The sequence below is a fragment of the Pelobates fuscus genome, chromosome 11 (genome assembly GCF_036172605.1).
Source record: "Pelobates fuscus isolate aPelFus1 chromosome 11, aPelFus1.pri, whole genome shotgun sequence".
NCBI classification, from domain to species: domain Eukaryota; kingdom Metazoa; phylum Chordata; class Amphibia; order Anura; family Pelobatidae; genus Pelobates; species Pelobates fuscus.
In genome coordinates this window covers 141,420,595-141,540,041 of record NC_086327.1, presented here as the reverse complement: position 1 = coordinate 141,540,041, position 119,447 = coordinate 141,420,595, and the positions used below count along the sequence as shown (strand labels likewise).

Below are 119,447 nucleotides of genomic sequence, written 5' to 3'. Positions count from 1 at the left end.
AAAGGACTGGAAAAGGTAGGCAAGGGATCTTGTGAAATCTCTATGAATTTAAAAAAGTTGTAACTTGCTTTTTGTACACCACTGCTATAGCTTCTCACTTTCCCAACTGCCTGTCTTACATGAGCCACACTGTTTGACAGGCTGGATAGTTAACCATAAATGTCCCCTTTCAATTGGAAGTCCTAAAACTATTAGAGTTTGCAAAGTGTCATTAATTCATGCTGGTAAAACAGTTTAGATTTGAAAGGATGATTAAAGGAACACTATAATCACCTAAATTACTTAAGCTAAATAAAGCAGTTTTAGTGTATAGATCATTCCCCTGCAATTTCACTGTCATTTAGGAGTTAAATCACTTTGTTTTTGTTTATGCAGCCTTAGCCACACCTCCCCTGGCTATGATTGACAGAGCCTGCATGAAAAACAAACTGGTTTCACTTTCAAACAGATGTAATTTACCTTAAATAATTGTATCTCAATCTCTAAATTGAACTGTAATCACATATTGGAGGCTCTTGCTGGGTCTAGCAAGCTATTAACATAGCAGGGGATAAGAGAATCTTAAACAGAACTTGCAATAAAAGCCTAAATAGGGCTCTCTTTACAGGAAGTGTTTATGGAAGGCTGTGCAAGTCACATGCAGGGAGGTGTGACTAGGGTTCATAAACAAAGGGATTTAACTCCTAAATGGCAGAGGATTGAGCAGTGAGGCTGCAGGGGCATGTTCTATACACCAAAACTGCTTCATTAGGCTAAAGTTGTTTAGGTGACTATAGTGTCCCTTTAAATACTAATCTACCCTTTACTAAAAATCTCATGAGATCTGAGTTTCTGCTCCTTCAAATACTCCTATTACAAACTCTCTAACTGAAACGGACTTGGCTGTGGAGGGCCCTGGAGTGTGAATTCAAACTCGTAAGCAGGAGCTTCTAGCTATGCCAGCTGTAGTAGAAGTAGGGCTCGTGTGGCTGGCCCCAGGTAAGAACTCAAACCATTATAAAATGGTACAACTAACTACTACAGCATCTTGAAGTGGTTCTTCTATTTTGGAGATCTCCTTTACACTATGCTTGTGTATCTATGCTAAATGTTCTTATGGCTTCTGCTACAACACTGATCAAACACAGAATTTTGAAATCTATCCTGATTTTCTGCATTACAGGAAAGGTAAGAGCATATGTTGGAATACAGAACAGAATTAACGGGATAAATGTAATTATAGGATGCCATGCAATGTTAAAAGGGATATTATAGTGCACTCTCATCCCCCCTCAAAGGTAAATAAAGGGTTCAAAACCTCTTTACTTTCAGCACAGATGTCCGCAGAGGCAGTGCTCCACCTGCCATCCTGCAATGAGTGGGCGCTAATGCACATGTGTATCAAATGCCCTGCCTGCATTAGACCTGCTTTCCTATGGGTAAAAATCTGATGCTGGGAATCATGCAGAGTGCAAGGATGTCCAGCCTCAGACAGGACCAAAGGTCTGTTTCAACTCTGGAAGACTAGTGGTTGACTGGTAGGCAGCCACTGTGGGCAGACTTGAGACTGGAGGGCGTACAATTACTTTTTTTTTTTAAAGCGTCTCTTAACGCTGCCGGGCGTAATAGTACGCCCTCCGGTTTTTTTTCTTACCTGTTTGCTGGCGATCGCGGTTGGGGGGGGACTCCCAGGGAGCCTATGGGTAAAAATCTGATGCTGAGAATCATGCAGAGTGCAAGGATGTCCAGCCTCAGACAGGACCAAAGGTCTGTTTCAACTCTGGAAGACTAGTGGTTGACTGGTAGGCAGCCACTGTGGGCAGACTTGAGACTGGAGGGCGTACAATTACTTTTTTTTTTAAAGCGTCTCTTAACGCTGCCGGGCGTAATAGTACGCCCTCCGGTTTTTTTTCTTACCTGTTTGCTGGCGATCGCGGTTGGGGGGGACTCCCAGGGAGCCCCGCGCGGCACATCTGCCTTCCAGCAGGGGACCTCACAATCACATGGCCGGTATAGCTGGCTCAAGCATTGCCAGCAGGGAGACTAACTAATGACAGTCCCCCTGCTGGCTGAAATCAAAGTGTAAAAAAATTATTATATACTTGGATCATATATATATATATATATATATATATATATATATATATATATATAATATACTGTCTAGGTGTATTTTACTATTAATATATAATTATATATTAATATCAAATTACATGTATACTGATTAAATATATAATTTTTTTTAAAATAATTTTTAAAAAAATTTATAGAGGTGTTTTATTTCATTCTAACTGTATTGTGATATTAATATATATTTATATCAAAATACACGTAGAATGAAATATATCTATATACATAAATATATATGTATATATCACTATATATAGATAAAAATATTTTAAAAAATTATATATACACATATGTATATATTAATTCTACACATATATTTATGTAATATTTTTACATAATTAGGTATCCTAATTAATTACAATTAGAGGGACCTGCCTGACAACCCATGCCGAAAGTATAGGGAATTTAATTTGCTAGCACTATTTAACCCTATAACTTTCCAAGACACCATAAAACCTGTACATGGGGGGTACTCGGGAGACTTCGCTGAACACAAATATTAGTGTTTCAAAACAGTAAAATGTATTACAAAGAGGATATCGCCTGTAAAGGTGACTTTTCTGCATTTTTCACGCACAAACAGCACTTACACGGACGATATTATTGCTGCAATACTTTTTACTGTTTTGAAACACAAATATTTGTGTTCAGCGAAGTCTCCAGAGTACAACAGTACCCCTCATGTACAGGCTTTGTGTTTTACAAAGTTACAGCGTCAAATATAAGACTTGTGTTTCATTTTTTTTCACATTAAAATTCGCCAGATTGCTCACGTTGCCTTTGTGACCCTATGGTAGCCCAAGAATGAAAATTACCCCTATGATGGCATACCATTTGCAATAGTAGACAACCCAAGGTATTGCAAATGGGGTATGTCCAGTCTTTTTTAGTTGCCACTTAGTCAATAAACATGTTTAGAATTAAATAAAAAGTGTTTTTATATATAATATATACATATTATATATGTAACGTCATTCTAAGTATCTTAATTTTAATAATATTAGCATATATATTAAAATACACTTAGAATGACGTTACATATATATAATATGAACCGTATTTATCGGCATATAACACGCACCTCATTTTAAGAAGGAAATTCCAGGAAATTTCCCCCCTCATCCCATAGTATTCTCCCTCCCACAGTGTTCTCCCCCCTCCCCTTGTCCCATAGTGTCCCCCCCCCCTCTCCTTGTCCCATAATTACTTACCTGTCTTGAAGCGTGGGACGGCTTCACAGCGCGCACCGCGGTACAGCAATGTCAGGTTCCGGTTTCCAGCAGGACTGAAAGGAAGTGTGCACACTTCCTTTCAGTCCCGCCGGAAATCGGAACCTGAAATTGAAGTTCCAGTACCACGGTGCGCGCTGAACACCGGCCCACGCTTCAAGACAGGTAAGTAAATATGGTATATCGGCGTATAACACGCACATAATATATACGTATAATTACAATAATAAACAAAATAATAAAATAAATTAAAATATTGAAACAAAATTTAATATAAATTATATTCATATGTAATTTCATTCTAACTGTATTTTGTTATTAATATATAGGTAACAAAATACACTTAGAATGACATGCTATATATATATATATATAGCATCATCTATAAAATACAAATAACCGCAAATATATATATATATATATATATATATATATATATATATAGATAAATACATATTACATAAAAGATTACATTAGTATACACGTAGAATTTAGATACCTTAAAATTTTACGTGTATATTTAAATAATCTTTTAACATAATTATGTGATTTTATTAAAGCGGCACTGTCATGCCGAACTTACCTTTCCTCAATCTCTTCCTCTTCTCCGCCTCTCTCAGGATCTGTTATTCTTTTCTTCCATTCTTCTTTAGTTTTCTTTAAAATTATAAGACAAAGTAGGGACTCTTTGCCTTATGGAGGATTCCTCCGCCTGACCAGCGGAGGAGCAAAGTGTGCTTCATTTCCGCTGGTCAGAGCAATTTTCCCATGATCCCTAGCTTTCCTCCCTGTTCCCACAATACTTCCTGTCAGTATTGCCAAACGTCCTGTCACTTAGACAGAACGCCGGCAAAACTGCCGAATTGCATCCTAACAGAATTAGAAGAGTTTCTCCATTGGTGTTAGGATGCAATTCGGTACTTTGATCGTATCGGAATTTCATTCTAATGAATGAAAACTCCGATCCTATTCATTGCTGTGGCTGCCTCTTGCAGCCGCTTAGTAGATAACTCCCTAATTCCCACGGTATCAGGGAGCTATCTACTAGAAAGGCTGAAAGACCTGAATTGGTCTTTCAGCCAAATGTACTAATACTAAGTAAAGATTACTTAGTATTAGTAAATAATAATAATAATAGTAAATAATATGCCCCTACTCGCTATAGTAGGGGCATGTCTAGTTAGCAGTGAGCAGCCTGTGGCTGCTCACTGTAAAAAAAAAAAAAAAAAACCCACCTAATAACCCCCCCCCCCCCCCCCGCGCGCGGGGGTTAAAGATGGTGGGGACCTACTGTCCTCCCCCCTGGCCCCCACCCCTGCGCGGTCGGTGGGGGCCCTAATAAAATAAGGGGGGGGACCTACTGTCCTCCCCCCTGGCCCCCACCCCTGCGCTGTGCGTGGGGCCCTAATAAAATAATAAGGGGGGGGGACCTACTGTCCTCCCCCCCTGGCCCCCACCCCTGAGCGGTGGGTGGGGGCCCTAAATGAACCCCCCCCCATTAAGGTGACTAGGGGTCCCAAGCCCCTAGTCACCCCCCCCACCCAAAACATTCTATCCCCTACCTACCCCCCTCACCCTAAAAATAGTGAGGGGGGAATAAAATAACTAACCTGTAAAAAAAAAAAATTAAACTTACCATTTGACGTCTTCTTTTTTCTAAATTCTTCTTTCTTCAGCCCCCAAAAAAGCCAAATAAAAATCCATCATACCCGTCGCACTTTAAAAACAAAACAAAAAAAAAACGAGCGCAAAAAAAAAATAATCCATGTTCACCCATGGAGGGCACGCCGCGTACTGAGCTCCGCAGGGCGGATCAAGGCTTATATAGCCTTGCCCCACCCTGCAATTAGGCTTAGAACACACTGATTGGTTGGTTTAAGCCAATCAGAGTGCTCTGTGTCATTTTACACAGCGTGGGAAAATTCAAAAGAACTTTCCCACGCTGTGTAAAATGACAGATCACTGTGATTGGATGGTTTTCAAGCCATCCAATCACAGTGCTCTGTGTCATTTTACAAGCGTGGGAAAATTCCAAAGAACTTTCCCACGCTTGTAAAATGACACAGAGCACTGTGATAGGATGGATTTCAAGCCATCCAATCACAGTGCTCTGTGTCATTTTACAAGCGTGGGAAAATTCCAAAGAACTTTCCCAAGCTTGTAAAATTACACAGAGCACTGTGATTGGATGGCTTGAAAACCATCCTATCACAGTGCTCTGTGTCATTTTACAAGCGTGGGAAAGTTCTTTGGAATTTTCCCACGCTTGTAAAATGACACAGAGCACTCTGATTGGCTTAAACCAACCAATCAGTGTGTTCTAAGCCTAATTGCAGGGCGGGGCAAGGCTATATAAGCCTTGATCCGCCCTGCAGAGCTCAGTACGCGGCGTGCCCTCCATGGGTGAACATGGATTAATTTTTTTTTTTGCGCTCGTTTTTTTTTTTTTTTTTTAAAGTGCGACGGGTATGATGGATTTTTATTTGGCCTTTTTGGGGGCTGAAGAAAGAAGAATTTAGAAAAAAGAAGACGTCAAATGGTAAGTTTAATTATTTTTTTTACAGGTTAGTTATTTTATTCCCCCCTCACTATTTTTAGGGTGAGGGGGGTAGGTAGGGGTTAGAATGTTTTGGGGTGGGTGGGGGGGGGGGACCCCTAGTCACCTTGATGGGGGGGGGGTTCATTTAGGGCCCCCACCCACCGCTCAGGGGTGGGGGCCAGGGGGGAGGACAGTAGGTCCCCCCCCTATCTTTATTTAGGGCCCCCACCCACCGCTCAGGGGTGGGGGCCAGGGGGGAGGACAGTAGGTCCCCCCCCTTATTATTTTATTAGGGCCCCCACCCACCGCGCAGGGGTGGGGGCCAGGGGGGAGGACAGTAGGCCCCCCCCTATCTTTATTTAGGGCCCCCACCCACCGCGCATGGGTGGGGGCCAGGGGAGGGGACAGTAGGTCCCCCCCCCCCTATCTTTATTTAGGGCCCCCACCAAGCGCTCAGGGGTGGGGGCCAGGGGGGAGGACAGTAGGTCCCCCCCCTTATTATTTTATTAGGGCCCCCACCCACCGCGCATGGGTGGGGGCCAGGGGGGAGGACAGTAGGTCCCCCCCCCTATCTTTATTTAGGGCCCCCACCCACCGCGCAGGGGGGGAGGACAGTAGGTCCCCCCCCCCCTTATTATTTTATTAGGGCCCCCACCCACCGCGCAGGGGTGGGGGCCGGGGGGGAGGACAGTAGGTCCCCCCTTATTATTTTATTAGTGCCCCCACCCACCCACCACAGGCTGCTCACTGTTTAGTGGACATGCCCCTACTCGCGGTATAGCGAGTAGGGGCATTGGGGAGATTTTAATCTCCCTTGTGCTATTATGGGGGTCATATTGACCCCCATAGAGTGAGGGGGGGACCTGGGGGGCTTATGAAGTGGTGGGGAGCACAGCTCCCCACCGCTTCTGTCTTTACATATTACAAGGAGGGAGCTGCACGTCGGTAGCTCCCTCCTTGTAATAAACTGACCGAACAAACGAACACTGATACTCAGTGTTAGTTTGTTCGTCTGATTTTTTCTATTCATTCATTCGTCTGTCTGATGAATGAATGAATAGATGAAATTCCCGTTCGCATGTCCAGGTGTTTCACTGGGCATGTGCGGGAATCTCACAGTCTGTCTAGTGTGGGTAGATGACGTGTCCCACAGGGACTTCACCTACCCACACAAAGATGGCGGCGCCCTGAATAAAGATCGGGGCAGAAGATACTGATTTAAAAATAGGTAATCTGGGGGGCTTAGGGGCATTTGGGGGTGACTAGGGGGTCAATTGGATGTAGTGGAGGCGGGAGGGGGGTTAAAAAAAAAAACGGGATTCGGCATGACAGTGCCGCTTTAATTAAAATCTGATTGACATGCCTGACAACACAGGGAGAAAGTGCAGAGAATTTAATTTGAAAGCACTATATTTGACCCTGTAACTCTCAAAGACACCATAAAACCTGTACATAAGGGGTACTGTTTTACTCGGGAGACTTCGCTAAACTCAAATATTAGTGTTTCAAACTGGTAAATTGTATTACAACGTTGATATTTTAAGTAAAAGTGAAGTTTTTTGCATTTTTTTACAAACGAACTGTACTTTTATGGACTATATTATTGTTGTAATATGTTTTACTGTTTTAAAACACTATTTGTGTTTAGTGAAGTCTCCTGTGAATAACAGTACCCCCCATGTACAGGTTTTATGGTGTTTTGGAAAGTTAGAGAGTCACATATAAGGCTTGCATTTCAGTTTTTTGACATTGAAATTTGCCAGATTAGTTATGTTGCCTTTGAGTGTATGGTAGCCCAGGAATGAGAATTACCCCCCTGATGGCACACCATTTTCAAAAGTAGACAACCCGAGGTATTGCAAGTGGGGTATGTCCAGTCTTTCTTAGTAGCCACTTAGTCACAAACACTGGCCAAATATTAGTTTTTTGCTTTTTTTCCCACACAAAAACAAATATGCATGCTAATTTTGGCCCGTGTTTGTGACTAAGTGGCTACTAAAAAAGACTAAACATACCCAACTTTCAATACCTTTGGTTGTCTACTTTTTCAAACGGTATGCCATTATGGCGCTAATTCTCATTCCTGGGCTACCACACCGTCTCGAAGGTAACATTACTAATCTGGCAAATTTCAATTTGAAAATGGAACGTTCTATATTTAACCCTGTAACTTTCCAAAACACCATAAAACCTGTTAATGGGGGATACTGTTGTACTCGTGAGACATCGCTGATTACAAATATGTGCATTTTTTTGCAGTAAAACATAACAGTATTATGACATTAACAGCTAAAATGTGTTGCGGATCTACTAATTTTGTAAAAAAAATTCAAATTTCAGTTTTTTTTATTTTATTCATAATAAATTATGTTTCATATATAAATATTTGATATGAAATGAAAGCCCTGTTTCTCCTGAACAAAATGATATATAATAAGTGTGGGTGCATTTAATATGAAAGAGATGAATTACGGTTGAACAGACATATATCGCAAATTCCAGTTTTTGTTTACGTTTTGTTTTGATCAGAATGTGTACTATTGACTCTGTCCTGAAGGGGTTAACATTGCAGCACATTCCGATAGACTTATTTTTTTATTTTATTTTCCTGTGAGCTGGAAGTGTTTGTTTTTTTTAAAAAATTCTTTTTTGTGGTGATAGTATACATTTTCCAGTTCAAAAAGAATAAAAGCAAAAATATAAAGGTATAATACAAACATAAGAAACAAGCATCGCTATACTTTAGTGGCATATAATAGTCAATTGCGACTGAGCAGTTGTGTCCCCGTGAGGTCCCCTCTTTTCTTTCTCCTCAGTCGTGGGTGTCGTCCCTATCCCACCATTCGTTAGGTGTCTCTCCTGTTCTATAGTGTGGTACATGTGCCTCCCAACCCTTGCCCTTCTTCACTTCCTCCTCCTTCAGTCTCTTTTTCGTCTTTGGTATTCGGGTCACCCGGTTGTCTCTCAATGCGTCCCCTGCTGTTAATTGGCGGGGCATGTCCGTGGGCTGTCCCCTTGCAGTCATATTACTGGGTTGAGAGGTCCCCCGGATCCTGTGGTTGTGGTGCCTGATTGTGTGTCTGGTCCTTGTTTGTCACTCACTGGTGTCCCGTCTATCCCCCCTGTCCACTCTTCTGTGTTTCTCACGAAGGCCGTCTCCCCCGTCCATTTTGTACCCCGGCTGTGGTCCCCCTCTATCTTCGGTAGTTAGTGCCCGTGTCTCTGACCCGGGTGGGTACGGTGGCAGCTCAGGTGGGGGATGTAGAGCCCTACAGTCAGCTGCAGCCCGCCCGTGACACATATTGAGTGAGGCCATAAACAATCAAGACAGTTTGGTATGACACGTTTGCAGCTCCTGCGGGGCTGAGAATGCCCGATTAGGTAAAACTCCCTAGCAGCACATGTAGAGTCAGGAATATATCAGTTAGCATAGCTCTCTGGCTACTCGCTTACAGTTAGGAATTCGCAATTTGGTACAACATTGACATCGCTTCGTGTAGAGTTAAGACACTTTTTGGTACCTCATACTAGCTGCTCTTGGGTTGATTAAAGACAGGTTTGGGACAACCCTTGGACAGCTCATACAGAGTGAATGGTATGCATGTTAGTTTAACATTCTCACAACTAAAGTTAAAAAAATAAAAATTTTAGAGTAGTGTGTTATCTTCTTTGGGGCCACCATTGGACAGCTGGTGCAGAGTTAAATATATGCATATTGGTATAGCTCTCTTGCCTAGAATTTAACGTGAGCAGTTTAAAGTAACCCCTTAGTGACTCATGTGGAGTTTGAAGAAAAAAAGGGGGGGGAAAGGAAAAACTATATGGTATAACCTTGTAACCTCTAGGTGACCTATATCGTCTCATGTAGAGTTTAAAGTCTGGTGGTTTGCGGTAGCAGTTCATATGGGGGTAAGGGCAGTCTTTTCGGCTGCGATCTTTCATCAGGGCTAGCCGCACCATGGAGGTTGCTTTTGGATAGATCACCGTTTTGTCGCCGCCATGCCAGTTTGTTTCTCCGCGGGGTGAGCTCGGTTCGCTCCTAGTGGAGCGGGCTGCCTCTGCGGTAACTGAAGTCGCCTCAGAAAGTCCGCGGGGTCATCTGTGACGGAGAGCGATGGCACTGTTTCCCCGTGTGACACTACCAGGGTACCCGACGCTCCACACCGGTACCTGATTCCATGGTCTCTAAGCAGTTTGGTGGTTGGCATGAATTTGCGTCTCTCCAACAGGACTGCAAACGGTACGTCGTCGAAAATTCTGACTTGACAGCTAACCACCTCGGTGTGGGGTGTATTCCGTGAGCGGGTCAGGATCGCTGTTTTCATCGCTGTGCTCCGAGTGACAGCGATTATGTCCCTGGGATCGTCCACTGGGGCCGTCACGGCCTTTCAGATCCGGAATGCCATAGGTGGCAGCCCTCCCTCTCCCCTCACCTCCATCACTGTGGCCAGTTTGTTAGCGAATTCCAGCACCGCTTCAGGCCCCACTTTTTCGGGCACCCCACGGATGCGCATATTTGTCTAGCCTCCATGGCCGTGACGGTGCGGGTGAGTCGCTGGAGCTGCTGGGAGAGGGCCTCTACACTAGCCCGGGTCTCTGCGAGGGTGTTATTACGTTCCTCTTCTTGGGTCTCTACTGCTCCGATGCGGGTCCTGATGCCGCCTAGTTCTCCGCGGACCTCATCCAGGTCCTTCTTCCAGACTCCTCTGAGCTCGAGCAGGAGCCTTTTGATATGCCCTTTGGTAGAGGGTGATGTATCTGAATCAGAGTCGTCTCTCCTGTATATCCCACTAGGGGCTTGTGTTGATTCTGGTGCCTCCTCGTCCGGGGACATCTGTGACTCACTGGAGCCTCGAGGCCTGCTAGGCGCCATCTTAGGCTGTGCTGGCTGTTGCGGCCTATCGAACGACCACCTAATGTCTGGCATTTTGGAAGCCTCAGAAGCCAGCAATTTTCTATGTTTGCGCCCCATCTTTCTTTTGGGGGGTTCAGGGTTGCCAGGAGCCCGGTTGTGGCGTTAGTCTGCAGGCTTTTTGTGGCCTTTTGATGTGTTTTTTAGTTGATTTTCCAGGAGCTCTCTGTACACACGTCTGCTTAGATGCTCAGCTCGGAAGTGGTTTTTAAATTAGAAAAGTGTTGCCATCACAGACCAGTCAAATTCTGGACCTTCTATCGCGTGTAAATTAATCAGTCTTTCTGGGATGGTCAGAATTACAAAACTTAAACTCCATGCTTGAGGCAAGTGAAACCACTTTAATTATTTTTTTTTCTGTATATGTGGGTAATTGACACTTTAACCCCTTAAGGACGGAGGACGGTTCAGGACCGTCATCGGCATTTTTGCGTTGCCGACCGGTGACGGTCCTGAACCGTCCAATGTACTTACCCGATCGCCGTCGTTCCCCCGGCGGCGATCGGCGGTGCTCCTGGTGTGGGGAGACTGCCTGCAGCCCAGACAGTCTCCCCATGGCGGTTTAGGACCCCTGTGGCCATGTGATCGCCCAACAGGGCGACCACATGGTCTCAATAGGTGTCCTAGTCTCTGCCTGCAGGGGGACTGTCTGTGCTGACAGGCAGTCTCCCTGCAACTGTAAAATCAGTGTAAAATCGGGGGGCGGCGCCTAACCGCCGGGCTGGAAAGACGCACCGAGCATCAGCTCCTAACAAACAGCGACCTAATCAGGGGTAAATACCTCGCAAACCGGAGCAATCACCAGCAGGACAGCATGAGGGAAGACAGGGAATCCCTGGGGAATCGACTGCTACCAAGAACGAGACATTTCCTCCCAGGGAACCCGCAACAGCGAATGGGGCCTACTCGGGACCAAGCCAGAGAGAGGCGGCCGCTCTCCGCGACGGCAAAGCCTCGAGTAAACCCCTCAGCACACTCATTGCCTACATCCCCCCCCCCCCCATTGACCGGAGGGGGTTATCCCGGTCCTCCATGCAAGTCTGGGGCAGCCAGCCTGGAGCGCAAGACAAGCGTGAACCCAAACAACAGAGTTACAGCCCTCCACATGGTGCTCCCAAGATGGCGGCTGATAGGCGGAACAAGCAGGGCATGCTGCTGACACACGAGCAACAACCAGACCTCTCGCAGCGCCTGGAGGCGATTTTCAACCGCTTCTGGGAAGAGCTGAAAGAGAAACAACTAGCAGCCCGAACAGACCGGCTTGAAACGCAGACCGCGACTAACCGGAGCCGCAGGCGGCGAGAGGTGAGGGGGATACTCTTAGGCATAAAACTACCAAGCCAGTCCACTCACACTCCCCCTGGTCCACCCGGGCAGCCGACTACAAGGCTGAAAGCCCGAAAGCACCGCCCACAAGCACGGAGACACAAGCACCACAAGCGAAGGCTGACCGCCAGATCCTCCGACCTTCCTAAACAGGGAGAACCCTCGGGCCCCAGAAAAGGCCAAGTATGCAGCCAAAAGACGCAGGCCTGCACACCACCCCGAAGCTGGAGTGACACTCTCACCCACATCAGCACAACTGCGGACTCCTGACCAAGACCTGAGGATGAAGGAGGACTTGACAAAACCGGCCTGCCAACACGAAAACCCAGAGTCCGCTTGCCTCACGCATGTGGTATTGGCTGATATAGACTTGCAGACTGTACCTGTGTCATTCTCTTTTGTTATTATTATGGCATTCAGTTTGAGTTTTTATTTAGTTTAAGATGCAGACAATTAAACGCACACCACTTAGAACAAGCAAAGTCGTTTAAAGACTCAGGCATCATGGCTATACATGTAGGTTATACCCTCCAACTTGCAAAGTGTCGTGAACAGCTTGTTTAATTTACTATGTATGTGTGGTGAAAACACGGCAGGCGAATTCTGTCTCATTGTTATCTATCATAAGTTAAAAACTTGTTGATTTTACGTGATGCCTCAAGCTAGTATACTAATCTTGTTTTATTTTTATTCTAATGCTTAACCTCTGCATGACAACGATATCAGGATGCCGTAAGCTAGCTCGAGCACAAACAAATAGATATCGTTTAGACATGTCTGCTTAGCATGTTACGTTTAAAAACCTAAAATTGTGCAAAATCTTCCAAGCCACTGTTTAATCTATCTATGTTTAAATATATCTGTACGCTGTTGTGGCGTATAAACGCGCTTTGTACCTCCATGCACAACAAAAATAAAGAATTAAAAAAAAAAAAAATCAGTGTAAAATCAAAAAAAAAATTATTATATATGTGTATATATATGATATATAGACATATATTATACCTATATAATATATGTCTATATATCATATATATAATGTCATGCTAAGTGTATTTTTATATTAATATGTACATATATTAATATAAAAATACACTTATAATTAATTTACACACGTATATATAATATATATAATAACTATATATATTGTGTATATATATATTATTATAAAATATGAATAATAAATAATTTAAATTAAATTAAAAAAATTAAAAATAATAATAAAAATAAAAAAAAATTATATCTATACGAAATTTTATTCTAACTGTATTTTGATATTAATATATATATATATTTATATCAAAATACACTTAGAATGAAATTGTATATATATCTATGTATATATAAATAAATAAAAAGAATGCGAACTATTCATATGTCCATATACAAAATGACATAAATAATTATATAAATATACACGTAGACTTCAAATATATAAATATGCATATATATTTAAATTCTACGTGCGTATTTATGTAATATTTTTACATAATTAAGTTATTTTATTGATTGCAATTTAAGGGACCTGCCTGCCAACCCAGGCCGAAAGTACAGAGAATTTAATTTGCTATCACTGTATTTTACCCTGTAACGTTCTACGACACCCTAAAACCTGTACATGGGGGGTACTGTTTTACTCGGGAGACTTCGCTGAACACAAATATTAGTGATTCAAAACAGTAAAACATATCACAGCGATGATATTGTCAGTGAAAGTGACTTTTTTTGCATTTTTCACACACAAACAGCACTTTTACTGATGATATAATTGTTGTGATACATTTTCCAGTTTTTAAACACTAATATTTGTGTTCAGCAAAGTCTCCTGAGTAGAACAGGACCCCCCATGTACAGGTTTTATAGCGTTTTTGAAAGTTACAGGGTCAAATATATGGGTCAAATATTTTTACATTGAAAATGGCCAGGTTGGTTACGTTGCCTTTGAGAGCGTATGGTAGCCCAGGAATGAGAATTACCCCCATGATGGCATACCATTTGCAAAAGAAGACAACCCAAGGTATTGCAAATGGGGTATGTCCAGTCTTTTTTAGTAACCACTTAGTCACAAACACTGGCCAAAATTAGCGTTCAATTTAGTTTTTTACTTTTTTCACACACAAACAAATATGAACGCTAACTTTGGCCAGTGTTTGCGACTAAGTGGCTACTAAAAAAGTCTGGACATACCCCATATTGAATACCCTGGGTTGTCTACTTTTAAAAAAATATGTACATGTGGGGTGTTATTTAGCGATTTATGACAGATAATAATGTTACAATGTCACTATTGATACATTTTAAAAATGTATGTTTATAAACCGCAATATCCTACTTGTACTTATAGCCCTATAACATGCAACAAAATAGCAAAAAGCATGTAAACACTGGGTATTTTTGAACTCAGGACAACATTTTGAATCTATTTAGCAGTTTTTTTCATTCGCTTTTGTAGATGAGTAAAAGATTTTTCACATAAAATTCAAAAAACGTGTATTTTTGTTCAATTTGTCATCATATTTTTTCATTTTTTTAAAATTAAATTACATGATGCCTGGTCGCAAATGTACAACATCGCAAAAAAAGTCCGGTCCTTAAGGGGTTAAAACAAATTTACATAGTCTACTTATTTTGGCAGAAAATGTTGATAATTGCTTCAACTGTTGAATTAAGACAGAGTACTACAAATACACTTGTGGTTACAGTATGAATTGGATGGGTTTACCCATGTTTCTGAATAGTTTCTTCTATCCAGTCGATATAATTACTCACTTTTGTGTAAACTCCATATTGGCCTTTTTTGCCGCAATCTACCCCCCAGGATACAATCCCCCCATGAAACCATTTTTTGGTCTGGCGATCTCTGAATGCCAGTGCACCCCCACTATCTCCATTGCAGGAATCCTTTCCCCCTTCTTCATCACCGGCACATATCATGTTATCGTATACAATACGCCCCATCTTCATGTATTGTGCTTTGCATACTGCATGGTCAATAACCTCTACTTCTACAAACTTTAAAAGTCGTGTTTTGATTCTCCCAGCAGTGTGCCCCCATCCAATAGTGCTCCCCCATCCTGCCACTAATCCTATGTGATTATCTTGATCAGTGTGGGAGATACGGAATCTTTCCTCCTTGGTTGGAAGGCAAATTGCCATAAGGTTCCTGCTAAGAGGGGCTTTATTTTTTAACTTGATGAGGGCGATATCATTGTTGAAAGTTGTATTATCAAAACGTTCGTGAATGAAAACTTCTTCTGCCACACCCTTAAAGGAATTCTCATCTATAGTGCTGATCATGCCCATTTTTATACGATACTCTGACAAATCCTTGGCCTTCATTACATGTGCTGCTGTGATAACCCAGTTGTCATACAGAAGAGCCCCTCCGCCTCTTGAATCAGTTTCTATTAGCACCTGCCAGGGCACGTTACCCAGGTCTGCGTTTTTTCCTCCTATAATGCGCTGAATTGACTTTGAATCCACATTTATTCCACAATCTAAGAACAAGGAAGGGAAACAATGTATAATTCAGTTAATTATTTGATTATAGCAGAGCTCTTGATAAAATGTATCAGTAGGTTTCCTGAAATGTAATAATCCCAAGAGCTAGTGGAATTCTGTATAGAATACAGTACACTATGACACATTCTTTACTGCTGTGCCATTATCATACTGCTATTGCGTTATACACGGATTGCTTTAGACAGCTGTCTGGAAATGCGTTATGTGACATCACACTACAGGTAAATCTATTGTAAGATGATGATCTTATCAGTCTGTTCTAAAAACCATAACCTCTACAGATGCTGTTGTGGTGTTAGGAGTAACCTGGCTCCCTTGGTAGTGAATCCGTTTAAGATTGTTTGACAACTTACTTGCTCTATACCACCTTCTCTAAGCTTAGGAGTCTTAGTGTGTTTTAGCTCTCAAATTTTTTTTAAAGAGAAGATATTTGGCTACATTTAGCAATATTAATTTAATTCAATGAAAATCTTGAGGATTTTAGTGAAGAACTGTGTATATGTAAAATGTCCATGAAATGTCAGTGTTGTGTTGTGCTACAGTTTAAAAGGCATTTAAAATGTCATCTTCACAAGAAGGTAAACTACAATTGTTCATAGGCTACAAGTAGAGGGTCAAAGCAATTTGTAAATTAATATTTTTAACCTGCTAGGTACCCTATGGGACCTGGACATTTTTCATAATTTTAATGGAACATTCCTGGCACCATAATCACTACAGAAAGAGATTGACTTTTTCCCTGGGGGTGAGGTTACATAGCACTCCTGGCACGATTAGTTCTTCAGCACACTGTAGTGATATGGTGCTTGGAGTGTTTCCTTAAAAGCTTAATTTAGAGGCGCAGCCCTGTAAATAATGCATATCTTTGTATGTTATGTATAGAGTGCTATTTACCTGGCAAACAGTTTGGCAGTGCCCTGCTCTTAGTAGAATCTTCCTCCCAATATCCTAATGCTCCACACCGATAGCGACCTAAAGCAGAAAAAAAAAATGTAGATATTTTCTTTTATTGAATTCCTTCTATATAATATTTACAATATTATTTGTTCCAAGCCAGACCTAAAGCTTTAGTTTGATAAAGTGTCAACTTTTGTAACTTTCTATTCTTTTTACTATTAAAAATGATCTTGGATTGAGAATTTTTACCTAATCGATGTTAATATGGAAATATATACTCGGGGCTTGCCTTATACTGACCAGTAGGTTACAACATGCTAAATTTGTGAAGTTATTTGGTGTTTTTTTTCTAAAACAGCGCTCCACTGCAATGTTATCTCCTGTCCATGTGATTTTTTATTTTTTTTTATTCTTTATTTTTGTTGTGCAAGTTAAAACAAACAAGCCCATGGTGCCACGACAGCATTCCAGGGCTAAGCATTGAACACAATACCAACGTGGCTAACAGTGGATCTGCACTTTTTTATATATGAGTGAGATAACATTTGGTCTAGAGGGTTATGCCTGTCGCAGCATAGCTTATATAGAGTAATCGCTGGGTCAGGCAAACCGCTAATATATAAGCGAGACTTTAACAATTATGCTGGCTACAGATGGTTCGTCTAAACATAAAGCCGGGTACATTAAACTTATACTACACGTCTGCTGATGAAGTTTCGTATTGTTATATAATATGAAAACACTACCAACGAGGCTAACATTGGATCTGCACGTTTCTAAAGGTATGCATGGAATAACATTTGGTCTAGGAGGGTATGCCTGACATAGCCATGCTTGTATTGAGTGATTGTCATTAGTGATGTACCGAACTGTTCGGTGGCGAATAGTTCCCGGCGAACTTAGCGTGTTCGCGTTCGCCACGGCGGGCGAACATATGCGTTGTTCGGTCCGCCCCCTATTAATTTACTAATACTAAGTAAAAATTACTTAGTATTATTAAATTGTGCCCCTACTCGCAATACCGCGAGTAGGGGCATGTCTATTAAACAGTGAGCAGCCTGTGGCTGCTCACTGTTAAAAAAAAAAAAAAAAAACGGGGTGGGGGACCTAAAAATCACAATAAGAGGGGGACCTATTGTCCCCCCGGCCCCCACCCCTGAGTGGCGGGTGGGGGCCCTAAAATGAACAATAAGGGGGGGACCTATTGTCCCCCCCGGCCCCCACCCCTGAGCGGCATGTGGGGGCCCTACAAATAACAATTAGGGGGGGACCTATTGTCCCCCCCCCCAGCCCCCACCCCTGAGCGGTGGGTGGGGGCCCTAAAATTAACAATAAGGGGGGGACCTATTGTCCCCCTCAGCGGGGGCCCTAAATACAAAGGGGGGGTGCCCTTGTTAACCCTTCCCCCCCCCCCCCCAAAAAAAAGATCTACCTACCTACCCCCCTCACCCTAAAAATAATGAGGGGGGGGGACCTTTAACTAAAACCCTGTAAAAAAAAAAAAATAGATAAAAACAACTTACCATTTGATGTTTTCTTTCTTCTACAATCTTCTTTTTTCAGCCCCAAAAAAGGCCAAAAAAAACCCCATAATAACCGACGCAATTAAAAAAAACAAAAAAAAACGACCGCACAAAAAAATAATCCATCTTCACCCATGGAGGGCTCCGCGCAGACTGAGCTCTGCAGGGCGGGGGAAGGCTTATAAAGACTTGCCACGCCCTGCAATTAGGCTAAGAACACTTATTATTACAACTGATTGGCTGGTTTAAGCCAATCAGAGTGCTCTTTGTCATTTTACACAGCGTGGGAAAATTCCAAAGAACTTTCCCACGCGTGTAAAATGACACAGAGCACTGTTATTGGATGGCTTGAAATCCATCTAATCACAGTGCTCTGTGTCATTTTACACGCGTGGGAAAGTTCTTTGGAATTTTCCCACGCTGTGTAAAATGACAAAGAGCACTCTGATTGGCTTAAACCAGCCAATCAGAGTGTTCTTAGCCTAATTGCAGGGCGTGGCAAGGCTTTATAAGCCTTCTCCCGCCCTGCAGAGCTCAGTCTGCGCGAAGCCCTCCATGGGTGAAGATGGATTATTTTTTTGTGCGGTCGGTTTTCTTTTCTTTTTTTTTTAATTGCGTCGGTTATTATGGGTTTTTTTTTGGGCCTTTTTTGGGGCTGAAAAAAGAAGATTGTAGAAGAAAGAAAACATCAAATGGTAAGTTGTTTTTATCTATTTTTTTTTTTACAGGGTTTTAGTTAAAGGTCCCCCCCCCCTCATTATTTTTAGGGTGAGGGGGGTAGGTAGGTAGATCTTTTTTTTTGGGGGGGGGGGAAGGGTTAACAGGGGCACCCCCCTCCCTTTGTATTTAGGGCCCCCACCCACCGCTCAGGGTTGGGGGCCGGGGGGGACAATAGGTCCCCCCCTTATTGTTAATTTTAGGGCCCCCACCCACCGCTCAGGGGTGGGGGCCGGGGGGACAATAGGTCCCCCCCTTATTGTTAATTTTAGGGCCCCCACCCACCGCCCAGGGGTGGGGGCCGGGGGGGGACAATAGGTCCCCCCCTTATTGTTAATTTTAGGGCCCCCACCTGCCGCACAGGGGTGGGGGCCGGGGGGGACAATAGGTCCCCCCCCTTATTGTTATTTTTAGGGCCCCCACCCGCCGCACAGGGGTGGGGGCCGGAGAGGGGGAGGACAGTAGGTCCCCCCCTCATTATCTTTATGGCCGCCGCCCAGGGGTGGGGGCCGGGGGGGGGGCGGACAGTAGCCCCCCCCCATTATCATTATGGCCCCCACCCGCCGCACAGGGGTGGGGGCCGGGGGCGGAGGACAGTAGGTCCCCCCCCCTCATTATCATTATGGCCCCCACCCTAACCCGGGGGGGGGGGGGAAGGAGAGTAGGTCTCCTCCCCCCCCCCTTCAACCACTATTGTGGGTTTTAAAATTTGCCTGCCTATTGAAGGCTATGGCGGTTCGCACGGTTCGCCGGTTCGCGAACATTTGCGGACGTTCGCGTCCGCCGATCGCGAACCGAAAATTCTATGTTCGCGACATCACTAATTGTCATGTCAGGCATACTGATTATAGAAAAGCATGATGTTGCCAAGAGTAAGAATTGCAGACTGAGCGTACAACCATAAAGCAGGGTACACTAAACTTGTATTGCATGACTGTTGATTTGGTGTTGCGTGAGTGTATATTAGTAGGTTCTCTTTACTAGTCTGCTAAACCTATATCATAGGGGTTCAGCCGTATCGCTGGGGCTGTTGTCGGGTCTAGGCGTGCAACATCTGACTAAAGAGTTGCTTGTGTTGTTCAGCATAGAGCTCTATCGGAAGAGTGTGGGGGTGTGAATGTGTGGTCGGATGGCCACTTTGCTAAGGTACGGATGGGTTGCTGCGTGTGGGGTTAATCTGAGCCTGTGTAAGAGTGAGATGAGAATATTAACATAACCGCTAGTGGTTCAGGGTAACTGTATGTGTCAGGTTTATCATATCAGGAGCTCAGGTAGTGACCGCCGCTGGCATGGCCGGAGGAGTCTTCCGCGGGATGAATTCAGTCACTTTCGCTGGGTCCCAGCGTTGGGTTGCAGGTGCCCCCCGTTGCGGTCTGTCTGGGGGCAGTGAGTCCATTTGGAGTCCCAGTGTAGGCAATAGGGTTCGTGCTTCGGTGAAGTCGTGGACTACATGCCGGGTCTCTCCGTAGATGATTAAGAGTGTTCTTGCGAGCCGCCAGTGGTACTGGATACCCTTCTGTCGCAGGAGAGCGGTAAATGGCTTAAGGGCTCTCCTCCACGCCAGGGTGCCTCCTGAGAGGTCCGGGTAGAAGGTGAGATGCATGCCTTCAAAGTCGTACGGGTCCTGGTCTTTGAGGGCTGTTAGCATTGCCGCTTTGTCTCTGCCATTGCGGAGTTGGACTGTTAAGTCTCTCGGGGCTGCTGCAGGGGCTTTTGGGGCTTTCGGGATGCGGAAGCAATCCTCCACAGACATTGATTTGGCCTGTCGTGGGGATAGTAACGCCGCCATGAGGCGCCTCAGCATGTGTGGTAGTTCCTCTGTGTGTATGGCCTCAGGGACTCGCCTGATTTTTATGTTATTTTTGCGCCGTATTTCTTCTATCATCGCAAATTTGTTGTCGTACGCTTCGTTCTGTGTCTGGAGCTTCAGAATTGTCTGCTGCATGGAGGTAAGTTGTTGTGTGTGTTCCCCAGTGACGGATTCTACTGCGCCAATCTGACCTGTCAGGCCCTGGAGGTCTGCGCGTAGGTTTGCCATATCTGCCAGGAGGTTTTGCTTTTAAGCACTGCCGTTGTTACTGGTGTCTTGTCTGGGTTGTCCAGTTTTGCTGCTGGTGCCGGTCTGGCCGGTAGTTCATCTTCTTCGTCTTCCAGGGACAGTTCATCAGATAAGTCTGAGTATACTTCAGGGTAGGCGGCCATATTGGACCTGCTGGCCTGCTGTGCCTGTCGGAGGAGTGCGCCAATGTCTTGGCCCTGTCGGGGTTTGTCGGGCTTTATTTTTTTGATTTTTCCGACCCATGCTGTAGTGTGGGTCTACCTGTCTGAGGTCGGCTCAGTCGGGTAATTCTGCCGAGAAAGTATATAGATCTCACGCGGCAAGCCGGAGCTCTGAAGCCGTGCGGCCATGCGTTTCAGTCGCTTAGCCACGCCCCCCCTGTTCATGTGATTTTAATAGCCAACCATAATAGTGATTTGGCTGCCATCAGCATCCATCTCTGTGGAGGACCTAGACAAAGGCGCAGAGATGGATACACAGAGGTATCCGCATAATGTAGCCGTATAATTCTTCACTTTCTTTGGAAACAGATTTACACTGTGCTGGCTCTAAATATCTCACACTGTGTTATTTACTAAAGTGAGACTTGTCTTAAATTCAAAGTGAATTTCAAATTCTAAGCCTAAATAACTGGAAAAATTCTGTAATTCAGCAATGTTTCTCGTTAAGCTAATTTAGTTAAAGGGAAACTAAAGTACCTGGAAAACAAACTAATTTTCCTGGCACTATAGCTTCCCCCTCCCGCAGCACTGACCCCTTCAGTCACTTACCTGGGTCCAGCTGCACACGCTCCTCCCCAGCTGGCAGGGAAGACCTAATGCACATGCGCGGCAATAGCGCGGCTATTGAATGCTTTCCTGGAAAATCTGACGCTGGAACTCCTCATACAGGGCGTGTCTGTTTTAATTCCGGAAGTCCCTTTAGTGGCTGTCTGGTAGACAGCCACTAGAGGAGGTGTTAACCCTCAGAGGTAATTATTGCAGCTTATAAAAACTGCAATATTTACAGTTGCAGGGTTAAAGGGACACTATAGTCACCTGAACAACTTTAGCTTAATGAAGCAGTTTTGGTGTATAGAACATGCCCCTGCAGCCTCACTGCTCAATCCTCTGCCATTTAGGAGTTAAATCCCTTTGTTTATGAACCCTAGTCACACCTCCCTGCATGTGACTTGCACAGCCTTCCATAAACACTTCCTGTAAACAGAGCCCTATTTAGGCTTTCTTTATTGCAAGTTCTGTTAACCCCTTAAGGACCAAACTTCTGGAATAAAAGGGAATCATGACATGTCAAACATGTCATGTGTCCTTAAGGGGTTAATTAAGATTTTCTTATCCCCTGCTATGTTAATAGCTTGCTAGACCCTGCAAGAGCCTCCTGTATGTGATTACAGTTCAATTTAGAGATTGAGATACAATTATTTAAGGTAAATTACATCTGTTTGAAAGTGAAACCAGTTTATTTTTCATGCAGGCTCTGTCAATCATAGCCAGGGGAGGTGTGGCTAGAGCTGCATAAACAGAAACAAAGTGATTTAACTCCTAAATGACAGTGAATTGAGCAGTGAAATTGCAGGGGAATGATCTATACACTAAAACTGCTTTATTTAGCTAAAGTAATTTAGGTGACTATAGTGTTCCTTTAACCCCTTAAGGACACATGACGTGTGACATGTCATGATTCTCTTTTATTCCAGAAGTTTGGTCCTTAAAGGGTTAAGGGTGATGGGAGTTTGCACCCAGACCACTCCAATGGGCAGAAGTGGTCTGGGTGCCTACAGTGTCCCTTTAAGCTACTTTATTTATTTATTTATTATTGCCATTTATATAGCGCCAACAGATTCCGTAGCGCTTTACAATATTATGAGAGGGGGATTTAACTATAAATAGGACAATTACAAATAAACTTACAGGAACAATAGGTTGAAGAGGACCCTGCTCAAACGAGCTTTCATTCTATCGGAGGTGGGGTGTAAAACACATTAGGACAGGAATTTACAATCAAATAAGGTGGGCTGCCCTTTAGGAGAGGGCAAGAGACAGGTATGTGAGGTAAGGGTTAGTCTTGGAGGCCATAAGCTTTCCTAAAGAGATGGGTTTTAAGGCACTTCTTAAAAGATGCAAGACTAGGGGAGAGTCTGATGGCGGTAGGCAGGCTATTCCATAGGAAGGGAGCCGCCCGCGAGAAGTCCTGCAAGCGCGAGTTGGCCGTACGAGTGCGGACAACGGACAGGAGGTGGTCACGGGCAGAACGGAGAGACCGAGAAGGGGCATACCTATGGATCTGTGAGGAGATATAAGAGGGGCTAGAGTTGTTCAGTGCTTTATAGGTGTGAATTAGTACCTTGCATTGACTCCTCTAGCATACAGGAAGCCAATGTAAGGACTGGCAGAGGGGTGAGGTGTGAGAGAAACGACTAGAGACGACACTTAAACATAATAATATAACTATTACTATCTTAACGCTGCCACCACCAAGACAATTTATAAATGGGGTGCCTTGGTCCCCCAGGTAAATCAACAATAAAACCCACCAAATATTACTTAGTACAATATTTAAGGAATTACAAAAATACTAACTAGTCTCTTCAGGTAACGCGATTCTTAACCAGACAAAGGTAGAACTTAATAAATGAATGTTTATTATGAGCAAAAATTGTCACAGTGCATATAACAATATATGATAAACAAGTTATTTACACCAACAACAGATAAAAACAAAAAGGATAAAATACAGAAGTCCTAATTACTCACTTAGGTTTTTCAAATGACCATACATTTTGAATTCCCAATGATTCTCATTTTAGGGAATGACCTTGCTAGTGTGGGCAGATGTGAATAATTCTGAAATTGAGTTTGCAAAGCTTTTTATGTGAAACTGAAAATTTGTGGCTGGTTCCTTATGTACCTACAGTGTGATTTCCCCCCAAAAAATGTCTGTTAGAAAAAAGCTTTTCAAATTCCCATAGACTTTAATTTTGAAAAGTAATTTAAAAAGTTTATCCCAAAGAATTATATCTTAAATTAAAGGGACACTATAGTCACCTGATCAACTTCAGCTTAACCCCTTAAGGACCAAACTTCTGGAATAAAAGGGAATCATGACATGTCACATATGTCATGTGTCCTTAAGGGGTTAATGAGGTTGTTCAGGTGAGTGCTACAGCTCCCTGCAGCCTTTTTCTTGTAAGCACTGTGTGTTCTGAGAAAATGCAGTGTTTACATTGGAAGCTAGGAACACCTCTTGTTGCAGTCAATCAGACGGCCACCAGAGGGACTTCCGAGTTCAGAGGCCCTAAAAAGGCCTCATTCACGTCTGACGTATTCACGCATGGGTGAATACATCAGACGGGCTATCAGCACACAAAGCACTGAGCACGCGCTGGATGGATGTTGGGAGTGGATGGATTTGGATGATGGGAGTGGATGGATGATGGGAGTGGATGGATTTGGGGATGGGAGTGGATGGATGATGGGAGTGGGTGGATTTGGATGATGGGAGTGGATGGATGATATGGATGATGGGCGTGGATGTATTTGGATGATGGGAGTGGATGGATGATGGGCGTGGATGGATTTGGATGATGGGAGTGGATGGATGATGGGAGTGGATGGATTTGGAGATGTATATGGATGATGGGAATGGATAGATATGGATAGATAGATAGAAATAGAAAGAATTAGATAGAAATAGATATAGATAGATAGAAAGAATAAGATAGGTAGTTAGAAATAGACAGAATTAGATAGATAGGTAGTTAGAATTAGATAGATAGAAAGAGATAGATAGATATAGATAGATAGAAAGGAATAGATAGAAAGAGATGGATATAGATAGATTTTTTTTATTTATTTATTTTTGGCTGCAAGTACATATAAAAGCAAGAAGGAAGGCTGGGGGGCCTGTCTTTCTTGCTTTTATATGTAGACTATAGAGTCCCTTTAAGTATTTTGCTATAATGTAATTTAACAAGCCCTCTTGCTAGATTGTACACCTATAGCTCGGATAGAGTCCTCTGCCCAGACTATGTACTACCATAGATACCTTGACAATTCCCACACATTCTTGTTTAGTAAATAAGCCCACATCATTTCCCTTTCATTTTCAGCAGTTCTTACCTTTCTCCTCTTTCATGTAGTAATAGGGCTGATGGCACTCATACTGCACCAATGCTTGATACGTTGTCACGTCTTTCTCCGTTAAAAATGTGAAGTTTCCATTTTCTATCTCTTCAGGCATCCCGCAGTTCACAACTGTGTGTGACACGTGGTAGAAGACGTTATATTTTGTGTAGAATACATGCGTGCACGAGATAAAAGAAGCTTTTATAATAAATGATTTGTTTTGATATATTAAAAGGAATTCCCTGCCAGCTAAAAGAATTTGAACATACTTCCAAGTCACTGGTAGTCCTAAGAAATACATGCTGTTAGTAAACGGTTTGACTCCCTACTTGGGGGAGGGAATGCTGCTGTAGTGGTTATTGTCCTTGGAGTATACCTTTAATATTACTCTGCAGAGCTGTAGCCATGATTTAGTATTTGTGGTATTTTAAAGCCTTGTTGACAAATACAAAAACTGCAGTCCTTCTGTAATAGTATTTTACCTGGATAATCAATAAATACAGCAAAGTGGATATTGTGTAAGTATTTAGTAGGATGGGCTCGCTTAGACAGATACTTACTTTCACATTTTGGGAGCGACTTGTCCCACATTCCATCCTTCTGGCACAGTGCGGTGAATGAAGATAAAACTTTTTTTTCATTCTGGAAAACAAAAAAAGCCAAGCAATTTTTACACCTCTTCTATATACAGTTACACTTCATCTCTCTCCATCATATAAAAAAAAAAAAATAGCTGCCACCAGTCAGATTATTTTTAATGGTTTAATAAATAATTGTTTCTTAACTCCTGATGGCTGGTGGGCGTACTATGCCATCCTGAAAAATGTGGGCTTTAATACTGCAGGGTGGCATAGTATGCCCTTTGGATTTGGACCTCCCCATGCAATTGATAAATATAATTGGATTCTTTGACACTGACCGTGGAGCCCCTTTTCATGTCATTCACAACAGTAGCTTAAGTTACGCTTAATGTTTGGATTCTCTTAAATTTTGGTCATTTGCATTTTAAATACGAGAATAGGGACTGGAGATACAGTACATTTCTTTATTCATTATTGGGGGTTAATTTTAATGGTGTAGAACAGGGCTTCCCAAACTTTTATGGGCCGAGACCCACTTTTCAAAATGGTAATTTTTCGGGACCCACTTGCTTTTAATGCGTATTTTAAAAAGTGAACACCATGGCAATCCGCTTCAGAGGCATACAATTGGCACACCATGGCAAACCGCTTTAGAGGCATACAATTGGCAAACTATAGCAATCCGCTTTAGATGCATACAATTGGCACACCATGGCAATTCGCTTTAGATGCATACAATTGGCATACCATTGCAATCAGCTTTAGATGCATAAAATTGGTACACCATGGCAATCAGCTTCAGAGGCATACAATTGGCACACCATGGCAAACCGCTTTAGAAGCATATAATTGGCAAACTATAGCAATCCGCTTTAGATGCATACAATTGGCACACCATGGCAATTTGCTTTAGATGCAAACAATTGGCATACCATTGCAATCAGTTTTAGATGCATAAAATTGGTACATCATGGCAATCAGTTTTAGATACATAAACTTGGCACATCATGGCAATCGGCTTCAGAAGCATTCAATTGGCACACCATGGCAATCAGCTTTAGATGCATAAAATTGGCATATCATGGCATCACTTTTAGATGCATAAACTTGGCACATCATGGCAATCAGCTTCAGAAGCATTCAATTGGCACACCATTGCAATCAGTTTTAGATGCATAAAATTGGCACACCATGGCAATCAGCTTTAGATGCATAAACTTGGCATATCATGGCAATCACTTTTAGATGCATAAACGTGGCACATCATGGCAATCAGTTTCAGAAGCATTCAATTGGCACACCATTGAAAACAGTCAGATGCATAAAATTGGCACACCATGGCAATCAGCTTTAGATGCATAAACTTGGTATATCATTGCAATCACTTTTAGATGCATAAACGTGGCACATCATGGCAATCAGTTTCAGAAGCATTCAATTGGCACACCATTGAAAACAGTCAGATGCATAAAATTGGCACACCATGGCAATCAGCTTTAGATGCATAAACTTGGTATATCATTGCAATCACTTTTAGATGCATAAACTTGGCACATCATGCCAATCGGCTTCAGAAGCATTCAATTGGCACACCATGGCAAACAGTCAGATGCATAAAATTGGCACACCATGGCAATCAGCTTTAGATGCATAAAATTGGCATTCCAGGGCAGTTATAGAGGCATAATTTTGATATATCATGGCAGTTTTAGACGCAGAAACTTTACACATCAAGGCAATCAGTTTTAGAGACATACAACTGCTTACTCACAGACTCAGAATCATAAATGTTGTTGTCCTGCTCTTTCATCCAGGCACCTCACATTGATTATCCTAGTGGTGGAACTAATGTAGAGAGGACCGTGGTGCAAGTATGTTTTCTGGGCCCCCATCTAGTGAAAGTGTGGCCAAAAGGTAGATCTCCATCTGTCGGAGAACTTCAACAATAATATGCCAGATGGAGATCTACCATTTGCCCATCGTTGCAGGGTTATATTTGTGAGCAGTGTTTGAATGTAAGCATGTTTTTGTATTAAGTATATGTGTGCATGTATGAGTGTATTTGTATGTACTGTTGCTATTGGAATGTAGTGGTGTACTTGTTTGTAATGTTTGCATCTGAATGCAGGGGTGTTTGTAAATGTAGTGTAGGACTTTAAATGCAGGTGTGCTTTTTGTGTGTAGTGTTGGTGTTTGAATGAAGGGGTGTTTGTAGATCATTTTAGTGTTTTAATGCAGGGGTGTGTTTGTATGTAATGTTTGCGTTTGATTGCAGTGTGTGCGTGTGTGTAGTGGATGGTGTGTGTGTATATTGTGTTTATAAAATATACATATACACAATGTGTGTTTCAATGTAAGCATGTTTTTTGTATGGAGTATGTGTGCAGTGTATACACACACACACAGACACACAAATACACAGCGATACACACAATGACACTTAGTTTCCCACACACAGATACACAGACACTCATGTACACAGATACACACAGACACACAAATACACACACACCCTGACACAAAAGGACACACAGAGACAGGAGGTGAGGGTGACAGTGTGGGAGGGAGTGTGTGTACTGGTAACAGTGTGGGGGGCAGGGGGAGAAAGGGTTACAGTGGGTGGGCAGGGGGAGAAAGGGTTACAATGGGCAGGCAGGGGGAGAAAGGGTTACAGTAGGCAGGCAGGGGGAGAAAGGGTTACAGTGTGGGGGGGGGCAGGGGGAGAAAAGGCGACAGTGGGGGGCAGGGGGAGAAAAGGTTACAGTGTGGGGAGAGGGGCAGGGAGAGAAGGGGTTACAGGGGGGAGGGCAGGCAGAGAAGGCGTTACAGTGGGGGGAGGGGGGCAGGCAGAGAAGGGGTTGCAGTTGGGGGGGAGGGTAGGCAGAGAAGGGGTTACAGGGGGGGAGAGGGGCAGGCAGAGAAGGGGTTACAGTGGGGGGTGGAGGGCAGGCAGAGAAGTGGTTACAGGGGGGAGGGGGCAGACAGAAAAGGGGTTACATTGGGGGGGCAGGCAGAGACGGGGTTACAGTGGGGGGAGGGCAGGCAGAGAAGGGGTTACAGTGGGGGGGAGGAGGGCAGGCAGAGAAGGGGTTACAGTGGGGGGAGGAGGGTAGGCAGAGAAGGGGTTGCAGTGGGGGGGAGGGCAGGCAGAGAAGGGGTTACAGTGGGGGGAGGGCAGGCAGAGAAGGGGTTGCAGTGGGGGAGAGGGTAGGCAGAGAAGGGGTTACAGGGGGGTGAGGGGCAGGCAGAGAAGGGGTTACAGGGGGGGAGAGGAGGCAGAGAAGGCGTTACAGGGGGGAGGGGGCAGGCAGAGAAGGGGTTACAGTGGGGGGAGGGGGCAGGCAGAGAAGGGGTTGCAGTTGGGGGGAGGGTAGGCAGAGAAGGGGTTACAGGGGGGGCAGGCAGAGAAGGGGTTATGGGGGGGCAGGCAGAGAAGGGGTTACAGTGGGGGGGGGGAAGGGCAGGCAGAGAAGGGGTTACATTGGGGGAGCAGGCAGAGAAGGGGTTACAGTGGGGGAGGGGGGCAGGCAGAGAAGGGGTTAGGGGGGAGGGAAGGCAGAGAAGGGGTTACAGTGGGGGGAGGAGGGCAGGCAGAGAAGGGGTTACAGTGGGGGGGAGGGTAGGCAGAGAAGGGGTTACATTGGGGTGAGGGGGCAGGCAGAGAAGGGGTTACATTGGAGTGGGGGGGGGCAGAGAAGGGGTTACATTGGAGTGGGGGGGCAGAGAAGGGGTTACATTGGAGTGGGGGGGGGGCAGAGAAGGGGTTACATTAGGGTGGGGGGCATTGTTTGGGCTCTGTGCCCTACCTTCATTAGACATCCCTGGTGGTCCAGTGTCTCCTTGGTGGTCCGGTGGGGTAACTCTCCTGTCTCAGCTCCGCCGGGTGCTGAGCTGCAGGCCGTGTAATAAAAGCCTCGCGAGCTCCCAGAGTGTTGCCATGGTAACGCTCTGGGAGCTCGCGAGACTCCTATCACACGGTCTGCAGCTCTGCACCCGGCGGAGCTGCAGACCGGAGCTGCTGGGCAGACTGATTGGAGGGAGCCCGGCGGCATACAGGGCAAGCCGCGGGGCTCCCTCCTGCTGTCAGTCTGCCTGACAGCCCGGCGGCCCTGGATGTGTGGGTCAGCGCGACCCACTGGGAATCGCCCTGCGACCCACACTTTGGGAACCGCTGGTGTAGAATATACCAGAGATGGGAACAAGGACAGACCTGTGAATTTATTATTTAGACAGTTAGTTATGTAATACAAGTATGTTCCTAATATAGTTGTTTAATTTGATTGACAAGATGGCAACACTTAGAGTTTAGTTACTATGCAATACTGTGTTTGAGGTTTGCGCTTATAATATAGCACCACCTTTTCTTTATTCATCAAAACAAGGTGGTGTGATTCCCCTTCCCATCACTCTTAGTCACACGCACTCACATGTTTATTAGTATTCACATCTTTATCACATTTCGTTTGAAGATTCTGTCAATGGGATCTCTAAAAATTCACACAGGATACAAGTTCTAAAAGAAGCCAACATACAATACTTTATTTTATTTGGGATTGGCTCATATGCTTATAATATTTAGATTGATATAACAACTATAAAATAAATACAAACCTAAAGAACATTAAGCAATTCAAATTAATACATGAAATATATAATAAAAAATAACTTTCAAAGACAATAAAAAGCAACAATATTTAAGTAATTGTGTTAAAAAATGATAAGCTTAGATTCATGTCTACAAATGCTCGCAGTCTAGGGAATAAGATCCATGAACTTGTGGCAATAATGGAACTGATAGTGTAGATTTAGTCGCTGTTACTGAGACATGGTATAATGAGAAAAATGACTGGGACATAGCAATACCAGGGTACTCTTTATATAGAAAAGACAGGAAAGGGGAAGGGGTGGCCCTGTATGTGAAGGATAGCATAAAATCTAGCCTAATAAAAGTTAGTGAGGTGAACATAGAGTCCGTTTGGGTTACGTTAGAATTTGGTAATCACACAGTAACGCGTGTGGGTGTGATTTATAGGCCCCCAGGACAAATAGAAGAGTTAGATAATCTAGTTGAGGAAATAGCTAAAATGACAATGAAGGGGGAAGTTATCACCATGGGTGACTTTAATCTTCCTGATGTGAATTGGAAAACAAAAATAGCTGCTTGTGCCAGGAGCACACATATTCTAAACTCCCTACTGGGATTGTCTCTAAAACAAGTCGTTGAGGAGCCAACTCGTAAAGAGGCCATACTAGATTTAATGTTAACAAATGGAGATTTGGTATCCGATATTACTGTAGGTGAAAGTTTAGGATCCAGGGATCATCAGTCAGTGTGGTTTAATATAAGAACAGTGACTGAGTCACACCACACAAAAACAAAAGTTTTCAAATATGTGTAAAGAAGTCATTATCAGCCTGGAGCAATTTAAATGGAGTCCAAGAGAAATTGGATTATTTAAAAGTTGCACTGCTGAAGGCAACAGAAAATTGCATTAGGCTTGTCAGTAAAAGCAAAAAATTCAAGAAACCACTGTGGTACTCCTAAACAACTATTGGTTGGGATATGTTATAAACCACCTAATGTTAATATTGACGAGGAACAACAGCTGTTTGAGCAAATTGAGAAAGCTGCAAATCTGGGTAACACGTTAATTATTGGAGATTTTAATTACCCGTAGATTTTAATTACCCATAAATTTTAATTACCCATAAATTGGGACAGAGGGACTAGTAGCTCAGCAAAGGGAATTAGGTTTTTAAACTTGTTAAATGACACCTTCATGTCACAACTTGTACAAGCACCAACTAGAATGGACGCTTGTCTGGATCTGGTTTTAACAAACAACGTTGATCTTTTGACCAACATTCAAGCACTTGGGAAATAGTGATCACAATATAGTGTCCTTTGAAATAAACTCAAAAAAGCAAAAGCACATCGGTATACTAAAACATAATTTTAAAAAGGCCAATTTCAATAAGTTAAGGGCAGCTTTACAATATATTGACTGGCATAAACTCTTTAGTGAAAAGAACACTGAGGATAAATGGATCATCTTCCAACAAATATTAGAAAGGTACATTTCTCAGTATGTACCATTGAAAAATAAATATAAAAGAAACAAATTAAAACCAATGTGGTTTAGTAGAGAAGTAAAACAAGAGATTAAAAATAAGAAAAGGGCATTTAGAGCATCTAAATCAGACAAATCAAATGCACTTTTTAAAAGATTATAAGGAAGCAAGTGATGCGTGCAAAAAGGCAATTAGACTTGCTAAACTTCAAAATGAAAAAATGATAGCTAAAGAGAGCAAAACCAACCCAAAGCATTTTTTAAGTACATAAATTCTAAAAAACCTAAACATGAAAGTGTAGGTACACTAAAAACTGAAACGGGGTATTAATTAGTTAATGAAGACCAGGAAATGGCAGGAATTTTAAATAACTATTTCTCCTCCGTATATATTAAGGAAGAACCCATGGCAATACAGTAGATGTGCAAATGATTGCTACTAAAAACTTGCAGAATAATTGTAATTGGTTAACTCAAGACAAGGTGCTGCAGCAACTAAAGAAAGTTAATATAAACAAAGCTCCAGGGCCTCACGGTATCCATCCACGTGTACTTAAGGAACTAAGTGTAGAAATAAGTGAACCTCTGTTTTTAATCTTTCAAGATTCTTTTCTTTCAGGAAGTGTCCGGAGGATTGGAGGAAGGCAGATGTGGTTCCTATATTCAAAAAGGGTTCAAAATCCTTGCCTGGAAATTATAGACCAGTGAGCTTAACTTCTGTGGCTGGTAAAATATTTGAAAGGTTATTCAGGGATAATATTCAAGAATTCCTTGAGAAGAACATGGTTATCAGCAAAAATCAGCACGGTTTTATGAAGCACAGGTCATGTCAAACTAACTTGATTGCGTTCTACGAAGAAGTAAGTAGAAGTATAGATCAGGGTGTTGCAGTGGATGTGATCTATTTGGATTTTGCCAAGGCATTTGATACAGTTCCACACAATAGATTAGTGTTCAAACTCAAGGAAATCGGTCTAGATGAAAATGCTTGTTCTTGGGTAGAACATTGGCTTAAAAACAAAGAGTTGTCATTAATGGTAAATTTTCAAGCTGGACAGAGGTGGCAGGTGGTGTCCCTCAGGGGTCTGTTCTGGGACCCCTTCTATTTAACATGTTTATAAATGATCTTGAAGACAGCATTGAAAGTCATGTTTCAGTGTTTGCAGATGACACAAAACTTTGTAAAATAATACAATGTGAGCAAGATATTACTTTGCTGCAGAGGGATTTAGATAGAATGGGGGACTGGGCACTCAAATGGCAGATGAAATTTAATGTTGAAAAATGCAAAGTTATGCACTTCGGCGTAAAGAATACAAAAGCAACGTATACCCTTAATGTATGCGAATTAGGGATAACAACACACGAAAAGGACTTGGGAATTGTTATAGACAACAAACTATGCAACAATGTGCAATGTCAATCAGCAGTGGCCAAGGCCAGTAAGGTATTGTCATGCATGAAAAAGGGCATTCATTCTCGGGACGGGAATATCATTTTGCCTCTTTACAATTCACTGGTAAGACCACATATTGAATATGCTGTGCAATTTTGGGCACCTGTTGTAAAGAAGGATATTATTGCACTAGAAAAAGTGCAGAGGCATGCTACAAAATTAATAAAAGGAATGGAACATATCAGCTATGAAGAAAGGTTAACAAATGTAAACCTATTTAGTTTAGAAAAATGTCACCTGATAGGGGATATGATAACATTATACAAATATATTCGTGGCCAATACAAACCATTGTGTGAAAATCTATTCACAAACCGGACATAGGACACGAGGCCAAGCGTTTAGACTGGAAGAAAGAAGATTTCGTCTAAGGCAAAGGAAAGTTTTTTTCACTGTAAGAACAATCAGGATGTGGAATTCTCTGCCTGAAGAGGTGGTTTTATCAGAGTCCATACAGATGTTCAAACGGCTACTGGATGCATACTTGCAAAAACAGAATATTCAAGGATATAATCTTTCAATGTAGGGTAATAACTGCTTGATCCAAGATAAATCTGACTGCTATTCTGGGGTCAAGAAGGATTCTTTTTCCTAGCTTGTTGCAAAATTGTGTTTCAAACTGTTTTTTTGCCTTCTTTCGGATCAACAGCAAAAAAAAACAAATGTGAGGAAGGCTGAACTTGATGGATGCAAGTCTCTTTTCAGCTATGCAACTATGTAACGCAGATGTAGCCAAAATAGTAAAAGACAAAAAGTTGGCATTCAGCAATTATATAAAAAAAAGAAAAACAGAGTGAGGAAGATAGACAAATCTATAAGATTAGGCAGAAAGAGGCTAAGCAAGTTATAAGAGCCACCAAAGCACACACAGAAGAGAAAATAGCACAGTCAGTAAAAAAAGGGATAAACATTTTTTAGATACATAAATGAGAAAAGGAAAGTAAAACAAGGATTAGTTAGATTAAAAACAAAAGAAGGAAGGTATGTAGAAGAGGATAAAGGTCTAGCTGACTGCCTCAATGAATATTTTTGTTCAGTATTTACAGATGAAAATGAAGGAAAGGGGCATCAGTTAGGAAAAAGGACAAATTAGCAATTTGTTACATGTGAGTTTACAGAGGAAGCGGTTCTATTTCAACTGTCAAAAGTAAAGACAAATACGTTAATGGGGCCTGATGGAATACACCCAAAGTTATTAAAAGAGCTTAGGGGTGTACTCGCAAAACCATTAACAGATTTATTTGACCAATCATTGTTAACAGCAGTAGTCCCAGAAGATTGGAAGTTAGCGAATGTTGTGCCCATTCACAAGAAAGGTAGTAGGGAGGAGTAGGGCAACTATAGGCCAGTAAGCCTTACTTCAGTAGTGGGGAAAGTAATGGAACCATGTTAAAGGATAGGATTGAACATCTAAAAACACATGGACATCAAGATCAGAGACAATATGGGTTTACTTCAGGGAGATCCTGCCAAACTAATCTTATTGATTTTTTTTATTAGGTAACTAAAATAATAGATCAGGGTGGTGCAGTAGACATTGCTTACCTAGATTTCAGTAAGGCTTTTGACACTGTTGCACATAGAAGGCTTATCAATAAACTGCAGTCTTTAAGTTTGGACTCCAATATTGTTGAATGGGTAAGGCAGTTGTTGAGTGACAGGCAACAGAGGGTTGTAGTCAATGGAGTATATTCGAAGCATGGACTTGTCACCAGTGGGGTACCTCAGGGATCTGTACTTGGACCCAGCAATGTTTTTATTAGTGATATTGCAGAAGGTCTTGATGGTAAGGTATGTCTTTTTGCTGTCGATACGAAGATATGTAACAGGGTTGATGTTCCAGGAGGGATAAGCCAAATGGCAAATGATTTAGGTAAACTAGAAAAATGGTCAGAGATGTGGCAACTGACATTTAATGTGGATAAGTGAAAGATAATGCATCTTGGACGTAAAAACCCAAGGGCAGAGTACAGAATATTTGATACCCTACTAACCTCAACATCTGAGGAAAGGGATTTTGGGGTGATTATTTCTGATGACTTAAAGGAAGGCAGACAATGTAATAGAGCAGCAGGAAATGCTAGCAGAATGCTTGGTTGTATAGGGAGAGGTATTAGCAGTAGAAAGAGAGAAGTGTTCATGCCATTGTACAGAACTCTGGTGAGACCCCACTTGGAGTATTGTACGCAGTACTGGAGACAGTATCTCCAGAAGGTTATTGATACTTGAGAGTGAGAGTTCAGAGAAGGGCTACTAAACGGGTTCATGGATTGCAGGATAAAACTTACCAGGAAAGGTTAAAGGATCTTAACATGTATAGCTTGGAGGAAAGACGAGACAGGGGGGAATATGATAGAAACATTTAAATACATAAAGGGAATCAACACAGTAAAGGAGGAGACCATATTTAAAAGAAGAAAAACTACCACAACAATAGAACATAGTCTTAAATTAGAGGGGCAAAGGTTTAAATATAATATCAGGAAGTATTACTTTACTGAGAGGGTAGTGGATGCATGGAAAAGTCTTCCAGCTGAAGTGGCAGAGGTTAACACAGTAGAGGAGTTTAACCCCTTAAGGACCAAACTTCTGAAATAAAAGGGAATCATGGCATGTCACACATGTCATGTGTCCTTAAGGGGTTAAAGGAACACTATAGTCACCTAAATTACTTTAGCTAAATAAAGCAGTTTTAGTGTATAGATCATTCCCCTGCAATTTCACTGCTCAATTCCCTCTGTTTCTGTTTATGCAGCTCTAGCCACACCTCCCCTGGCTATGATTGACAGAGCCTGCATGAAAAAAAAACTGGTTTCACTTTCAAACAGATGTAATTTACCTTAAATAATTGTATCTCAATCTCGAAATTGAACTGTAATCACATACTGGAGGCTCTTGCAGGGTCTAGCAAGCTATTAACATAGCAGGGGATAAGAAAATCTTAAACAGAACTTGCAATAAAGAAAGCCTAAATAGGGCTCTCTTTACAGGAAGTGTTTATGGAAGGCTGTGCAAGTCACATGCAGGGAGGTGTGACTAGGGTTCATAAACAAAGGGATTTAACTCCTAAATGGCAGAGGATTGAGCAGTGAGGCTGCATGGGCATGTTCTATACACCAAAACTGATTCATTAAGCTGAAGTTGTTCAGGTGACTATAGTGTCCCTTTAAGAATGTGTGGGATAGGCATAAGGCTATCCTAACTATAAGATAAGGCCAGGGACTAATGAAAGTATTTAGAAAGTTGAGCAAGAATGGTTCTTATCTGCCGTCACATTCTATGTTTCTATGTAATATATGCATTAAACCACTTATTTGGTTGCCCTCATTTGCATACAGTCAGCAGAGGGCGCGGCAGAATTCTCAGGTAACAATGAATAACTTATCCATTGATTGCTGCTGTCACAAACCTCTTTCAGGAAGTCCTCGGACCCGGTCCATAGTCTGTGGGTAAGAGGCTGGCCATTAAGCCTCTCCAAAAGGCCATGGCATGGGAGCTTCTGTCACAGGCACAAGGCAACAGAGGCATGATGGGTCAGAAGGCCAAAAAAACAAGCCGGATTAGCCTTGCATGGGTCTAAATAGCTCAGACCTCCTGTGGCAGGCTTAGGGCACTGCTAGGCCCAAGATAACAGACTACTCGGAGGCCTACTCCGAAGCGGCCTTACCTGCTAGAGCAGCATTGGTGCCGCAGGACCCAGATACCTCGGTCTTAAAAGCATTCCTGGACGACTTGCACACCAAAATATTGACCGCTGAGAACTGATCTCCAGGGCCTGACAGGCAGGCTGGGTCCATTAGAGACTACCTTGTGAGAACACACCTGGAGCCTGGCCTCTCTGCAACAGGACATACCAGAACTCCGGCGGGAGCATGATCTACATGATCTACCAGCAACTGGCAGCTATGGAGAATGTGCGGTGCACAACTAATGTGAAGATACGGCGCATATTGGGGCACTTACCCACAGCAGAGTTGCTGCACATGTTAAGGCGCCTTCTAGGGGCTTTGCCAAGCACACGCCATGCAAAGGGGGTGGACCTGGAACTTCTGCATTCCCAAACCAAGGAGAACTCTAGCTATAGTCCCAGGTGACCTGGTGGTCCAATTTCAGAATACCAAGGATAAAGCAGCAGTTCTATTACTTGTTAAAGAGCAAGTGCCACATACTTTTAAAGTAATGCCACTCACGTTCTATACTAACCTGTTAGGAGGCACATTAGCATGGCGACGATCCCTAAGACCATTCACAACCCTCTTCAAGAAGCACAATATGCAGTACCATTGACACGTGAACCGCACACTGATAGTTCTCCAAGGGGACTTTCAGCACACACTGCGTGACCTAACAAAACCACCCGCCCTATTAGCCACACTAGGGCTCCCGCAGGACTTTTTCACCGGCTGAGCCCCGAGTGTCCTCATCTAGGATCCACCGATGGGACTCTGCCAAAGTGACCACCTTTGTCCCACGACAGTCCACACCAGACTCTTATAGAGCAGTCTCCACTTAAATTCACTAGTGGGACTTGATTCTGCTTTACCTGATTTGGTTTTATTTCAGTTTTCCAAGTATATGATTGCCTCTGTACACACTTTGACCATTTTTTCACTCATATACTAGTTGGTAATTCGACACACTGATTCACCCCATTGCCTGCAATTATGTCGTAAGCATGGTAAAGCAAATACTTTTCTAATCAGACGTAAAGCTTCCACTACCCGCAATACATCCAGCATATATGCCCCTGCCCCTTTTTGATGTTCTGATAAGGCTAGCACTTGCCAACAAATTAGACAGTTACCCCATTATTCAGACCTGAATGTATGCAATTTTGGTACAGCTGTATTTGTGTAATGTGTAGTTTTTAGGAAGGGACTTTACTACCTTTGCACTTTTTGTACAGTTGCCTGTATGTCTTAAGTTGCTGTCCATAAGGGTATCTTAGCCTTATTTGGCTTTTTATTATATCTTGCGATTTTGCACCATTGTGTGCTATTGCTTAATTTTATTTCTTGTTTACAATAAAGTGGATTGTTTTTTCCATATATAGAAATCTCCAGACATTTTTTCCTTTTTTATGTGATTATGGCGCCCTGTTTGTTCTGATTTCCATTCAGGATTTTGGTGTTTTTAGTTATAGAGGTCTGAGAGTGACCTCATGACAGTGGCTTGCCTACATTAGATATAATTTATTCCACCACCCACCCATCTATGTTTTGGTGTATGCAATTTAACTTTGCAACTTGACCTCCACATATAAATCTCAATTCACTGCTTGTCATGCGCCTTTACCTAGTCAGGTACTTACATTAACATGTATCTAACAACTCATTGTTTTAATTGCACCGACTGGCTTAATATGTGAATTGAACCAAAAATAAAGAATTTGAAAGAAACAAAACCCCCACAAAATAAATATGTAGATGGGGTACTGTTGTACTCAGGAGACATTGCTGAACACAAATCTATTGCTGTAAAAGCTAACCGTGTTATGACATTCACAGTTAAAATGCAATACAGAACTTAAAAAAACAAAATGTCTTAAAGGATCACTATAGTGTCAGGAAAACAAACTCGTTTTCCTGACACTATATAACCCTTAGGAACCCCCCACCCTCAGGGTCCCCCTCCCTTGGCGCTGAAGGGGTTGAAACCCCTTCAGTTACTTACCTTAATTCAGCGCCGGGCTCCCTCGACGCTGGTGACTGTCTCAATGCTTTCCTGTGGACGTTCTGCATGCTGAATGCGATTTTCGCATTACGGTGACTATAGTGTCCTTTTAATTTCTCAAACTCCTTTTTTAAAGGTTTATTCATATTACATTGTTTTATATATGAACATGAAATGAAAGCCCTGTTTCTCCTGAACAAAATGATATATAACAAGAGTGGATGCACAGAAAGTGACACTCTGCTGCCCAAATACAAAATATATAAAAATCACTGTTTAGTAGATATACCCCAAATCAAATCTTGCATACATTTAATTAAGCATTTTTTTCATTGGGGTTATAGCTAAAATCAGCATTAAAAACCTGGTGTATTTACAAGCCCTCCCCTTCTTCCTGTGACTGTCCAATCACAGACTTCCCAATGCAGCTCAATGAGAAGTCTTTGCAAGGCAGGTGCTCTGGGCAATTGCTGAATCTTGAGTTTAGTTCCACTGAGCTAAATAAACCAGGAAGTAACATTACAGGTAGTCTGCGTGAAAGCCAAAGGGTTATAAGTGACACTTTATGCAAAAAAAAAAAAAAAGATGACACTCTATACAGGCAGTATTTTTTATTTTTTTTATTTTTTTAATATAATTCTTTATTTTTGCAGTGAATAGGTTAGTTAACAAGCTTACAGTGACATTTTTAAATGAAAAAATACAATGAGGTTGAAAGCAAGATTGTTGAACAATGCTAGATACAGCACTGTTTTGTTTTTTATATAACAAAAAATAAAGGCAGGCTAGGCAGACATGTCCACTCACATAACATTAGGAAAACATTCATACAAAGTGTGGTTATAGCCATAGGGGAATTAAACCTGACCGTAATGGCACATAGCCCACTGTATAGGGATCCGTAGGGGAATTAAACCTGACCGTAATGGCACATAGCCCACTGTATAGGGATCCGTAGGGGAATTAAACCTGACCGTAATGGCACATAGCCCACTGTATAGGGATCCGTAGGGGAATTAAACCTGACCGTAATGGCACATAGCCCACTGTATAGGGATCCGTAGGGGAATTAAACCTGACCGTAATGGCACATAGCCCACTGTATAGGGATCCGTAGGGGAATTAAACCTGACCGTAATGGCACATAGCCCACTGTATAGGGATCCGTAGGGGAATTAAACCTGACCGTAATGGCACATAGCCCACTGTATAGGGATCCGTAGGGGAATTAAACCTGACCGTAATGGCACATAGCCCACTGTATAGGGATCCGTGGGGGAATTAAACCTGACCGTAATGGCACATAGCCCACTGTATAGGGATCCGTAGGGGAATTAAACCTGACAGTAATGGCACATAGCCCACCGTATAGGGATCCGTAGGGGAATTAAACCTGACCGTAATGGCACATAGCCCACTGTATAGGGATCCGTATGGGAATTAAACCTGATAGTAATGGCACATAGCCCACTGTATAGGGATCCGTAGGGGAATTAAACCTGACCGTAATGGCATATAGCCCACTGTATAGGGATCCGTAGGGGAATTAAACCTGACCGTAATGGCACATAGCCCACTGTATAGGGATCCGTAGGGGAATTAAACCTGACCGTAATGGCACATAACCCACTGTATAGGGATCCGTAGGGGAATTAAACCTGACCGTAATGGCACATAGCCCACTGTATAGGGATCCGTAGGGGAATTAAACCTGATAGTAATGGCACATAGCCCACTGTATAGGGATCCGTAGGGGAATTAAACCTGACCGTAATGGCACATAGCCCACTGTATAGGGATCCGTAGGGGAATTAAACCTGACCGTAATGGCACATAGCCCACTGTATAGGGATCCGTGGGGGAATTAAACCTGACCGTAATGGCACATAGCCCACTGTATAGGGATCCGTAGGGGAATTAAACCTGACCGTAATGGCACATAGCCCACTGTATAGGGATCCGTAGGGGAATTAAACCTGACCGTAATGGCACATAGCCCACTGTATAGGGATCCGTAGGGGAATTAAACCTGACCGTAATGGCACATAGCCCACTGTATAGGAATCCGTAGGGGAATTAAACCTGACCGTAATGGCACATAGCCCACTGTATAGGGATCCGTAGGGGAATTAAACCTGATAGTAATGGCACATAGCCCACTGTATAGGGATCCGTGGGGGAATTAAACCTGACCGTAATGGCACATAGCCCACTGTATAGGGATCCGTAGGGGAATTAAACCTGACCGTAATGGCACATAGCCCACTGTATAGGGATCCGTAGGGGAATTAAACCTGACCGTAATGGCACATAGCCCACTGTATAGGGATCCGTATGGGAATTAAACCTGATAGTAATGGCACATAGCCCACTGTATAGGGATCCGTAGGGGAATTAAAGCTGACCGTAATGGCACATAGCCCACTGTATAGGGATCCGTAGGGGAATTAAACCTGACCGTAATGGCACATAGCCCACTGTATAGGGATCCGTAGGGGAATTAAACCTGACCGTAATGGCACATAACCCACTGTATAGGGATCCGTAGGGGAATTAAACCTGACCGTAATGGCACATAGCCCACTGTATAGGGATCCGTAGGGGAATTAAACCTGATAGTAATGGCACATAGCCCACTGTATAGGGATCCGTAGGGGAATTAAACCTGACCGTAATGGCACATAGCCCACTGTATAGGGATCCGTAGGGGAATTAAACCTGACCGTAATGGCACATAGCCCACTGTATAGGGATCCGTAGGGGAATTAAACCTGACCGTAATGGCACCTAGCCCACCGTATAGGGATCCGTAGGGGAATTAAACCTGACCGTAATGGCACATAACTCACTGTATAGGGATCCGTAGGGGAATTAAACCTGACCGTAATGGCACATAGCCCACTGTATAGGGATCCGTAGGGGAATTAAACCTGACCGTAATGGCACCTAGCCCACCGTTTAGGGATCCATAGGGGAATTAAACCTGACCGTAATGGCACATAACCCACTGTATAGGGATCCATGGGGGAATTAAACCTGACCGTAATGGCACCTAGCCCACCGTATAGGGATCCATGGGGGAATTAAACCTGACCGTCATGGCACCTAGCCCACTGTATAGGGATCCGTAGGGGAATTAAACCTGGGCGTAATGGCACATAGCCCACTGTATAGGGATCCGTATGGGAATTAAACCTGACCGTAATGGCACATAGCCCCCTGTATAGCGATCCGTAGGGGAATTAAACCTGACCGTAATGGCACATAGCCCACTGTATAGGGATCTGTAGGGGAATTAAACCTGACCGTAATGGCACCTAGCCCACTGTATAGGGATCTATAGGGGAATTAAACCTGACCGTAATGGCACATAGCCCACTGTATAGGGATCCGTAGGGGAATTAAACCTGACCGTAATGGCACATAACCCACTGTATAGGGATCCATAGGGGAATTAAACCTGACCGTAATGGCACATAGCCCACTGTATAGGGATCCGTAGGGGAATTAAACCTGACCGTAATGGCACATAGCCCACTGTATAGGTATCCGTAGGGGAATTAAACCTGACCGTAATGGCACATAGCCCACTGTATAGGTATCCGTAGGGGAATTAAACCTGACCTAAATGGCACATAGCCCACTGTATAGGGATCCGTAGGGGAATTAAACCTGACCGTAATGGCACATAGCCCACTGTATAGGGATCCGTAGGGGAATTAAACCTGACCGTAATGGCACATAGCCCACCGTATAGGGATCCGTAGGGGAATTAAACCTGACCGTCATGGCACATAGCCCACTGTATAGGGATCCGTAGGGAATTAAACCTGACTGTAATGGCACCTAGCCCACCGTTTAGGGATCCATAGGGGAATTAAACCTGACCGTAATGGCACATAACCCACTGTATAGGGATCCATGGGGGAATTAAACCTGACCGTAATGGCACCTAGCCCACCGTATAGGGATCCATGGGGGAATTAAACCTGACCGTAATGGCACCTAGCCCACCGTATAGGGATCCGTAGGGGAATTAAACCTGACCGTCATGGCACCTAGCCCACTGTATAGGGATCCGTAGGGGAATTAAACCTGGGCGTAATGGCACATAGCCCACTGTATAGGGATCCGTATGGGAATTAAACCTGACCGTAATGGCACATAGCCCCCTGTATAGCAATCCGTAGGGGAATTAAACCTGACCGTAATGGCACATAGCCCACTGTATAGGGATCTGTAGGGGAATTAAACCTGACCGTAATGGCACATAGCCCACTGTATAGGGATCCGTAGGGGAATTAAACCTGACCGTAATGGCACGTTGCCCACTGTATAGGGATCCGTAGGGGAATTAAACCTGAGCGTAATGGCACATTGTCCACCGTATAGGGATCCGTAGGGGAATTAATCCTGACCGTAACGGCACATAGCCCACTGTTTAGGGATCCGTAGGGGAATTAAACCTGACCGTAATGGCACATAGCCCACTGTATAGGGATCCGTAGGGGAATTAAACCTGATAGTAATGGCACATAGCCCACCGTATAGGGATCCATAGGGGAATTAAACCTGACCGTAATGGCACATAGCCCACTGTATAGGGATCCATGGGGGAATTAAACCTGACCGTAATGGCACCTAGCCCACCGTATAGGGATCCATAGGGGAATTAAACCTGACCGTAATGGCACATAGCCCACCGTATAGGGATCCATAGGGGAATTAAACCTGACCGTAATGGCACATAGCCCACTGTATAGGGATCCATGGGGGAATTAAACCTGACCGTAATGGCACATAGCCCACCGTATAGGGATCCATAGGGGAATTAAACCTGACCGTAATGGCACATAGCCCACCGTATAGGGATCCATAGGGGAATTAAACCTGACCGTAATGGCACATAGCCCACTGTATAGGGATCCGTAGGGGAATTAAACCTGAGCGTAATGGCACATTGTCCACCGTATAGGTATTCGTAGGGGAATTAAACCTGACCGTAATGGCACATAGCCCACCGTATAGGGATCCGTAGGGGAATTAAACCTGACCGTAATGGCACATAGCCCACCGTATAGGGATCCATAGGGGAATTAAACCTGACCGTAATGGCACATAGCCCACTGTATAGGGATCCGTAGGGGAATTAAACCTGACCATAATGGCACATAGCCCACTGTATAGGGATCCATGGGGGAATTAAACCTGACCGTAATGGCACATAGCCCACCGTATAGGTATCCGTAGGGGAATTAAACCTGACCGTAATGGCACATAGCCCACCGTATAGGGATCCATAGGGGAATTAAACCTGACCGTAATGGCACATAGCCCACTGTATAGGGAACCGTAGGGGAATTAAACCTGACCGTAATGGCACATAGCCCACTGTATAGGGATCCGTAGGGGAATTAAACCTGAGCGTAATGGCACATAGCCCACTGTATAGGGATCCGTAGCATGAGGGGCGATGAGGCCATACTTAGAATCTATTCAGCCTATACCCACTACAGTTGTGACACAACATTATGTGCTTCTAAGAGTCGAGGAGCCCAGGGGCTGGTGCTGTGGTGACAGGATAATTTCGCATCCTCCTTGATTCCTTGTGCTCACATGTCCCTCCGTTGCCCGCCTGGGAATCTCAGGACTGTTTGCATGTTTCAAATGATGCCGTCTCGGTCTTCTCCACCGCCGGCACGCCCTCTGAGAGTGGGGAACCACATGCTGTGACCGAGGACGTTGGGAGCATTTCCCAGGTGCGTGAGATGAAGAGGCCTGCAGTACAGGCGTGAGGCACCAGAGGTACAGCTTCTGCCAGTATTCAAAGAGCCTATCTAGCTTTGACATCACTGTGGGGCACATGGCATCCCCCCATCGTGGTATGCTGTGCATAGTGCCACTTCTAGTCACGGCAGGCTCGCTGGGACATGGGATAAATTGCTGATCATTCGCCACCACAGCATGAATAGAAAGTGCCGGGATGGAAAGAGAGACCGCAAAAGTAGTTTGCAGCAACATGCTGAGGGATCGGCCGCCTCACCTGCAATAGCTGTGAGTTGGCCGCAAGTCTGACCCCACAAAAAGCTGCCGATCTCGGCCTGGATCACGAGTATGCCCACTGCTGTTAATTCCTCCTATCTCTGGGCTGGTGCAACAGGGCAAGGTCAGGCTCGAAGCTTGTTTTAAAGCATTTTGCCTCGGAGCCCACAAAATCCACATAAAGCGTTTCAGCAAGCTAAAGTTTTTTCGGGAGTGACCCTTTAATATGAAACTGGTAAATTATGGTTGCACAGACCTAACACTCAATTTCTAGATTTTGTTTTGATCAGAACTTGTACAATTGCCTCTGTCCTTCAGGGGTTATTTATAATAAAAAAAAGTTGTAATTTTTCCTGCGGTGCTACTTTAGTGTAAAATTTCCAATGTATACTTTTTCTACCCTTTCCAGTTCATTGAATAACCTCTTCTCACACACCTCTCACTAGGCACCAACAAAGCAGAATCTGGGACCATACGTTTCACTCCTAGTACCTCACCTGGTGTATGAGTAAGGGGAGAGACAGAAAAATGAATGATGGCAACTGTTAATCAATCGAAGATATAAATATGATCTGGTATCTGACCGTCCTTATTGAGAACTACAAAGGGTTGCTACCCACTGTCTGAACAATTTGGGGTGGCGATATTGAATGTAAGGCTTTCACAGATCTAGCTTATAAGTCTGTCTTTGTAATAAAACAATTGTCAGACCTGCGTAATGTGTTAACATTTGTCACATTATACCTGGTGTCTTGCTTTTTATGTCGGCCACAATGTTACCTGCAGGAGTATTCAGAATGTATCTGTTTAGTGTCATTTCTCCCCTGTGATTCACTGACCCGTGTACTGGTCATCAGGGGATTGTTACACTATCTAAATGTATCACAGGCTGCCAAAGAAAGATTAAAATCCATCTCTGGGGTCCCACTGATTCATAGCACACTGACACTCCACGGTTTCCAAATTCAATTTGTATCTTTTATTGAGGGGATGGAAATAGGTCATGTTGTATAGTGACACTGCGTGCCTGGCGTTTAACAGGTTATTAGTGCATTAAATGGCAGCACACCGTAGCGCCAGGGGAATGTTTGTGAATATTACCTTCGGGGGAAAACACAATGGAAGACAACATTTAAAATACTGGATGATGCGGAGTCACACAATGTGCATACTATAAAAATATACAACACTTCTTATATTTAACCATCCAGACTGACTGACCTTTACCAGCATATAGCCAGTTACCAGGCCGATTTAACTTTACCAGTACATAGTCACCAGCCTGACTTACTTCTACTAGAAAATGGCCAGTCAATAGGCTGACTTACCTCTACTAGCAAATGGCCAGTCACCAACCTGACTTACCTCTACTAGCAAATGTCCAGTCACCAACCTGAATTACCGCTACTAGCAAATGGCCAGTCACCAGCCCTACTTACCTCTATCAGCACAGACTGGCACCCAAATTCTATCAGACTGACTTACCTCTACCCACAGATATCTTGGCATCAGATGGACTTACCTCTACTAACACACAGCCGTCAAACTGACCTACCTCTCACAGCATTCCATAACGATGATTTACCTCTGAGGCCAAAATAACTCTACCAACACACAGCCTGGCATCAGACTGACTTACCTCCAACAGTACACAGTCAGCTGCCAGACTGACCTTTAATAGCTTGTAGCCTGGCATTACTTAACATTCCACTAAGAGCACAGAGCAAGACACCAGAGTGACCTACCTCTTTTAGTACATAACCAGATAGATTAACCTACCTCTAGTCCGACCGACATAAGCCATCAGACTGACTTACCTCTATTAGTACATAGTCAGACAGATTAACCTACCTCTAGTCTGACATAAGCCATCAGAGTGACTTACCTCTATTAGTACTTAACCAGATAGATTAACCTACCTCTAGTCCGACATAAGCCATCAGACTGACTTACCTCTATTAGTACATAACCTTCCTCGCAAAAGACAGACACTTTATCATTCACTACGTAGGTGCTCTTTGATGGCACAAAATTGCCTCTGGGTGGCGGCACAAGCTTGGGACATGGAAGAGCTATACAAAAAGACAAACAGAGATTTGGTATTTTAGCCTGTCTGTCTCATATTTTTAAGTAAAATTATAATTTTCCATCCACTCCCTGCCCCCTTTTCTGTTATCACTGGAGGATATTCATCAATCTGTTCAGATCTGAAAACTGGTTTTAAATTTGTAAAAATGGTGATATTCATGCTAACGCCCTGCTAACTCTGCACTGACTTTCACAGCACTTTGATAAATCTCCCCCAATTCATTGTGCTGTGGGTGGAGCAGAGCCAATAAGCTTGTATCAGTGGTTTACCATGTTAAAGGGACACTCCAGGCACCATAAAATCCTCATGGGAAAGAAGTTGTTATGGTGCGAGGAGGTCCACGGGCAGCAGCTTACTTCCAGGAGATTAAACTTAACGAATGCTTTAAACCCAAAGTATTTTGCTCAAATAAAAATATATTTTAGAACTTTAATTGCATTTGTAAACTTATCCGAGACCTGGGCATAAACTGACTGAAGGACAAAGTAGTGATCATTTGCCCATTCTCACAGAGCTATTTACTAAGGTGAGAATTGTTGGGGATTCAAAGTGAATTTAAAGGGACACTGTAGTCACCCAGACCACTTCAGCTAATTGAAGTGGTCTGGGTGCAGTGTTCCTATTGCCCTTAGTGCTGCAATATTAAACATTGCAGTTCCAGAGAAACTACAGTGTTTACATTGCAGCTCTAAGTCTACCAGACAACCACTGGAGGCGCTTCCTCTATCCAAAAAAACCTTTGGTCCGGTATCTGATGCTGAATGTCCTCACCCTCTGCATGACGATATCCAGCATCCGCTATTTCCCCGTGGGAAAGCGTTGATTCATTGGCGCTGGGATCAGGTAAGTAAATAAAACGTTTTTAACCGGGCAGAGAGCGCTATAGTGCCAGGCATACAGCGTTGTATATTATCCCTTTAAAGCTAAAATCGCTGAAAATAATCATTGCTTCCAGTTTGGCAATTTTTGGTCTAAAATGTGAAATTTCTTTTGAATTCCTGACCATTCTCACTGTAATAAATAACCCGGTCAGTTTTCAATATCTGTTTTGGATTGTTTACAAATTGTATTGTGTTTATTATAAAATCTATTATAGTCATTACAGTATCCCATACTCTGTTAGTTGCACATTGACATACAATACCCAGACAAAGTATTTCGAATTTCAAGGGGCATTGTCAATTCAATTCATCACAATTCCCAGTTTTTGTAAATAAAACCCTAGAATCCTCGGTGTGCATTTGCGGGCGTCTAACCTTTGCTGGTGTATTGAATCTTCCATCCTGTATGGTCTCCGGAGCTGTCTGTCATGAATATGATTTCCACCATATTGCTGCGGGTGTCCATTTCTGCAGGTACAGTGTCTCCGCAGAGTTTGGCAAAGTCTTTCCCCCCAGCTTTGATCTGAAATAAACAGAAAGATTAATATTGAAAATGAAGGTAAGCCATCATATACTATAGCCCCTCTCTTACGAGAGATGCTACCAAGGAGATTGTCCATGCTCTAGTAAATTCCCGTATGGATTATTGTAACCCTCTTCTGATTGGTCTTCCAAAAAGCCGTATCGCCCCGCTACAGTCTGTTATGAATGCTGCCGCCAGACTGATTTTCCTCTCTAGTCGGTCCTCTCTCACACCTCACCCCTCTGTCAGTCCTTACATTGGCGTCCTGTATCCTATAGGAGTCAATTCAAAGTGCTAACCCATACCTATAAAGCACTGAACAATTCTAGCCCCTCTTAGATCTCTTCACAGATCCCTAGGTATGCCCCTTCTCGGTCTCTCCACTCTGCACGTGACCTTCTTCTGTCCACTGATTGCATGCGTACGGCCAACGCACGCTAGTCTTCAGTCATTTAAGAAGTGCCTTAAAACCCATCTCTTTAGAAAAGCTTATGGCCTCCCAGACTAACCTCTACCTCACATACCTGTCTCTCGCTCTCTCCTAAAGGGCAGCACTCTACTCTCTCCGCCAGCTCTGCTTCATTCCCACCTTATTTGACTGCTATTTCCTGTCCTAATGTGTTTTATACCCCTCCTCCTATAGAATGTAAGCTCCTCCTATAGAATGTAAGCTCCTCCTATAGACTGTAAGCTCCTCCTATAGAATGTAAGCTCCTCCTACAGTCTGTAAGCTCCTCCTATAGACTGTAAGCTCCTCCTATAGAATGTAAGCTCCTCCTACAGTCTGTAAGCTCCTCCTATAGACTGTAAGCTCCTCCTATAGAATGTAAGCACGTTTGAGCAGGGCCCTCTTCAACCGATCGTTCCTGTAAGTTTATTTGTAATTGTCCTATTTATAGTTACATCCTCCCTCTCATAATATTGTAAGGCGCTACGGAATCTGTTAACACTATATAAATGGCAATAATAATAATAATAATAATAATAATAATAATAATAATAATTCTATTCAACATCTCGTTTGTTGCTGCTGATGAGGTCTTGAGTTATTTTTATTATTATTGGTATTTAGCATCTACTTATTGACACTTTAAAATATTATTAAAGGGGGAATTGAACAATAAATGAGATTATTACAAAATGTTACAGGAACAATGGGTAGATGAGGACCCCACTCAAAGGAGCGTCCAGTATAGAGTTGGCTCATGAATGCGTTAATAATTAGCTGAATACAATGAGGACTGCATCTGCACTTTATACTAAGGGTTTATGGTAAACTATTAGCTTATTCAATAAAGTGATTTCTTGGGAATTTTTCATTTCAGTCCCAAATTGCAATACCAAAAAAAAAACTGAATTTGTCCAGTCTAGATAGTTTGGTCTAACATTTGAAATTAATTTTGAATTCACTTTTATTTCCTGAGCTATGACACTTCAGTGAATAACCCCAACACAATTATAGCAAAATCATAGCAAACAGCTTATTTGGAGAAATTCTCTAACCATAGTCATAGCGTGGCAATTTCAGGCTTTTAAAAATATATATATTTATTTATTTGCTAGTCCAATTGAATTTTTCTACACTTTGGACTTTAGTGAAAAACTCTTGGACTTTGTGAATTAGCAAATGAATATAACTGTTTAGGCTAAAATTGCAAGACGCAATCGAGATTTTTTTTTAAAACAGCAATTAAACTGGAACCTTATATGTAAAGGAGCACTATAGGGTCAGGAATACAAACACGTATTCCTGACCCTCTAGTGTTATAAACACCATCTGCCCCCATAAATACAGTCAAATCTTACTTTTATTGCAGTCTGCAGCTGCTGGCTCTGCCCTTGATCTGCCTCCTTGGCTAACATCATCAGAAGTGTTGATCAAAAGCCAATCACAATGCTTTCCCACAGGACTATCAAAGAAGCAGGTCAGGGCAGATCCAGCACAAGCCAAGCAAAGCCCTGGCCAATCAGCATCTCCTCATAGAGATAATTTGAATCAATGCATCTCTATGAGGAAAGTTCAGTGTCTGCATGCAGAGGGTGGAGACACTGACTATCAGTCACGCTGTGCAGCACTGCCCCAGGAAGCACCTCTTGCAGCCATCTGAGGAGTGGCCAGTGGAGGTATCCCTAGACCAGGGACTCCAGATGTTTTGGACTGTACCCCCCATGATGCTTTGTAAGAGCATTATGGGGGATGTAGTTCACAACATCTGAAGTGCCGAAGGTTGTCTACACGGCCCTAGACTGTAATGTAAACAATGCATTTTCTTTGAAAAGACAGCGTTTACAGCAAAAAGTCTGAAGGGAATGATTCTACTCACCAGAACAAATTCAATAAGCTGTATACTGTACAATAAGCTGTATACTATACAATAAGCTGTTTACTATACAATAAGCTGTTGTTATTCTGGTGACCATAGATTCCCTTTAAAATAATATTAAAGTCAAATCTGACTTAATTTGGCAGTTAAACCAGTTCCATTGCAAATAGGTTTGTAGAGCTGTGTGAAGGTGGCACCCCATGTTTTAAAATGTAAATAAAATATGCCATTTGTGCTGACTTGTGCCACAAACACATGTTTATTTCACTCTGATAAAGCCTGTGTTTAGTTAATAAATCCTTGTAACAGCAATACATTCCAAATGTCACTCCATGGCGGGACAGTTTCTGGGTTGTCAACAAAGCGTTCTATGTACAATTTGTTTTTAATTTCACAATAAACAGCGCTGTATTTATTATGCTTTTGTTGACAAAACAAACTGTCCCGCCATGGAGTGACATTTGGGATGTCTGCTGTAATAAGGCTTTATTCACTAAACACTGAATTTCAGTGAACTCAAAACCGAGCTGTTTTGTTTTGTTCTGTATTATAATATCTCACATTCACAATACAAATTGTTACATTTTTTTTTTTTAAAAAAACGAGCTGCAAAACATAGGCTGAAATGGCCAAGCTGTGAGTATAGCGGAGTTGGAGATTGTACTTATTCAGCATTTTTGCCTACATTTTTCATTTCAGGTTCAATTTACAAGATCTTGTGAATTAACCCATAAGTGTCTAGAGTTATCATTTCAGTGAGCTGATCTTTGTGTCATTTATACACCATTCTTTATTAATATGGAACTGGCAATATAACTTAGTACAAGATCAAACAGGCCTATTTCTAAACACATTCATTGTATTTTAAAGACATTACTGAGAGACTTATTACTGTGAAGCTCTAATTTGCTTCCAGCTCCTAGAAAAAAGGGATATTAGGATAGAAAGGAGATTTGTGTGACATATAGGGACTGTTCCTCCTAAATAGGGACAGTTGGGAGGTATACAGTAGCAGTTGCAAGCAAGGTGAAATCGGCAACCACATGAGCCCCTAATCCTGACCCTGTTCACAGCAATCAGTTTTATGTCTCTTTAGTGCACTGTGAGACGACAGGGCAAACTCTAAGCACATGTGACAAGGGACAGTGACTGCCAGGACAAAAATGAAAATTAATCTGTGCACAAAGTGGAAAATTACAAGTGTCTCGGGGGCCCTAACAGCAGGTAACAGAGGCCTGGCATTTATTGAACAGATTTTCTTTGTACTTATGATATTGAAACTGTATTATCACAGTCCGCAGATGAAGCGGAACCGTGACAATCACTGTATGCTTTCATTTAAAAATCCATTGCTCATGATAAGATCCCTTTCACACTTTCTCATTATGGTACAGAGAAGCCTTGGTGCTGATGGTAGCGGTATAAATTTCTCTACAATTCAGGAGTTTGGCTGGCTCAGATAAATGTATGAGAGACCCAGCGGTTAGTTTGTCGATGGGGAAACTCTCTTGGACATGCGATTTTAGCTCAGTGCAGCGCAAGTTTCAGCGTTCTCCAATTAAAGGGTAAAACTGCCGATGCACCCCTGTGACCGGGGTGCCCGCCAGCATTTATGTGGGGCCTCTACTGCGCGGAAAAATCACCAGGGCAACGTTGAAGGAGCCCATTGGGTTGCCCATGCTCTTGGGGCCACCCGATGGCAATGGATTTCCTGGGGCACGGTCGCGCTTTTAAAGCGCCGCAGTGCTGACCGAGCCCAGTGATGATGTCAGAGCTGGGAGGAAGCCGACACTTCCTCCCAGCCAACAGAGTGCTGCGCAGGAGGAGAGGAGGGAGTCAGAGTGGGAGCTCTTACTCCCATTAGCATGAGGCAGCCACTGGACCCCGGGGAAGTCACTACATATTTTTTTTACAGTTTGTGTGTGTGTGTGTGTCTGTATGTGTTTATGAATGTCATTAAGTGTGTCTGTGTATCTGCATGCTTGTCTATATGTGTATCTGTCTGTATGTATATCTGTGTCTGCATGTGTGTCTGTATGTGTATCTGTTTTTCTGCACATGTGTCTGCATGTGTATCTGCAAGTGTGTCAGTGTGTGTTCCTATGTATTTGTATGTGTGGCACTGTTTATATCTGTATGACTGCAATTCTGTGTATGTGTATATGCATGTGTGTCTGTATGTGTGTCTGTCTGGGAGATGCATGGAGGAGTCCCAGTGTACTTTTCGTACCGGGGCCCTGTGGTTTCTAGTTACCCTCTGTCTCCACCTTCTGCATGCAGACACTGAACTTTCCTCATAGAGATTCATTGATTCAATGTATCTCTATGAGGAAATGCTGATTGGCCAGGGCTGTGTTTGAATTGTGCTGGCTCTGCCCCTGATCTGCCTCCTTGACTGTCTCATCCAATGCTGTCCTATGTTTAATTTTTAGAATGTCTTATCTCCTGGTCTGTTAATAGGCTCGTAGACCACGTAAGAGACTCTTGTGTGTGAATGAAGGTCAATTTACAGAGCAGGAGATAAAAACCTCTAAAGCAAGTTAACATCTGATTGAAAAATTAAACCGTTTTTTTCATGCAGGCTGTGTCAATTAGAGCCAGGGAAGGTGTGACTAGGGCTGCTTAAACAGTAACAAAAGTTATTATACTCCTAAATGGCAGAGTATTGAGAAGTGAGACTTTAGAGGCATTATCTATGCACCAAACCTGCTTCATTAAGCTAAAGATGTTGTTGTGACTATAGTCTGTAGACCACCTATTCTCTACTGGAGTAAAAAGTTCTGTGTTGTTGAATGCAGAAGTCATGTGCTACATGAAGGGAATCATGAAGGAATCGCTAAAGGAAAGGATTAGATCTTCACTAATTGCACGTTTGTATCAGACATGAGAAGTGACCAGGAGAGTGCCACGTAGCCTCTGGAAGCACATAAACAACACTAACAGTAAAGAGCTTGTCAATGTGTTCACCCACCTGCAGACTGTCGTAAGGACACAATACATCTGGATGGGATTCCACATTCAAGTCCAGGAATTTTAAATGGATGGAGAAGCCTTCTTCAGCTTGAATGGAGTATTTGCAGTTGGAGAGTTTGGGGTATACACCCGGATAATCGGGGCTTGTGACCTCCCCTGAACTTGCTTTGTAAACTGGGCTTCCACATTGTACTAAGAAACAAATACATTTAGGACATTTAGGACATTTGATGTGTTATCAATTACACTTTTCTATCAAGATCATACTCCATACTTGGAACAGGCTGCAGAATAAAGTAAAAAATTAAATTAAATTGTTATGGTGCCAGGAGGCCTCTGCTTTTTTTCTTACCTGAAAGGGTTTAACTGGGTGAATGATTTAACCCAAAGGTTGCCCCCAGTACAGAATCTTCAACTCCCCCAGTTGCATCCGGCTTCTGAAATTGACTTCCAGGAAGTGCAGAGTGCTACCGGGCAGTGGCGCTGCTAACAGGCTAAAACGGTCAGCTGACGCTCTAAGCCAATCAGAAAATCATCATTCCTAAAAACATTTTTAATGAATGGGGAGCTAACGATTGGCTTAGAGTGTCAGCCGACCTCTCTAGCCAATCAGTGGCGAGCCTGCATGGTGGCACTCCGCGCTTCATGGAAGTCACTTTCAAAGACCAGTTGCCGTTGGGTGAGTTACATATCTGGCACTGAAAACAACCTTTGGGGTTCGAGAACTGTTTAACCCCTTTAGGTAAAAATGCGCCCAAGTGCCTCTTGGCACCATAACAACTTTGATTTAATATGTACATCTTCTTGGTACATCTGTATGGTTAATTGTGTGGCTGTTTTAATATATGGTTATTATAATATCAGTTACCACTCATTTTAAATCTTCTCTCTAAGCTGTTTCCCCAATCATGTTTGTCTCTTCATTACCCCCCTACCACCATTCGTTTCTCCAAGACCCCACTTTGGTGTCTCTTCCCCTCTCCGTGTCTATTCTATCCCACTCCCACCTGTATTTACCAATTTACCTTCACTGGGGTATTCACCCTTCCTTTTCCCTGTGCAGTAATCACTACGATACGCAGTGCAATGTTTGTGTGTGAGGGTGCGGATATGATGTGCTATCTGTGCATTTAATATTCTGGCTGCTATTAGTTCATTGGTTTCAATGTGGAAGACCAGACATTCCACATATAGCGGACAGTTCTTTCAATCCCTGCCTGACAGAATGCGGAATTCATACCCTTCCGACAAAGAATGATGACGGCAAGCAGATACCTAATACCGATAACTCCCGGGACTGTTTATGCTAAATGAAGTGTATGTCATACCTCCCAAAATTTCACACTGACAAAGAGGGACACTTTAATTTTAGGGGTGTGACCAGAGGCGGGGCTGTTCTGAGTTTTTAAGCAACTAATAACAATTTTTGTGACTAAAATGTAATTTTACAACAGGACAGGAGGCTTAATATTTTGCATTAACATTCTTTACTAACTGCATAGCAGCAAAGAAAAAACAGGTGAAATAAAGAACCAATCAGAACACAGTCAGAGTGTATATAAGGGAAGGCATATCCGCATCACTTCCTCTTTCTTTGCTGCTCCATCACAAGTCAGGTCAGAGTACTTGTTCACTGTTCCTGTTTTAATCTGAACCTAATCTGACTACTTTATTTCCTTTCCTGTGGGGGTGACGGGGGGCTGTCTCTTACCTCCCCTCCTCTCATGGGGCTGTATATTTCTCTCTCTTTGGGATTATGTTCCCTCTCTTTCCAGGCCCTCTCTTCCCTTCTGTGGCTACGCTCACCATTTTCCCCGGCTTTCCCGCGCCGTTCACATTGTTGTTAGTGCATTTGGGATGGGAATACTGTCACTTTGTGCATATAGGAACGAACGGGCCGTTCGCGTTTTTTTCCCGTTCGCGCCTATTTAAGTGCATATGTGTTCGGTGGTTTGCGAACGAACAAGCTGTTCTTGGGTTTCCTGTTCGCATACAGGCAACATCCATCATTCGGTAGTTTTTACGCGAACTGAACATTCACGGATTTCTCAGTTCACGTCTAATTACATTCGACTAAAAAATCGGATGGTTTTCACGGGCTTTCAAGCACCATTTTAGCCCCGGTTTTTGCGAGACCCGAAGCGGCCATCTTGTTGGTGCCGTTAGTCCTGGATATTACTCCCATCAGGAAGAGGTTCTCTGTGATCTTGGTTTTGCTGTCTAGCTGTCCTGTTCATACTGTCAGGGACCTGGTCAGATTGGTGCTATACTCCTGGGGAGTGGGACTGCAAGTCAGGTGATGTGGGATTATTTAAAAAACCTTATTGCACTTGTATTCAATTATTGCACTAACTCCATTTTAACTTTATACTGTGACAATCCTCCATTTTGTCCTCCTAACCTGACTTCTTCAATCCTCCATTTTGTCCTCATAACCTAACTTGTTCATTTTAAAACTACCTTACACGACAGAATTTCCCAGCACATCTAATACAATAGAACAAAGACTGTATTTTCTATAAAGACATGATTAACACAGGAATTGCTGACTTTTCCTTAGATTTGCAACATAGTATAGTTTGAAGGCCATGAGAACACAGTAGTAATGAAATGTTCTATTCATAAGAGACCTTGCACCTGGCCACGAGGCCTGAGATCACCGACCGTGTAAAATGACGCTCAAGACCCCTTGTCCCCCACCCGTGTCCAGAACAATCCCACCTCTTGGTGGGTGGACACGGGACTAACCACTTAGTTGTTTGAACCAATTAATAATATTGATAGGAGGACACTAATCACGACACTTAACAATTAATCCAATTAATGATGTTTATTTGCTGATATTCTAATAATCAATGATGACGTAAAATGTCTCTTAAAAGGACCTGCGCGTCCGCTTTTTAATCACTTGCCAATAAATTTTCTCGAAGTTATTTTAACCTGAACCTTGTGTGTCAGACTTAATTACTTCAGCGTATATACGCAATTTATTTTATTAATTTGGACAGGAACAGATAGACATTTAAACATTTTGGTTTACTGCTAAAAAGTACCATAACAACTTGGCGCCCAACGTGGGGCACCGGGCTATGTCTGGCCGGTGAGCCGTCCTAAGGAAGACGCTGTTGGACGGAGGAATCCAGGGGGAAGGAAAGGAGATTGATCACCTCCAGGTACACGGTAGAGACTTCTGCAGAGCCACCGGTATGTTCCGGCCCCTTTGATTGACCCGTCCACGTGTCTGTGACTGCTTCCCGGGAGGACATCAAAGACAGGTAATATCTTGCCCGGTGTCTCGTTACTCATTTGTTTACCTGCATTTTAGTCTATCTGTTGCCTGGGTGTGTTTGAATTGTGTTTGAATTGTTTGCCTGTTTCCCCATTTTGAGATAAAGGGGGGGTGGACCTGCAGGGGATTTGCCTGGGGTTCTGTCTTGCTTGTTTTCCCCTTTTTGGGATAAAGGGGGGTGGACCTAAGGGGATTTGCCTGGGTCTTCAGTATATCTGTCTATCTGTTTGTATTTTGCCCCTTTTTGGGATAAAGGGGGGTGGACCTGAGGGGATTTGCCTGGGTCTTCTGTTGCCTGTTTTACTCCTTTTAGGAACCACGGTGCTGTGGTTGTAGGGAAAAAGGGGGGTTGGCCTGTGGATGTGTTCCTGGGGGTCATCTTTGCCTGTTTACCTCTTTTAGGAGCCTCGTGGCTGTGGCTGTAAGGAAAAAGGGGATTGTTGGAACTGTGGATTTTGTGTAGACTCATAATTTCCTGTGATCCTTCTGGTGACACTCTGAGAGCTTAGCTAGCCTCAGTGTGCACGTGGTAACCCACAGTTTCGAGTACTGGGGCTAGTGGAATTCCAAGTTTGGTAACCACTGTCCCGAGTACCGAGGCTGGGGGGATTCCAGTTTTGGTAAACCTCAGCTTCGGCTGGGGGGATTCCAGTTTTCTTTTGGTAACCACCGCCCTGAGCGCTGGGGCTGGTGGAATTCCAGTTTTTCTGTTTATTTGTGGTAGTGAGACTTATAAGTGGGTTTTATAGGGGCACTACGGGGTTGAGGGAGGTGACTTTGGAGTAAGCACATGAGTAAAGGAAAGGAATTACTGTTGATTTCATTTGAACTGTGATGCATACACTGTATTTCAACTGTATTGTTGTCTTGTTTGTTTAATGAGGAGTCTCATGTACTCCTGTGTCTGTCTCTAAGGATTTTTCCTTGCCTTTCATCTTTTCTACACTCTCTATATTATTATACTATCCACTCCCATTCCTCTTAAAAGAGAAGTGATTGGTCACACACTTCTCACCTCGCTCCAATCCGTGTCTACCACCCCGGGTAGGCGGATTCAGTGACTAGTCTACGTTTTGGGAAGACGCACCTGAGAAAGTCCCACGATTCTCGGGTGGCAGTCGAGCATTGTAGACGTTCCTGTTCAATTTTCCTTCTCTCTCTCTATATCTAGGACGCTGGTATAGGGGTAAAGGGACTATGGGACAGGATTTAGATAAGCCCAGCAAGGGCTGGTTAGCATGTGATTTGGTAGAGAACAGAGAGGGTGAAGAGATGGTTAAAGGTGTTGAAAAGATTGCAAAAGTATGTAAAATTGCTGTACCGACATGTGGGAGATTGCAACCAGAAAGTTGGCGCAAGTTACTAGCAGAAATGAAAGGCAAGCTTACAGATAATGGTTTATTAAAGACTGCTGAAGCATGGTACAGAGTAGTGAAGGCTATTCAGTTAGAAGGTTGGGTTGAGGAAGAAGTAAATCACAAAGGTGTGAAATTGTTTGTGTATCATAAAAATTGTGTTGCTGGGGTTTTCCCTCAGCCAGCGCTCCAAAATGGCGCCCAGGGGATGTCCGTCCCCAAGGTTCAGTCAGCCATAGGTGATAGCCAGCTGACTATGTTCCCCACTCCCGATCCTCCCGAATCCCATCCCATCACCTCCCCTGTCTGCCCGGTCCTGAATTCTGATGGATCTTTCTTTACCCCTTCCCTTTCCCTAACGGTCCCATCATCCTCAGCCATCCCCACGCTCCCTTCCATGCCTAATCCTAACATCTCATCTGCCGCCTCCTCCCTGCAATCCCTCTCTATGGTTAATCCCCTTCCATCAGCACCCGTCCAGCTAACTACCCCTCCCTCCCATGCTACGACTCCTCTTTCTGCATCCATCCCTACTAATCCTGTCCTGTCTCCTCCGATAACCAGCTCCGCCCCAGTCCAATATCCTACCTCCTTAACCGTACCTGCCCACCCTACTCTTCTGCCCTCCCCTGCCTGGCCCTACCCCTTCCCATATCCCATGGCCCTGCCCTACCCCGGTTACCCTCCCTTTCCCCAAGCCACTCCCCAGGTTCCGGTCATGCCCAGTCCGGCCCAATCTGCCCCGGAAGTGCCCATATCAAATATGGCCGCCGCTTCTTCCCTTAATCCTGAAGCAACTCCTTTCCCCGCCTCCAATATGGCGGCCCCCAGTTCAGCCCTGATGCCAGTAATTCCCGGCGACTACCTGTCCCCAGGTTACGACTCGCTAGCCACCCCCGCATCCGGGGCTCATTCCCAACCACCGATCCTTTCACCTCACGCGGGACCTGCACCGCGTAGAAGAGTCAATATCATAGAATTCGATGATGACGAGATGGACAGGGTGTCCCATGTCTCATCGGAACTTGCTGCGGGAGCCCCAACTCATCGTTCTATCGATGATCCCTTCGGCCACAAGGGTCGGGGAGAACAGGCCCCTCCTAAATATGTAGCTTTTAACCCCACTCAAGCTAGTGCTCTGATGAAATCACTCCCGGACCCAGAAAAGCAGCCTATGCCCTTCTACCGAGGGATAGTTCAAATTCAAAAGACTTATTCAGCCGCATGGCGTGATTTATTGAGCATTTGTGCTATTAAAGCAGGGGATGCATATTGGCCAAGTATGGCCCGACACCTCAGTACAGATCAGCTCAACAGTGATGTTGATTACCCCTCTGGAGTAACTTTTTGCACCCAATTAAGAGAATGGGCTAAGGACAAACTTGCAGATCAGGCTGCTGGCCTTACTGATGTTATTCAAGATAAAGGAGAATCAGTGGAAAGGTTTCATGCAAGACTGTATCAAATGTTTACAGATTTGGGGTTTGATCTTACTGATCAGATTCATTCACAAATGCTGTCAGGTGCGTTTGTCCAAGGTGTTAAGGACTCTATACGCAAGGGAATCATTGCTGCACGCCCTGAATATAAGGTTGTTCCCCTGGACACCCTACTTTTAGTTGCTAGAGGTTTGGAATCCGCTCAGACCCCAAGAAGATCCACTTCAGCGCCTCTCATGGTATCCCGCTCCACCCCAGTCCCAAAAGGTACTAGACCGGAGGAGGGGGGACATTGTTTTAATTGTGGAGCCAAGGGGCACTTTAGAAGTGACTGCCCAGAACCTAAAAAGGAGCCAAGGGAGCCCAGAAAGCCCTCCAAACCTGCCCCAGCTCCCAAAGCCACCAAACAGGTTCCGATAATTGAGGAACCAGATGATTAGGAAATTGGCAAGCCTGTGTCTGCAACCCCTGTCATGGCAGTGTCTACAGGGGATAAGGGGGGGGCACTTGCCACAGTGACTTTGCCCATTGAAGGCCACCCTACCACATTTCTAGTGGACACAGGTGCAGCCCGTAGTGTTCTGCGAGAACAAGACCTGCCAGACCCATCCTTTCTGTCAAATATTGACGTCTCTTGTGTTGGAGTGGATGGCCAGCCAAGACATAGCCCTTTAACAACTCCATTACGAGTTGGCTCTAGCCTGCTTGCTCGCTTTGTGGTATCCTCCACATGCCCAATTAACCTATTAGGTGCTGATGTTCTCTCACGCCTACAAGCATCCATCACCTTTACCCCGGATGGGCAGGTAGAAATGTCCACACCTCTATCTGAATCAGACACCTCAGCCTTGTGCTCCTTGCCTCTAATGCTGCATTTAGAAAAGCCCCGTGAGAAAGCAGCAGAATTAAGGTCCAATTTCCCAGAGGCATTAAAGATACAGGTGCCCGCCAAGTTATGGTCCTCAGGCCCAGAGGACATAGGTCACCTAAATGTTCCCCCTGTGGTGGTAAAGCTCATTCCAGGAGCTAAATTACCAAGAAAACCACAATATCCATTAAAACCAGCACAGGCCGCTGCCATTTCTACCCACATCAAGGCACTCTTGGAGAAGGGTGCCCTGGTGAAATGTAAATCTGAATGCAACACCCCATTATTCCCTGTGAAAAAGAAAACTCCCAAAGGTGAGCCAGAGAAGTACAGGATGGTTCAGGATCTCCGTGCTGTTAATGAAGCTACCGTCCTGGACACCCCTCTTGTACCAAACCCCCATACTCTGCTCTCTGGAGTCCCACCATCTGCAAAATTTTTCACAGTCATTGACCTAGCAAATGCTTTCTTCAGTGTCCCACTGGACCCATCCTGCCAATACCTGTTTGCTTTCACTCATGAGATGCAACAGTATACCTGGACTGTCATGCCCCAAGGGGCACAAAATTCACCAAGTCAATTTGCAAAGGCCATGGCCACCATCCTTGACCCATGGCAAGCTGAGCACCCAGAAGTTGTCCTGCTCCAGTATGTGGATGATTTACTGCTCTGTGGAGATGATATACCCACTACTGAAAAGTGCTCAATTAGTCTGCTTTGTTATTTGGCAGAACAAGGATGCAAAGCTTCGCTCATCAAGCTACAGTTCTGCCAACCTTCAGTAATTTTCCTTGGACATTGCCTATCTCAAGGTGCCAGACATCTTACCCGGGACCGGGTGAGAGCTGTACTGGATATTCCAACTCCAAGGACTTCGAAATCCCTCCATGCCTTCCTAGGCCTCATTTCCTACTGCAGAGCATGGATCCCAGAAGCCTCCCTGCTCATGCAGCCTCTCTATGACGCACTTAAGTCTGACCCTTTCTGTTTGCCTAATGAAGCTCTGGACAATTTCAATGCTCTCAAACGTGCCATTGCTTCTGCTCCTGCCTTGGGCCTACCTGACTACTCAAAACCTTTCAAGTTATTTGTCTCTGAAAGACAAGGCCACGCAACAGGAGTTCTCACCCAAACTAATGACTTAAGAGGCCGCCAAAGGCCTATTGGATATTTCTCATGTCAACTGGACATTGTGGCCAGAGGGACTCCTTCCTGTCTCAGGGCTGTCTTTGCTGCAAGAGAGCTCATAGAAAGAACCTCAGACCTGGTCCTTGGCCACCCTCTGGTTGTTTTGGCCCCTCATGACATCTCTGCCATCATCAACCAAGTCCAGCTTAAGCACGTGTCTCCAGCCAGACACCTACGTCTCCAGTGCCATCTTCTTCTACCTGACAATATTTCCATCCAAAGATGTCAAGTTCTTAACCCATCCACTCTTCTTCCACTCCCTGAGGGGGGTATCTATTATGGATTTATCACAGATGAAACCTACATTTACCTGCTTTGTGGATGTATCAAGAAAGTCATGCATCCACATTTGACATTTTATGAAGATGAGAAGCCTCTCTGTGAAGGCCCAGATTACGCCTTCTGTACCATGTGGTACAAACCAGACATTACTCCCGAACCTTGCTATGAAGATGAGCTTTACCACTGGACTGATGTGAAGCTCACTGCTCAAGATTTCTATTGTGACTCTGAAGGCAATAGCATGGTCTTAATCCAACTACCTCAACAACTTAACTACCTCTACCGCCATTGGGATACTGCTATCCCACATATTCCTGTTACCAAATTGAAGACAAGGTCATGGAATGACCTTGGGCCCATGGAAAAGCTATGGGCCACCATGGATGAAGAACAGCTACAGGAAAATGGTATTGTCAAATACCCAACAACTGACCTTCTGGAAGCATGGCCACGCCACTTCCTAGAAAAGGAATTTCAAGATCTGGTCATAGTAAATGATTATGACCCCGAAACACCTCATGACTGTTTTGAACAGATGAAAATGGAGACAGTACACCTACCAACTGTACATGAGAATCCATTACAAGATCCAGATTTTACCCTGTTTGTGGACGGCTCAAGATATGCTGATGAAGAAGGAAGATATCATACAGGATATGCCGTAACCACGACAGACGAAGTTATCAAATCATCATCCTTACCGCCAGCAATGTCTGCGCAAGAAGCTGAATTACAGGCTCTGACTTCAGCATGCAAAATTTCCGAAGGAAAACGTGCCAACATCTATACAGATTCAAGATATGCTCTGGGTGTGGCACATGACTTCGGCCTAATTTGGAAGACAAGAGGATTTCTTACCACCGCCGGTACACCAGTCAAACATAGTACTGCAATCAAGGAGCTAATGGATGCCCTCCTACTCCCTGAAGAAGTGGCCGTTTTGAAGGTAAAGGCCCATGGGAAATTGGATACAGATGAAGCAAAGGGCAACCATTTGGCTGATCAGGCTGCTAAGCTAGCAGCCAGGGATCTGCAGGAAGTGGATGAAGAAGTGTCCGGACAAGAAGAAGAAGAAGAAGAAGTCCCTATTTTTGCTCTGCAAACTCTTCCTACTGATTTGCGAATTTTACGAGAACAGCAAGCTGCAGTCACTCCTGAAGAAACCCAAAAATGGAAAAATAAAGGAGCTGTCCAAAAGGACGGAGTATATTACAACAACTTCAAATTTTGTCTTCCAAAAAATTTATATCCAGCAGTTGTCCAATGGGCACATGGGCCTGCACACCTGTCAAAGGAATTGATGGCCGCCCTCATACAGAAGTATTATGAAGCACCCGGAATCACAACATTGATCAGCAGCTTCTGTAAGGCCTGTGTTATTTGTGCAAAATGCAATCCAGGAAGACCAATCAAGGTGCCTGCAAAACACCTGGCAAAGCCCATGTACCCCTTCCAGCGAATTCAAATTGACCACATCCAAATGCCCAAGAGTGGGCCCCATGAATATGCACTAGTCATAGTGGACATGTTCTCAGGATGGCCAGAGGCCTACCCAGTGGCCAATATCACTGCAAAAACAACCGCAAGACGCCTACTTACAGAGATAGTATGTAGGTTTGGACTCCCAGAAGTCATTGAAAGTGATCAAGGCCCAGCCTTCACAGCAACAGTGACCAAAGAAATTTGGACTGCTCTAGGGGTGACCCTAGCCTTCCACACCCCTTACCACCCACAAAGTAGTGGTAAAGTAGAGCGCATGAATGGCACTCTAAAAGCCAGAATGTTAAAAATGTCACAAGAAACAAAGATGCCCTGGCCAGAAAGCCTGTCAATAGCTTTGTTTAGTGTTAGGCACACACCTAGAGGGAAGCATTCACTGTCCCCATATGAAATTCTATTTGGGACAGCACCCAGACTAGGTTGTTATTATCCGCAGCAGTTACAGCTCCAATCAGATGTTTTAGTAGATTATGTAACTGAACTTGCAAGTGCCTTGAACAAAATACATGCCCAAGTTTTCTCTTCAATTCCAGATCCCGATTTGGATACAGGTACCCATAACCTGCTTCCCGGAGATTGGGTTCTGGTCAAGAAGTTTGTGCGGAAAAATACCCTGGAACCAAGATTTGACGGTCCATTCCAAGTTCTCCTGATTACCGCAACCTCCGTCAAACTGGCCGGCAGGCCAAATTGGATCCACGCTTCCCACTGCAAGAAATCTCCAGCCCCTGAGGAAGCAGATACCGCACAAGCATGTACCTCTGGTACACCTTCTCCTTAATCAGCCTTATAAAGGCCCAACAAGTAGCCATCACCAAAGATATTAGTGGGTATACCTTCTGGTACAATTCATCATGCACCCATGTGGCTACTTACACCTTTGACTATTGTGACATTGTAGAATGCCCGTTCCCCACATCACAAATCCAGAGTATTTACAGAGATATCCCTCATTCAAAAGACCCATATGTTTGTGTAGTTGACAAACAATGGGGGCACAATTGTAATCATTGGGGGGCGGCGGGATGGAATGCCGGGCCTGCCTGGGGTTACAAACCAAAAAGTGCCTTATCTAAAGTAGATGAACAAGGTAGATCCCTTCTCCAGAGAATGACTTTGAGAAAGCCTGGGGGAGGTACACCAATGAAATTAATCCTTAACATTGAGCATCCAAGCCCAACGGATGCCGACCAGTATGTGATGGGAATGTATTGGAAAAAGGGTTCCTACCGCAAATTAGGGCATTTCTTCCTAAAAGATATGTGCAACTCTTCCGAGTGGCAAGGGGCCACCCATATGGTCCCTAACCCATTAAAACCTCATATCCAGACCTTTCAAGACATGATGGCCATTGCTAACCCCACCTTTGAAGATACCATGGCCGCTGAAACAGGTTTTAATGATGTAAATTTATAGTTAGAATGGATGAAATATAATGCTAATAAGCATAATAAGACTGCATGCTATGTGTGTGGTGGTGCCCGGCCTCACCTGGGTACCGTACCTCTAATCCTGCCAGTAGATATAGAGGAATGTGTTTTAAGCCTTTTTGCCTATCACTATGATTTTAACAGGTCCATATGTAGTGCATGGACAAAGGAGTATCCTCTCCTAACCAAGGATGTCAAACCCCCAGACGGTATTACCGTGTATAAAGGTAATTACACTTGTTATGCTAATTATGATGGAATTGGTAGATTCTTGGGTAACTTCTCTAAGGGGTATTGTGCTACCTACAGGAGTGTCTCTATGGACTTGTTGCAGTTTCACACCAGGTCATTAGGGGATATCTACTGGTTGTGTGGGGATTTACAGCTGAGATCCAGAATGGACAAGGAGTGGTGGGGGGAGTGTACTTTGGCTAAAGCTATTATGCCTATACATATTATCTCTGACACACACCTCGTCACCCATGAGTCCAGGCACACTAAGGTTAAGCGTGACGCCCCAGTGAAAGGAAGTTTTGATCCTCATGTTTATATTGATGCTATTGGGGTGCCTAGGGGGGTGCCCAATGAATTTAAAGCAAGAGATGAAGTTGCTGCAGGATTTGAATCACTTTTTGCCATAGTTACCACAAACAAGAATTTAAATTGGATCAATTACATTTATTATAATCAACAGCGGTTTGTTAATTATACCAGAGACGCCCTCCAGGGGTTGGCCGAACAGTTGCAGGCCACATCCCAAATGGCTTTCCAGAATAGAATGGCCCTAGATATGATCTTAGCCGAAAAAGGAGGGGTTTGTAAAATTTTACCTGACACCTTGACCTGTTGTACCTACATCCCAGAAAACACAGGCCCTAATGGTAAAGTTACATTAGCCATAGAAAAATTAAATGACCTGTCTATAGAGTTAAAAAGGAATTCTGGGATACAAGATCCCTGGGAAAGATGGTTTGGTTGGATGACAGGATGGCAAAAGGCTTTAATGCATATTGGTATGGCTATACTAATTTTTCTTTTTATCTTTGCTCTTCTCTTTTGTTGTATCCTCCCATGTCTGAGAAAATCCCTCCTGAAGACTGTTGACCAAGCGGCACCCACTTTCACCCATCTCGAAGTTGATGACCAAGAGCTCCAAGACATCAACTCACCCTGTCTGCCGCTGCAAACAATCCCTTTTGTTGATAAAGTGCAGGAATTCTAGGAAGGGACTAACTTAGGGACAGCATCTGTCAGTGAATGGTAAAGACCCCGTGTTGGAGAAGTGGTGGATTAGCTGCCATGGGATACCCATGGGTGTGAAGTGTTCGAGAGCCATACTGACGGATGAGTTAGCCTATCAGGGTCAGAACTAGGGACAGCCTTGCACTTTGCATTAACACCTAGCTAGCGGCCACGGGGTTCCTGTGCCTTTGGGTTAACACGTCTTCCTGGTACTAACTTAATAAAGTTTTATCTCTTAGAATCTAACATTTCATAGGGGGGACTGATGTGGGATTATTTAAAAAACCTTATTGCACTTGTATTCAATTATTGCACTAACTCCATTTTAACTTTATACTGTGACAATCCTCCATTTTGTCCTCCTAACCTGACTTCTTCAATCCTCCATTTTGTCCTCATAACCTAACTTGTTCATTTTAAAACTACCTTACACGACAGAATTTCCCAGCACATCTAATACAATAGAACAAAGACTGTATTTTCTATAAAGACATGATTAACACAGGAATTGCTGACTTTTCCTTAGATTTGCAACATAGTATAGTTTGAAGGCCATGAGAACACAGTAGTAATGAAATGTTCTATTCATAAGAGACCTTGCACCTGGCCACGAGGCCTGAGATCACCGACCGTGTAAAATGACGCTCAAGACCCCTTGTCCCCCACCCGTGTCCAGAACAATCCCACCTCTTGGTGGGTGGACACGGGACTAACCACTTAGTTGTTTGAACCAATTAATAATATTGATAGGAGGACACTAATCACGACACTTAACAATTAATCCAATTAATGATGTTTATTTGCTGATATTCTAATAATCAATGATGACGTAAAATGTCTCTTAAAAGGACCTGCGCGTCCGCTTTTTAATCACTTGCCAATAAATTTTCTCGAAGTTATTTTAACCTGAACCTTGTGTGTCAGACTTAATTACTTCAGCGTATATACGCAATTTATTTTATTAATTTGGACAGGAACAGATAGACATTTAAACATTTTGGTTTACTGCTAAAAAGTACCATAACACAGGTATAACCTAGTATTCTGGCACGGGGTGAGCCCCCATTTGGGTACGACCCAGAGTTCTGCTGAGCGGAATCTATCAATTCCGGTTTCCTGGGTGAGCACCAGTAATTGTACTAGAGTCTGCATATCCTGCCGCACGCCATTAGGCCTGTGTATAAGTTTAAGACCCACGGCCTGTTTCACGTCCCTCCCGTAGGTGTGCGCAGCCTATTGCAGGAGGAAGTATACTGTATACTGAGAGGGGGGTGATAGTGAGGGGGGATACTGGGAGGGAGAGGGTAATGGTGGTGTGGGAGGGAGTATACTGAGAGGGGGGGTGAAAGTGAGGGGCATACTGGGAGGGAGAGGGTAATGGTGGTGTGGGAGGGAGTATACTGAGAGGGGTGTGAAAGTGAGGGGATACGTGGAGGGAGGGGTTAAGATAAAATACCTTATTTCCCTGGTGGTAAAGTGTCTTTCATTCCCATGCGGTCCGGTGGGCTCCCCGGCAGTCCTGTGTGTGCTCCCTGGCGGTCCAGTGGGCAGGATATCTGGTCTGCAGCTCCGCAGTGTGCAGAACTGCAGACCACGTATCTCACAAGACCCGGTCAGACCATTGCCATGGTAACCCTTGGCAATGCTTTGATTGGCCAGATCTCGCGAGACACATGATCTGCAGTAACTCTGCACACTGCGGAGCTGCAGACCGGTGTCCACGATTGTCTCTCTCCTCCCAGCAGACTGGAGGGGTCTAGCACCCAGCGGAATACAGAGCAAGTCGCTGGGCCCTCTCCTGGTGTTGGGACCTGACACAGTGTGCCCTAAGGTGGTTTAGGTGGCCGCGAGGCTCCAGACAGCACAAGGCCTTAGGTGGCCGCCTAAACTGCCTAATTAGAGACCCGCCCCTGATTAGGGTGTGCCCAGGCACACCCGGCACACCCTGTGCACACACCTATGGTTCCTCCCTACCTCTACCTCGCGGACAATAATGTAATTCCACGTTCCTCTTCTGCAAAATTCCCTCATATTTTGCCCCGTGATCGCAAAGCGCCTTGCAAAAACTTCTTCTGAAAAACCTTTAGTGTGTTCTAGTAAAAAAAAAAAAAAAAAGGGGGCGGGGGGTGGAGTTTTTAGTTTAAACTTTCTCATCCACTTTTTAAATAATTAAATCTCAACAGAACTGTAAATCATGTGACATTATCATTGACTCCTGGTTGTCTGATTAATTGTTAAACTTGCACTTCATATTGCACTACCTCTACCTCTCCTTCCTGTGCCTGGTTGTTAGCTTATCCATATAGGCCTATCACGGAAGATACCCAGAACCCCACAGATCTCAAGGCTATGATTAACGCAGTGGTGGCCGAATCCCTGGAGAAGGCTACGGCTAAAGTGTTCCCGAAGGCCTCTGATCCCATCAAGCTGGCTCCAAGACGCTCCCAAGGCTAGGAAGACTCGGATGAATCTCTCCTCCAGAGAGAGGGCACGCCTGGCAAAAGGGAAGGGCGAGGGCTCCAGGAACGACCCTGGCAAGGGTAAGGCGCCTCTCAAGCGCAACAAGCGTACAACACCTATTGCCCCTCCACCAATTCCGGATGATTCCTCAGATGAGGAAAGAGATGTGCCTCAATCTCTCTCCATCGTGGATGATGGCAGACAGAAGTATCAGACTCTGAAGGAGGTGATTGGGGCTTCCACCCCTACTTCAGGGAGACCTTTCTGGTTGAGTCCCAGTGTAAGGAGGGTGTAGGGACGACTGAGGCGTTTGCTGCACAGGAACAAGAGGTTTTCCTGGATGCTACGGGTTAGAGTATGTTTGACCCCAGGAACATGAGACATCCCCGCTCCGGGGGAGTGGACTCCACCTGAACACCTCCTTAAATTCATGCATTTTTGGTTAAGGAACCCCCTGGACAAAGATGTCCGTAAGCGAATGCGGGCCGAATGCCCTAGGCCATCGCTACCTGATAAAGTAGCTTTTATGCCTGAATTTGACCAGCTCATGTTGGCATTTATGGCACGAGGAGGTTGTGAACCTCGCCAAGGGGTTGAAAGGGGCTTCAGGGGAGCACAAGATAAGCTTCTGGACGCTATGGGGACACTGGCCCTTGTAATGTATCTGGCGGACAACACATACACCAGGACAGACTCTTTCACTGCGGATATGGTGCGTGAATCGGCGCACAATATTAGAGAATGGACCCAAAGAGGGTTTTGTTTTATGGGCAATACCAATGTGGCCCTCTCGACTTAGAGGCACCATGCAGCCCTCTTCCGCATTGATCCCAAACTGGTGGATCTTGGGGTGAAAGAACTAGGCCCACAGGTGCAAGGAAAACTTTTGGAGAGGCCTTCATGAAGGAATTAAACAAGAACGTCAATGTGTTCACCTCTCTAAATAAGGCCCAGACCTCCTTGTGCAGGGTCTTTAGAGGCAACCCCACCAGGGGTGTTTTTTCCAGGACTGGTCTGCAAAGGAGCCGTGCTCCTTCACCCACCAGACCAGTTTAAACTGGCTGCTTTGTCCCTCCTCAATCTCTCATCAGCCCTTGCTAAACTTTCACCCCATGGCGATTTAACTGTGTTCGTGGGATCCGAGCGCTGTTCGGCTATAGTGAGCGCTCAGATCCAAGCTATGTGGGGGTTCAGTTCTATAGAATATTAGTTATGTATTTTAATGTGTTTTGTTGCAGTTGTGACTTAAGCCAATTATCTCCAGGATAGAGGATCAGATAGACCGTCTGCACAGCCTGAATCTGTGGAACTGTTTTGGGCAGGAAAGCCATGCTTGCAGTCAGTCAAATAGGACTTCCACCTAACTTATAAACCACTGGAGGGAATTGTCTGATTTTTTTAGTATGCTTGTATTTGGAGTATGCTGATTTAGAATATGTACTGTTTTTATGGAGATTATTTATATCACAGGCAGAGGGGAGGGTTTGTTTGTCCTAAATGGGAGTGATTAACTGTATTATAATGTATTTGATTGGCTGTGCCACAAAACCCTGTGGGTGGTAACATTGTGTAAAAACCTGTATAAAAGAAGCAATAAAACCACAGCTCAGTCTGTTCCTGTTTTGACCCTTGTTACGATTGGCTCCGTTCTAGCAGGAGGTTGGATCGCTTAGATGTCCTTTTTCCCGAAGTCAGAGAGTCGAACGAGGCTCCAATCGGTAGAGACTTGTAAGTGTAGCATATTCCACTAGCTATAGTAAAGCTAGGATTCCCGGATCCCTACAACACGAGTCGAGGCTGCGAGTTGAGGATAAAACGAACTGGCTTTAATGGCACACAAGCATGGTAATTTATGCAAGTCCCCAGGTCCAGGGACAGCCCCCTATGGACCTGATGGGATACAGGTACAGTGCAACAAGTCAACCAATCACAATACAATGTATCATTCAAACTAGTACCCGCCCAGCTTGGAGATAATGAGGCCAATGGTTATACAATCTAATTCTCTCCAAGCGCCCAAAAGACCACGCTTTATTGTGTCCTGGAAAATAGCATAAAAATATATAACTTTTGCATTTTATAGACAATATAGTTCATTCCATTATTCATTCGGTAGCTCAGATCTGGGTACATCAAGTATATGAATTGCGCCCAGACCCCACAAACAGAACAGGAGGTTTCTGCCTTAGAAAGTCTTGTTCGGCACTTTGGTCGTGAAGCCCTGATGGCGACCATGTTTTTAGGTTAGTCAATGGACAGCGGGACCTCGACTCAATACTTATGGAGCGGAGGTCGGATACATGGTTACACGAATCCCTGCTATCAGTCTGGTTGTCCCGACCGTTCGGGACACGAACGGAGACCGCCCGGAAGGGGGTACTTAACCAGCGGTTAACCGCAAGAGCAACGTTCTAATTGATGCCACACGCCAGAACGTAGGTGTTCCCCCATTCGTGAGTCTTTTGGCAGTTTCCCTTCGGGGAATTGTATACGAACGGGGATCCCCTGGGACCGTCAATTAGTTAGTGGTTAACTGCAGACCACAGCACCTTGGGCGGTTAATGAGCGGCACACTCCGCTCGTAGGGTGGTCGGTCATTCAGTACTTCTAAAGGTGACGAGGTTAAGTGGCGGCACATGCCAAAGGCTGGGGGGTCCGTCGTTCGTACCGACGAATGAGTCTTTATAATAGTTCGTGCAATGTGTTCGTATGGTCTTAATGCCGGTAGAATAGGGCTTTTAAATGAAAGAGGTTAGGTTGCAACAATATATAGAGTCCTTGTGACAACCCTCAACATAGAGCCTCGTCTCATGATTTGGGGGGAAAGGCTGCATCTACACTGGGGGATTGCTATACTCTACATACTCCCCTAGCTATAATCACTAAGCTCTTTTTTTTTTTTCATTCTTTATTTTGATTGTGCAACAAGGTTAACACATGGGCCTGCAGTGCCACAACGGCAATTGCTGGCTATTTGTCAGGGTTCTCACCTGTGAGACAGACGGCCAGACGTGGTCGCTCCTGGAATTCCCAACAGGGGACTTGAACCGGGGAACTTATATATCCTAGTCCTGCTTTCTGCCTCTGAGCCACAGCAGCTTTACACAGAGACTACTGATTCCGGTCTTGTTCATCCTGGCATGGCTACTACACCGGGGGCTGCACCTTGACTTGTCTGTGTCTCACCTGACTCTGATCGATCATCAGCAGGGTATTTAAACCCAGCCTCGCCCTGTGCTCAGTGTCAAGTCTTTGATCTAGTGTTCCTGTGTCGTACCAGTGTTCCAGTTTATCTGCTCCTTATATTTGACCTCGGCTTCTGACTACGTTTATTCTGACCTCTGGCATCCCTTGACTTCGGCTACTCCTCGTTGTTCCTGACCTCTGGCATCCTTTGACCTCGGCTATCCCTCGACATTCCTGCTGGTTCAGTCCTTGCCTGTCCTGCGTATTTGGTACTGCATCCTGCACAGCCCCCGTGCACAGACCCACAGGCCAGGTGAATTCTTACCTGACCACCTCGGCCTGTGGCTATCTGCAAGGGTGAGCAACATATCTGCGCTACAGACTCCCAACTCAGGTAAGACCCTGACACTATTCAATGCATACAATGTTGTAATATAAGCTTGAGATGCACATTTTGATAGTTTAACTTGTCATTTCTATCTATAGGATAGATAATGGTTATTAGTGGGAAACAGCTACATATGGACTCGTTAACAGTAGTCTTCGTTATTTATAATGCAATGTTTTGAATTAATAAATCATAGCATGTAAGTAATATATTAAAAGTGTGAAGCTGGTGGGTATAATTATGGAACTTCCTTGAGTGTGGGCGACTTAAGGTCGGGATGTGAGTTGACCTCTGTCTGGGGGGTGAGCGGGAATACTGTCATGCTTTTCTTCAGCCTCGGAGTGGCTGCCTGGGGATGGCAACTGTTACTGCCTTTCAAGCAGTCACTGCTCAGGATAATTATGTGACTTGTCGCTTGGCTTTACGCTGCTGCTGCGCGCCCAGGCTCATCACGCTCGGCAGACGTTATATTACGTCCGTTCGTATTGTACGACTCACTTTACGTCCCTTATTGTCTACTCCGTTACATCCACATTCTCGCATCCCTTCCCCCAGTGCAGTGGTCGCTCTCACTCCTTTATGCCCTGTCCCCATTTGTCACTAGTCCTCCCCCTGTCTGTGAGGTGGTGTTGTGCCTATTTACGTTCATGTGCCCTATTCTTTTTCTTTCATTTGGTCGCCTGTGTGTGAGTTGCTGTGCTGTGAGCCCACTGCCCAGTGTAGTCTAAGGGGGATATTTTGTTCCCTCCTCCAGTGTTTCTCAGAAGGGTGGCCATGGTTCCCAGTGGAGTAGGCTATCTGTTTGGGTCTAGTGTGCATCTTTAGCTGCTTAGGGGCTGTCGTGCGCCCGGGTCTGCTGTCCCGTGTACCCTATTGGTATAGAGTCTGCTCACTCCCTCCCCGTGCTGTGTCCCTCTCATTTCTCCTCTCGCTGGTGAACTTTCCCGTCCCCGCCTTTCCCCACGTCTCCGTCAGGGGCCTTGCAATGTCAATTGATGCTCCTCTGAACAAAATACATTTTAAATTGAGAGGGAGTAAACAAACAAGAAAGAGAGGTTAATAATAATAATAAAAAAAAAAAAAAAAAAAAGGAAGAGTGATAACCAATTGGGGTAATTGTCAAGATAGACACCTGGGGGCCCGTAAAGAGCTTAGTGCACCCAAGCGTCTCCAACCTGCCAGGTAGGCTGGCTTATGTTCAGATCTCTAGCGTGTTAACAGTCCTATGGAGGGTTCTGTGGACGTGGCCTTCTCTGTGCCCCTGTTCCCTCTGAGCCTCTCTCCTGTACTGCTTTGTCACTGGTGGTGCTGGGGGTCTTGCCTCTCTCCTGTCCAGGGAGTCCGGGCTGAGGGAGTCGGAGCTCCTAAAGGAAGTTTGTGGGGTCTTCCTCTGCTGAAAGCGAAAGAACTCTGTCCCCGTGTGGCACTACCAGCGTGCCAGACGCCCCCCATCTGTATCTAATGCCGCGGTCTCTCAGCTGTCGTGTGATTGGCATGAATCTTCTTCTTTCTAGCAGCGTTGCAAAAGGTAAGTCATCAAATACCTTGATGTGAAGGTTATCTACCGTGGTGGTGGGCGTCTTCCTCGTTTGGGCCATAATTGCCGCTTTTACCGCTATGTCTCGGGTAAGTGCGATAATGTCCCTGGGGGCGTCCGCGGGGGCGGCCACGGCCTTCCGGATCCTGAATGCCGCTGTAATTGGCCATGTTTCGCCATTTTTCTTTGCTCCCATCGCGGTCGCCATCTTGTTGGTAAACTCTAGTAAGGCTCCTGGGCCTATTGTTTCTGGTGCGCCGCGGATTCGAACATTTCTTTTGCGGTGCCTGGCTTCCATCGCGGTCACCGTGCGGGTAAGTCGTAGGAGTTGCTGGTTCAGGGAGGCGACTTGGGTTTGGGTCTCTGCAATGAGAGTGTCTCTGTCCCCTTCCCTAGTCTCCACTGCTCCCAGGCGCGCTGTGACTCCGGTTATCTCAGACCGCACCACGTCTAGGTCCGACTTCCAGACCCTCCGTAGGTCTAGCAGCAGCTTTTTAATATCGCCTTTTGTAGAGGGCGAGTCATCAGAGTCGGAGTCTTCCATCTGGTACACTGCGTTGGTGGTCTGTGTGGTCGGGGGGCCCCTTTCTTGGGCCGATGCCTCTGAGTCACTGGAGTTTTGGTCGGCACCCTGCGCCATCTTAGGTTGTAACTGCTTTTGCGGCCTATTGAAAGACCGTCTGATGTCGGGCGTGTATGAGCCCTCCAGGCAGGTTATTTTCTTATTTTTTCGCCCCATCTTGACGTCGGGGTTATCTGGATCAGTATTAGGCTGGTTTTCTTGATCTTTTTCTGTAAATTCGTGGCAGTTTGTCGGTATAAACTGTGTGTTCAGCCGGAGCTCCACACCAACACGTCTTATCTGCTGCTCGGCTAGCCCCCCCATCACTAAGCTCTTTTAAGAGCTTGTTCCAGTTTTGCTCTCTGCAGGAAGAGAGGTTCGGTCTGCAGTACTGATGGTGTCAAGTGGAGTGCTTGGAGTCCTCGGGAAGCACTAGGAGCATCCATCAACGGAGGTACTCAGTTGGAGTACTAGGAGCTCCGTTACAGTGGCTCAATTGCTTGCAAGCCTGGAATGGTCGAGCCACCTTTGGCAGCCACCCGGACTTTATACTAGAGTCGGACGCCAGCCGGTGGGGACGGGGAGCCGACGATTGTGGCGCATCCACGGGAGGAGCATGGACAACCCAGGAACTTGCAATGTACATCAATTGCCTGGAATTATTGGCCGGATTCTTCGTCATCCACAGCCTGGCAAAGGGACAATTTGACTGCTGTATTTTTTTTCAGATGGACAACGTCTATGCCGTTACATCCACCATTTTTCAGATGGACAACGTCTATGACGTTACATCCACCACCTGGGAGGTACTCGCTCCCAGACACGGGCGGAGTTAACAAACAAAATCTTCGACTATTGCCTCTCTCGCAACATCATGATCACGGCAGAACATTTACCAGGGGAGTCGAACCTCACAGCAAACTAGTACTCCAGCCACTAGAGAGATGCCAGCAACTGGCAATTAAGCCCTCAGGTATTTGCAATCCTGAACGACCGAAGCGGTCCACTCCTACTGGACCTGTTTGCCTCACGCAACAACCATGCCATTAACTACCAGAGGTTTACAGCTGGCTCCCAGACCCGGAATGCACGGTGGTGGACGCCTTCATCCAACACTGGCCAAGACAAGAGATGCTTTTCCCCCATTCGCAATGATTGTAAACCTCTGGTAGTTGATGGCATGGTTGTTGCGTGAGGCAAACAGGTCCAGTAGGAGTGGACCGCTTCGGTCGTTCAGGATTGCAAATAACGGAAGGGTTTAATTACCAGTTGCTGGCATCTCTCTAGTGGCTGGAGTACTAGTTTGAGAGTCCTCCACCAAATACGGAGAGGAGAAGTGATCATTCTCCTGACACCATTATGGCAGAGCCAACCCTGGTTCCCAGATCTACTTGACATGTCTTGCGGGGATCCAATTCTCCTTTCGGACGACCCAACGCTACTTCGGGACTCAGGGGTGCATGGAGTACGACTTATCATCAGCAACTAGAGAACTACTGTGGGACTCCTAGGCCCCAGGAACAAGGAAAAGTTACCTATCTGCCTGGCAATCGTGGACCCATTGGTGTGTGGGACTTGACCTTGATCCCTTTACAGCACCTATTTTTACAATCATGAATTTCCTCTCTTTACTTTTCGAGGAAGGTAAGTCATACCGCACCATCAACTTCATCAGGTTCGTAATATATCGGCAGCCCACGTACCTGTTCAAGCGAGGGCGGTTGGTCAAGATCTCCTTATATGTTGACTACTACGAGGTATCAAGTCAGGCGTCCTCCAGCTCCCAAATATCAACATCTGAGGGATGTGGATGTAGTGCTTCGGTTCTTGATTGAATGGCCATCTACTGAACCTCTATCCTTACGACTATTGACAGTCAGATTTACCTTTCTACTGTACCTCGTCTCATTCCAATGAGTCTCGGATGTACACGCTTTTGATGTGGATGCTTTTTTGGTCACTCCAGAGGGAATCACGTTCCGTAGTTCACAACAAACAAAATCTGATTCGTCGTCGGTCTTCTACCTCATTTTCTGGTTTCGGTTACCACTCTGTCCAGATTTATTAAATGGTTTTCTTACGTTGGCCGGGATAGACCTGCCTTTCGGTGCAGGTCACTTTCGGATATCTTACAAGCAGCGGACTGGTCATGCGAATCCACGTTTCGGACATTTTATTTCCACCCGTCGTCTAACGCCGCGTTTTCTCTTCTTACTAAGCGTTGAAATTGCAATATGAAGCCCCCTGTTATGTTGTAAAATTTAAGATTATGCCAGTGTAGTGTATTAATAATCTTCATTTTAATAATGACAGGTGGCGAATATTTTCCCCTCCTTTGTTGTTCTTCCCAACCCTGGTATAAGGTAAGTGATAGGGTCACAGGATACTGTGGGGTTTGTAGTATTAGATATCTATATATTATGAGTATTAGAATAATTATCTTAAGTGGAATTTACATTTTTGCATGTTTAGAATATTTATCTTTATATTAACTTCCTTATCATTGTGTGGCAAAACCTTACCTCGCCACTATGTTCTGGAGAAGCCTAGTTGCCCGCCTGCTACCTCTGGCCTATGGCCCCATGTTAAAAACCTTTATTTCGGGGGCGGAGCCTGGCAGCCAGACTGAGCGGTTGTGCTGAACCTCAGCTCCCGCTCTACTCGACACTTTTTGGGGGTAATTCCCCGAAATACCAGCACAATCGCCCACCGGAGGACAGCTACGATGACGGGGACACCCGGGGGAATCACCCGACACCAAAACCGAGCCTGTAACCCCCCGGGGACCCGTCCACATACCCTGAGGCCTATTGGAGGTCGAGCAGCGGGGAGACGGCCGCTCCCTGCGCTGACTGGTCCGGTCACGGACCCCTCGGGGTTGCCATCTACCCCCCCCCCCCCCCGGACCGAAGGGGGTCATCTCGGTCCACAACAGGCATCAGGACTGGCAGTCACAGGCAGAGCACAGAGCCAGCTACAACACAGCACAATGGCAACCAAGCACATGGGGCATCCAAAATGGCGGCGACCTGCACACCAAGTGAGCCATACTGCAAGCCCGAAACGGAATCCCACAGTGAGGACATGCGACGCATAGAGGCCGCTTTTGCCCGGTTCTGGCATGCCTTGAACGAACAGCTGCAAGTACCTCAGGCAGCGCAGCACACCCTGCCGCAACCAAGCGAGCTGCAATACCTCCACGGCGAAAAGAGTAAGGTACCACATCGCAGGCGGGCGGGATGCGGGAAAGGAGATGGGAGCGGAGGAAAGGGGCGCCCTATGCCGCACAGAGCCACAGCCCCCAAGCTACCAACCCGACAACCGCCACGCAGGAAGAGAATCCACCGCTGCTTGCGGCGATGTCGCAGCAAGAACACAGGTTATCCCTTGCCACAAAGAAACCCGGCCCAGAGACAGAGAGCCCGAGCTGACGGATTCACTATGCTGCCCGTGCGTACCCACCAAACCGATCGCCCACCCGGGGTGAAGGCCCCCAGGGGTATTGCCCCCCAACAACAGCCGCACACACAGACACTCCCGCCGCAGCCAAAGCGGGCCACCGCAAGCACACACATACGCCAGTCAAGGGAAGGGCATGGCACTACTGGGCACCCAAGCCTGCGGATTAACAACAATTACCCATACATGGGCCAGAGGTTGGAGGAGAAACCAACACGGCATCACCTTGGCTGCTGGAAATCCCGAGGAAGACATGGACCTGCCAAGCCGAGGTATTGGCTGACCGTGCTACATACCCTCGTGCAAGGTACCCAGGTACCCTTAAGGACGTGCAGTCAAACCCAAGCCTGCCAGCACTAAAATAGCGGTTCAAAAGACTCTATAGTATTGCAATACTTTACTTTATTCTCTAAAAATTTATGACCTAGCTAAGTTTTTTTTTTTTTTTTGCTAGTTATACATGTCTTGCGTTCAGCCATAGCTACACGTTTAAGCCTGTGAAAATACTACTGTGTAATTATTTTTGCCTAGATATTAGCCTGAAGCCTGATTTCTATGTATGCTAGACACGCATGGGCAAACTAATTAGATACCAACATAATGAGACCTACCAAACTGCCCAGCGTAAATATGCTATATATGTCTTACTATATTATCTGCTCCTTATTAGTTAGGCTAAGTGGATCTCATAGTACTTACCTATAATCCTATTCCTAGAACGTACTGCCAGTCGCAATACTGAGCCCTAAACGTAACCCTCCTGCATACTAAACTATAGGTTTTCTGCGCTGAACATAGCCTGCATGATCGCTACCTACTACCTTGCCTTACACAACTACTTGGATAAAACGAATTACTTTAACATAGAATGAAGCAGCCCCGCATAGTGGAAAATGTAAAGCTGTACTCGTTCTACTTAATTACTCTAGCATATTATGTTCTGTAAGCAACGCTTCCTAGCCTGTTATTTTTATTTTTATAATTGTGACTTCTTTCTGCATCGTACTAACTAGCTACTACTACAATGTAAGACATGTTGGTATATTAGGACTACATCGGTGTAGTTGACCTAGCACTGTTTAGCAATACCTTTTTTTATTTTATCAACCAAGCTTGTATTATGTTTACATGTCGTTTCGCACAAAAAACAAAATATATGGCAGTCTTGCTTAGGGGTGTATTGCACACCATTTTGCTATCAATAACTCGTGTTACCCTGCAATGCTACCCTTTTTCCATTCTGTACCCCATAACGCATATGCCATAATAAAAGAAAGAATTAAAAAAAAAAAAAAAACCTTTATTTCTCCCTGCAGAAAGGTTTGTTCATGCCTTTCTGCCAGGGTGTTCGGTAAATTCAATTTACCGAACAAACGCACAAATGACCGGACCACCTGGGTATGGAGCGTGCAGGCAATTGATCTCCCAGAAGCTGTGGTTAACCGCATCTTAATTGACGAACACTGGGTGGCCGTTGTTCGTATAGCCGAACACGTGGCAGCGGCCATCTTAAACTGCTGAACGGCCAGTGGTGTTCAGCTACAAAACTGTGGAACTAAAAACGGACACTTATATTCACGAACAACGCTGAGTCGCCGACCTCCCTCCTCCTGCATTTATCCGAACGCTGGTCCATTCGGTATTTTAATGTATGAACATTGCTACCCCAGATAGCTATGCCATGGAGCCTATTCGTATAACGAAAGACTATGTGAAAGACTTTGGCTCCATGGAGATTGAACGGTATGTATGTTATCTGAGCGCCATTCGGTAATAATGTGCGCTCAGATCTAAGCTATTTGGAGATATGTTGAACGTATATGTTTTATGCAGTATTTGTAACATTGTGTATTTTTAGGTCGTTTTACTAACATGTGTGTAATGGAGTTTTGTCTCTATCCTTGGAGATAATTGGATTATTTCCCAATTATCTCCAGGACAGAGAGGAGGGATTATACTGTACTAGTGGGAGTGTTTCACTATGTATGTCTGTTATTGGTCACTGTGCAATTTGTGTCCCAGTCTTCCACCAGGTCCCCTAGGGGAGTGTCCATCTGGTGGAAGACCTGCATAAATACCGGGCAGGTAGCCCCATTAAACCAGATCACTGCTTGACCCTCAACACGGAGCCTTGTCTCGTTCTTGGGGGATTTATTGTATGATGTTCCAGTTCAACTGCTAGGAGTGTAACCGTTCGTATGGTTTTTCCTGTTTGGCTGTTTGAAGCATTCGTATGGTTTCCTGTTCGGGAGATTGGTGTATGGAGTAGCTGCCTGTGTATCTGGAAGGGAATATCTCCTAAACGGCTTTTAACCCCTTTTATGCCTGGGGGTGCCGTTACACACTGAAACTATCTATCCATCATTCGTTGGAATGTGCCAGCTGCCCCATGTAACCCAAATGGTAATACAGTGTACTGAAACAAGCCATTGGGTTTTGAAAAGGCGGTCTTTTCTTTGGCTCTTTCAGAGAGAGGGACTTGACAGTAACCCTTTGTTAGATCTAAGGTTGTTGGATAACGAGCTTTACCCAGTCTTTCTATCAGTTTACCCAGTTTTCTATCAACTCATCAATTCTTGGCATTGGATAAGCATAAAATTTTGATATGGCATTTAGTTTGCGGTAATCATTACAGAACCTCCAGGTGCCATCAGGTTTTGGCACCAATACACAGGGCCGCCATCAGGGCATGACAACCATAACAGTTGTCATGGGCCCGGCGGCCCTGGGGGGCCCGGCCGCCCGGGCCCACGTGTGGGGCCCATCGGGTGGCCCACACACTTAAGGCCACCCGATGAGCCCCCTCCTTCAGGGGCCCGGTCAGCGCTGTGGTCGTTGTATAGCGCGACCGGGCCCCTTTAAAAAAAAAAGAAAAAAAAAAGCAGCCGCAAGTGCTGCTGGGAGGAAGTGCTCACTTCCTCCCAGCTCACTCCGCGCGGGAGGAGCGCGCCCGCCCGCCCAGCCGTAAAGAGGGAGAGCCCGGCAATGAAGAGGGAGCAGTGCCGACTCCCATCATCCCCAGCCACCCTCCTGCAAAGAAAAGGTAAGAGACAGGAGGGTGGCTGGAAAATGAGCTGTGTGTGTGTGTGTGCATGTATGTATGTATGTCTGTCTGTCTGTCTGTCTGTATGTGTGTGTATGTCTGTCTGTGTGTCTGTATGCATGTATGTGTATGTCTGTCTCTGTCTGTCTGTCTGTATGCATGTATGTGTATGTATATGTGTGTGTCTGTCTGTCTGTATGCATGTATGTGTGTCTGTATGTATGTCTGTATGCATGTATGTGTATGTGTGTCTGTCTGTCTGTATGCATGTCTGTCTGTCTGTATGTGTATGTCTATGTATGTCTATGTCTGTCTGTATGCGTGTATGTCTGTGTGTCTGGATGCATGTATGTGTATGTATGTCTGTCTGTGTATGTATGTCTGTCTGCATGCATGTATGTCTGTCCGTATGTCTATGTGTGTATGTCTGTATGTATGTCTGTGTGTATGTCTATGTGTGTATGTCTGTATGTATGTATGTATGTATGTATGTCTGGATGCATGTCTGTGTGTATGTCTGTCTGACTGCATGCATGTATGTCTACGTATGTATGTCTGTCTATGTATGTTTGTGTATGTATGTATGCATGTATGTCTGTATGTATATATGTATGTCATATATGTATGTCTGTATATATGTATGTCTGTATGTCAGTATGAATGTATGTCTGCATATTATTATGAACGTAGGTCTGTGTGTATGGATGTCTGTATGCATGTATGTCTGTCAGTATGTCTGTATATATGCATGTATGTCAGTCTGTATGTCTGTATGCCATTATGAATGTATGTGTGTATGGATGTCCGTGTCTGTATGTATGTATGAATGTGTGTGTGTGTGTGTATGTATGTATGTATGTCGGTGTCTGTATGTATGTGTGTCTGTATGTATGTTATTATGTGTCTGTCTGTCACTATGTATGCCTGTGTGTATGTCTCAGTATGTGTGTCTGTTAGTATGTATCTGTGTCCTTTTGTATCAGTGTGTGCGTTTGTGTCTGTGTGTTGACCCAGTGGGCGGTATTTGGAGGCGGGCCCCAGGGGGCCCAGACCCTGAGCTGAGTTAGGGGCCCCAAAATTTCTGGTGGCGGCCCTGCCAATACAATAGGACTGCTCCAGTCACTCTGGGATTCTTCAATGACTCCAAGTTTTAACATTTTTTTTACTTCTAAGTTTATAACCTCCCTCCGGGCCTCAGGGATTCTATAAGGTTTGAGATTAACCCTTTTCCCTGGTTCGGTTATTATGTCGTATTTAATCGCCTTAGTCTTTCCTGGAACTACCGAGAAAATATCCCTATTTCTTCTGATGAAATCTCTGACCTCTTGCTTTTGATGCACAGACAGAGTCTCAAATACGTTCACCTCTGGCTCTACTATAGGAGGTGCTAAAGGTTTTAAAGCAACCAGGCTTTAACAGATTTATATGATACACCTGTTCAGGCTTTCTTCTTCTTCCTGGTTGTCTGACTTTATAATTGACATCACTCACTTTTTCTGTTATTTCATATGGTCCATGCCAAGTCGCAAAGAGCTTCTTCTCCACAGTAGGGACCAGAACCAAGACCCTGTCTCCCGGTTGGAACACTCTGACTCTAGCATTACTGTTATAGCCCTTTTTCTGAGCCTGCTGGGCTTCCAACATGTGTTCACTGACAATAGGCATGATGGTGGCCATTCTATCCTGCATTTGAGCTATATGCTCAATTACACTCCTGTGAGGAGTAGTCTCCTTAGCAATATCCAGTGTGACGAGACCAATCTCGCCACATTGCATTGGAGGAGCCTGGTTGCCCGCCTGTTGCCTCTGGACTATGGCCCTGGGAGATTGGGCCCTTTAAAAACAGTATTCGGCCATACCAGAGTGTATGTCCCTCATTCTGGCCCTTTAAATACTGTTGGGGAAGGTTTGGCACTTTTTATATGGCACTTCGGATGCAGCTGAAGTTGTCGAAGTCGTCGAAGTGGCCGCCATTCGACAAAGGAACACGTGGCGGCGGCCATTTTAATTTAGTCGAACGCGGTCAGTGGTGTATGCTAAAGAATCTGTGGAACTAAAATCGGCTACGCAAATACACAAACACCGCTGACCCTTACCGTCACCTCCACTTCGACACTTCGGTAAAAGTCGAAGTACGTTCGACAATTCGAACATACTATTTTAATGTGCTATTTGCATGAATGGACCTGTTCGTGCCTTCGAAGGGGACTTAGCCGTTTTTCTACAGGAAATTGACCGACCGCACAGCCCAAATCTATGGAACTGTTTTGGGCAGGAAAACGTGCTTGCAGTCGGTCATAAAGGACTTCCAACTATCTTTTATCTACTGGGGGGATTTGTATGATTTTTGAGAGTGTTTATGTTTAAAGTATGCTGAGTTTAAATATGTAATTTTTATGGAGATTGGATGTATGGTTTTAAAGTTAAAGGGTATGTGGAAAAACTGTACGTAACGGACCGTTTCAGCAGACAAGGGGTTAAAATCCGTTTAGGCGATATTCCCCTTTCAGACATAAAGGCAGCTACTGTAGAACACCAAATTCCATGGATTTGGGCTGTGCGGTCGGTCTATTTTGCACCGAGAAAATGACTAAGTCCCATTCGAACGAGCGTTCGAATCTTCGAACGGGACTTATTCTCCAGCCGCTGTGTCGAAGAAGGTACGGGTCAGCGGTGTTCGTGCAATTGGGTAGCCGCAAACAGTTTCATAGATTTGGCTGCACACACCGCTGACCGCGTTCGCATAAGTTAAAATGGCCGCCGCCACGTGTTCGTTTGTCGAATGGCGGCCACTTCGAAAACTTCGGCACTTCGGCTACATCCGAAGTGCCATATAAAAAGTGTCAATCCTTCCCCATAGTATTTAAAGGGCCAGAATGAGGGACATACACTCTGGTATGGCCGAATACTGTTTTTAAAGGGCCCAATCTCCCAGGGCCATAGTCCAAAAGCAGCAGGCGGGCAACCAGGCTTCTCCAATGCAATGTGGCGAGATTGCTCTCGTCACATCTCTCCCCTTTTCCAAACAGGGTATCTGACCTCCTGCTGGTCAGTGCCCTGGTTAGTCCAGCAGCCCACTCACAAAACAGAAACAGCAGTACAGCCTACCCACAATAACTGGTTACTATACCTGAATAAGGGATAAACTTGTCCATGTCCAGGTGCCTCACCATGGCTGTGTGGGGGACTGGTAGGCTGCCTTGGTGGTTTGCTGAGTGAGACCAGTGGTACCACGGAAGTAGCCTGGTTGGAGCCTGGTTGCTGGAGACCGACTGTCTCCCCTTTAGATGCACAGCTCTGCTGCCGGAGGGGGAGACCGACTGTCTCCCCTTTGGCTAAACAGCCCTGTCGTTGGGGGGCAGGACCGAATGTCCCTACCCCCTGTGCTGTAAGTGCAGAGACCACGGTCCCATCTGCACGGTTGTGGGGCTTACTGTCTCCACCTGGTATATTAAGCTGCCACTGGGGAGAGGGGGAAACAAGCTCCTCTCCCATATATACTTCCAGCCGCGGGGAGGGAGACCGACTGTCTCTGATCCCAATACAGAGTCCTGCTGCTGGGGAAAGGAGACTGGGCTCTCTATTCCCTGTAGGATACTCTGCCGCTGGGGAATGGAGACTGGGCTCCCAATTCCCTGCTGTATCTCCCGCTGGGGAATGGAGACTGGGCTCCCAATTCCCAATACATCACTCTGCCGCTGGGGAGGGAGGACGCTGCTCTCCTCTCCCTGTACTTCACACTGCCTTCCCGGCATACCACTCTGCTGCTGGAGGGCAGGAACAACTACCTCTGCCTCCTGTAACTCAGCCTGCCGCTGGGGAGGGAGGACGCTGCTCTCCTCTCCCTGCACTTCACACTGCTTTCCTGGCATACCACTCTGCTGCTGGAGGGCAGGAACAACTACCTCTCTGTAACTCAGCCTGCCGCTGGGGAGGGAAGACGCTGCTCTCCTCTCCCTGCACTTCATACTGCCGCTGGGGAATGGAGACTGGGCTCCCAATTCCCGGCATATCACACTGCCGCTGGGGAATGGAGACTGGGCTCCCAATTCCCAGCACTTCACACTGCTGCTGGGGAATGGAGACTGGGCTCCCAATTCCCTGCTGTTTCTGCCGCTGGGGAGAGGAGACTGGGCTCTCTCTGTCCCGCAACTGTAGCTGCCGGTGGAGGTCCACCCAACGTGGCAGCTGACCGTCACCTTCTGCCCGGTTTAGCAGGGTCTTGAACACTAGACTCCTCACGAACTTCACGGATTTCTCAGGTGGATTGGGTCCGAAGAAGTTCAGCCGCAACCACATCATACGGTCAAATTCCTCTACAGAGTATCTGTACTCCACTGCTGGTTCCATTCTGTTGCTTTTAGGGTCGCTGTTCTGGGACATGCGTTGCCCTTAACTTGTAAATCCAAAGAAATGGTGTCTCCTGTAGCTGTCCTTCTGGCTGTAGGAACGATCCTGCCGCTTGTCACCAATTGTAACGGACTGTTTCAGCAGACAAGGGGTTAAAATCCGTTTAGACATAAAGGCAGCTATTGTAGAATACCAAACTCCCGAACTGGATACAAAATAGCACTCCACCTCCCGAACTGGAACCTTACGAATAGCTGCTAGCAGACGAACAGGAAAAGCAGACAATCAGCTTACACTCCTGGCAATCAGTTTCTAACAGCATGCAGTGAATTCCCCCAAGAACGAGACAAGGCTCCGTGTTGAGGGTCAAGCAGTGGTCTGTTTAATGGCTCCAAAAGAACCTTCTTTTATGACAGTTACCCTTGGGTAGGGCCAACCACAGGGTGTTACAAAATAACCAATCATACACGTACATTACAGAAGACACTTCCAAGATTTTCACACAAAATCCTCCCCTCTGCCTGTGATACAATTATGTTACACAATGGTTATACACTCAGACACATTACTGGGAGTATTATTGCTGTGGGGCTCTGGTATACACTCAGATACATTACTGGGAGTATTATTGCTGTGGAGCTCTGTTATACACAGACAATTACTGGGAGTATTATTGCTGTGGAGCTCTGTTATACACTCAGACACATTACTGGGAGTATTATTACCGTGGAGCTCTGTTATACACAGACACATTACTGGGAGTATTATTACCGTGGAGCTCTGTTATACACAGACACATTACTGGGAGTATTATTGCTGTGGAGCTCTGTTATACACTCAGGCACATTACTGGGAGTATTATTGCTGTGGAGCTCTGTTATACACGTATACACATTACTGGGAGTATTACTGCTGTGGAGCTCTGTTATACATTCAGACACATTACTGGGAGTATTATTGCTGTGGAGCTCTGTTATACACTCAGACACATTACTGGGAGTATTATTGCTGTGGAACTCTGTTATACACTCAGTAACATTACTGCGAGTATTATTGCTTCGGAGCTCCGTTATACACTCAGACACATTACTGCGAGTATTATTGCTGTGGAGCGCTGTTATACACTGGGAGTATTATTGCTGTGGAGCTCTGTTATACACTCAGACACATTACTGGGAGTATTATTGCTGTGGAGCTCTGTTATACACTCAGTAACATTACTGCAAGTATTATTGCTGTGGAGCTCTGTTATACACTCAGACACATTACTGGGAGTATTATTACTGTGGGGCTCTGTTATACACTCAGACACATTACTGGGAGTATTATTGCTGTGGAGCTCTGTTACACACTCAGACACATTACTGGGAGTATTATTACTGTGGAGATCTGTTATACACTCAGACACATTACTGGGAGTATTATTACTGTGGAGCTATGTTATACACTCAGACACATCACTGGGAGTATTATTGCTGTGGAGCTCTGTTATACACTCAGACACATTACTGGGAGTAGTATTGATGTGGAGCTCTGTTATACACAGACACATTACTAGGAGTATTATTGCTGTGGAGCTCTGTTATACACTCAGACACATTACTGGGAGTATTATTACTGTGGGGCTCTGTTATACACTCAGACACATTACTGGGAGTATTATTGCTGTGGAGCTCTGTTATACACTCAGACACATTACTGGGAGTATTATTGCTGTGGGGCTCTGTTATACACTCAGACACATTACTGAGAGTATTATTGCTGTGGAGCTCTGTTATACACTCAGACACATTACTGGGAGTATTATTGCTGTGGAGCTCTGTTATACACTCAGACACATTACTGGGAGTATTATTGCTGTGGAGCTCTGTTATACACTCAGACACATTACTGGGAGTATTATTGCTGTGGAGCTCTGTTATACACTCAGACACATTACTGGGAGTATTATTGCTGTGGAGCTCTGTTATACACTCAGACACATTACTGGGAGTATTATTGCTGTGGGGCTCTGTTATACACTCAGACACATTACTGGGAGTATTATTGCTGTGGAGCTCTGTTATACACTCAGACACATTACTGGGAGTATTATTGCTGTGGAGCTCTGTTATACACTCAGACACATTACTTGGGAGAATTATTGCCGTGGAGCTCTGTTATACACTCAGATACATTACTGGGAGTATTATTGCTGTGGGGCTCTGTTATACACTCAGACACATTACTGGGAGTATTATTGCTGTGGAGCTCTGTTATACACTCAGACACATTACTGGGAGTATTATTACTGTGGAGCTCTGTTATACACAGACACATTACTGGGAGTAGTATTACTGTGGAGCTCTGTTATACACTCAGACACATTACTGGGAGTATTATTACTGTGGGGCTCTGTTATACACTCAGACACATTACTGGGAGTATTATTGCTGTGGAGCTCTGTTATACACTCAGACACATTACTGGCAGTATTATTGCTGTGGAGCAGAGGCGGCTCTAGACTTTATGAGGCCTTAGGCGAAACTCAAACATGAGGCCCCACTAACAAAAAAGTGTCAGTGTATGTGCCTGAGAGTGTCTGACAGAGTATCCTTGTGTGTGAATGTATGTTTTTGTCTGAGACCCTATGTGTATGGGGTAGCTGCTTGAAGTGTGTTGTGTGTATGGGGGTGATGGTGAGAAGGAGAGGCGGGTGAGGGTGACAGGGAGGTGATGGTGTGGGGGGTGATGTGAGAGGGGTGATGGTAATGTTAGAAGGGGGGTAATGTGAGAAGGAGGGGGAGTTGATGGTGAGGGGGAGTTGATGGTGAGGGGGGGTAGATGGTGAGGGGGGGGTAGATGGTGAGGGGGGGTAGATGGTGAGGGGGGTAGATGGTGAGGGGGGTAGATGGTGAGGGGGGGGGTAGATGGTGAGGGGGGTAGATGGTGAGGGGGGGTAGATGGTGAGGGGGGGGGGGTAGATGGTGAGGGGGGGGTAGATGGTGAGGGGGGGGTAGATGGTGAGGGGGGGGTAGATGGTGAGGGGGGTAGATGGTGGGGGGGTAGATGGTGAGGGGGGGGTAGATGGTGAGGGGGGTAGATGGTGGGGGGGTAGATGGTGAGGGGGGGGTAGATGGTGAGGGGGGTAGATGGTGAGGGGGGGGTAGATGGTGAGGGGGGTAGATGGTGAGGGGGTAGATGGTGAGGGGGTAGATGGTGAGGGGGTAGATGCTGAGGGGGGTAGATGCTGAGGGTGGTGGGGGTGGTGAGGCTGAGGGTGGTGGGGGATGGTGAGGCAGAGGGTGGTGGGGTGGTGAGGATGAGGGTGGTGAGGCTGAGGGTGGTGGGGTGGTGAGGCTGAGGGTGGTGGGGGTGATGCTGGGGGTGGTGGTGAGGCTGAGGGTGGTGGGGTGATGCTGGGGGTGGTGCTGAGAGTGGTGGGGGTGATGCTGAGGGTGGTGGGGTGGTGAGGCTGAGGGGGGTGGTGAGGCTGAGGGGGGTGGTGAGGCTGAGGGGGTGGGGGTGATGTTGAGGGTGGGGGTGATGTTGAGGGTGGTGGTGAGGCAGAGGGTGGTGGTGAGGCAGAGGGTGGTGGTGAGGCAGAGGGTGGTGGGGGTGATGTTGAGGGTGGTGGTGGGGTGAGGCTAAGGGTGGGGGGTGGTGATGCTGAGGGTGGTGTGGGGGTGGTGAGGCTGAGGGGGGTGGTGAGGCTGAGGGGGGTGGTGAGGCTGAGGGGGGTGGTGAGGCTGAGGGGGGTGGTGAGGCTGAGGGGGTGGGGGTGAGGCTGAGGGGGTGGGGGTGATGTTGAGGGTGGGGGTGATGTTGAGGGTGGTGGTGAGGCAGAGGGTGGTGGTGAGGCAGAGGGTGGTGGTGAGGCAGAGGGTGGTGGGGGTGATGTTGAGGGTGGTGGGGGTGATGTTGAGGGTGGTGGTGGGGTGAGGCTAAGGGTGGGGGGTGGTGATGCTGAGGGTGGTGTGGGGGTGGTGAGGCTGAGGGTGGTGTGGGGGGTGGTGATGCTGAGGGTGGTGTGGGGGGTAGTGAGGCTGAGGGTGGTGGGGGGGTAGTGAGGCTGAGGGTGGTGGGGGGTATTGAGGCTGAGGGTGGTGAGGCTGAGGGTGGTGGGGTATGGTGAGGCTGAGGGTGGTGAGGCTGAGGGTGGTGGGGTGGTGGTGAGGGTGAGGGTGGTGAGGCTGAGGGTGGTGGGGGTGATGTTGAGGGTGGTGGGGGGGGTGATGTTGAGGGTGATGCTGGGGGTGGTGGTGAGGCTGAGGGTGGTGGGGGTGATGCTGAGGGTGGTGGGGGTGATGCTGGGGGTGGTGCTGAGAGTGGTGGGGGTGATGCTGAGGGGGGTGGGGTGGTGAGGCTGAGGGGGGTGGTGAGGCTGAGGGGGTGGGGGTGATGTTGAGGGTGGGAGGGCGGTGAGGTTGAGGGTGGGAGGGCGGTGAGGCTGAGGGTGGTGGTGAGGCTGAGGGTGGTGGGGGTGATGTTGAGGGTGGTGGTGGGGTGAGGCTAAGGGTGGGGGGTGGTGAGGCTGAGGGTGGTGGGGGGTGGTGATGCTGAGGGTGGTGTGGGGGGTAGTGAGGCTGAGGGTGATTGGGGGTGGTGATGCTGAGGGTGGTGTGGGGCTGAGGGTGGTGGGGGGGTAGTGGGGCTGAGGGTGGTGGGGGGGGGGTAGTGAGGCTGAGGGTGGTGGGGGGTAGTGAGGCTGAGGGTGGTGGGGGGTAGTGAGGCTGAGGGTGGTGGGGGTATTGAGACTGAGGGTGGTGAGGCTGAGGGTGGTTGGGGGATGGTGAGGCTGAGGGTGGTGATGCTGAGGGTGGTGTGGGGGTGGTGATGCTGAGGGTGGTGTGGGGGGTGGTGATGCTGAGGGTGGTGTGGGGGGTAGTGAGGCTGAGGGTGGTGGGGGTAGTGAGGCTGAGGGTGGTGGGGGGTAGAGAGGCTGAGGGTGGTGGGGGGTAGTGAGGCTGAGGGTTGTGGGGGGGTAGAGAGGCTGAGGGTTGTGGGGGGTAGTGAGAATGAGGGTGGTGGGGGGTATTGAGGCTTAGGGTGGTGTGGGGGTGGTGAGGCTGAGGGTGGTGTGGGGGTGGTGAGGCTGAGGGTGGTGGGGGGGGGTAGTGAGGCTGAGGGTGTTGTGGGGGGTAGTGAGGCTGAGGGAGGTGGGGGTGAGGCTGAGGGTTGTGTGGGGGGTAGTGGGGCTGAGGGTGGTGGGGGGTGAGGCTGAGGGTGGTGTGGGGGGTAGTGAGGCTGAGGGTAGTGGGGGTGAGGCTGAGGGTGGTTGGGGTAGTGAGGCTGAGGGTGGTTGGGGTAGTGAGGCTGAGGGTGGTGTGGGGGTAGTGAGGCTGAGGGTGGTGTGGGGGGTAGTGAGGCTGAGGGTGGTGTGAGGGGTATTGAGGCTGAGGGTAGTGGGGGGCGTAGTGAGGCTGTGGGGGGTAGTGAGGCTGAGGGAGGTGGGGGTGAGGCTGAGGGTGGTGTGGGGGTAGTGGGGCTGAGGGTGGTGGGGGGTGAGGCTGAGGGTTGTGTGGGGGGTAGTGGGGCTGAGGGTGGTGGGGGATGAGGCTGAGGGTGGTGTGGGGGGTAGTGAGGCTGGGGGCAGGGTGAGGCTGAACCTACCTTAATTTCCCTGGTGGTCCAGTGGGCTCCCTGGTGGTCCGGTGGCCACTGCTTCCGGTCTGCAGCTCCGCTGAGCTGCAGACCATGTAATCTCGCGAGTGAATCAGAGCGTTGCCGTGGTAACCCGCGGCAACGCTCTGATTGGCCGGTTCTCGCGAGACACATGGTCTGCAGCTCTGCTCACTGCGGAGCTGCAGACCAGTGTCTGCGGTGGCTGGCCGGGCAGCCAGGAGGGGCCTCGCACCCGGCGGCATACCGGACAAGCCGCCGGGCCCCCTCCTGGTGTCAGGTCCTCGGTCACTGACCGAGGACCTGACACACTCTGCCCACAGGCGGTTTAGGCGGCCGCGAGGCCCCAGCCAGCGCGAGGCCTTAGGCGGCCGCCTAAACCGCCTAATTAGAGAGCCGCCTCTGCTGTGGAGCTCTGTTATACACTCAGACACATTACTGGGAGTATTATTGCTGTGGAGCTCTGTTATACACTCAGACATTACTGGGAGTATTATTGCTGTGGAGCTCTGTTACACACTCAGACACATTACTGGGAGTATTATTGCTGTGGAGCTCTGTTATACACTCAGACACATTACTGGGAGTATTATTGCTGTGGAGCTCTGTTATACACTCAGACACATTACTGAGAGTATTATTGCTGTGGAGCTCTGTTATACACTCAGACACATTACTGGGAGTATTATTGCTGTGGAGCTCTGTTATACACTCAGACACATTACTTGGGAGAATTATTGCTGTGGAGCTCTGTTATACACTCAGACACATTACTGGGAGTATTATTGCTGTGGAGCTCTGTTATACACTCAGATACATTACTTGGGAGAATTATTGCCGTGGAGCTCTGTTATACACTCAGATACATTACTGGGAGTATTATTGCTGTGGGGCTCTGTTATACACTCAGACACATTACTGGGAGTATTATTGCTGTGGAGCTCTGTTATACACTCAGACACATTACTGGGAGTATTATTACTGTGGAGCTCTGTTATACACAGACACATTACTGGGAGTAGTATTACTGTGGAGCTCTGTTATACACTCAGACACATTACTGGGAGTATTATTACTGTGGGGATCTGTTATACACTCAGACACATTACTGGGAGTATTATTGCTGTGGAGCTCTGTTATACACTCAGACACATTACTGGGAGTATTATTGCTGTGGAGCTCTGTTATACACTCAGACATTACTGGGAGTATTATTGCTGTGGAGCTCTGTTACACACTCAGACACATTACTGGGAGTATTATTGCTGTGGAGCTCTGTTATACACTCAGACACATTACTGGGAGTATTATTGCTGTGGAGCTCTGTTATACACTCAGACACATTACTGGGAGTATTATTGCTGTGGGGCTCTGTTATACACTCAGACACATTACTGGGAGTATTATTGCTGTGGAGCTCTGTTATACACTCAGACACATTACTGGGAGTATTATTACTGTGGAGCTCTGTTATACACAGACACATTACTGGGAGTAGTATTACTGTGGAGCTCTGTTATACACTCAGACACATTACTGGGAGTATTATTACTGTGGGGCTCTGTTATACACTCAGACACATTACTGGGAGTATTATTGCTGTGGAGCTCTGTTATACACAGACACATTACTGGGAGTATTATTACTGTGGGGCTCTGTTATACACTCAGACACATTACTGGGAGTATTATTGCTGTGGAGTTCTGTTATACACTCAGACACATTACTGGGAGTATTAATGCTGTGGAGCTCTGTTATACAGTCAGACACATTACTGGGAGTATTATCGCTGTGGGAGTTCTGTTATACACTCAGACACATTACTGGGAGTATTATTGCTGTGGAGCTCTGTTATACACAGACACATTACTGGGGGTAGTACTACAGTGGGGCTCTGTTATACACTCAGACACATTACTGGGAGTATTATTGCCGTGGAGCTCTGTTATACATTCAGACACATTACTGGCAGTATTAGTGCTGTGGCGCTCTGTTATACACTCAGACACATTACTGGGAGTATTATTGCTGTGGAGCTCTGTTATACACTCAGACACATTACTGGGAGAATTATTGCTGTGGAGCTCTGTTATACACTCAGACACATTACTGGGAGTATTATTGCTGTGGAGCTCTGTTATACACTCAGACACATTACTGGGAGTATTATTACTGTGGGGCTCTGTTATACACTCAGACACATTACTGGGAGTATTATTGCTGTGGGGCTCTGTTATACACTCAGACACATTACTGGGAGTATTATTGCTGTGGGGCTCTGTTATACACTCAGACACATTACTGGGAGTATTATTGCTGTGGAGCTCTGTTATACACTCAGACACATTACTGGGAGTATTATTGCTGTGGGGCTCTGTTATACACCCAGACACATTACTGGGAGGATTATTGCTGTGGAGCTCTGTTATACACTCAGACACATTACTGGAAGTATTATTGCTGTGGAGCTCTGTTATACACTCAGACACATTAATAGGAGTATTATTGCTGTGGGCTCTGTTATACACTCAGACACATTACTAGGAGTATGGTTGCTGTGGAGCTCTGTTATACACTCAGACACATTACTGGGAGTATTATTACTGTGGAGCTCTGTTATACACTCAGACACATTACTGGGAGTATTATTGCTGTGGAGCTGTGTTATACACCCAGACACATTACTGGGAGTATTATTGCTGTGGAGCTCTGTTATACGCTCAGACACATTACTGGGAGTATTATTACTGTGGAGCTCTGTTATACACTCAGACACATTACTGGGAGTATTATTGCTGTGGAGCTCTGTTATACACTCAGACACATTACTGGGAGTATTATTGCTGTGGAGCTCTGTTATACACTCAGACACATTACTGGGAGAATTATTGCTGTGGAGCTCTGTTATACACTCAGACACATTACTGGGAGTATTATTGCTGTGGAGCTCTGTTATACACTCAGACACATTACTGGGAGTATTATTACTGTGGGGCTCTGTTATACACTCAGACACATTACTGGGAGTATTATTGCTGTGGGGCTCTGTTATACACTCAGACACATTACTGGGAGTATTATTGCTGTGGGGCTCTGTTATACACTCAGACACATTACTGGGAGTATTATTGCTGTGGAGCTCTGTTATACACTCAGACACATTACTGGGAGTATTATTGCTGTGGGGCTCTGTTATACACCCAGACACATTACTGGGAGTATTATTGCTGTGGAGCTCTGTTATACACTCAGGCACATTACTGGGAGTATTATAGCTGTGGAGCTCTGTTATAACCTCAGACACATTACTGGGAGTATTATTGCTGTGGGGCTCTGTTATACACCCAGACACATTACTGGAAGTATTATTGCTGTGGAGCTCTGTTATACACTCAGACACATTACTGGGAGTATTATTGCTGTGGAGCTCTGTTATAACCTCAGACACATTACTGGGAGTATTATTGCTGTGGGGCTCTGTTATACACCCAGACACATTACTGGGAGGATTATTGCTGTGGAGCTCTGTTATACACTCAGACACATTACTGGGAGTATTATTACTGTGGGGCTCTGTTATACACTCAGACACATTACTGGGAGTATTATTGCTGTGGAGCTCTGTTATACACAGACACATTACTGGGAGTATTATTACTGTGGGGCTCTGTTATACACTCAGACACATTACTGGGAGTATTATTGCTGTGGAGCTCTGTTATACACTCAGACACATTACTGGCAGTATTATTGCTGTGGAGCTCTGTTATACACTCAGACACATTACTGGGAGTATTATTACTGTGGGGCTCTGTTATACACTCAGACACATTACTGGGAGTATTATTGCTGTGGAGCTCTGTTATACACTCAGACACATTACTGGCAGTATTATTGCTGTGGAGCTCTGTTATACACTCAGACACATTACTGGGAGTATTATTGCTGTGGAGCTCTGTTATACACTCAGACACATTACTTGGGAGAATTATTGCTGTGGAGCTCTGTTATACACTCAGACACATTACTGGGAGAATTATTGCTGTGGAGCTCTGTTATACACTCAGATACATTACTGGGAGTATTATTGCTGTGGAGCTCTGTTATACACTCAGACACATTACTGGGAGTATTATTGATGTGGGGCTCTGTTATACACTCAGACACATTACTGGGAGTATTATTGCTGTGGAGCTCTGTTATACACTCAGACACATTACTGGGAGTATTATTGCTGTGGAGCTCTGTTATACACTCAGACACATTACTTGGGAGAATTATTGCTGTGGAGCTCTGTTATACACTCAGACACATTACTGGGAGAATTATTGCTGTGGAGCTCTGTTATACACTCAGATACATTACTGGGAGTATTATTGCTGTGGAGCTCTGTTATACACTCAGACACATTACTGGGAGTATTATTGCTGTGGGGCTCTGTTATACACTCAGACACATTACTGGGAGTATTATTGCTGTGGAGCTCTGTTATACACTCAGACACATTACTGGGAGTATTATTGCTGTGGAGCTCTGTTATACACTCAGACACATTACTTGGAAGAATTATTGCTGTGGAGCTCTGTTATACACTCAGACACATTACTGGGAGTATTATTGCTGTGGAGTTCTGTTATACAGTCAGACACATTACTGGGAGTATTATCGCTGTGGGAGTTCTGTTATACACTCAGACACATTACTGGGAGAATTATTGCTGTGGAGCTCTGTTATACACTCAGACACATTACTGGGAGTATTATTGCTGTGGAGTTCTGTTATACACTCAGACACATTACTGGGAGTATTAATGCTGTGGAGCTCTGTTATACAGTCAGACACATTACTGGGAGTATTATCGCTGTGGGAGTTCTGTTATACACTCAGACACATTACTGGGAGTATTATTGCTGTGGAGCTCTGTTATACACAGACACATTACTGGGGGTAGTACTACAGTGGGGCTCTGTTATACACTCAGACACATTACTGGGAGTATTATTGCCATGGAGCTCTGTTATACATTCAGACACATTACTGGGAGTATTATTGCTGTGGAGCTCTGTTATACACTCAGACACATTACTGGCAGTATTAGTGCTGTGGCGCTCTGTTATACACTCAGACACATTACTGGGAGTATTATTGCTGTGGAGCTCTGTTATACACTCAGACACATTACTGGGAGAATTATTGCTGTGGAGCTCTGTTATACACTCAGACACATTACTGGGAGTATTATTGCTGTGGAGCTCTGTTATACACTCAGACACATTACTGGGAGTATTATTACTGTGGGGCTCTGTTATACACTCAGACACATTACTGGGAGTATTATTGCTGTGGGGCTCTGTTATACACTCAGACACATTACTGGGAGTATTATTGCTGTGGGGCTCTGTTATACACTCAGACACATTACTGGGAGTATTATTGCTGTGGAGCTCTGTTATACACTCAGACACATTACTGGGAGTATTATTGCTGTGGGGCTCTGTTATACACCCAGACACATTACTGGGAGGATTATTGCTGTGGAGCTCTGTTATACACTCAGACACATTACTGGAAGTATTATTGCTGTGGAGCTCTGTTATACACTCAGACACATTAATAGGAGTATTATTGCTGTGGGCTCTGTTATACACTCAGACACATTACTAGGAGTATGGTTGCTGTGGAGCTCTGTTATACACTCAGACACATTACTGGGAGTATTATTACTGTGGAGCTCTGTTATACACTCAGACACATTACTGGGAGTATTATTGCTGTGGAGCTGTGTTATACACCCAGACACATTACTGGGAGTATTATTGCTGTGGAGCTCTGTTATACGCTCAGACACATTACTGGGAGTATTATTGCTGTGGAGCTCTGTTATACACTCAGACACATTACTGGGAGTATTATTGCTGTGGAGCTCTGTTATACACTCAGACACATTACTGGGAGTATTATTGCTGTGGAGCTCTGTTATACACTCAGACACATTACTGGGAGAATTATTGCTGTGGAGCTCTGTTATACACTCAGACACATTACTGGGAGTATTATTGCTGTGGAGCTCTGTTATACACTCAGACACATTACTGGGAGTATTATTACTGTGGGGCTCTGTTATACACTCAGACACATTACTGGGAGTATTATTGCTGTGGGGCTCTGTTATACACTCAGACACATTACTGGGAGTATTATTGCTGTGGGGCTCTGTTATACACCCAGACACATTACTGGGAGTATTATTGCTGTGGAGCTCTGTTATACACTCAGGCACATTACTGGGAGTATTATAGCTGTGGAGCTCTGTTATAACCTCAGACACATTACTGGGAGTATTATTGCTGTGGGGCTCTGTTATACACCCAGACACATTACTGGAAGTATTATTGCTGTGGAGCTCTGTTATACACTCAGACACATTACTGGGAGTATTATTGCTGTGGAGCTCTGTTATAACCTCAGACACATTACTGGGAGTATTATTGCTGTGGGGCTCTGTTATACACCCAGACACATTACTGGGAGGATTATTGCTGTGGAGCTCTGTTATACACTCAGACACATTACTGGGAGAATTATTGCTGTGGAGCTCTGTGATACTCTAAGACACACCAACAATATTGAGCTCCTTGAAAAGAGGGACATTAGGAAATAAAAAGGGACAGAGGGTTTTGGGCCAAACATAGGGACTGTCCCTCCTAAATAGGAACGATTGAGCGTTTTGGTATTTAGCTACATTCATGCACATGGTAATATACATATTTTAATACATTGTTTGCAGTATTCTAAAACAACATTCATACACACAAATTGTCATAAAAATAATGTGATATCAAGACTATTGGATTTGGGAGGTGTCATTATTATTTCATCGTCATGTTATTAGACTGACACATTGCAAGGGGTGTCACCGATACAAATAGCACAATGGTGACAACAATCTGTTCAGTCACTTGCTATGAAAGGAGGCCAGAGCTGCAGCAATGATACAATACAGAATATATTGCAAAGCCCGTATAAAGGCTATTTATGTGTTCAGTACACTTAGCGTGTTCTACTGACTCATTAATGACTAATAGTGACATTTAGGATGTTTGTAAACCACCTTTCACTAAAGACTAGCTGGGCTTTATGGGAAGTGTGATCCACATAGATATTCAATATCATTGTAACCCAGAAGAAAATGCTCGGTGTAATATAATGCACAGTGACGTAAACAAATTCAAATGGGATGTACCAGGAAAAGGAGAATACAGAAATAGTGTGATACATTAAAAAAATATATATATATCTATAAGGGGTAATGGATAAGTTCACATGGAGAGCCACACAAGGATAGGGTCAGATCACAATGATGGCAAGCTATGGCGATAGCAGGACCTCTCCTGTATCAAAAACAGGGGAGCTCAGAGAGGAGATAAAAGAAGAGTAAAGCGCATCGTATAAAACCTTAACACAGTGATGTAGTAAATATAGAGAGCAAATAACTGCTCACCTTCTAGACAGCCTAATATAATTGGCTTTCAGTAGGATAGCATGTGTGTCAGGAGAGGGAACACAACCCTTCTTGGAGTGCAAACAGAATATCAGGAGTCCACAGGACTAAAAGTAGGCTAATAAACGGTTATTAATTTCAAAAGAATTAAAAACAGATAAAATTAAATAAAACTGAGCCAAATGCTAACAAAGATAAAATATTGTCCACCGGTACTACTAGCTCAAGATGTGTTTCGACGATTATTTTCACCTTTTGTAATTGAAAACATATTTTCTGGTTTGGAGTATATTGCACTATTTCTGTCTCCACCTTTTCCTAGTACATCCGGTTTGAGTTACATTGTTTCCTTTTTTTGATATCAGGGCGAGTGTATATTTATTTAGCATTCCACCAGGTTTTCATGACAGTTTACCATATTTTTTACTCATTGTTACCCACACCTACACCTATCTCTTGCCTCAACTGTCTCCATACGTTTACACAGGCCACCAAAAAGGCACATCTTTCATTATTAATGCAAACCCCTCTGTACATATTATAAAATGCAATAAAGACTAAGGGCTCGTGTAAATTGTCATAAATAGTGACTTTATTGGTATATCTGCCCCATAGATTGGTGTAGTTTGGCTCAAAGGCTGGATCCATTCTTTATATGAACTTGTAATGGGGTTTACCATCAAACCCACCATCCCATCTTGGATCTACTGAGCTATTAAAGAAGAAAAAAAAAAAAGAATAGTGTTTATGGAAGGGATATTATTAAGGTATATTATTTTGCATACTCAAATCTTTGTAGTTTTGTAACTGCCCTACCTAACTCCTTATGTTCTCTATGAATGCTTTGTCTAGCTAACTCCTTATGTTCTCTATGAATGCTTTGTCTACCTAACTCCTTATGTTCTCTATGAATGCTTTGTCTAGCTAACTCCTTATGTTCTCTATGAATGCTTTGTCTAGCTAACTCCTTATGTTCTCTATGAATGCTTTGTCTAGCTAACTCCTTATGTTCTCTATGAATGCTTTGTCTACCTAACTCCTTATGTTCTCTATGAATGCTTTGTCTACCTAACTCCTTATGTTCTCTATGAATGCTTTGTCTAGCTAACTCCTTATGTTCTCTATGAATGCTTTGTCTAGCTAACTCCTTATGTTCTCTATGAATGCTTTGTCTAGCTAACTCCTTATGTTCTCTATGAATGCTTTGTCTACCTAACTCCTTATGTTCTCTATGAATGCTTTGTCTAGCTAACTCCTTATGTTCTCTATGAATGCTTTGTCTAGCTAACTCCTTATGTTCTCTATGAATGCGTTGTCTAGCTAACTCCTTATGTTCTCTATGAATGCTTTGTCTAGCTAACTCCTTATGTTCTCTATGAATGCTTTGTCTAGCTAACTCCTTATGTTCTCTATGAATGCGTTGTCTAGCTAACTCCTTATGTTCTCTATGAATGCTTTGTCTACCTAACTCCTTATGTTCTCTATGAATGCTTTGTCTACCTAACTCCTTATGTTCTCTATGAATGCTTTGTCTACCTAACTCCTTATGTTCTCTATGAATGCTTTGTCTACCTAACTCCTTATGTTCTCTATGAATGCGTTGTCTAGCTAACTCCTTATGTTCTCTATGAATGCTTTGTCTAGCTAACTCCTTATGTTCTCTATGAATGCTTTGTCTAGCTAACTCCTTATGTTCTCTATGAATGCGTTGTCTAGCTAACTCCTTATGTTCTCTATGAATGCTTTGTCTACCTAACTCCTTATGTTCTCTATGAATGCTTTGTCTACCTAACTCCTTATGTTCTCTATGAATGCTTTGTCTACCTAACTCCTTATGTTCTCTATGAATGCTTTGTCTACCTAACTCCTTATGTTCTCTATGAATGCTTTGTCTACCTAACTCCTTATGTTCTCTATGAATGCTTTGTCTACCTAACTCCTTATGTTCTCTATTAATGCTTTGTCTACCTAACTCCTTATGTTCTCTATGAATGCTTTGTCTAGCTAACTCCTTATGTTCTCTATGAATGCTTTGTCTAGCTAACTCCTTATGTTCTCTATGAATGCTTTGTCTACCTAACTCCTTATGTTCTCTATTAATGCTTTGTCTACCTAACTCCTTATGTTCTCTATGAATGCTTTGTCTAGCTAACTCCTTATGTTCTCTATGAATGCGTTGTCTAGCTAACTCCTTATGTTCTCTATGAATGCTTTGTCTACCTAACTCCTTATGTTCTCTATGAATGCTTTGTCTACCTAACTCCTTATGTTCTCTATGAATGCTTTGTCTACCTAACTCCTTATGTTCTCTATGAATGCGTTGTCTACCTAACTCCTTATGTTCTCTATGAATGCTTTGTCTAGCTAACTCCTTATGTTCTCTATGAATGCTTTGTCTAGCTAACTCCTTATGTTCTCTATGAATGCTTTGTCTACCTAACTCCTTATGTTCTCTATGAATGCTTTGTCTACCTAACTCCTTATGTTCTCTATGAATGCGTTGTCTACCTAACTCCTTATGTTCTCTATGAATGCTTTGTCTAGCTAACTCCTTATGTTCTCTATGAATGCTTTGTCTACCTAACTCCTTATGTTCTCTATGAATGCTTTGTCTACCTAACTCCTTATGTTCTCTATGAATGCTTTGTCTAGCTAACTCCTTATGTTCTCTATGAATGCTTTGTCTAGCTAACTCCTTATGTTCTCTATGAATGCGTTGTCTACCTAACTCCTTATGTTCTCTATGAATGCTTTGTCTAGCTAACTCCTTATGTTCTCTATTAATGCTTTGTCTACCTAACTCCTTATGTTCTCTATTAATGCTTTGTTTACCTAACTCCTTATGTTCTCTATGAATGCTTTGTCTACCTAACTCCTTATGTTCTCTATGAATGCTTTGTCTAGCTAACTCCTTATGTTCTCTATGAATGCTTTGTCTAGCTAACTCCTTATGTTCTCTATGAATGCGTTGTCTAGCTAACTCCTTATGTTCTCTATTAATGCTTTGTCTACCTAACTCCTTATGTTCTCTATGAATGCGTTGTCTAGCTAACTCCTTATGTTCTCTATTAATGCTTTGTCTAGCTAACTCCTTATGTTCTCTATGAATGCTTTGTCTAGCTAACTCCTTATGTTCTCTATGAATGCTTTGTCTAGCTAACTCCTTATGTTCTCTATGAATGCTTTGTCTACCTAACTCCTTATGTTCTCTATGAATGCTTTGTCTAGCTAACTCCTTATGTTCTCTATTAATGCTTTGTCTACCTAACTCCTTATGTTCTCTATGAATGCTTTGTCTAGCTAACTCCTTATGTTCTCTATGAATGCTTTGTCTCCCTAACTCCTTATGTTCTCTATGAATGCTTTGTCTACCTAACTCCTTATGTTCTCTATGAATGCTTTGTCTACCTAACTCCTTATGTTCTCTATGAATGCTTTGTCTAGCTAACTCCTTATGTTCTCTATGAATGCTTTGTCTAGCTAACTCCTTATGTTCTCTATGAATGCTTTGTCTAGCTAACTCCTTATGTTCTCTATGAATGCTTTGTCTAGCTAACTCCTTATGTTCTCTATTAATGCTTTGTCTACCTAACTCCTTATGTTCTCTATTAATGCTTTGTCTACCTAACTCCTTATGTTCTCTATTAATGCTTTGTCTACCTAACTCCTTATGTTCTCTATGAATGCTTTGTCTACCTAACTCCTTATGTTCTCTATGAATGCTTTGTCTAGCTAACTCCTTATGTTCTCTATGAATGCGTTGTCTAGCTAACTCCTTATGTTCTCTATTAATGCTTTGTCTACCTAACTCCTTATGTTCTCTATGAATGCGTTGTCTAGCTAACTCCTTATGTTCTCTATTAATGCTTTGTCTAGCTAACTCCTTATGTTCTCTATGAATGCTTTGTCTAGCTAACTCCTTATGTTCTCTATGAATGCTTTGTCTAGCTAACTCCTTATGTTCTCTATGAATGCTTTGTCTAGCTAACTCCTTATGTTCTCTATGAATGCTTTGTCTAGCTAACTCCTTATGTTCTCTATGAATGCTTTGTCTACCTAACTCCTTATGTTCTCTATGAATGCTTTGTCTAGCTAACTCCTTATGTTCTCTATTAATGCTTTGTCTACCTAACTCCTTATGTTCTCTATGAATGCTTTGTCTAGCTAACTCCTTATGTTCTCTATGAATGCTTTGTCTCCCTAACTCCTTATGTTCTCTATGAATGCTTTGTCTACCTAACTCCTTATGTTCTCTATGAATGCTTTGTCTACCTAACTCCTTATGTTCTCTATGAATGCTTTGTCTAGCTAACTCCTTATGTTCTCTATGAATGCTTTGTCTAGCTAACTCCTTATGTTCTCTATGAATGCTTTGTCTAGCTAACTCCTTATGTTCTCTATGAATGCTTTGTCTAGCTAACTCCTTATGTTCTCTATGAATGCGTTGTCTACCTAACTCCTTATGTTCTCTATGAATGCTTTGTCTCCCTAACTCCTTATGTTCTCTATGAATGCTTTGTCTAGCTAACTCCTTATGTTCTCTATGAATGCGTTGTCTAGCTAACTCCTTATGTTCTCTATGAATGCTTTGTCTCCCTAACTCCTTATGTTCTCTATGAATGCTTTGTCTACCTAACTCCTTATGTTCTCTATGAATGCTTTGTCTAGCTAACTCCTTATGTTCTCTATGAATGCGTTGTCTAGCTAACTCCTTATGTTCTCTATTAATGCTTTGTCTACCTAACTCCTTATGTTCTCTATGAATGCTTTGTCTACCTAACTCCTTATGTTCTCTATGAATGCTTTGTCTACCTAACTCCTTATGTTCTCTATTAATGCTTTGTCTACCTAACTCCTTATGTTCTCTATTAATGCTTTGTCTACCTAACTCCTTATGTTCTCTATGAATGCTTTGTCTAGCTAACTCCTTATGTTCTCTATGAATGCTTTGTCTAGCTAACTCCTTATGTTCTCTATGAATGCTTTGTCTACCTAACTCCTTATGTTCTCTATGAATGCGTTGTCTAGCTAACTCCTTATGTTCTCTACGAATGCTTTGTCTAGCTAACTCCTTATGTTCTCTATTAATGCTTTGTCTAGCTAACTCCTTATGTTCTCTATGAATGCTTTGTCTAGCTAACTCCTTATGTTCTCTATGAATGCTTTGTCTACCTAACTCCTTATGTTCTCTATGAATGCTTTGTCTAGCTAACTCCTTATGTTCTCTATGAATGCTTTGTCTACCTAACTCCTTATGTTCTCTATGAATGCTTTGTCTAGCTAACTCCTTATGTTCTCTATTAATGCTTTGTCTAGCTAACTCCTTATGTTCTCTATGAATGCTTTGTCTACCTAACTCCTTATGTTCTCTATGAATGCTTTGTCTAGCTAACTCCTTATGTTCTCTATGAATGCTTTGTCTAGCTAACTCCTTATGTTCTCTATGAATGCTTTGTCTAGCTAACTCCTTATGTTCTCTATGAATGCTTTGTCTAGCTAACTCCTTATGTTCTCTATGAATGCTTTGTCTACCTAACTCCTTATGTTCTCTATGAATGCTTTGTCTACCTAACTCCTTATGTTCTCTATGAATGCTTTGTCTAGCTAACTCCTTATGTTCTCTATGAATGCTTTGTCTCCCTAACTCCTTATGTTCTCTATGAATGCTTTGTCTACCTAACTCCTTATGTTCTCTATGAATGCTTTGTCTCCCTAACTCCTTATGTTCTCTATGAATGCTTTGTCTAGCTAACTCCTTATGTTCTCTATGAATGCTTTGTCTAGCTAACTCCTTATGTTCTCTATGAATGCTTTGTCTAGCTAACTCCTTATGTTCTCTATGAATGCTTTGTCTACCTAACTCCTTATGTTCTCTATGAATGCTTTGTCTACCTAACTCCTTATGTTCTCTATGAATGCTTTGTCTACCTAACTCCTTATGTTCTCTATGAATGCTTTGTCTACCTAACTCCTTATGTTCTCTATGAATGCTTTGTCTACCTAACTCCTTATGTTCTCTATTAATGCTGGTCAGTGAGCTGAGCTGTAGGAGGACAAGCAGCCTGCAGATATAGACCAGGACAGACCTGCAGTAAATCTGCGTCTCTCTTTCCTATTCCTGTTCCTATATCTTCACCCTGGCACAGATCTTCTGAACGGTAGTCAGTGTTGCTGCTGTTTGAGATGCAAAGTGGGTGGCTGGGATTTGCGTTTAAAGAGACACTCCTGCACTGGACTCCAACAAATGAAATGTGTCTAAGTGTGCAGATAGACACTGGAAGGGGGATTGGTGACGATGTAACCGGTATTTCAGCTTGTGCTTGACAAAGACCTCTTGTTAGGTCGAAACGTTGCTGTCCTTTCTGTTTCAATAAACCTGCCTGCGGCTTTAACGTTCTGAGTGCCTGGAGATATTTCTTCTATTGCATTGCTGTGCTCAATGCAGATCACAAATTGAAATGCTGCTTAAAGATGTGCTGCAGCAACTAAGCTATAGAAATCTCGTAAAGAATAACGTACTTCCTGCTGATTGGTCTTCAATCTGCGTCCAAAAAGGTTTTCACAGGAAGTCTCTGGCTAACTACAGGAATGCAACCAGCCCTCGGGGGAGGGAAACTCACTATGCATTCTGCGTTATTAAATTGGCCGAAGCCGGGGTTAACTCTGGGTGCCGACGACAGCCAAAGTTTCTGTGAACTGCTCCCAAATAACTAGCATTGGCATCTAGGGACTATGAGCAACACTTCACTGCACTGAATGACAATGGATATGTTGATTTGACTGTCCCTTTAAGGTGAAGAAAGTGGATGTATCTGTGTAACTATTGCAAGAACTGGATAATATATTAGTGCTATAGAACAAGAAGAAAAGACCATGTCTTTGGGTTTATGCACTATACACAGAATTAGTCAGAATTGAAGGAATTGCAAAATCTAAATACAAAGATAAGAGTTGCAGGCTGGTCAGATAAACACTTCATCCCAGGAGTGCTGAGTTCATTTCTATTGCCAAACCCTGGGTTAAATACATGTTAAAATACCTTCTGATGTCTTTGGATACGTGTGTGTTACATTTTCTCCCTTTAACTGTTTATTGTCAGTTTGCCAGAGGCTACAGTTGCTTCTAAGCTTCCCTATTCAGCTGTATTTAAGGCACTTTAACTCTTTTCATGCTGTACCATGTGCCATGAAGAAAATGCTGGTTGTTAGAATAGAATGTGGTAAAGGGGCAAAAACACAATTTTTTTTTATCCTAGGGAGAAGGAACATTATAGTCCGGATCACTGCTCAGGCTGAGGGAGGTCTGCACAGAATCTCTCAGAGGACCTTACTGAGCGGCCGACAAGTCTGGAACATGCTGCTGCCCCCCATATTCCTGACATAGCCCAGGCGGCTGACACGTCTGGAACATGCCACTGCCCCCCATATTCCTGACATAGCCCGGGCGGCCGACACGTCTGGAACATGCCGCTCCCCCCATATTCCTGACATAGCCCGGGCGGCTGACACGTCTGGAACATGCCGCTCCCCCCATATTCCTGACATAGCCCGGGGGCCGCCGATACGTCTGGAACATGCCGCTGCCCCCCATATTCCTGACATAGCCCGGGCGGCCAACACGTCTGGAACATGCCACAGCCCCCCATATTCCTGACATAGCCCGGGCGTTTGGCACGTCTGGAACATGCCGCTCCCCCCATATTCCTGACATAGCCCGGGGGCCGCCGATACGTCTGGAACATGCCGCTGCCCCCCATATTCCTGACATAGCCCGGGCGGCCAACACGTCTGGAACATGCCACAGCCCCCCATATTCCTGACATAGCCCGGGCGGCCGACACGTCTGGAACATGCCGCTGCCCCCCATATTCCTGACATAGCCCGGGCAGCCGCCGATACGTCTGGAACATGCCGCTGCCCCCCATATTCCTGACATAGCCCGGGCGGCCGACACGTCTGGAACATGCCGCTGCCCCCCATATTCCTGACATAGCCCGGGTGGCCGTCTGGAACATGCCGCTGCCCCCCATATTCCTGACATAGCCCGGGTGGCCGTCTGGAACATGCCGCTCCCCCCCATATTCCTGACATAGCCCGGGCGGCTGACACGTCTGGAACATGCCGCTGCCCCCCATATTCCTGACATAGCCCGGGAGGCCGACACGTCTGGAACATGCCGCTGCCCCCCATATTCCTGACATAGCCTGGGCGGCTGACACGTCTGGAACATGCCGCTGCCCCCCATATTCCTGACATAGCCCGGGAGGCCGACATGTCTGGAACATGCCGCTGCCCCCTATATTCCTGACATAGCCCGGGAGGCCGACACGTCTGGAACATGCCGCTGCCCCCCATATTCCTGACATAGCCCGGGCGGCTGACACGTCTGGAACATGCCGCTGCCCCCTATATTCCTGACATAGCCCGGGAGGCCGACACGTCTGGAACATGCCGCTGCCCCCCATATTCCTGACATAGCCCGGGTGGCCGTCTGGAACATGCCGCTGCCCCCCATATTCCTGACATAGCCCGGGAGGCCGACACGTCTGGAACATGCCGCTGCCCCCCATATTCCTGACATGGGCAGTGTGACGTGTCTGGGTGTTATATGGCTTTTATTTTAATTTACAAAAAATCAAGTATCAACGGTTTAGGCCACAATAGAAATATTCTAACAAAATGTCTGGAATGTTTCCACTTTAGATATTGCATCTAATATTTTTTAAATTCACCATAAAGTTCAGACACTTCACACATTAGTAAATAACCCAGTATATCTATAGGTTGGCTTTAGTCCCCTACAGAATGAATTCACCTATCGTCTGGCTTTTTCATAGAACTACAGCCATCTATAGATCGTGCTTCGCAATTCCTTTAACTTGTGTTTACTCATTTATATACTTACTAAGACTGTATATAAAGACTGAAGCTGCCTACCAATATTGGGTTAGACTAAATCTATACATCACATGTCCTCACTTACACAGTGACTGGCTACACCTGGAGGTTGAATGTCTTCACCCAAAGAGCAAGTTTGACTGCACCTACCTATTGAAGGTACTTACCCGTGCATATTTTCTTATCACTGTGAAGGCTGAATCCAGGCCTACAGCTGCAATAATGTCCCCCAATGTAGTTATGACAAAAATGGTCACAAATCTCTGTGTCACTCTCACATTCATTAATATCTATAATGAGAGAAAGAAAGGGATAATTACGCCCACTGGCTGCCATTATAAGATCAGACACAATATAAGAGTGATTCTCAATTACTGCCATTCGACTTCTGTCTCGATCACACCTCTCCTCCACCACAGTCTCCATCACACCTCTCCTCCACCACTGTCTCTATCACACCTCTCCTCCACCACAATCTCCATCACACCTCTCCTCCACCACTGTCTCTATCACACCTCTCCTCCACCACAATCTCCATCACACCTCTCCTCCACCACTGTCTCTATCACACCTCTCCTCCACCACTGTCTCCATCATATCTCTCCTCCACCGCAATCTCCATCACACCTCACCTCCACCACTATCTCCATCACACCTCTCCTCCACCACAGTCTCCATCACACCTCTCCTCCACCACAATCTCCATCAAACCTCTCTTCCACCACAATCTCCATCACACCTCTCCTCCACCACAGTCTCCATCACACCTCTCCTCCACCACAATCTCCATCACACCTCTCCTCCACCACTGTCTCCATCACACCTCTCCTCCACCACTGTCTCCATCACACCTCTCCTGCACCACAATCTCCATCACACCTTTCCTCCACCACTGTCTCCGTCACACCTCAGTTCATGCACCACTGTCTCCATTACACCTCTCCTCCACCACAATCTCCATTACACCTCTCCTCCACCACAATCTCCATCGCACCTCTCCTCCTCCACCAGTACCTCAATCATACCTCTCCACCACACCTTTCTTCAACCACTGTCTCCATCACACCTCACCTCCACCATAGTCTCCAAAAAATAGAGTTCCACAGGCCTCACAATGTAGGGGGAAGGCAAAAAAACTATACAACATTTCGGCCTAGATGACTAAGACCTCTTGGCTGAAATGTTGTTTTGATCTCCAATAAAAATATTTTTTTGCCTTCACCCTACGCCTGTGAACTTCTCATTTTTAGTAGTTCCTAGTGAGTTGCAGACCCCCTCCCATAGAGTTCACATATAAACTTACTTGTATGACTTTATCCACCTATCCAGTCTCCACCACTCCTCTCCTACACCATAGGCTTTATCACCCCTTTCATCCATCACATCTCTTCTTTACCACACCCCTCCTCCACCACTTTCTCCATCACATCTCTCCTCCACCATAACTCATTAAGGGATTAGTTAATCCTCCAACAGAGCCCTGACTATGTACTGTGTGGTTTTAGCTTATCTTCAATGCCTCCATCACACAGCTCCACCATCAGCATTCACTCAATGTGCCTCAGTCTGTCTCTTTCCATGTAAATCGCCAGCAGATATAATACATGGCATTATGATGTTTTTAGGGTCATGTATCTGGAGTTTCTGTTTTCACATCTCATGTAAGTTCCAAACAGACAGGTCACCCGGGGGCCTCCTCAGTTAAAGAGGCTATTGAGTCATGTAACGGAATAATATTCAGGTTATGAAGTACCTTCAGCTGTGTAGAAAAGCTCAAAACCATTGAACTCCTTCTCATTAGAGTAATCACTCCTGAAGGTAACAGTCATTTTATTATCGAGGGAGTAAAAAACGGTGTCTCCGGGGGCTTTCTCAGTGTCCGTGCTCTCTTTGCCGCACAGGTGAGCCACTTCTGTCCCTTTTGAATTGAGCTGTTAAAAAAAAATAGAATCTATATATATATAGTGGAATATATTCATTTTATATATTCATATAAATTACAATATGTTTATGGATAGGGACATAAAGGTCATACGACCTACATTAAACCTTAAAAATATTTCAGAGTCCTCCTCGGTGAAGTTTGCAACCCAATGCAATCTTCAAGGCCCAATAAGGAGCTACTCTAATGCTCCCTCTATACGTTAGGCCAAAACGTTTAATCTTTCATTTTATTTTATTTTTTAGATACACTGTTACCCCTCATTCCTTTTTTTTCTCAACATTTGTCACCTTCTTGGTCACACATAATGATACATCTACCGCAATGACTATTTACCTTACTGAGTATGTATCTATGTCAACTTTACACAAAGTCACAGAAAAAAAAAGTTACCTGAGCTCTCTCCTTAATCCCTATGTATATTTAGACAAATGGAGGTCATTTAGTTGCTCCAATGGCCATTGGAGGGAATGCCCACCTGCCAACGTCAAGGCAGACCCCACTAAGCGGGTCCTAACACTGACCCTTCAGCCTGCTTCCTTGAGCTTCTGGCAAAGATATCTCTAATGAGACAGCGAGGGGTATTTTTTATATACACCCCTATATACTTATTAACCCTTAATAGGGAACACATGGGATGGGCGGCAGCATTGTAACAAGGCTGTGTGATACAAAAAGTGAATGACCTCCATTTGTCTAAATATACATAGGGATTAAGGAGAGAGGTAACTTTTTTTCTTTGGTTTTTACTATATATTGGGGCTGATGTGTACTGTAGTCCTTGCTGCCGGCCGAGTAGTGATGGGAGTGAGCGCAGGACTTATCTTTTGTATTTATATTTACTTTTTGTATCACACAGCCTGGTTACAGTGCTGCCGCCCATCCCATGTGTTCCCTATTAAGGGTTAATAAGTATATAGGGGTGTATATAAAAAATACCCCTCTCTGTCTCATTAGAGATATCTTTGCCAGAAGCTCAAGGAAGCAAGGTGAAGGGTCACTGTAGGACCCACTTAGGGGGGTCTGCCTTGACGTTGGCAGGGGGGCATTCCCTCCAGTGGCTAAATATACATAGGGATTAAGGAGAGAGCGCAGGTAACTTCTTTCTCCGCCAAGGAGTGATGGGAGACTTATCTTTTGTATCTGTTTAGACAAAGTCATATTGATGTATTAGACCGTCTTGCTAATGTTACCCTAACATTTTGTACTGCTGTACTTTTCATGTTGTCATTGTTTCACTCATATATGTAATAAGATGTTTTCAAATGAAAAAAAAATAAATAAAAACAAATTAAAGGACCACTTCAGCTTAATGAAGTGGTCTGGGTGCCAGGTCCCCCAGGTTTTAACCCTGCAGCTGTAAACATAGCAGTTTCAGAGAAACCATGTTTACATTGAGGGTTAATCCAGCCTCTGGTGGCTGTCTTCCTGACACTATAGTGATCCTTTAACAAAATCTATTAAATAAAGAATTTATATTTAAAAAAGCATTTCAGAGAGCCTCATGAAATAACTATTTTCTTTGCGACACAGAGATTGGGAACGGCAAGGAGGCAAGTCTTCAATAGCAGATAAACTCTCGGAGACTGGAGCAAACTCATGTCAACGATGTGATTTTACTAAGCAATGCGACGTGTGATGTTAAACGTATAGATCATACAGGATTTTAATATTCTCATCATTCGTCCTACAATCTGCTTTATATTTCCATATTACTGAGTAACATCAAGACACCTCCCTGGACTGACAAGGAAGGGGGGACATGACTGCGGCTAGGCTAAGGAGTCTTGAAGGAATAGGAGAAGGGAGGGGGATATATGGATACATAGTTGCTAAGATGGGAAGACAGTTATAAGGACAGTTAGGGGAGGGGACTTACCTGTCAGCTCTTGGAAGTGCAGGGATCCTGACTTTCCCGCCCTCCCGCCCTTAGGACATTTGGTTATTGAAGGAATGTGGGTTTTGTTTCTGGTGCTTGTTATTGGTTTCTGTTTCTTGTTTTGTCACAGCACGCGGGAGTCCTGGCCAGCGCAGGCAGAAGTGAGGAAGTTGCCGAGGAGGCTTGGGGAGTCGCAGCCTGTTGGGAGCTGAGGGCGGAGGTAGGCTGCTCATGGACTCATGGTTTGTGGGGATATACCTGTCACCCCAACAGCTGACAGTATTTTATGTTGCTGGCATGGAAAAATTAAATAAAGCTGTGGCCGATGCCCTTACCCCACTTAATACGGTCTCTGTGTGTCATTGGGAAAGGGGGGCATCGGGTGGGTGGTACAGTCATCTAGACAGCAGTCATGTTAGTTCTTTGTGTAAGTTCCAGGAAATTACTAAGATTATTGTTTATTTAAAGGTTTAGCAATTCAGGAGTTTTGTGTATAGTACATAGTCCATAAAGCCTCTGCCAGGATTAACTCTATGTACGTCTATACCTTTATGTCCGTACTCCAACTATCCAAAGTTATTTTAACAAACTCAAACTTTTATTGATTATATTCCACAATAATGAATAAAACGTTTAATTAATGAGACGTTCAATGCTGGAACTGACCCATTACCAATATAGTTTGTTTATTAACCACAAATAAAGCAGACTAATGTCAAATCAGTCAAACAAGTCGGCAATTTAAAGGGGAACTGTCCCTTTTAAGGCTTTTTAATACAGTGTGACCTCGGTTTACAAACGCCTCGGTTAACGTCATTTTCGGTTTACAAATGAAAATCCATTGAAAATCATGCCTCGGTTTACAATTGATTTTTTCGCAATACAAGGCAAGTTTCCCCAGGATGCATTGCACCTGGGAGGTTTATAGCGCCGCCCCCTGCATGCTGGAGCCTGTGGGTAGCATGTGGCGTCGAGGGTGGGGGTGTTGGAGCGGTTTTTGCATCGAGTTTTGGAGCCATTCTGGAAACTGTTAGCTTTTTTGTGGGGGGCTTTTTTCGTGCATTTCTCAAGCTGTGGAAAGGTAGTGAGCTGAGCTTCGTCATTTTCATGCCTTTTATTGTGTGTTCTGCATTGTGGGTTGGCAGCTCATTTTTACTTTTTTCTGACCTCCAGAACGGATTAATTGGTTTTCAATGCATTCCTATGGGAAACCGCGTTTCGGTTTACAAATTTTTCGCAATAAGAAACGTCTCTGAGAACAAATTAAATCCGTAAACCGAGATACTGCTGTATATATTTACTTCTCCCCTATATTGAACTAATATGTTTTTGTGAGGCTTGAAAATGTAATGAAATGTAGAAATTCATAATGCTTTATTTAGCGCTATTTAATGAGGTGATTTTCAGAAAAATGACATTGAAGAAACACATAGGGCGTGCGTTCTGGGCTGACGTGTACTCTTTTGGCAGAATCAACCAACTTGTCAGGAATTTTATTAATTTATTACTGGCCCTTTAAGACAGCATGGCAGTACACACCCCTTGGTTAAACTCCAATCTCCAACACCTTAGGGCACAATTAATGTGTTAATCTGACTGATTGCATGAACTTCCTTGCTAATTCTTTGGATCACTCCTAGAGAGACCGTGTGTCCATCCCTTTCTGAATCTCCTCTTCATACCCCGATATCTTTAATTACCTGGTTAACTAATTCGGACTGGCCTTGACTCTGCTTTTGGAATTTCCTTCAATACTGCTTGATCTCCTATTGATCGACCTTGAACTGGATAAAGGACTTTGCTTATGGACTAGCCCTGGACACATCACCTAAACTTCTATTTCCAAGGACTGTCAGTTTATCCCTCTGCTTTGCTGCCACATCAGTTTGCCGTGCTGAAACTGCCTCAAAATTAAAAAGTGAGTGAGTGGTTCTTATTTTTTGTTTGGCATTTGTTAAAGAAAAAAGCATGACACAACTTCTTAGGGACAGCGTTTTACAGTAATACATTGATATATTAAACATACTGACTTACAAACTGATGTTGACAGAGACAAGAGGTGAAGTGGGCCCTGGTCAAACAAGCTCACAATCTAAGAGATACTTTACAACGACTGTAAAGTACAATACACAATAAAATGTAGTGTTCAGTCAGCTTTAGAGCCCAGCTAGTTACACACCGGTCTGTGAATTGGTGATTAGGGATTAATTAATTAAGCCTTCAATTTAGTGTTCGACTGTAACACCCATTACCCTCAGCCAGGCAGAGCTGATTCTGGTTCTCTGTACATGCTTTAACACTTTTAATGGACTAGACTCGTGCACAAATCCCTTTCAGCCGAGGTGAACGAATCAAATGCAATCTATGGACGAGCGCATTTATTCGTTAGAGAATCCACAAGCGAATCGATTCCTCCATCCATGGATTGAGAGGCATTGGGTTTGTTCAACGCAGATAAAAGGAATATGTGCACAAATATAATATGGGGGAAACATTAATTTTCCCTTAGCACGAAGACCAGCTGAATCTGAGTAATTGCTTGATAAAATTCACAAAGCCCATTAAGGTTATCATTGGATCAGTGCGTGTCTATTTGTGTACGGAGCAATGTGTATTTATGTTTTATCTTCTTACACTAATACCCACCGTAAATGTCACTCTGCAGATATCAAAAGGGATTTGTTTATTTATTAATATTGTGTTATCTATTCTTTCTTCTGATTTTAAATAAAATCGATTAGTTACAGATCCAGTGATTATTTTATTTTCGTTTTGCTGCGATTCGGAGAGTTCCAAACCAGCTGAATTTTGGATGAGATTTGATTTGGAATAAAGCAATATGTACCCATTTTAGTTTGCGATACTCCAATAGTAATGAATTATTGAACTTGGACTCCTAACTATGTGCTCCATACCTTGAGGTAGTCATATTCGCACCGATACGAAAGCTCCAGATTGAAGTAAGTGAAATAGATCTTAATTCGATGCCCTATGGGGGTTGTAATGGTCCAAGTGATCGTCTGGTCATTAGGATAGGGTTTCGGAAAATTCGGAGAAGTGATTCTTCCGTAGAGCCCAGTTAGTTCCACCCCATCTCCAGTTTTACAAATCACGACGGCAATAAGTGCAGAAAACCAAAGCCTGTAACACAAGAAATCAGTTAAAAATGAACTTGCTTCTAATTTGGACATGTCCGAGTTATGGAATCTAAAATGATTTAAATTACATTTACTGTTCCCTTCTTATGCTGTGGCTTTAGTATTACTCAAGGGAACTGTTACAATATTAATAGGTTTATTCACTGAATTCTAAGTGAATTCCACATTTTATGTCAAAGTAGCCGGAAGCATGGCTGGCTGGGAGAATGTTTCCACTTTGACTAATTTGGCCTTAAAATGTGAAATTCACTTTGAATTCTCATTTTATTGAACACTATATAAGTAGAGACGAGTCCTTCAAATATAAAATAAAGTCACTTTAAGTACCAATGGGCCAGTTGAATTATAGAAATAGTTGGGTGCTTTGTGCTGGATTTTGGAACTTGACCTGACCCCTTGTCTTTTTGGGCTCTGCTCATTTAAAAGGACACTCCAGGCACCCAGACCACTTCTGCCATTGGAGTGGTCTTGGTGCCAACTCCCACTACCCTTAACCCTGTAACCTTGCAGGGTTAACTCCTCCTCTAGTGGCTGTCTATCAACACTGGACATCCTCACGCTATGCATGAGGACCTCCAGTGTCGCCGAAATCCCCATAGGAAAGCATTGAATAATGCTTTCCTGTGGGGAGATCTAATGCGGATTAGGTCTCCCATGACGGCGGGGGAGGAGAGTATGCAGAGCCTGACCCAGCGCTGAGGGACATCGGCGCTGGACTCCGGTAAGTCACTGAAGGGGTTTTAACCCTTTCAGCAACTTAGGATGGGGGGGTGGGATAATATGTTTTCCTGGCACTGGAGAATCCCTTTAACCCTACTGTTCTCAACTCCTGACCCAGTGAGAAGATATGCCCCGTTGAACATAGCTATACATATTTTGGGGAAAAATAACCCTTTTAACCCCTTAAGGACACATGACATGTGTGACATGTCATGATTCCCATTTATCCCAGAAGTCTGGTCATTAAGGGGTTAAAGAGACGAGGCTATACCTGATTCATACCTGATTCAGTTACCTAATTGCAGACCTAGAAGATTGGACAATATGCAGGGCTGTCTATTATGGTCTGACAGCTCAATACAAAACCACTGGGTGATATCAGAAACCTTGTTGGAGCAGACCAAGCCTGTCTAGCGATTCTATAGCCAATATATTGAGTATTGTTTTCAAGCTTTACCCCAGATCTTGACAAATTTAGTTCATCTGCCACTTAGCTCTACCAGCTATCAATAAGTGGAGTAAAAGGGGCAGGAAATGCCGAAATAACCATGGCAGACCACATTTATCGTTGGTTCGTACCACCATTAGATTTCATTTTTAATGCAATAAATGCCGAGGTGGTGCTACCCCACCTCCCACGGCAAAGTACTATACTAGGAACAGCTTATCGTTGTGGTTATGGTGCTACCCCACCTCCCACGGCAAAGTACTATACTTGGAACAGCTTATCGTTGTGGTTATGGTGCTACCCCACCTCCCACGGCAAAGTACTATACTGGGAACAGCTTATTGTTGTGGTTATGGTGCTACCCCACCTCCCACGGCAAAGTACTATACTTGGAACAGCTTATCGTTGTGGTTATGGTGCTACCCCACCTCCCACGGCAAAGTACTATACTTGGAACAGCTTATCGTTGTGGTTATGGTGCTACCCTACCTCCCACGGCAAAGTACTATACTGGGAACAGCTTATTTTAGTGGTTATGGTGCTACCCCACCTCCCACGGCAAAGTACTATACTGGGAACAGATTATTTTAGTTGTTATGGTGCTACCCCACCTCCCACAGCAAAGTACTATACTGGGAACAGCTGATTGTAGTGGTTATGGTACTTAGAGTGTCCCCTTAAAGGGACACTTCAGGCACCCAGACCACTTCTGCCCATTGGAGTGGTCTGGGTGCCAACTCCCACTACCCTTAACCATGCAACTGTAATTACTGCAGTTTTTAATAAACTGTAATAATTACCTTGCAGGGTTAACTCCACCTCTAGTGGCTGTCTGTGTTGACAGCCACTAGAGGTCACTTCCTGACTCATAGCACAGATTTTCTGTACTAGAGTGTCGCTGGACGTCCTCACGCTGTGTGAGGACCTCCAGTGTCACTCATTTCCTCATAGGAAAGCATTTTCAATGCTTTCCTATGGAGAGGTCTAATGCGAGGTGTGCGGCATTGCCGCGCATGCGCATTAGGTCTTCCCGGCCGGCATGATGAAGGGGAGGAGCGGTGGCGGAGTAGGAAGCAGCGACGTGGGACATGTCGCTGCCTCTGGTAAGTGACTGAAGGGATTTTCACCCCTTCAGCAACCGTGGATGGGAGGTGGAAGGGAGAAGGGACCTGCAGTGCTAGGAAAACGGATTGTTTTCCTGGCACTGGAGTGTCCCTTTAAGTGCTCTATATTCCAGATCACACACATATGGCACTTGCTCCCAATCTCCACTGGAAGCAGCTCCTTGGACCCTGATATAATATTCCCCAAATTACGGGTGATGTTTTAATTTCAGAAATTAATTTATTGTATCTAAAACAAGGTTATTTATAACGACAAAGTACGGAAGGGACAAAGTGGGGCAATTCAGGACACAATGTAACATTCAGACAACTCTACAAACCATTTGGGCTGACTCAGAGTTTCAGCCTGTAGTCTTTAGAAAATGATAGGCATTGTTTAACAATCTGACAAAATGAAATGGACTTGGTCCAAAGCCTCCAAGCACAATCACCACTTAACCAATAAACTGTAAGAATATGATATACTGTAGTGGTTTTGGTGCTTGGAGTATCTCTATAAAATTTGAAAAGCGATGTCCATCTAATCCTTAGGGGGGAAAAAACAAAAGTCCCCTATCTGCTCCAAACTGATCCATTTTTCCGTTCTTATATCGCAAACTATTCACTGTTTGTTTTGTCGGCAGGTTCACTCCTTGAGCAACATTAAGAGCCCCATTTCCATAATGAACCCAACTACTAGACTAAGCCAGGTTTTACCTACCATTCACCGCCAGCTGTCCTGCCTCTCTGCGCACTGCATGGGCCCCTCATCACCTCCACAATAAAACACAATTCCTTCAACCGGAAGAGCTCTCACTAACTCTGGGCAAATATTTATCTTCAGTCTTGTCTTCTTGCAACACTCTCTCCTAACCACCTTCTTCATTCTGTCCAGGGTTTATTATTATTATTATTATTATTATTATTATTACCATTTATATAGCGCCAACAGATTCCGTAGCGCTTTACAATATTATGGGAGGGGATTTAACTATAAATAGGACAATTACAAAACAATAGGTTGGAGAGGACCCTGCTCAAACGAGCTTACATTCTATAGGAGGTGGGGTGTAAAACACATTAGGACAGGATCTACCCCTCTCTGTATTCACAACTTTCTCCCATTTCATGAAATTCCTTAACTAATTCTGCTGGAATCCCCCCGTACATTCCACAGCTTTAAGGTAGTAGTGTGATTTTGGAGATATTACATCATACACCTGGCATTATTATTATTATTATTATTATTTACATAGCACCAACAAATACCACAGCGCTGTATAATAGGTGGACTAACAAACACGTAATTTTAACCAGACAAATGGACGCACAGAAACAGAGGGTCTGCTCAATGAGCTTACATGCTAGGAGGGGTTATAGTTACACAAGGTAAGAGTAAGGGCAGAAAAGAAGGTTGGTAGAATAGTACAATCAGGGTGTAGCATGTAAACTAAATACACCTGGCACAATCAGGGCGTAACATGTAAATTAACTACACCTGGCACAATCAGGGCGTAACATGTAAATTAACTACACCTGGCACAATCAGGGCGTAATATGTAAATTAACTACACCTGGCACAATCAGGGCGTAACATGTAAATTAAATACACCTGGCAAAATCAGGGCGTAACATGTAAATTAATATTACACCTCGGCCTCGTTCCCATGGTTCCAGGAAAGGAATTATTAAGCGTACATGCCCTCGTGCAGTATTTAAGGAGCACCATGCAGAAACAATGTTGCCCTAAACACAAAAGTGCTCCAGAAGTAAGTAGTGCCAGGGAAATAGGTCAAATTCATCTTAACCTAGTAAGTGCCTCAATAGCATTTAGGTTATGGTGCTACCCCACCTCCCACGGCAAAGTGAACGAACAGAACCTATCCCTTCCACAGATCTGGCAGTTTAGATTGAAACATTCTTTGAAAACCCACTTATTATCTGAAACTCCTGAAATTTATTTGGTTTCCACCTAACTCAGTCCAACACCTGACTGTCTCCTCCGTCACAATCTGATCTGCCTCTGCTGACACAATCTCTTGCTAGATTGCAAGCTCTGCAGGAGCAATTCCTCACTAGGTGTTTTTTTTTTCTTTTTTTTCAGGCAATGCTACACATTTATTAAACTCCAGATGCAGATTTTGTCCTAAAATGTGTATTTCTGTTGTCAATTCTCCAAATTCCCAGTTTGGTGACACCCCAATACACCGGATTAGATTTTTTGAAGTCCTACTTTTCTCTTACCTCATGTCTCCTGTTGCCTGATGTATCTCTCACTGATTGTCCTGCAATCTGTTTGCAGATAGCGAACCTTTGATCAGTGTCCCTCGCCCCTAAGCCAATGACCCTCTGAATTTTGTTTTGTCCGGGAAGAGGCCCTTTCACGATTTCTCTTTATTTCCCGTAAAGAATCCCAGCATGCACAGACATGGAACTAGAAACATAGAATGTGACGGCAGATAAGAACCAATCGGCCCATCTAGTCTGCCCAGAACTAAAACCACCTTAACCCCTTAAGGACACATGAAATGTGTGACATGTCATGATTCCCCTTTATTCCAGAAGTTTGGAGGGGTTAAGGGGTTAAACCAGCACTTTGATTAGTCAACAGAAGGTGTATGTGACCGGTATAGTAACTGAACGTGGGAATTCGAAGTAATACATGGTTTTATTTCAGCTTTTTTGGAATATTTTGTAAAAAGTTTTAATAGTTCCACATGATGACGTTTTCAAAGAATTATATGTCAGCGTCTTAGAAGGGTTTATTCACCAAATAGTGACTTACTTTAAATTGAAAACTCTAGACAACAGAACCCTCTTATATATTATGAAATGGAAAGACTTCTCATTGAGCCGCATTGGGAGTCTGTGATTGGACAGACACAGAACGTCTGCATGGTTTTATTTAAAACATATCTACGAAACAGTCATTTTTACATATTATGTTTGGTATTTGGGCAGTGGAGTATCTCTTTAAATAAGTTAAAGCCATACTGCTAAGAGAATCCAGTCCTTATTCACTAAACTGAAATTCTGCTGAATTAATACCT

The 119,447-nt window shown here is 44.5% G+C and overlaps 1 protein-coding gene across 3 annotated transcripts; it reads right to left on the bottom strand.

Moving 5' to 3' along the window:
* Positions 1–14,713: 14,713 nt before the first annotated feature.
* Positions 14,714–118,749, bottom strand: MASP2 (MBL associated serine protease 2). Of its 3 annotated transcripts, none has more exons than XM_063436885.1 (11): positions 117,119–117,218; positions 113,884–114,109; positions 108,901–109,078; positions 107,315–107,437; positions 53,569–53,762; positions 48,126–48,273; positions 46,734–46,852; positions 25,518–25,599; positions 24,952–25,086; positions 16,532–16,609; positions 14,714–15,612 (listed from the first exon to the last, which is right to left on the bottom strand). In XM_063436885.1, exons 1-11 carry the CDS (start codon positions 117,166–117,168, stop codon positions 14,834–14,836), a joined length of 2,112 nt encoding a protein of 703 aa, XP_063292955.1. In that variant the 5' UTR covers positions 117,169–117,218; the 3' UTR covers positions 14,714–14,833. The 3 variants fall into 3 exon arrangements, with proteins under 3 accessions (XP_063292955.1, XP_063292956.1, XP_063292957.1); XM_063436886.1 differs by lacking the exon at positions 117,119–117,218 and adding an exon at positions 118,642–118,749 and having other exon boundaries at positions 14,715–15,612; XM_063436887.1 differs by lacking the exons at positions 14,714–15,612; positions 16,532–16,609; positions 24,952–25,086; ... (2 more) ...; positions 48,126–48,273; positions 53,569–53,762 and adding an exon at positions 98,821–98,962 and having other exon boundaries at positions 117,119–117,216.
* Between the last annotated feature and the right edge of the window lie 698 nt (positions 118,750–119,447).

Bases quoted from the DNA above. Each gene is read 5' to 3' on its own strand.
- MASP2 (XM_063436885.1), bottom strand. From the start codon at position 117,168: ATGAGGGGCCCATGCAGTGCGCAGAGAGGCAGGACAGCTGGCGGTGAA. The intron at 107,438-108,900 runs GTACTTCATAAC...CTCTCATTATAG, and splicing joins GCTTTTCTACACAGCTGAAG to ATATTAATGAATGTGAGAGT. The intron at 53,763-107,314 runs GTAAGTACCTTC...TTTGTTTCTTAG, and splicing joins TGATAAGAAAATATGCACGG to TACAATGTGGAAGCCCAGTT.